At 37.9% G+C, this 122,759-nt stretch overlaps 2 protein-coding genes and 1 long non-coding RNA gene across 7 annotated transcripts; 2 read left to right on the top strand and 1 right to left on the bottom strand.

Moving 5' to 3' along the window:
* Window positions 1-5,841: 5,841 nt before the first annotated feature.
* On the top strand, window positions 5,842-11,951 carry LOC103479835 (vimentin). The gene is made up of 9 exons (XM_008434499.3): window positions 5,842-6,494; window positions 6,733-6,793; window positions 8,127-8,222; window positions 8,444-8,608; window positions 10,658-10,783; window positions 10,883-11,103; window positions 11,236-11,279; window positions 11,358-11,443; window positions 11,518-11,951. The coding sequence occupies exons 1-9, from the start codon at window positions 5,857-5,859 to the stop codon at window positions 11,557-11,559; spliced, it is 1,479 nt and encodes a 492-aa protein (XP_008432721.2). The 5' UTR covers window positions 5,842-5,856; the 3' UTR covers window positions 11,560-11,951.
* A 1,088-nt stretch (window positions 11,952-13,039) lies between these two features.
* On the top strand, window positions 13,040-122,319 carry pde1cb (phosphodiesterase 1C, calmodulin-dependent b). 5 transcript variants are annotated; one of them, XM_008434501.3, is made up of 18 exons: window positions 13,040-13,386; window positions 34,712-34,762; window positions 36,157-36,322; window positions 95,904-96,017; window positions 97,027-97,209; window positions 99,163-99,229; window positions 100,468-100,584; window positions 101,067-101,207; window positions 105,354-105,454; window positions 106,240-106,368; window positions 106,693-106,794; window positions 113,375-113,495; window positions 115,119-115,200; window positions 115,454-115,574; window positions 117,064-117,239; window positions 118,052-118,285; window positions 118,455-118,517; window positions 118,758-122,319. In XM_008434501.3, the coding sequence occupies exons 1-18, from the start codon at window positions 13,125-13,127 to the stop codon at window positions 118,772-118,774; spliced, it is 2,247 nt and encodes a 748-aa protein (XP_008432723.1). In that variant the 5' UTR covers window positions 13,040-13,124; the 3' UTR covers window positions 118,775-122,319. The 5 variants fall into 5 exon arrangements, with proteins under 5 accessions (XP_008432723.1, XP_081453931.1, XP_081453933.1 ...); XM_081597805.1 differs by lacking the exon at window positions 13,040-13,386 and adding an exon at window positions 24,743-25,185; XM_008434505.3 differs by lacking the exons at window positions 13,040-13,386; window positions 34,712-34,762; window positions 36,157-36,322 and adding exons at window positions 57,964-58,664; window positions 67,686-67,712.
* On the bottom strand, window positions 108,854-114,423 carry LOC145547881 (uncharacterized). Its single transcript, XR_014084135.1, has 3 exons — window positions 114,334-114,423; window positions 112,698-112,793; window positions 108,854-112,104 (listed from the first exon to the last, which is right to left on the bottom strand). It is a non-coding gene; the product is annotated as an uncharacterized LOC145547881 (long non-coding RNA).
* Window positions 122,320-122,759: the final 440 nt, after the last annotated feature.

Raw genomic sequence — 122,759 nt, 5'->3', positions numbered from 1 at the left:
AGTTTGCATGTTCTCCCTGTGCATGCGTGGGTTTTCTCCGGGTACTCCGGCTTCCTCCCACAGTCCAAAAAACATGACTGTCACAATAATTGGCCTCTCCAAATTGTCCCTAGGTGTGTGGGTGTGTGTGCATGGTTGTGTGTCCTGTGTGTCTCTGTGTTGCCCTGCGACAGACTGGCGACCTGTCCAGGGTGACCCCGCCTCTCGCCTGAAATGTAAGCTGGAGATAGGCACCAGCACCCCTCCCGCCCCACTAAGGGACAAGGGTGCAAGAAAATGGATGGATGGAAATCTGATTTCAATCTAAAATACCCACTTTCTTATACATCTTAGTAAGGAAAGGTGAATACCTCTTAAAGTTTTTAAAGTGAACTTAATTAATTATAGAAAAACTCTTGGCGAGCTGTATATGCTTCAGGATGCAACAGCTCAAAGCCTGAACAATATTTAGGCTTTTAATATTTTATTTTCATTTTCTTGACAATGACTTGGTAAACATGAGTTCTTCGTTATGTAAATGTGTTCAGTTAATCAACAGTCCCTCACAGGTTGGTTCATATAAGGGAAAAATAATCAAGAGAGTTATATTTTCACATTCTTCAAAGCTTTCCTTTTTATTTTAATTCCTCAGTACATGTAAATGAGGAGAGGCTGATGGTCTTCTGCAGCTGTCAGTGGCACTGATGCCATAACAGGATTCAGACCGGACAGTTTGATGTGATTTGGTCTGGCAGGTTGATTTAAAATATGTGCAACCAGAGGGTACTGTCCTTGAAATAAGCATAACTGGATGAGGACACGGAAAATGGTCAGTGGAAATTCAATGTTGTGCGTTCAACAAGTTGCACCAAGCAACTTTAATAGTATTTAAAGACAAAATCCCATAAAATACTTTTCTGGTGCAGGAAGTGTTTCCTCACCCAGTCTTTGACCCAATCACTCACTGGAAGCAACCTCCGCACACAGTGAGACAAAGGAAGAGGGATACAAATGGAAAGGTATCCTGAAAGTGGCCTTTCAGAATATTTTCTAAATGTTTGGCCAGTTACCATGGAGATCAGGAAAAAGAGTCCTTGCTGTTTAAGTCCTCTTTAGTTGCTACAGCCCAAAGGTGCCTCGTTAAGCTTCATCTCCAAAAATGACTGCATGTCCCCACTCACTGACAGGAATGGGCAGTTAGGCAGAAAACCAACTAAGAGTTCAATCATGATAGAAATTATTTGTGTAAATGTTGTTTAAAGACACATTTTAGACAGTTAGCTGGTTAATGTGGTGGCAAAAATGCAAAATATAGCAAGGATATTAGCTAAATAATCCAAAAGTCAATATTACACCTATAAAACGATCATAACATAGCAGTGTGTTTATGCTATGATTATGAGCACAGCTGATTTTATGAAAGAAGTCACATGCAATAATTAATAAAATGATGCATTTTAAAGAAATACTAATTTACAATAAGAAATCTTATTTTATTTACAATTACAACTTTTTCTGTTTAGTCCTTGCTGCAGAATTTAGGCTACTGGTGGAAATAAACCTGAACACCCCAAAACTCTAGCGTTCATTGTCCAGGTTTTCAAATATCACTTCGCACACAGACTTCTGAGAGGCTCTGGTGGAGAATTACAGGTTTTCTTTGTCCTCCTTTAATTACTTCAGTCTGCCCTTTGTGCAATGATGGTGACCCATCACGGTGCAACACTCCCACCTCTAAATCTGCATTGTCATGACAACAGAAAGGCTTGCCCATTCATCACAGCAAAAGAAAGACAAAATGTCAAATTAACTGAACAACAGACGAGCACAAATAAATAAGATCTGCACATTAATCCTTGAACATGTTATGCATTTTCTGTGTGTGTATGTCAGCAGTGCTCTATCTAGCTTAACCTGTGGCAAAGTTGAAAACAATTGCTATGGCTACTGGAAGTTCTCGGTGGTGACTCACCATCATGAGAGACGAAACAAAGCTGGGCTTTTTGCTGTCTGGTGCTCGAGGTTTTAAGATGATGACACCCAGAAACAATCTGTTACCCTCCACACCCCACCGACTGACTCTAAAGTCTCTGGGCTCATTCAGTTGTTGTTTAAGCATCACTTTTTCTTTTTTTTTTGTCAACTCTTGGAATTTACCAGCGTCTGCAGTTCTTCACAATATAAACTATAAGAACCAAATAATAAATTCCCAGCATTGCCAAGAATGAAAGCTATTTAGCCAGAGTTGTGACACCAGCAAATAACGGGCCGTAGACAATGAACATGACCTGCATGGCCGCATTCGGCCGCAGTAGTTAGGTGACAGATCAGCAGTACACAATCCCCGCTCTGTCTGCGACAATCCCGGCTGCTGCTGTTTCTGTGGCCGGGTGGGAAATAGGAGGCTCATAATGAGACTGAGAGCTGGAATTTTTATTGCCCCCACCCGTGACCGTGTGACTGTTTTTAATGTGAACTTCCCCAGCAAGTGCTGAAAATGAGCTCCACTGTTTATCGCCGAGGTCATTTTGTGTGAGCCAACAAGCATACAGCCAGCCTCCAGGGGTTTGTCCTTTTTGTTACTTCTGTTGTCTTTGTCTTCAAATGATTCACAATTTACAATAAATTGTGAATAACAATACAAAAGGTTTGAGACCATGGACTGTAAAAGGGCATAAAATATGAGGGATGTCTTGACTGCCAAGGTAATATTACTATACAGTAAGATAAAATTCTTTGCATTCATCTTCCATTCTTTAAAAAAGTCTCAAAAGTATCAATAAGCACTATTTTCACCTATTTTGCAAAGTATTACACTGGAAATAGAAAAAGTAGAAATATGCTTTATTGTCCCCCCAGTGGGAAAATTCTGGTGCAACAGCTTCAAAGTGACAGGCAATTGAAGCATGAAGATTCACACAAAGACAAAAAAAATATAATCTATTAAAAAAAAAATCAAAAATCAAAATAAGAACAAAAGGTGGTAATAAAAACTATGTAAACAACAGAGAAAAGCAAGTGACAGTAAAATTGTTTTTTTTTATGAAAAAAGGTGAAGAGTGATGGGTGTAGTAATAGCTGCTGAGAGGAAGGATCTACAACAATTCTCCCTTTTGCACCTAGGATGCAGTAGCCTGTTACTGAAAGGAATGCACCAGGTGAGCGACAACTTCAAATTTCCCAACAGCGATGTTATTTATCCAGATTTCTTATAATTTGTCTTCCACCACTTGCACTGGGTAAAGGAAGCATGCTAGCTCAACGTTAGCTTCCCTGAATAGCAACATGAGCGAAAAAGTGACATTTTTCTTTACAATTTTGACCACTTTGTGAGATCCTTTCCTTGCCCACAGCTCTTTGCAGCAAAAGGTGTGGATATTTTTTATGTATGTTGTTGTGTACATGATGTTACTTTTTTATTATAGTGACAGGGATCTTGTGACAATTTACATCAATAGATTTGAATGCTCCTCAAGCAGTGGTTTCACAGAAATAGACATGGATTTATATCTTCAAATCATTTTAAGGAAATGACTTGTTCCTACATTTCTTGCATGTGGAAATTAGTGGTTTTGCATCTGACTTTTTGAATTTTTGATGTGGCTGACAAGCTACTTAGCCAGATCATTAGTTAGTTGACAACGGTTGCCATGTTGATGCTTTCTCAATATAACAAACTTTCCAACTATAAAACAAACTAAAACATCAATCTATATAACTGCAGACAGACAATACTCTTGATCGAGAACATGACATAAAATGGGTGAATGGATGTTTTCCTTAAAACTACAAACTTGCATTTGAATTGTGACACATTGGAGCTCCCATTCAGTATTTTCAGATGATCTAAGAATGTTATCTAAGACAAGAGCCAACAGTAATTCCCAGTCCCACAGTCTGCTCTTTTTAATATCATACTCTTTCCTCTGGTCTCACAGGTCAAAGCAGATCTCTGTTTATCTCTCTGCTGCCAGTCAGACCTCAAAGTCAGCACTAAAATCCCTGCAGCCACCCACACCCCCAGGGTGAAGTCTCTTCAGATAAATATTTATGCGTTCAGAGTGCTTCAGAAAACAAATATCACTAAACTAAACTGAACAGGAGCTTCTGTCTGAGATTTTCTCCTCCTGGTTTCCATGGAGAACCTTAAACCGAGTCGCATCAGGGATTTAAAAGTGTAGAGTGTCCCTGGCTCAGCTCTTCTGCTCTGTGTCTCTCGGAATCACTGAATCTCAGCGAGTCAGCGGGACTGCACTGGCAGCTCTGTTTGCTGAGACGGGAGTCAGACAGGAACACAGGGATGAATAGCTTCTGGGAATAACTGACTTAAATGATAAATATTTATTATCTATTGCTGAATAAAGAGACAGCAAAGAACCGAAACTGCAAATGGCCTTGCTGGCAGATTCTGATGAGAAACCAGTCCACCCTCTCCTCGGTTTTGAGAATATATGAAAAAATTATAGTCTTTAAATAAGTACAGAAGCTGACAGTTTTCCTCTCTTTACAATATCTTGCTTCTCCATCTAGAAGTCCCCCACATCACAACTAAACGAATTCATAACGCCACAAAGAGAGACTTTATGCACTTACTTGCTTATAGCAACTTTTACATGGTTGCTTGATGTTTTAAGTCTTATGACAACATAAAAGTCCCCAACAACTTTTAAGAGAGTTTGCAAAAAAGCATAAAACTCAACTAATGTGCCAACGTCTTGAGTTAAGCAAATATTTATATACCACTATTGTACTGTATCACATTATTTTTCATTTCATTTGAAATATTTTGTTTTGAAGGAATAGTTTACAACAGAAATCATCTCAAGGCACTTTGGCCAGATCTGTTATTTACTTCTTAGTTCTCATCATTATCACTTTTCTCTAGTTGTGAATAATCACTGTGGTTCACTGGAATCATAAAGCATTAAGAAAGCTTTGTCTTCTTTAGATCTTTTGCTCAATCTTATGTTGTCATACGAGCAATTTCTTGATTCTGAATATCTGCCAGTAATCAGGAACAAGTATGCCAAAAATAAGTTGATCACAAGTTGTGGCTAATCACAGTTTATTCTTAACCTCTGTCCCTATCAGACTAGCAATTAGATTTAGCATCCAAAATAAAAACTAGTCTGGATTTTGGATTTGCTTGATTTGTTTTTTGTTTGTTTGTTTCTAAGTCAGTCTGGATCTTGGAGTGATTTCACATCCTAGTTGAGCGTTTTTCCAGTTATTAGTTGTAGAATTACTGGGATTTTCCAATTTTGTAGCTACCCATTAGCCATACAAGCTATTAAGTCCTAGTACATATTTATACCTGCAACTTCCAAGGCAGAATCTCCTTGTTGTTTATGAATCTTGCACTACTTCACTATTTTTCTCCTACACAATTTTCCATTAATATACAATTTCTTTGTGAATTACCTTTGTGGCTTACTCTTCTTGTTTTGACATTTGTCAAAACAAGTCAGCAGTCTTATTCATGTAGGCCATGATATGATCATAATATTTCATGTCTGTGTTGAAAATAATTTTCATTGGTCCTTTTTATGGGCCAAATTTTTGTTTATATTTGTTTTTTATCAGCCGTAAAAAATAAAAAATAAAGCAAAAAAAAAAAAAACAGATTTCAATTAAGTTTAACTTTCCTACCTTTCCGAAACAAGCTGATTTAACGTTTCTATAATATTCACATTTATTTTTGATGCACCTGTGCAGCAATTTGGCTTATTTCTGTAAGGGGGAAAAAAATCTAATACTATATTTTTATGAGCTCTGAAGGGACACGCTGGTGTGCTTTCTGAACTTTGATTGGATCATCAACGTGTCGCTCAAGTCCCCGTTAAGCAATTTGCATAAGGAGGAGACTATAAAGAAGTAATGTGTCAGGGAACGCCTTTCCAGGCGCAGTCCGCTGATGCACCAGGGGTTGCAGCAAACTGCGACCACTCTGCTCTGCTTGCTGGTAGTTTGAAAAAAGACAGCAGTGGGATGTCCTACAGAGTAGCTCCGCATTCTTCCTACAAGAAGATGTTTGGCGGGGAGCGTAACGCGACCAGGAGCAGCTACTCCAGCCGCCAGTTCTCCAGCCCGCTGCGCTCCTCTCGGGTGTCCTTCGGGCTCTCCTCCGCTCCGACCGTTTACTCTGCCAAGACCCAGAGGCTCCGGAGCAGCGCGGCCATGCCCCGACTGGCCTCCGAGAACCTGGACTTCTCCCTGTCCGACGCCATCAACAGCGAGTTCATCACAAACCGCACCAACGAGAAGGCGCAGATGCAGTCTCTCAACGACCGCTTCGCCAGCTACATCGAGAAGGTGCGCTTCTTGGAGCAGCAGAACAAGATCCTGCTGGCCGAGCTGGAGCAGCTGCGGGGCAAAGGAACGTCCCGGGTCGGGGATCTGTACGAGGACGAGATGCGGGAGCTGCGGCGCCAGGTGGACCAGCTCAGCAACGAGAAGGCTCGGGTGGAGGTGCACCGGGATAACCTGGCCGACGACATTGGCAGGCTGAGAGACAAGTAGGAGGCGTGGCACTTCTTCTTATTATTATTATCATTTTCATCTTGGCCTCTATAAAATGAAGATTTTGCAGCATAGAGAATTTTAACTGTGTGTTACAAATGTATCTAAGGCTGTACTTTTCATCAGTTTGCTCTTTCATTCCATTTTAATGTGTATTGACATGCAAGAAGTGCAAATGCAGCTATACTAGGCCACGAAATATCAAATATTGTTTCGCTGTCTGTTGTTTTGCAGGTTGCAGGATGAAATTTCCCAGCGGGAGGAAGCAGAAGCCAACATGCAGAGCTTTAGACAGGTGATCCACTGTTGAAATCATATATTAGTATTTCAAGTTTTTGGAATGAAGAGATGGGACACTTCTCAGTCCTCAGAAGTAAAAGACGATGATTCCTGGGTCTTCCACTGCTCCATCTCTCCAACTTTCCCTATTAAATGAAGCTTAAAACCCTAAAAACAGATCAGAACCAGATCTTTCTCCTTTTTAGCAATTTCTGAGCTCTCGTGTTTTTCATGTATCTGCAGAGACAGTAATGCTCTCCACTGTTGGCGCAACAGCGGATTCTAGCCATGGTTCACAGACCGAGACGAAAGGCCAAGTTTTGGCTGTTGTGTTAAGTCAGGCCTGCGACGAGAAGAGAGATTTTTTTTTTTTTAAGTCTTGACGGGTCGCGGCAAATGAGCTGGACACCGCAGCACAAAAACAATGTGGATAAAATGTGGTTATCAGAGCGAGAGGACAAGCCACCATGTGACCTGGCTGTCTCGTTCCTGGGAGAGCCTCAGCTCAAAAGAATGTCTCTTGTTTCTGGTGTTGTCAGAGATCGTTCCCTGTCACCGGTTTCTGAGTCATGTGAATAAATTCATAGGACAGCCACTGCGCATAAAAGGTAACATTTTAAGAAGAAAGCACCATACACTTCAGTCAATATTTCAAGTTGCAATATTTTAACCTTGTGTGTATGAATGGCAGGAAGGAAGTGCCAGCAGGCTGCCTCGGTGGCACACAGACAACAATGCGCTGCCCACGGTCGGCTCCTGCTCAGTCAGGCAGACAGTCACTCCACCAGCCTTGGGCTTGTTTGGGAAACCCTGCTGAATAGTTCACTTTGTTTGCGGAATTAGCACCGGGGCAAATCTGCTTCATTCGCGGATACCCCAATTACAAGCCTGCCAACGCCCCAACAAAGCAATGCTGCAGGACAGAATGAAAATGTTCTGGGCCAGGAGGGTTTTAAACATTTACTTTACGCAAAATAGATTGCAATATGCAGTTGTCTTAAATGGAAAGCATGCAGTTCATTTATTTAATGCAGCCGATTACTGAATATTGCTTTGCTGGAACAAAAATGTCACCAAAGCAAGAAGAAAGTAAAAAAAAAAAAAAAAAATCTGTATCTAACTTGTTGATGAGATGAAAGACCTTTATACTAATGAGTTCATCAGAGCAATTCGCCCATTCAGTTAAAATCAACTGAAGGCACAGTTGATTTCTGCATGCTGTGTTTGCAACATTTGTGAGTTCTCTTTGCAACTTAAGTGGATTTTTTTTTATATGTCAGCAAATCCATTATGCATAATTCATGTCACCTTTCCAAGTCACCGTATTAAGACTCAGTGTCGTGGCGCAGGATGTGGACAACGCTGCCCTTGCCAGACTGGACCTGGAGCGGAAGGTTGAGTCGCTCCAAGAGGAAATTAACTTCCTCAAGAAGCTGCATGATGAGGTAAGCATTCCTGTTTCAGCTTTTTTTTTTTTTTGCAGGCAAAGCGGAAACACGCTGCTGTACAGACGTTGCACGTGAAACTGCCTGCCGTATCAAAGGCAGCGCTTAGGAAAGCCAAATCATTGGAAATATGTGTTAATCTGCTCAGACTGGTAGAATTTAGATCCAAATAGCTGTTCCCAAGCAAACAGGCGAAATTAAAAGAAACTGTTGTTTGGCAGGAAATGCTGGAGCTACAAAACCAAATCCAGCAGCAGCAGCATGTGCAGGTGGACATGGAGGTGGCCAAGCCAGACCTGACAGCAGCTCTGAGGGACGTCCGTCTGCAGTACGAGAACCTGGCCTCTAAAAACATCCAGGAGTCAGAGGATTGGTACAAATCCAAGGTGAGCACCGATGGAATGGAAGTATTGGCCAATTCAGTTCAACTTAATTTGTTGTTGTTTTTCTTTATTCAGGCCAATTTCAACAAATGTCACCTTAACCCTTTCATGCATCGTGGTAACTACAGTGGACAGCCAACTAAAAGCCATTTTCTTGTGCTTCTCGTGGATTTTTATGTTACAAAAGCACACAGACCACTGAAGTGGAGACTAATGCATCATAAAATACACTATCAACTACTGGCCATCAGCTGCAAATGCAAGAAATTATTTTTGTTCAATTCAATTTGGCAGACGGACAAAAAAGCATGCCGACCAACCCGGTCCCTCCTTCTTACTGTAGACGACTCTTGTGGGTAAAAAAAACATTGTGACATCAGATAACCCCTAAAGAACAATACTACTCATGTATTTTTTCAAATAACAACTTTGTATTTGGAGAAAATTACAATTGGTCACCTAAATAAAAATAAAAATTTCCTACATTTTTTTATGCCTTAAGAAAATCAAAAAAATTTGGAAAGAAATCCTGACACAAAGGATCATGATTCACGCATGAAAGGATTAAGGCAGTTTACAAGACAAACTGTAAAATTCAATTATATATAATTTATTTTGTTCCAGATTCAATTCCAAAACATTCAGTTCTTTCCAAAAACAGTCTACTAACTTTTAATAAAATGCATCCAAATTCACCTAAGCATTTAGTGGCAGCTAGTGAAAAGTTTCCATGCTGTGAAAGCTCAAGCTATCTCCACAATATTCCAGCTCAGTTTCATCGCCCAGCTGCCGTCACAAGTTGTTGGTTGAGAAGAAAAAAAGAGACAGGAAAAAAAAACAACAAAAAAAAAACACAGAAGCATCTGGCCAAACTAATTTTTATGGAAAAGAAAAACAAAGAGTACACATAGACAATCGCACCAATGGCTCATTCAGTGCCAAAAAAAGACACAGAACAATTACAAATGCAAAAATAACATTTTTATTTTTATTTGATAAGCTAGACACACTCTAATTTTTCTTGATTATTGTAGAAGAGGAAACGATAAACCGGAGCTCTAAAATGTATGCTACATGGTTGCGCTATTAAAAAACAGACATCCAAGAGTTCGGATGTTGTCAATCCCCTATGATGGTACAAACCAAGTTTGTACCATCATACAAACTTGGTTTGTATGATGAATGGTACAAACCAAGTTTGTACCATTCTCGAACTGAAATTTAAATTGAATCTGCAGAAAATCCTTGCAAAGGCTGTCCAGGAGTCGCTTTGAACACCCTTGCAGCATAACTACAGAAAGATCTGGTTAGATATAGACACTCTAACAATAAAACAGATCAAAAAGGAAACTTTGATACCTAGTTCCAAAAGTAGACAGGGTGTCTGGCTCACTGACAGCTGAAATCCGCTGGTTTCACAGGAGAGGAGTTTCCTGTGGAGACAAGAAAAAAAAACCTCAAAGAGTTGTAGTGAAATAGAGAATAGATCAAATTTTGTATGTTTCAGATCAACTTTAATATGAACAACGCAGCACAAAGCTTTAGTGCTACTGGTAGTGACAACTTTAAAAAGACGAAGTTGACCAAATGTGACTCTGGGAATCTTACTTTGCAACAAGAAAAGTTACAAAAAGAGTTGATAATATATCACATATAAATATGGTAACAGTTTATATTTTGCCGCCATTATTTATAGTCAGTATTAGTTTGATGGTTCTTTATCTGCAAGGTACAGCAGATATAGGCAGTGAGTGGGTGGGTGGATGGATTTTTTTACTGTAAATTCCCATTCTACATAACATAAACCTGACTTAATGAGGGACTCAAACAGAGATAAAACAATTTTATTTCAAATTCTTTACAGTTGCTAAATTGCTCCAGCCTCTTACATCTCCACATTTCATAATTTACACTCTACCTACTATATTTCCTCTCCTTCAGTTTCTGACTTTATTGAGTAGTTGATTTTTTTCTCGGTTGTGTCCTTCAGGATGTCTGACTCTCCTTTTTTTTTTTTTTCTTTTTTTTTTTTTGTGCCCCTGCGATTTTAAGTTTGCTGACCTCACCGAAGCTGCAGCTCGGAATAATGAAGCCCTGAGATTAGCCAAGCAGGAGGCCAACGACTACAGGCGTCAAGTTCAGGCACTAACCTGTGAGGTGGATGCCCTCAAAGGAACTGTGAGTCTGCCCTTTTAGGCTGTCTTTGTAATTTTAAAGAAAAAAACTATTTATTCAACACATATTTTTCACTTTATGTCACTTCTTTTTTTTTCCCAGAATGAGTCCTTGGAGCGCCAGATGAGGGAAATGGAAGAGAACTTTGGCCTGGAGAACAGTGGCTACCAGGACACCGTCAGCCGCCTGGAGGTGGACATTCACAACATGAAGGACGAGATGGCCCGTCACCTCCGAGAGTACCAGGACCTTCTCAATGTCAAGATGGCCTTGGACATTGAGATCGCTACCTATAGAAAACTCCTGGAGGGAGAGGAGAGCCGGTAACAACATGTCTTAGAAATGTTTAGCGCTCGCTGGGTGTATGAAAAAAGTATGAGCCTTCATTTTATTGATAAAAGATGTTACTTTGTTTAAAAAAAAAAACGGTGGGGTTTTTTCCTCTTTCTTGGCAGGATCTCCACCCCGTTGCCAAACTTCTCTTCTCTAAATCTCAGAGGTGAGGTTGATGTTTACATTAATTTCTCCAATATTAGCTTTTTATATTATTAATAGATGTTACTATTTATTTCCTTAGACGGATTGGCTGATTCAAAATCTCATTTTGAAACATCAACAACAAAGAAAGTTCTCATCAAGACCATTGAGACCAGGGATGGTCAGGTATGGCATGCTCTAAGTGATATAAAGTCAGTTTCTTGACAGATTTTTGATTTTTGTTTTTTGGTTTTTTTTAGGTGATCAATGAGTCAACCCAGAATCACGAGGACATGGACTAATAGCTTCTTTGTCCATGTCAAACAAGCAACACAAGCAATAAGAGGAAAACAACATTTCACTGGAGCAACAAGCAAGAAAATAAATCTACGACACAAACAGAAAACAGCTTTGAAAAGTGCCTTTATCTGTGAAGATCCAGTGAGCCTGTTCTAGCTGACAGACTGTTATGCTTTTTTGTTTGGTTGAGTGTGCTTAAGTCACATTTGTCTTGACACAATTATGAAAATCAGCACACATTTAGCATAGCAATTTTTTTCCGAGGTCGACAAAAAACTTTTCTTTGTAACCAAAGTAGCGTTTGATCAATAAAGCATGAACCACACCAAATCTGTATGCTGAAGAAGTCACAATTACCTGTTTGCAGCAATAAACTATGAAGACTATAACTCAAGCAGTGTGGACAAGTGTTTGTTTGAAGGTATTTTATTTTCTCAGAGGGTTCCCTTCAAATATGTTCACGGCTGTGTTCTCATTTTAATAAAAAGTTGTGATATATCGCAGCAGACGTTCATAAAGCAATGACATCACCAACTGAGCTTTCCAAGGTTATTAAAATCACAACCAATCAAATCAAATTTTATTTGTATACCACGTTTCAGAAGCAAGGCATTTCAAAGTGCTTTACATAATTAAAATAAAAACGGCATGTGACATTGAATAAACAGAACGAGATTTTGACAAAAAAAAAAAGATTAAAACGGAAACGGTAAGAAAGAGGAATAAAAATAAATTAATAAATAGATAAAAAGTAAAGATAAAAACATTAAAAACATCGAAGACATCAAAACCCACACTCTAACCCTAATTTAGCCATAATCAACTCTAAACAGGTGGGTTTTCAAACTCAGTATCTTGAGTTTGAAATATAAAAAATAAACTATGTAGAAGTCTACAAGTTAGCTTTGCTGCCATCTGTCGGCCAAAGACAGGTCATTACAGTTACTTTGCATTTCTATTCAGCAGGTTGAACCAACCAAAAGGTTCTGTCATTTTTTACTTTGTCTGTTTCTTTGATACATTTTGTTGTTTTATTGCGTCCAAATCTCGTGAACATTGAGTGAGGTAGGTAAAAAGTAGAGCCATGTCCAACAAAGTTTAAACATTTTTCCATGATCATGATCTCACCTCAATTGTTTTTCCCTCTTTAATTCGGAATTGCTGGGTCCTCCTCCTATTTTAATAATCCTGGAAACTTGTCGGCGGCTAATTAATGTCGCTTGTTTTCACCTGTTTGTCCCGGGAGATCGGTGTGTTTGTCGACAGAGCAACTTTCTCCATGTGACGTGTCTGCCGGAGGAAAGGAAAACAGGCAGAGCAACAAGCGGTTTCCGCTAAAACTCCGACGTCTTGTTGTTCGTTCTGTTGCGTGGCTTTTTGACACCCACGTTTCTCAACTATGAGACATGGGTCAAATATCTGAACCGTGACGAAGGTGGACTTTTTTTGGGGGGGGTGCGGGGGAGGGGAGTTTCTTTACGATTTTGAGTAAATGTTGAGGAAAATGAAAGGTCGAACTCAAGGGAACTGGTTAAAAGAAAGCCTTTACTAAAAAGCTTGTTTTGTGATGGGTTCGGTGACTTCTGCTCTGACCAGGACCAGGAACGCGTTGGTGAAAGTAGGTTCCCAGCCGGAGAGCCACGACCCGGAGAGGAGCCGGTCCGCTCCGGAGTCGGACCGGCCCAGGAAGAGGAGTAAAGGCTTCAACGTTCCGGGCCAGACCGGTCGGCAGAGCTCCCGCCAGTCGCTGTCCGAGGTGCTGAGCAGACAAGACTCTGATGGAGCCAAACAAAGTTCAAGGAAAAAGCCTGCTGAGGTTCAACAGAGCGGTGAGTTCATGAGCTGGAAAACAAACGTATAGCGTCCTGTTTATGGGTTTAGTGGTATTTATTTTTGCAATCTTTTCAAACGGAGATCTTTTCAAATACATGAACAAAAAAAAGGCATTTATGTGTTTGAAGCTCAAGCTTGTTTATGCATGAATATTAATGGCGTTCATAATGAATAAAATATTTGGGGTCCTGTGCATCTCTATAAGTTCTTATTTATTCAAAAGTGTGTTAAGTTCTAACACACTTTTCTTCATTCACAAGCTAAAAGCTAATTAACCCAAAACATAGAGTTCTGCAGATCCAACCCTTGGAGCGCATTAGTTTTATGAATTCCCCTATAATCTGTGCGTGGTCTTCAATGGTAATAGAATCATAACTTATATCTCAACAGACTTTCACTGTTCTTTTTGGGGTTTTTTTAGCAAAAAGAAGAACTATTTGTAGCACAAGACCACATAGTGCGTTCTTCTTGACGTCATTTGTCCATTCTACATGTTAAAAAGAACCAAACAACATCCACTGGTTGTTGATTTAAAGAAACCGGACTGGTAACAAACTTTTAAAATCTATTTAACAGAGTAGCTTGTGGGACTCTTCTCTAAAACCATGAAAATATGGCAATAATTTAGAAAAACTCAGTGTTTTCAAGTTTAACAATAGCTCTATGCCTCGCTGCTCAGGGCAGCATTGTCTATGAAATAAATAACTGACGGCTAATTATCAATGCTCTCAATAATCACTATTCTTCCTCATGCAAAATAATTATGAACTTTCAGTATAACAAATACAGAATACATTGTACTTCAATTCATCCATGTATTTATTTATATTTTATTTTCAACAAATACTTATTTGTCCCATGTTTATGTGCAAAACCAATGAGTTTATGCTTTGGTATGAGTTGAACTACTGTAGGCTGCACAATGTTTTTTTTTTTAAGTGTTTGTAACACTTTAACATCCATTAGAAACAGGAAGAGACTATATTTTTTGTGCTGCATATATGCTCCATTAACATATAGTAGTTTCAGTGTAGTCTTTCATGCATATTTTTTTTATAAATAATTCAAATTAAGAGTAGAACTTGGAAATTTGCAGAACTATATTCCAATATAAAACTTTATTTAAAACATGAATGCCTAGTAGATCAGTTGCTGCCTAATCAATGTTAGTTATCTGACAGATTCAATCTGGGCATTTTATTCAAACTGCATTACACATTTTGCTATCTTAACATCGAACTAGTTAAAAAAATAAATAAATCTTGTGATAAGGAATGTTAGATTTGGTTTATGATGGGGAACATTCTGTCCCATGCTCTATTTTTATTCTGCAGCTCTCTGTTGTTCCGTTCTCATATTTCTTTAGAGATGAGAGCAACTGGACACTTTAGAAGATCAAAAGAATATGCTGCTGAAAAAGTATTCATTGAATGAATGCCGAGCTCTTTGAAGGCCGATCACAATACAGCATATCTCTACTACCAAAGCATCTCTTTGATGTTTGAGATGTCCGTGAGATTGAAATAAGCAAAACTGACAGCTCCATCTATCTGAGCAAACTCACAACAGCAGAATTTTTAAATATGTGTTGAGAGCACGCAGGGACACTCACATTTAGAAACTATAAAATATGCAGTGCCTTGCAAAAGTAATCCTGGAACAGGAGTTATCATTTGTGCATTACAACCAGAAACATACATGTTTTTATTGGATACCGATATGATATCGAAACAAAATAGGGCATAATAGCAAAAGAAGGCTGTAGGAAAATGACACATGGTTTTTCACATTATTTTAATATTAATGTGAAAAGTGTGACTTGTTATTCTATTCAGCTGCCCTTACCTGTGGTACTTCTACATGAATTAGTGTAATAATTTACTTCCAAAAAGTAAAAGGTACCTAACCAGAATAACAGCCAGTCTGTAAAGGCCTTACGGGAGCCTGACAGTGACAAAAGCCTAATAGTCGTCTATTAAGTAAAAATAGTTTATTTTGCGTAATTGGATTGATGTCATCATAGATGTAGAGAAAATGTGTCAAAATAATCTCGCATGGAGGATAAGTGTCTTACATAAAAATCAAATCCTGTTGGCTGTTGTATATAGAAATCCAGATGACATCATGAAAGTCTTTAGTGGTCTTCTAGTTTCTGCTGTTTATCTTCATTTCGCCTTGCTCCATTACTGTCACCTCTGCTTTCAACTCCCTGTTTGTCCATCTCAGAGGGAAAAAAGCCTCTCCCTGGTCGGTTCTCCAAATATCCTCTGTACTGTGGCGTTTCCATGACCATATGACAGTGTCGACTCCTGTTGAATTTCCTCCACGCTCCCCAGTGAGGCTGATGTGTAATAAGGAGTCTCATCATGACTCCCAGCCTGACTGTACACTCATCTGTTCCCTCCTCCTGATGAACAAACACACAGACACCTGCCTCCCTGTCAGCTTATTAGCTCATTTGGTCGGGTCCCCTCAGTGACAGGCAGACCCAGCAGCGTAACAACCTCAACTGTGATTTAGTTATTAGGAGAGCTATTTCTCATCTATCCTGACAGCTGCAGAACATACTATCTGAGCCATCACGAGTCTGTACAACACAGGATTCTTATGCATGTATCAATTTAAACAGGCTCATTTAAGGTTCAACTTCCAAGAGCATGTGACGAGTCCTCGACGGTGTTGTACAGTCAGTCAGTCAACAAGATGTAAAGAAAAAAAATAATCTGCTGTGATTATCAAAAAACTGCTGTTATCCTGATATCATTTCCTACAGTGGCTCAAGAAATAGGTCATCTTCCTGAGTGTGTTTCACATGAGGAACTAGACTTAATGTTGTAGGTTCACTAAGAGAAGTTCCTTTTCAAAACTTTTTGTTTTGAAAACCTAAAAAAGTTTGGATTCAGAGTTTTGAGTCGGAAAGAAACTGTAGGATCATTTTACTAGAACTTCCCACTGTTTCCTTATGTTATTTGTAATAAGTACATGCTGTGACGGTTTCAAACATCTCAGAGGACTATAAAAAGAAATTAAAAACATTTATCCAAGTTGTGACATGTAATAAGATGTTAATAAGAGTTTAACATATAGTTTCAACTGGATTTTACTAATAGTTCATGGTCAATTAGTTTTTTATTTAACTTTAGGTCGATTTATTAACAAACTATTTGGTTAAAAGTATAGCAACTCCTCAAAGAGAGGTGTGACATATGACCTCCCACTTTGCTGATTTCTTGTAAGATCTTTTTAAATATTCTGCTCTTCTTTGTTCCTTTGACTGAATATGAGTAATTTTTTAATATTCTTCAAAACGAAAGTCCAACACTCCGGTCCTGAAGGGTTGATGTCCAGCAAATCTCAATAAGCTGCCCCAACACACCTCTTTCGAATGATTGTTCGACCTCCTCAGCATGTCAACGAGTTCTGAAGAGGCTCCTTAATTATCTATTCATTTCATTCAAATATGTTGAAGCAGGAGAACAGGGAAGCCTGGAGAGCACCAGACTCTGAAGACTGGAGATAGGGACAAACAAACAAACAGAAAAAAACAAAAACACAAAAAATGTATGGTAAAACATTGTGGATGTTCTGAAGCCTCTCACGTGTGCAAAAAAGATGCAAAGTCAATGTATGGTTTGCTTCTGGCGCTGTTATGCATAAACTCATTTGACTTTGGAGCTCTTCATGCAGATCTTTTTTCACAAGCTATTCGTTTAGTAAATCAGTTAGCAACACTATAATAGGGTTTTATTGCCATAGGGTTTGTATTTGATGCAAAACCAGTTTTTAAGCATCTGCTATTGGAGTAAGGAGTTTGTCCTGAACCCCCTCTCTTACCATCTTAGTCACCTTTTTGTTGTGTCGTTGTTGGGAAAAACACTGCTGGTGATGGTCATAAGCCCGGGAGGCAACGATTGAACGGCAACCTAACATTGTGCAGATCGGAGTATCATGTTGCTTCCACCATCAGTGTCCGAATGTATGCATGAATGGATGAATGACTGAATGTTTTGTAAAGCAATTTGGAGTCCCACAACTTGAAGTGTTACACAAGTACACACCATTTGTCATTGTTGTTAAAGTTTGATTTATGCATACTACCTCCAGCAGCGCTGCTTTAAGCAGCACGTGCAGTTCTGATTATGTAGAGGAAAGAATGCACAAGTATGCACGGATTGTTTAAAATATGTAAAGTGGCAAGAAGTTCATAAACAAATAGTCATGTAAAACTTAGGATAGTACTGTTTGGATATGTGGATATGTGATATGAATTTAACATTATTGTGATATTATGTAAATAAACAATAAAGCCTGAAGAAAACATAATTTAAAGTTTGACAGAAGCAGTGCTTTGCCTTCAAAAGTATTCATACTGCTCATACAAATCAGAAGAGAGTGCCTTAGATTTGTAGTCCACCCCCTTTAATCTGAAACCTCTAAATAAAATCAAGTGCAACATAATTTATTCAGGGGCTGCATTTCATTTAATTTCGCAGAAAACATTAGTGAACATGTCATGTGGTGGTATTTGACATTTTTCAACACATGGTCCAGACAACACAGGTTCGCTGTTTCACTGAGTTGTTTTTAGGGAGATCCCTGCTGTTTGAGAGATGTTCAAAAGCTTCGCATTTGTTTTGATCACTGACCAAAGACTTTTTCAGCTGACTTTGCCTGCTTTACTCTGAAACCATGCTGGTCTCTAAATCATTAGCTAAACTCGGGCAAGCTTTTGGCTCAAAACATCTTTTCTTCACATTTTTCGTTGTCTTTTTGCAGCAGGATCCAGATGACGATTCACCAAACTCTGTTTTGTCAGCTCATTTCCCTGCGGTTTGCAACACAGGCTAACATTATCCTTAAAGGTTCCTCTAATGAGTATTTAGCAGGGGAAAAGGCAAGCTCCCTGGCACCTTATGTGTCTTAATTACATGTGTGTGTCACTGTGGTGACAGTGGTGTGGGGCCTGACAAAGTGTGTGCCATTTCACAGTGAAGGGGAGACCTTTAATGAGCTTGTTTTTCAGTTTTGTTGCGTAGTTATTTTCATTAAATGTGATGAGCTGGCATAACAATCAGAAAGCCTCAGTGTGTATAAAACTAGAAATAAAATCACATAATTAGAAACGTTCTGAAAATATGTAAAATCATTATCTATTCAAAATGACATTTATTGAGATAATTTTATATGCTTGTTATTGTTACAAGCATTGACTCGCTAAAAATTTTGATTTTGTAATGTTTACATCACTTTTCTGCAAGAGGAAATCTCCAATCCAACCAGTTTATGCTCACCTCCCTTTATCCTCACAGATAATTAATGTCTATTGATGATGCCCTGTCTTAGTGTTTGATGACCAGATCAAAGGTTGAGCAACAGTTCTTCCTCTGTGAACACCAGTAAAAAAAAAAAGCAGGTGTGTTTTTGTGCTTGCAACCTACTGTATTGCAGTTTTAAAAATGTCTATTTCTAAAAATAATTTTCGCAACAAAAAATAGAGGAAAAGTGATGGCAAATCACACAGGTGTGCAAAACTGCTGTCACAATCTGACTGATCTGTTGCATTTTTCACAGGCACACATGCAGATAATTAAAAACGGTGTAATGGCTTATGTATAAAAATGAGGCTATAAAACTGGTCCAATGAGTGCTATTTGCTAAATTAAACTCTTATCATCTACTGTGCAGTGTAACCAGCTTGTCAGACTGGTTCTCCTGTTGCCTAGTGATAATCATGTTGCGATGATCCTTGAAGCAAAAAGACCTCAACAAGGATTCAGTGGATATTCACTAATGCAATTACACTCAACTTTATTTCTTCACATTTTGCTTTAAATGTAAGTTTTATGATAGATTTGTCACATTCTCTACCATTTCTACTCAGTTCTTGTGGCTGACAGGCTTTGTTGTTGATGGCTTTTTCTTTGTTTACCTCCTGAACAAAAATCAATGAATCATTTAAGCACTAAAAAGGCTACCAAAGAGATTAACCAATTTTGTCAAAACAGCTGGTGGAAAGCCTAAACAAATTGGAGTTTTTGGTGACACTTACATATATCACACCTCTGCCACCACAGTGACACGCACATGTAATATATGTGTAACTAAATTACGATACTGAAGTTTTGCTTGAAATGGTCTTAATGAGGTGGAGGCCAGTTGTCATTGGGCGAGAGGTGGCTTGCATGTTGGACAGGTCATCAGTCCATCACAGGGCAACACAGAGAGACTCAGGACAAATAACCAGGCACACACACACCCACACACACGCGCACACACACACACACACGCACGCACACCCCCACACACGCATATACACACACTCCTCACACAATTTTACAGAGACCATTTTACCTAACAGTGATGTTTTTGGACTGTGGGAGAAAGTCAGAGGTCACTATTGGCATGTTTCTTGTAAATCCAGGAGAGAGAGGAGACACACCTGATTGGATTTCCATCTTGATAATAGTATTAAAAGAGGAAAAAAAATGAAAAATATCGCTGTATTACTTCCTGATCTCCACAGAGCAGGGCAGGAAATTATTCTAGCCCTGCGAAGCAAATTAGTTTCTCTTTAATATTTTTCATCCTCAAGAACTAAATCACCACCCCCATAGTTTCTATATCTCTATTTGCCTTTTTGTAAATCTTCTTACTCATTAAATTATTTCCTTCGCAGTATAGGATACCCATGTTACTGCCTCTTCGCATGTCCTGATTAAAATGTGAAATCTGGTTTACTCCCCGGGGAAAGCAGGTATGTACCAGGAACTGTCTGCTGCAGCTGTTACCTCTCTCATGGGTTACAGATGGCAGGCTTGTTGCAAAAGAGGAAATTTCACTCGGCTTCTTCTTTGGAGGTGCTGTTGGATCATTATATAGACATTATTAGAACACCTATGAAGCTGTTGCTTACTTTTATAATTTGGCATATAGACAGGGGAATGAATACAAGTAGATCCAACTAAATTCATTACATTGAAAATTTCAAGATGCAAGTTAACTATTATGTCAGAAGCATCTTTTTTTTTTTTTTTTTACCAGTACCCCAAACTGACTTTGTTATCCTAACATGAGGTCCTTTTTGATCATATCTATTACAATTGTGATTCTGATCACTGGACTCGTAAATATGCAGCGAGTCCAGTTTTTTTTTGCTATTTTTCTGTAGTGTTTTGCTTTCTACAGCCTAAAGACTTGGGATGATCATCATTTTCTGGTCTGTCATTTCCAAAGTCTTATAAACAGAATATTGTTTTCTGTTCCCTTTATATTAATAGACTGAAGAATTTTTACATTAATCCCCAGTTCTACAAAAAGAAAATTGAGTTTGTGAAAACTCTAGTGAGATTTTTTTACCACTCGTACAGTGGTAAAAAAATATTGAGATATAGGTCAATGATGTTAATAATCATATTTTTTTACTGCTAAATTTGTCACTTTGTTGACAGTGCAACTTCACACTTATCAATAAATATATGATCAGTGTTGCCTACTTCCTAACTACTTAGTCTGCATGAAAACTCAACATGGGTCTGTATTAGATGTGTTGGACAATGAAATAACTTTGAGTAAAAATATAACCGTTTTATGCTATAGTGTCGTTAAGACAAAAATGTAAACAACAATGGATAAGACAATCAAATTTTTTTTATACAGAAGAGACACAATTTTTTCCTGCATAATTATTTAGATTTATGAATGGCTACATAAAAAACATTATTCCTTAAAGCTTTGCTTAAAAAAAAATGATGTCAGACAGATTCAAACACACAATTTCCTCAATCAAATTGTAAAAAGTAAAAAAAAAGAAAAAACAAATTTAGTTACCCCTGTTATGTCTGGAGGAATGGGCCAAAGTTCCAGCAAACTAAAGTGAGAGGTTTATGGAAAGGTACCCTAAATTTTTAACCCACATCACACAAATTTAAACGTAGCTCCAACAAAATCTATTGTCTAATTAATATTATAATTTGGAATTCAGAAGATATAAATAATTCTTGTAATCCTGAGTGATCTAAACCAATGGAAAATAAACATAAATGCCTGGTGTATAGAACTATCTTTCTTTAACTATTTGCTGCAACTCAGGAACAACATGAGCATGAATGACCAGAAGGAGGAGATCTCTGTTTGTTAATCCAACAAACACACTCCTTGTAGCACACTCACTCAGACGTTAACAGTCATTTATTTTAAAAAATGCTAACTTCAGGGGGGATTTAATGTTAACCTGGACATTTATTGTAATTATTTGCTTTTAGCACTACAGCAACAAAGTACTGAATCCCTCCACATACCTCAGCTTTTGTACCCGCACAAGCTTTTATCAGTGTTGTTTGAAAAGCTACTATTTAAACTTTTACTAGACAAAATATAAAGTTATAGAAGACTGCACTGTCACCTAAAACACTATAAAAATAACACCAGAAGTGCTCCAGTTCTTCAGTTAAGTGAGTTATATAATCTCCACTCTAGCCCTACGATGCATTATTAAGCGGGCAGGTTTAAGCATACTGCAACACATGTAAATACCTGCTTTTGGATGGAACAGTTTTATATAAAATACATCCCTTTAATACATATTGACTCTAAATGACACATTGCTCCTGGCTATTTTAACATTATTAATGACACTGTTTATTATTTTTGGAACACCATTAATAAGGCTGACACGACTGAGGTTTTACAGACTAAATATAATAATTTAGTCAAAGTCTGCAAACAATAGAAGACAATAATGCAGTCACATTCCAGACATGGCCCTATCAACATGAAGGATAACGTTGAACGGGAGCCTGCTGATGAAAGCTTTAGACTCGAGTGAGAGAGTTCAAAATTAGGTACTCATAAATTGCTAACTCCAAAATTAACTGAAAGCTGGGGAGAGTGACACAAAAAGAGAACGCCAAGGGCTTTATAGCTCACAGACGAAATGAGATGCATTGTTAACAGTGTTTATCATGTTGACTGAAATTTCATAGAGTCTCATTTCGACTCATTTTTGCTTTGATATCCTAATAGTTATCAATTTCCTAGGACTTATTTTGGACAATGTCTCTGACGCAATTCTTACAAGTTATACATTTATCGTTTTTATTGCTGTCATTCCATATGCATATCACATGTCAAGGTTTAAGGGTTGTTTCGCCCTGTGTTTCTTAGATAAGATCATTTATCATTGTTTGAATGCTGGTTGCTCATCCTTAATGTGGTCATTTATGCTGTTGTTTCTTGCTAACTATTTTCTACAACCTCGTCGTTATTATTAATGTACTGGGAATGCTTTAGTAAGGAACATTTCCTTTCACATAATGTCGCTGTCACGTTTGAAAGCCTTGGCGTTTTCAAAAATGCACAACAGTGCATAAACAACAGCTTGAAATATAAAAGTAATGCAAAGTGGGTTTCTTTACTAGTCTTTGCAGGCAAAGAAAGCGCTGAATCTTTAATCAGCAGACAGTTTCACAATCATGTAGTCAGGATCCTACAAGTCTCTGTCCATGTTCTCAACTTGAAGAGTAAAGTGCTTCATCCAGGTTAGATCACAATCTGCCTCAAGGGGGAGAAAACAAGTATTTCGATGTCTTGTTTATCAGTGATGGTGGGACAGAGTGGACCAAAAACTAGTTCACTTTTATTATAATGTAGCTCTAAACAATAAACATACAGAGCCTATGAACTTTTTTTTTACCTTTTGTCTTGTTATAACCACAAATCTCAATTTAATCTTTTTGGGATGTTTTGTGTTTGGCTAACAAAAGATTATGACATGGAAGTAGTAATATATATAATTACTATAATACTACTAATACTATAATATATATAATTTAAAAAATGTTTTAAAATCTTTGCTCCTTCTTAGAAAATTTACTCAAGCTCAGGTCACATTTGGAAGGAGAGAGTTTTTCTTTTTTTCTTCTTCTTTTTTTACATTTCCACAACGTATTGGACTGTACTGTTCTTCCTACAAAGGAAGAACATACCCACAGTGTAATACTACGAATGGCGTGTTTGATGGACATTTTTATTTAAACCCTAACAAAACATAATGTCATAGAAAATATTTAGCTCAATTCCTACAACACGGTTATTATTCTATAAGCCTGACAATGTGGGAGTCTGAACTGATGTAGAGATACCTACATGTGCTGTCTAACCTTATCACCTTGTCATGGGTAATAAAGGGTTCATAAATTTGGCACACCTAAAAGTGCAAACAGACACATAAACTGAAGATAATTAACTAATTATGCTCTCTCTTTGGGATGAAAAAAAATCCATTAGGATGTGTAAATCCATTGTTTCCAGTCAACAGGATTGTTTACAAGCTCTTTATTAAATACAGGGATGTGATTATGCTGCTAAATCCCCAAGCTTTGTTGTCACATTGTGTTTGTCATGTTGCACTGATTGTGGCTGTTTTTAGCTAAGCTGCTCAGTTGGAATAAACTCAGAAGGAGGGCAAAATGCACAAAATGAAGGCGCTTCCGTCAAAGGTATACGGTGAGAAGCGGTCTCTTTGAAATGATTCGGATTGCTTTACAGTCGGCTTGACAGACCTCATCAGCGAGAGTGAGCTGCTTAAATCAGACGTGTCGAGAAGCTGTGGACGGTGCCTAAACAAAGAATCAGATTCTGGAAACAACTTGTCATTTTAATTTGCACATCTTATTAAAAGGGCTTGTTTTATTGAATTTGGGAGAAGGTCATGGCAGAAGCCCTCATAAAGAGCACTCGGGTACCAATCAGTGGGGAGAATGAAACATGGGAAAATGACATAACTAAATGTCAGATGGTGCAAACATGCTGAGCTTTTTCGCTTTTTGCTGTACACATCAGAACAGATGGGGGGGAATTTATTGGTAGGAATATGATAAAGCTGAAAAAATGTATTCTTTTTGGATATGTCCTTGCACTAGAGTTAAATGTTTATCATTCAGATGAATACCATGTAGGCTTTTACCGACCTTCAATGTTCTGTGCCAAAAATTAAAAAGTAGCGGCACTGATTTAATGATTAGCTCTGACTAAACACAGATTATTACCCTTCCACAGCTTTGCTTACTGTATGACACTACATCAGGTTAGGTTACCTTTTCTGCACGTCTCCAACTGTTTGAGAAAAACTATAACAGACTCCTGTAACCTTTTGCCTTTTTATCTCTCTGAGCTTTTGTTCTCTTCCTATAAATTCTTGACAGTAGGTGGAGTCACGTTCACTCAAACACCTCTAGAGATGTCCTCTTTGCCTCACCACCACCACCACCCCCACCACCTCCACCGCCACCCACCACACACACCTACTGTACCTCTTGGGAAAGAGTGATGAGGAGAGAGAGAGCGGGGAGGGAGGGAAGGAGAAAAACTGAGAGGAGGAAAAACAAATCAGAGTCGTAAGCTCCTTGAAATGAGCTTGTTGAGGTGTGAGGAAAACGGAGCGAAAGATTAGTACAACAAAGACTCTGGGAAGGGAAGGGCTGGAGAAATTCTCCCGCTCTGCTTTTTGTAGCGAGAAGTGGAGAGAGTCTGACAGTTTCTCCTCCAGCGCTCAGCAGCAACCAGAGTCAGAGGGCTGCATTTTTCCTCTCTCATCTCCACGAGTGGAGTTACATTAACGAAGTGAAACAGCACAACGCAACTGACAAGAGGCGCTGAAACAAGGTGGTAGAGAGTTGGGGGTGGGGGGTGGGGGCGACCCGAGGGTGCTGAAGTGATGGAGGCTAACTCTAAAAAGCATCGCTTTAGGAAGGGTCGTAGTGCCACCTTCAGCATTGATGGCTTCAACATCACTATCGGTAAGAAGAAGCATGCAAGGCATAAGGAAACTGTTTACAGGCTTTCTCAGTGTGCATGCGTGTGTGTGTGCGGGTGTGCATGTGCGTGCGTGTGTGTGTGTGTGCATAAGGATCAAAATACATGTGCGTCTGACATCCTGTGCTTTTGTGCGATGAGGCATCTGGGACCAACTGAACTTGGTCAAAGAAAGCTCCCATTTGTGCGTCTCTGAGAAATTGAAACATTAGTTCATCTGGCTGAAGTTAGAACTCGCTTCTATAATGCAACTACACCATGGAAACAAGGGGACTTAGGACTAACGCTGACGTCACCGGGAATTCATTGTATTGTCTTGACAACCACAGTTGATGAACTTGTGTGCTACTTTATCTTTTTTTTTTTTACTCTCTCACAAGAGTAAGTGATGAAACCCGTTTGTAAATACAACTTGAAAATTTCCCAAGCTGTCGACAGCAGATGATTTGCGTCTTTAGCAGATTGAATTTAGTTTTGCATCTTTTTCTGTGTTTGAGGAACCATTGTTTTCATAACACATGTACAAAATGTGACGCTAGACAAAACATGCTGGCTAGTCATGAGGCAGTTTTGTTTGGTAATCATAAGAAAAAAGGTGCGTCCACATTCACTTTTGTTGACAAAAGAAACAGCATTTTAAAGCCACCAGTCATATTCTTTATTGCTCACTGTTGCAAGCTATATGGACATTAACTTCCAAGTGTAAGTAAATCAGATAATGCTAAAAACTGTGCCTGCACTTTTGCCACACCCACGCCATTGTTGCTATGGGGGACTTTGACTCCAGTAGATGTAAATACTGGGTGAAAGGTAACATGGGATGGTTTAATTATAACAGCTAGAAATGTAAATGATGTTATTACGATAGTAGATTGATAAATAAATTCTACATTTGTATCATCTGCCAAATTTGAGTTTGTTGAATTAACTTAGATTTACGTAAAAACTAAATCAAACAAACCAAAAGAATTTGTGTAGCGAGTGTGGCTGAATTTGTTGCGTGGGACGTGGACGTTTATGAAAGCATCGGTGTGCGAATGTTGTATGGTTTAAATCAAAAGCAAACCTAAAAAGTCATAACTGCTGGATCAGCTTATTATTTGAGGGCCAATCAGGTTTAAGCATGCTGGGAACGTTGAGCCCTGGTGATTACAATCAGTCCCACTTCACCTCTTAGACATCATGTCAAATTTCAAGGCAGGCAAACAGAGGAATATTATTATGTCTTTAAATAAAGTTGCCCGTCTCTTAAGTTAGCAGGATTTTTTTTTTATTCTTCTTCATGTGTAATGGATATGGTAAGCACACAAACTGAGTTAACGTTTGTAAAAGATCACTTCATTAAGGTGAATGTCTGCTTTTTTGTAGTTGCACTCTTGTATCTCTTGTATGGCAATTATTTCAGTTTATGTACTGAACTGATGAGAACACAAACACTTTCTGGAAAGCTGTATTTTGCCCTCAGCGTTTGTTTAGATTGCCTACACCGTTTTCCTTTTACACAATAGTCTCCTGTCATCTTTTGGCAATACATAAGATGAGTTACACAACGGCGAGTGTAAAATTGTAAATGCCATGGATATGTTGAAAATCTGTCACGTCTAACACCTTTACTTAGATGACAATATATTTCTCCACTTCTTCATCTTGTTCTGCTCAGTATTTCTCGGATGCAACACATGGGATTCGAGTTAACGAGAAAATCGCCTTTGTGACAAAACCTTGTAAGGACTGTGGGCCGCAAGGTTGCTGAGATCAGTTTTCCTGGAAACGGTAGATGGCAATCTCTAATCTCAGACAAACAGCACAAATCTTCTTGATAAGCTTTTTCAGACAGGAATAAAAAAAAAAAAGTTACATGCTCTGCACAAATCGGAGAGTATAGCCATTGAAAGCTGCTCTGAATGATTTTTATCATTGCACAGAAAATACATTATATTTTCCGCCTACATGATCGCATTCTCTTAAATGTAAAAAGCATCTCAGTAACACGTGTTCAGTATCATGACAGTCCTCTCCGACGAGCATGGCCGTTGTCATGGTAAACCACAAGTGTCACAATCAATTGCTGACTGGTCTTAGGTTTCAGTCTGCACAGCATCACCTCCTCTGATGCGTGACTTCCAACCGCTGCTGCCTCATTGCCTGTCTTGACTCGTGTTTTCTCCTCTATTAAACTCTGAACCTGAACTGTAGCTGGCAGCCTCTGTGTAGATTCCACACGAGGTGTTTTGCCATGTTTTAGGCTTATTAGTGTAGCTGATGTTACAAGACTCATGTGGAGAAGTGCAATTTTAGCCTTTTAGCTGCTGTCTTGGAGTGCCCAGCAGGAAAGGCCCTTTTTTGCTGTTTAAAAAAAAGAAATCACCTCTCTTTTTGGTTTCTATTTGTTCTGTTTAGTTTGTATCCCAAAGTACGATTTGTGAAAAGTATTTTTTTGTGTGCCAAATTCGAGCACTGCATTGTTCTGCTTAAACCCTAAGTTGTAATTACCAACAAGCCACTTAGTCTTTCTTTCTCAAAAGCCGATGTAAGAACAGCAGACAATTGACATGTGATTCATTGTCACTTTCTTGATAAATGTTGGCCCAGCATGAGTTCTTCCAGCAGAAAGATTTGTTCTTGCACACCAAAGTAATAATTGTTCTTTCCATCTGATTTTTAATACCCTTGTATGGAAGTCTGAGTTAAGCAAAAAATGACCGAGGAGATGCGTTTCGAGTATGTTAAAGTGATGGTGATACACGAAATAGTAAATGCTAAGTAAAGACTAAGTGACTCCTTTGTAGGTAAAATGTAAACTGTCTTTATGTGAACATTTGAAACCGGCGTGATTAGCAGCGATAAAACCTTAATCCTGGTTCTGATTGGTTGTTTTTGACTGGGAGCAGCGCATTAGTGGAGCTCACATTTTCACCATCTCCGACAGTACTCTCATGACATAATGACAGTTTTGACAAACATGTAAAAAAAAAAGTTTTTGTAAAAGTTACATGCTGCAGGTTCTTACCAATCTTTAAGTCATTATAATCACTTTACAGTTTCACCTTAACCTAAGAAGTAAACCGTTATTGAAAGAAAGCCACAATAAATCCCATTCAACATTTATCACAACCGTAGAAAAAAAGTTCCCTGGTCAGATGGGACCAAATCAAAATTGTAAGCTTACATTAAAAATAAAAGGGTTTTTTTTTCAAGAACTAATGAGGCACCTTTAGCTTATGCTTAGATATTGCACATTCTGTTCCATCGCATGTGTACAGACATGCATTTGCAGCCTAGAATTTGGAATTGAATAGAAATATTTAACAAACAAGAGGACGTTAACATACTGTATGATTAATTTAAGCATAATTTAAGCACAAAATGTCTCTACACATCCGTTTAAATTACGAGATTGCTGCTCCTGCTTCCATTTTGCTTTTGCAGACATCTGTCCCTGATGCTTTCACAGTGTTGGATCTCTGTAGCTTGAATTTGCGTTGAGATTTTTTTATGTGTCTTTATGACCATCAATAAGAAGAACCAGCTTTGAAACTCCATCAAGAAAGACGTTTGAAAGTATGGTGCCGCCTGTTTTCCACAGAGACAGAATAACTGGTCATTAAAAATCACGCAAGCAGTTCAGATCTTCTGTACAATCACAATTATATTCAAGGAATGTTCTCGTTTACCCACCCGGTTAGATAATCTTTTTAGTGGAAACTTATTGCTTTATTGTCTGTGTTTGGTGAGGAAAGACGAACAAAACCGAAAGCTGAAAGCAGAAGGACACAGAGTCAAAGATCAGTGAGCACAGTGTTGAAGTTAGACACCATACACACACTTACTTCTGTTTCCATGGTGAGAACATAATCCTGTTTTTATCTACTTTTTTTTCTCATGACATTGAAAACATTTTTCCTCGCTTGATGCTACTAGTCTACTTGTCTCTGTTTTCTGATCAGTAGCTTCCCAGCTTTCTTTTTGTTTTCTCTAAGAACCCACAGCAGCAGCAGTGTAATTACATATATGACAAGGTGACATTTTAAAATGTTGTGAAATGTAGATAGTTGGTGCTGTACAATTTGTGGCAGATATGGATTGTGTATTTTCAGAAAATATTTGCACAAACAGCCTACAAAAATAAAGTATTTCTTTTGTTTTACATCATCCTATTACATATTTCAGATCATCAAAAAAGGGATCGCAATAAGATAATCTACTTCAATTCAAAAGACATTTCCAAAAGATTACTTTATATTTAAAAGGAACAATGCTGTTCAATCCGCTCCAATGTTGGAAAAGTAATAAGCTAATAACTGGTTCTACCACCCTTAGAGGGAAGAACTGCTTCCACCAAGCATTATAACTGGTAATGAGTCTTTCATAAAACTGAAGATCAATTTTGGCCCTCTCTTTGTCCGGACGTAATTTCAACCTTCTGCTTCATGTCTTTCTGTTTTCCATTCTGATTCAAAAACAGCATCCATAGCTGCTTGTCTGGCTGTTTAAGCAATCTGTTCTACCAACGGCATGAATTTTGTTGCTCTCTCACAGGTGTGGGTTGTTGCATTCCTAAAATTCAGGATTCATTTTTCTACATAATCCTGAGGCAAAAAAGTGCTTCTAAAGGCGAAACATTTTTGGATGGGTGAGGCGACATCTGCTCTCTTGTGTCTGCCTACACTCACCTCACTCACATACATTTCTTGCTGAAAATATATTTATAGCACATGTGCTTGCTACGTATATTTTTATGTCCCCAATAAGCAACCACATGTTCCTCGAACGCCAGTAACAAGTAGTAGTTTTGTTCTTTCATGGCAGGGAAAAAACTAAATAAAAGTTGTTTTTTGTTTTTGTTGGTTCTAAGGTCATTCATTGAAAACCAATGTAAAGGCCAGTTGTAATATTTTTGGTTCAAACTTCTATTTTAGTTTTTCTGAATATAGTAAGTTATAGGTTCCTAAAAGATTGAAGCAAATTGGAAGAGATTGTGGAAAAACTCAAGATGCCAAAAATTAAAATCCCTAAAACCAAAGTATTTAAAGGGGCGTGCTTTCTTTTTACCCTTTCTGTATGTCAAATGATGTTGTTGAAAGATTATTATGAAAGATAATGTGGGTCGACTCTAGATCACTCTGTGCACATTTCTACACAAAATCATCTCACTGAGTGCCTACCGACCATTACTCTAGTAATTACATCTATCTGAGTACATGCATTAACCCGCTCACATCAACCATGTGGCCTTTCAACAGGGGTCTCCACAAATCTAATTCATGTTATGTAACTCCAGTAGGTACGTTCATCTATAACACTGTAAGAAACAAAGTGTGAGATTGATGATTTGGCCCTTTAGACTTTCAAGTGCAACTCATCCTGTGCAAAAACGCAGAACTTCTCCCACATTCACTTCTGAGCCCCACTCTTCACAAAATGAATCAAATTCAGCATCTTAGACACTTTTCTGTGGTGGAGGTACAGTGACCTAAGTTGTTGTGAGATATGCATTTCTAGTTCAAGGACAATGAGTTCCAGCTGATGTGTTTAAAAACACTTTATAGTGTCTCTGTCCAGAATATCTTTCAACGTGATGCTGGCATCTATGTGGCGTTTGCATTTGGATGTTATTGCTTTTCAATTATCCATACCTTGTACAGCAGTAAGAAAGACAGCTAACTTAACAAGGCATGACCCTAAAACTCTGAGGTTATGTAACCAGACACGCTTCTCCCACAAGAATTTGAACAATTAACCACAACAGGCTATTTTGATTAGAGGCTCTCACTTTGGAAGCTTAGGCACAGTGCTAGTTGAATTCAATTAAGTCATGTGAAATGAAAAAGTATGCAATTACCATTTCAATGAAGCAAAAATATAAGTAAAATACTGTCACTGTATGAGTGACCCATACTGTAGTTCACTTAAATTAAATAAATAGTAGATGTTTTCTTTCTTTTGTTGCATTCCTATAGTATGTTTTGTTATCTGTAATCTGAATACCTTATTGACTGGCAGCTTTAAAAAGATTAAGTTGGAAAAAAATCTTGAAACTGGAGACAGATTCAGGTTGATTTTCACAAAGGTAAGCTATAGATAGCAATCTACAACATAAAAAAAACAACTCCACCATCAGAGCTTTGTACTAATTGCCATCATTGTGAAACACAGTTGAATAGATAAATGAAGCTTAACTGAAAAGGTAAATGTTTTGATAAATTGTGTTTTTATGACAGAAATACACTGTGCTGCCAGAAGTATTAAATCTAAATCAGCTTCAATTTTTAGCTTTTTACAATGTTATGTTATAGGGATTTGTTTGTGGGAATTTGTAAAATCTTATTGCATTTTCTATGGATTTTTACAATATATGTTTCTTCAATTTGATCGTTAGTTTAGTTTTTTTTTTTCATTTGTTTCTCTGATAAGCGTTATTCTCACCTTTCCCATAGTCACAATTGCAATATCAAAAATTATGGAGACCATTAACCAAAATGCAACTCACTGCAATATTTGTTTAAATGAATACGTACTGCTAAATATCAAACTACATTTCATGCATGTGAATACTTCTTGTTAATAGAAAACTAGATTTAGGAGACAACTGGGCTCCATTCAGTCTCGAAAGTGTAATTGGAGAATTAAAAGTGATTTTGTGTTGATCTTCACAGAAAAACATCCTTAATAAAAAACAGGCTTGGGAACTATTTGATGAGCTTAGAAGGTGTCTAGACAATTCCTCACCATAGCACTAATGAAGCTCCTACATTCTACATCAGAGGTCTCATTCTCGCGGCCTGAAATTTTTTGATGTAATGCGACCTGTATCTGATTTTTTTCATGACAGTCTGAACAGCACAGGTGGGATTCTTTTTGAATGTGACCCATATCCGATACATCCGATTCAAATGTGACCTAACGTCATCCGAACTGAACGTTACTGATACTCAACATATTCTGCGTCCTGATACGCGCAAGTGGGAAGAAAAACAACTATAACGGACTATGATGAGGATTAAGTTGCTAATATGCTGCTCCGGTTGGACAACGACTTCAAATATGTAGCTAAGCTCCACTGTTAGCCTCCATGTTTACTTCCGCAAACACTGAGCACTTTGCTGACGCTATTGCGCTCTCTACTGCGCATGCGGGACACTTTCAGGTCGTTTGCCCATTCAGACTGCAGAACACATGCAGGTCGCACATGTGTGGCAGTGTGAACGGCCCGGCAAAAAAAAAAAAATCTGATTTGACAAAAAATCGGAATGGGATCACTTCAGGCTGCAGTATGAACGCACCCTAAATTTTGTCACACACTCATCATGTTTTGGTCAAAGCCAAAGCCTGCAGTTCATGTATTGGAGAAATAATTAAATGATGACGTTTGAGGATATTTTTTAAATGTTTTTTGTGGAATCCTTTATGCGGCCCAGCTTCACCCAGACTCTGCCTCCAGCGGCCCCCGGGTAAATTGAGTTTGAGACCCCTGTTCTACATCTATGATGAATGATGACATTCCTTGTTGCCTTTGGGGGAAATTTTGTACCAGGATTGTTTGGTATTTCTTACTATCAGTATCTAATCAGTATCTGTTCATCTGTGATATTGCGTCTCAGTATTTGGACTGGATTATTTTTATTTAACCTTAGCATTGACTCATTGGTAGTACAATATTATCTTTCAGCAAAATGTAGTATAATTAGAAACTGAGCAGACTTAATGTGCAGCGACACTCTTATTTCAGTTAATATTTACTTCAGTACTTGTGTAGCTGCGGCAAATGCAATTAGATCTCATCTCTACATTTAACATCACTATTTTGAGGGTGTGTCCCGTTTGTGCCAGGTTTTTTTTTGTACAGTAGTGCACAATTTTTAATACCTTAGAGTATCATTAATAAAAAAGCATTTATTTCAGTAATGCAATGCAAAACGTGAATTACATAACACACACACAACAGTCCAGTCATTTCCCTCCTTTTGTCCAGGTAAGACTTATTCAAAAAGCTGTTGTTAGCCCTTTTCAGATCATCCTTTGGTGCCATGATCCACATGTGATCTTATGTCTCACAACCAGGTAACCTCGGTTGATGTTGACTCACCAATAATGTGCCACAATCCTCTTTAGGAGGTGTTCATAAAGTCATAGCCACCATGAAGTGAAAGACAATGGAGGACTGCAGAGCAAGAAGGACATAGCGATATGGTTAAACAGAAAAAAGACATAGCACAGAGAGCAGAGACACTGGGCGATCTAGCAGATGGTCCGTTCATCTAATCTTGGAAATATGTCAGCACAATCTGATGCAAATGGTAAAGACGATGGAGCACAAAAGCTTTACTTTAATTTAAAACTTTGAGATAGATCTCTGCCAGACAGAAAGGGATTTACCTACATATGTCTTACACATACAACTTAGGTAAATGCAGTGGTTTGTAAGCCACCTACATGATGTGAAAATGAACATGCCCATGATCTTGGAAAATCGACTTGAGTGACATGAACGGACAGAACACTGAGAGAGGATTAGTGTTTATGTGTTTATTAATTTAATTAAGGTCTTGGAAAGGTTAATTGCTGGACATCTGCCTTCCCCATGATTATGTAGAGCACAACCTGGTCATGGTCAGTTTGAATAAACCACCATCTTTTAATTGTTTTTTTTTTTTGTTTTGTTTTTTTATGTGGAAAAATACTTTTTGTTTGTTTCAATCCAGTATTTGAGATTTTTGAGAAATAAAATGTTGGTTTTTGAAGGTTTTTGATATTTTGATTCTGTTCTACCATGGTGCCAGTCTCAAGTGATTTAGTGCACAAACATCTAAATTATTAGTGGTTTGTGTCGCTGGTATTGAACAAAGCTTTCTTTGCATAGTTTCCTTTATGAAAAAAACACATTGGAAAATGTTGATGTTTATGAAACAACCAAAATAGAGCAAAATTGTAATATTATTGCACAGTTTGTTTACTTCGGTAATTCATTATATAGATAAAAATTGTTTTTAAGCCTTTTTTCATTAACTGTGATGAAAGAAAATATATTTTTATTTCAGAAATATGAAACTTATTTAAAAAATAATGCCTGCTTTTTTTTTCAAACATACTCTTAGACTGATAAACAAGTTTTATCAAACTATATATTCCAGTTATCTCAGTAAACAGTGAACACATATCTATTTTTAATAAGAAAAAAAAACGTTTATCCAATTACCAAGAATAAATGCGATTGGAATTAATGACCTATGTGAAATAACTTTGTTATTATGCATGATAAAGCTTTCAATTCATGATGCATTGGTTTCTTTTACTCAAATAATTATTTTCAATTTCCAAAACATATTTAAGTATAATTCCCAGCTCTCTGAAAATACTTAAATCTGACAGAGTAACAAAACTCTGACAATGAAATAGTTGTTTTTTTAACCTCAAAGCACTGAAAGTAATATATAGATTCTGTGCTTTTATGTTTTATGCATTTATTAAGTCTTGATTTTACAATTTTTTTCTTTTTCTTTTTTTTATCAGTGGCAAATGAAGATGGAGAGAGCTCCTGCAGACCCCCGGCCAGTTTTGCACGTAAGTTTAATGTGCATTGTATTAGTTTCACTTTGATTTTAGTCAGTTCCCTGAAATAATTCATTTTGAATCAATTCACCATTTTGATCAAGCCATTAAAGGGTCATTTTACCCAACACTAATGAGATATTAATGATGCAGATTTATGGCCACCTCATTAACAGTTAGATTAGAGGTCATTAAACAGAAACTCTGGCATGAGTTTTAAAATCTTTCTTTGCTGGCAAATTTCATATATCACCGGATACATTTACAGTCTCTGAATGACACATGCAGAGATCACAGTTTTCGGTTTGTGATCCGACAAAGGTTGGTGCAGCCTTTTTTTGTGCCAGCAGTGGTGGAATTAAAGTGAAATGACACAGGGAATTAGTACTGAAATTGTGAGAAAAACAAAAAGCAAAAAAAAAACAGCAAAGGTCTTAGAAATGTAAGAAAACAATTGAAATACGTATATAAGTATATGAAGGCAACGTCCTCCCCTATTGGTGCCAGCCTGAACCGTCATTATGAAGGTAACATCTAATGGTGGCTGAGAGCTAAGCACTCTCTAGCAATCTTAGAAACCTTATTTAAAAAAAAAAAGATTAATTTAATCACTTCCCACCCATATCTGTAAACTCTGACTATTCAAGTGACAACCTTCAAAACTATAATCTTGAGTAGGAGATATTTGAATTTCACCTTTAATCAGTTCTACTTGCAATATTTCGAACAGAGGAGTTAAAACAATTATCAAAAGAGTTGTCCAAGAAGTAAAGACTACCAACAGAGAGTGTGAGAAAGTTTTGGATTGAAGATGTTTGACCAAAATGTAATTGTTTAAATGCATATTTGTCTTAGCAGCTTGTTTCAAAAAGGAAAAACCATTGCACATTTCCTTTAAACACCACGCAAACAGTGGGGCTTGGGGGTGGGGACGCCATTGTGTGACTCTTTGTGTATGTCCTACGTTTACTGAAACTTATGCATATTCAGTACATTATCACAATAACACTTCTCCATGCTATGTACAATAAAAAGCTCCATTCTTAGGAGCTTTGTAGTTTGTATCAGCTCAGCAGTCGTGCAGCTCCACCAGGATTACTTGGATCGTTACCAATAGAAATATATTTTCTGAGAAAGAAATGTATGTGCTTAATATTTATTCAGCTGCTGTTAATTTCATACGTATACTGTCACTGACAATATCCATCCACATGAGGGCAGCATTGCAAAGGAATTGAATGATCCTGTTTCATTTGTATGCGACTCTGAAAGTTGCACCTTTCCAGTGAGTACATCACATTTAATAGTATTAATTTACCAGCTGGTATTGGGACACCAGCTGGTAAACAAACATGTGCATCATTTGTGTCGCTCTTTATGCAGCTCTCTCTCTCTCTCTTCTGCAGGCTCTAAATCCCAGAGTGCTTTGTGGAATGCCATCACGGCGGGAATGGGGATCAAAGGCAAAGAGCAGAAGGTCCCCCTGAATGACCCGCGGAGTCCCGAGGAGATTCTGGCCGACGACCTTCCAGCAGCAGACGAACCAGATGCCACAGAGAAAACTGCCATCAGGTTTGCTGCTGTCAACCTGTAGCATAATTGAGAGATTCTTATGTGTGAATTATCATAGATTGATTCAGATTCAATGAGACATCGATATACATGTCCAGTCTACTAAAGAGTACTGGACAAACAACTTTTTCAGTAGTACTTCACTGAATGGAGAGAAGCCAGTGTCTAAAATTCAGCATCATCCTGCAGTTTAAATGTTTATTTTTAGATTAGAGAAAGCTTAAACATTGTGTTTGACATTTAGCACTCTTGATCTCACATACGCTGGTAATTGTCATGTATGGCTGCTGACCTCAGGGGACTCAGCCATGATTGATTTCTCTTGGATAACAGGGACATGAAACCAGCATTAGCATAACCATGTTGTCTTTTAAGACGTTACTCCAATTAACCTTGATTGCTAAGGAGTATATTACAAAAGCAACAAGTGGCGAAAATAGAGCCTTTTTTCCAGAGGATTCTGAAGCACACCTTATATTTCACAAGAGGTTTTTAATTGTACGTGATAAAATGTGGGAATCCTGTTTTAGTCTCACCTGCTTTTGTTTTTCTTCTTCCACGTTTCCTTGTGAAATCTTATTGTTTTTTTTTTTTGGCCATTGTGTTCTCGTGCAGCTCAGATCCAGAGAAGAGTGATAAGATGTAGAAAGTGATTTTCCACCTGACTAGTTTCAACCTGTTCCTTTATTTAAAAGCTGTACCAGCATATCTTAGAAGAAGGATCTGTGCATAAAAGCAAACTCACCCTGTTCTGAGGAAATGACTCATTTATCCATGAAGACAATAAATTTGTCTTATCATTATAGATTACATTTAATCAGTGTAAGTAAGCAACTGCATTGCGGGAAAGCAAGCTATAAAACATTTGGGTGAAGAAGAATTCAAAGTATGTGGAAGACGAAAACATCGGAACTAAAACATTGTTAAGGCAGGAGGCTCATGAAAGTGGAATCACTTACGGTGACAAGGTCCACTTCAATACATCTATGGAAAAAGACTCAAGAAAAAGGGAATTTAAGAGAATGACGCAACCAAGAAGCAGTAAATTCCAACTAGAGGTAGGTGAATAAGAAGGTAGGTATATGAGGCTTATGCAGAAATCACACTTGGAGGCTTTCTTTTAGCCCATCACACAACAGTGGTTGGAAAAAGTTTAACGTCGTCCCATTTTGACATGCAGGTGGTTTTATGCCTTTCTCAGTGTAAGGTGGTCAAATGCTACTCCTTCCCCCCCCTTATATTTAATGCTCTTTTATTATTTCTACAAATAATTAGTGCAAAAGTAATCCAGTCCAGCTGTGATCAGAGTATGTTAGAATTTGATCTAGAGATGATCAAATGGATTTCAGATCCCTTGGGAGAAAAAAATAAAAAAAATAAATTAAATAAAAATAATGAAACATTCCTTTCATTTAGCGCACAGCCATTGCTGAGACTGAGCTCATTCTGCAGCATCGTTACCCACCTGTGGTGTGTGGCTATATTTTCCTACAGCTTTCAAAATGCACAACCGATGAGATGTCCAATCCCCCGTCAACTGAACATATGAACAATTAACAGAAAACGTGTTCAGGGCAGAACAGACAGATAACGAAAAGGCCTCCACATTTTCGAGCAATACAAGTCAGATAGTCAGATCAAAAACCGCCATTTTGTTAAGAATATTAGACACTTTGAAGTGTTACAGATAATTTTGTTCACAAACTGTTGCTGCGCATTAAATTAAAAACTATCATTGAAAAACAACAATTACATTTACCTTAAAATATGACTTCAAGATATCTTTACTTAAAAAAGGTTTATGCTGAAAAGAAACCTCTAGCTTATAAAAAAAAAGGTGATTTCCCAGTACACAATCTTCACCACTGATTTAATTCCTTTGCTGCTTTGTCACAGAAATCCCACTAAAGCCAGCTGATGACTTTGGCCCTGCTAACTGTGGTTAATGGAGGATAAATCCATTGAGAGTGAGAGGGATCTGCACCTGAATGACAAATAGCAAGATTACGGTAGAAGGTGATTAAATGACTGAGGAAACAATAGTAATCCATAAAATGATGGAACACAACGTTACCTCTTTGACCGGAGCTGAATGTTATCCTCCAGTCTGTGATAATTAGATTTCAACGGTAAGCAAAGGATGATCAGATAATCTGTTATAGGCAGGAAGGACATCAGTAACTGACTTATAAATAAAATAAAAATAAAGGTTTCCAGGGGAACGCTTTTAGATAAATAGCTGTTCTTTATTTATTTATTTAAGCTCAGGAGCGACTGCTTGGCTGTCCTCTATGTCTTGTTCTTACCAATGCCTTTTTAAGTTGGACGTGTTTTTCAGTTAGCATTGTTCTACGTGCCAATGAAACATTCCCACTCTTTTTTGGTTTTCTTTACTGCAGGGGCTGGAGGGCACAACTGTGCCCAAGCAGGGGCGGAGCTATAGGGGGGGCTGGAGGGGCGGCTGCCCCCCCCGAACCGGGCCGGATGGGGGCCCGGGTCTGGAGGTGCCAGGGAGGGAGGAATGGTTTCAAGTCGCTTAAATGTCTGATTATAGACGGAAAAAGTGCACCCTCACCTGTTGAGAAAGGTGTTCAACAGTTTCCAGCAGCTGATGCACGTAAGGGACCCAGTGATTCGTTAGGGGCCTGGTAATTGGCCCGCCCCCCGGCCCGACGCTGACTTGTTCCGCTAGTGTGCCCAAGTTAACTTACTGGGGCTAAAACTGTGATAGAAAAGGTAACTGGTCAGCAGCTGTATAGAATCCTAGCCATTTAAATGGTAAATAATCAATAACTTTCTACTAGACACAGAATGCTGTGAGTATCATGACTTGGCTGTCAGCTGGACTGCTGTCTGGTGTCAATATTATATGGATTGCATTGATTCAAGAGTGTCTAGCTGCATGACCTACAAGTGCTTAACCCATTGTTATTTACCTCATACAACTCAAGAAGATACAATCTCATAGGTTAGTTTACTGGCCTTTTCTTTGGCTAAAACTAGATATGAATGGAATTTATCTACAGTTTTGTATTAAACTTTTTATTCTCAATATTCTTGTCATTCTGTATGAGTTTAGTTTGTTTAGTTTTTAACTTTTCTTTGTCTTGTGACTGTCTTGTTGGTAGAATAAGGTGATGACAAACTTTCATCAACAAAGCTAATGTTTGCTACCAATTTAACCCAAAGTTTTAATCTGTTGCTTTCTGTTGCATTGATTTTGCTTTTGTCACTTATGTCAGAATGGTAAAGCCGTTCAGACAAGAAGTTAATGATATAGATTATCTAATTAAACTTACAGCTGATTGACTCTGAAAAATATTCTTAGTTAAACACAACAGGACTCCCCCAAAAGATCCTGTATGCACATCACAATCGATTGGAGCTATTTTAGCAATAGAAGATGAGCAACACCAGGCTGTTAATGCTGTGACTGATTGCTGTGGTTGCACTTTGAAAAGGCACATTTGTCTTTCATATTTGTCTAATTTACTCCTGCATAGTAAGCAAGTTCCATTGAAATAGTATCTTAACTTTCTCCTGTATGGACAGCTGCATTATTAAACTTCTTGTTGTTTTGTTTTAATGGCTTCTTTTTGTTGTCTTGCCAACAAAAAGAAATGGAAAATCATTGGAGACATTATTTAAGTTTGTTAACGGGAGTATCTGTGCTAAAAACATAAATTAACACACAACAATAAACACGAGTAAAGAACAGAACCATATAAAATAAAATATATTCTTGAACTTATAGATCACACCCAATTTTCTCTAATTGCAAGGTTAAGATCTTGGATCAAACCAAAGTAATGGTGGATATAAATTATTGGAAGCATATAACTTCTATTTCTGTATATTATACTCAATAAAATGGAGAGTAAGTGCATATTTACTATCAAACTTTCTTTCATTTTTGGGTGTTTAAAGTAAAACGGCACATCTTAGAAATAATTGCCAAGACATTCTAAGATGTGAAGTGTGCTTTTTCATCCTAATGCCTTCTGCAGGGCTGCTTTGGTGCTCATATTGGTGCATAAATAGTGAATAAATGTCAAAGGACAACTGGAATAAGTCAGAATTACATGGTTCAGACTTGCTGTGGTTATGAAGACAATTCATTTTGAAAAAGAAAATGTTATTACAACAATACTGTTGAATAAAGAATAATGGCAGTCCAACAAGCAGAAGATTCAGAATAATATAAGAAAGCAGCAAAGAGCAAAGGGGGGAAAATCAGCTTTCTCATAAAATATTGCAAACATTGCACAGAAAACAAGCAGCAACCAGCATAACCTCACATATTGCCAATTCACCATGTTCATTTGCAGCTAAAACGCCTTTGTGGTCAGCTGGGAGATTTATCTGATGGTTAATTGGATGCTGTGTGCTGCAGTGCACTTTGCAGCTGATTAAGGCAGCTGTCTCCAACGTGGCAGCCCACTGTCTCTGTAGCTGACCCCTCATTTGGCAACAGCAGAGGGTTCACAGACCCCCACAGACAGCCCCTGTGAAGCAACAAGCTCCATCACGAGCCTCAGTAGCCCACTAATGAGCCTCCGCTGGTCAGAGAGACGGGAAGCCCAAATAGCAGAGCCATTGATCTAAATGATTAAGAGACAGCCTCAACATTATGATGTTACTGCTGTACCCCAGTGAATGCCATAATATTACATGTTACAGACATAAAATCTGAACATAATCACCAGTACCCTGTGTTTTGTTGAAGTGGCAGTCAAATTTTCACAAACTGGGAACAGAATAAAGCTTTTGTTTGTGCCAAGCAAAAAGAGAAACAGTCCACGCCTGTCCAAATAATAAGACTGTTTTCTTTTTTCTTCTGACCTATGACTAGGAAAGGATATGATTTTGTCTTCGGATTCAATCAAATTGAATTTAAGAATAAGTTTAATCAATGCATACAAAGATAAAATTAAGACCAAATGCTATAAAATACTATGATCAATTTATGTTATATGGAATAAATTGTCCTATCACATCCCTAACCTCATTCTATTATTGCATATTTGCTTTGTCAACAGAACTTCTTTTAAACACACCACAGATGTCACGCAAGATATGAGGGAACCATCTCTGTTTTTAAAAGGTGCTATAGTTAGACTAATACAGTAACAGGATTAGGAGTGTAACTCTGAAGCATGGAGATAAAATGGGCAGCAGGAACTTGTCTGAAAGGCATAATTGTGCTGTTGTTTTGATCAGTGGACTTCTGCTGGACTTCACTGTTGATATCTCAGGGTGACACTGATTTGGAGGAAAAAAATGGGTGACTTTGAAAACTGGAAGATGAGAAAAAGCTGTTGTAGACAAATTAATCCGAGTTTAAGGCATAGAACCTTAAACTCAGTTCTATGGATCAATGAAATGTTGCACAAACAGTGCAAAATGGCAACAGAAAGTAAGATAGCTCTATGTGCTTCAAGGGAGGTAAAATAGGAGATTTGTACCAAGTGCTGCGATGGCTGATGGCGGAGTCAGATCGCCATCAGCCATGGAGTTTGTCCTGTAATCGGTAGGTTGCCTGTCCAAGCCCCGGCTCTGTCTGCCTGATGGTCTCGGTGTAAAATCTTGCTTCTACCAAGGCAGCTGTAGTTTGCTGCCTTCAGTGCGTGAATGTGAGTGTGATTGAGAATAGCTGATTCTCAATCACACTCATTGTAAAGCGCCTTTGAGTGCTCAGGAAAGCGCCATATAAGTCTGATGTCATTTTATTTCCATTTAAGGTCATTTCCTTAAATGGAAAGAACCTTCATAGGCAAAAGCCTACTTTAAGATTTTGCACCATGACATACAAAAAGTGTTGTTTTTCTTTTAAAGAAAAGCAAGATTTGAAGAACAGATTCATTTTCATGTTTTAAAAGTAGAACTTTTTCAAGTGAGCACAAACCTTTGAGTGGTTGGATTCATAAAGGTTACCTCATAGAAAATATGAGTTTTTTATTACATACAACTTTGGAGAAAATTTTGACATGCAATTTGATTAAATTTCCAACCTTTAAAGTAAGTTGAATTGCGTAAGTCTGTATGCATAAGACAAGCTATAGCAAATTATGAAAGCACTCGTAAATGGGTAATTTACCAACCTTTACTTTATAAGAGTAGTTTTTTAGAATCTAGCTGAGTTTAAAATAGAATCTATTACGGCTGTGTCCCATCCAGTGCTGAGCTTGGTACCTATTTGTGGAAGTATTTACACTTGTAGTTTACATCATCTCTTTATTTGGATTACAGTCTTTATTTAGCCTCTGTGGTTACTTTTTAAATAGCTCTCAATCTCGTCCCCATTTGCTCCTTCCAGGAGCTGTGGGTGTCTAACTAATGAGCTTACAGAAGCTACTGCTTTACCTGTTTGGACTGAATAGACTGCAAGGAACATTTAGCTAAGGAAATCAGGTTAAAAGGTGCATAAATGTATTCATCGGGTACCTGAAAATTAGGCTTAGGCTGCCATAAGCAGCTAGTAAGTAAACACACATAAAAAGCACATGGGAAGCAGATCATGAGGGGTTTTTATATATATAAGGTGAACTGAACTAGATTAAATTTGAGAGAACACTTTATATCTTCTAAATCTAGAACAATTATCTTGTGGCATTTTTGAAAACTGTCCTATTAGTCAATTGGATTGTTTTTGCTTCATCCTTCATCAAAAAGTATTTATTTGTACAGAAAAACTCATAAAAAGTTTAAGAACAAGCCTTACCACGTGGATCTTTTTTGTTGGTGAAAACAAGGATCAAATCCTGTGTAAAAATGTATTTCTTTCTTTATTTATTTTTTGCCCAGATTGCTTCCCCTCTCCCCTGAGGCCCCACCTTTGACCTGTTTCTATCTGTCTTGGGAGGAAGCTGATGTATTTTCCACTCCTATAACCCTGCAAATAAATAAAGCTTTATGGTTGAGTGCCCTCAGTTGCTCCCATCCAACTTTATATCTCTACTAATTCCAAGAGAAATACAGTTTATACAGAGGAATCATATTTTTTGATAGATGATCTTCAACAAAATGTGGTCATTACTGTGAAGGCGCTTGCTATTTTGATGCATAGCTATCCTTATCGAGCGGCCTGGAAATTTAAATGAGATTTAAATTTTTCATGTACCTCCAAATGGCTGGGGCTGCTTATGTCTTGATTTCACTATGTGAGCTATGTACAAGCCTCAGTAGAGTTAGTACAGTGTAATTTCTATCACGTCCTTTCATCTTAGTCATAGAAACGTTGTAGATGACTTGATTCTCTAGGGCCCTTCTTGAGCACCTGTAGTAGTAATTAATCACGTAATTTATCATTAGAAGAAGGTATGGAGGAGATTTAAGATGTTGCATTAATCCATTAATCTGGAATTGAAATTAAATGTTTGCTAAGTGGATAAACTAAATTGTCCTGCAGACAATCAGAGCTGCAGGTTGTTATTGTTTAGGCCTACCCAACCATCCATCATGGTCGCTGACAAAGCTTTTAGCTGTTAACACTTTCCACTTTATTTCCCACGTGCTTGAGTTGACTCATGCTTTATCTTGACTCTGTAACAAATGCAGCAAATTGTTATGAATTATCTTTGAATATCTTCTCTAGTCTCAACTTTTTAGCCAATTTACTGGCATAAAATACGCAGATAACAAAAAAAAGAGTGCTCAGACATTTAACTGCGTAGTTTTTTTCTCTTGTTTTTGTTTCATAAAAGTGTTTCACTCATCATTTGCAGATTTATTCAGAGTACTGGCTGATATTTTGTTTTAGAGTCTATATGTCTCTCAGTAAAGCTGCATTTTATCCTGCTGTTTAATTCACCGTGGAAGTTTTAGTTTTGCAAGTCAGGACTTCTATCAGTACTATCTGATTTAAATACCATTTAGATTATTCTAAACATATATTATGTATCTAATTTGTTAGGCAACCAATAGCAACTAACTTCTAACTTAAACAAATGTATTTTCTTGAATAAACTGTAGAAGATATACAAATAAAATAACTACCTGCTATGAAATCCTGTTTCCTCAAACTGCACACGTGTTGTACCATACAAACACCTAGATGTGAAGGTTTTCACACACATCTAGGTGAATGTATTCAGGCAGGGTCAACCCGAGTACACATATTTCAGATAGAGCAACCAGTTTATCAGTGTATACAAAAACAATTATTTCAGATACAGGACAGAAAGAGTGGCAATAGACCCAAGAGAATTTCACTTACACTGACCTAGGCTGGAAAAAGTGAATGTGTTTAGTAAGGGTTTCCTTTGACCTTTTTTTTAAGGCTCTGGTAAATGTGTTGCAATATGCAAACATAAGATAAAAAAGAAAATGTTTTGCAATGTGCTGCTAAACTTCATAACTGCCAGATATGAAAAGTTATCTTGAATCTTCAGGGTGAAGGCTTTGTTATATAAAATCACATCAGTTTGAATTGTGAACTGCAATGTGTTGGGTACCAGGCTGGTGGGTCTGCTGGTTTCTTTCCAGATCATCCTCCAGAGGGCGCTGGAAGACGGCAGGATCCTGGAGGGCGTGCCAACAGGTCCTAACCAGACGCACCTGTGGGGTATTGTCATCTTCTGGTGGAGTATATGAGCAACTGGCTACCTGCACACCTTCGCCAGAGTGTTTTGCCCGAACCGATACACTGAGCCACCTAGAGACCTCATTGAGCCCTCTTGTTGATCTCGAGCAGATTGTAATCCTGATACTCACCTGTGTGATTCTTCCTTCCAGGACGCTTGACTAAACCTCCGGAAGATCCTGAGTCTTCTCCCCCTTCCTTCGGAGGAATCCTCTCGAGGCTCCCTGGTAGTCAGCACTCCTGCTCCTCCAGTCCACTAGGAACTCCTGTCCGCCCGCCGAAAAAAAAAAGCCGCCTCTCAGCCCAGCTTCATCCACGAACTACTCACCGCCTGGTTTTTTCCTCCCCCTGCTCGGGTCTAATCCCAACCTCCACAAGTAAGAGTTTCCGTTCCCGTTCTTTGAGTTAATCCCCTGCATCTCGCCTCGAACTCACCTCTCTCTCTCCTTCAGTGAGCGGTAGCTCCTGGACCTCCCTCCCGTGAAGAAGACTCACTCAGATTGTCAGTGGAACCGCGTTTGTTTGCTTTACAATAAACCCTTTGATCTTTACACCAGTCTCTCCCAGTGAGTGTTTCTGCATGTGGGCTAAGAATATTAAAACGAACATGACAGAACACTCTGGCCCAACGGATGTCCCAGCAGAAACGATCCGGAGAGCTCTACATGACCAACAAACGCTAATTCAGAACCACGAGGCTGCACTTCAGGAGCTGGGTAATCGGCAGACAGAGACCAATAACCGCTTGGCTGAGCTAACCAGTTTTCTCCGCAGTCACTTTCCCCAGACCTCCACTCCAGAATCCGCACCGGGACCCTCGCAGTCTCCAGACCCAGCCTCCGGGGCCCAAGTCCAGTCCACGTCTTCCGACTGGCAGCTGCCAAATCCATCCAGGTTTGACGGAGACCCACGAAAGTGCAGAGGATTTCTGATGCAATGTAATATTCAATTCAATCACTCACCTCATAGATTCGCCTTAGATTCTGCCAAGATATCTTTTGTTATTGCACATCTAACTGACCGCGCTCTAGACTGGGCTGAAGCCAAGTTTGCTTCTTCCCCTGAGTACGGCTGCTCGTTTGCGGAGTTCTTAACCGAGTTCAAACAGGCTTTCAATCAAGTGACCGATAAATCTCAGAGTTCTCGAGCGCTATTAAAGATGAAACAAGGGCAGAGATCTGCAGTTGATTTTTCTATTGATTTCCGCATCCAAGCCGCTGCCTCGGGTTGGAACACCCCAGCGCTAAAGAGTGCTTATTTGGATGCTCTAAATGATCCCCTGAAGGATGAACTGGCTACTTTAGACGAGCCCGGTTCCCTCGAGGATTTAATTAAACTGTCCATAAGAATTGACAACCGTATTCGTGCTCGGGCTAAAGAAAGAAGCAGTCGAAGCGCAGTACCCAGATCGCTTCCCGTTCCCCGCTACTCGGTGCCAGCAGAGAGAGAGCAAGGTCCTTCTGATCCAGAACCCATGCAGATTGGCCAAGCTAGATTGACTCCTGAGGAGAGACAGCGGAGAATGCGGGCCAAGCTCTGTCTATATTGCGGAGAAGCAGGGCACTTTGTGGCCGACTGCCCCGTACTGTTAAAAGCCAGGGTCCGCCAGTAACTACGAGGGAACTGGCGGACCATCAAAGTAAATCGGACTCGCCTCGTTTATTGTTGCCCGCAACCATTCAGTTTCAAGACCGCAATATCACACTGTCGGCGCTGTTAGATTCCGGCTGTGAACGGAATTTACTGGATATTAATCTTGTTCAGCAAATGGCAATAGAAACTGTTCCCCTACGCACCCCTCTTCGTGTTTCCGCCCTCGACGGGAAGGTTCTGCCTCAGATAACCCACCAGACAAGACCCCTCCAGTTAACAGTTTCTGGCAATCATTCAGAATCCATTTCTTTTTACGTTTTTCCCGCGGCCAGCTCACCTTTAGTTTTAGGGTTCGAATGGTTACAACAACATAATCCTAATATAAACTGGTCCGACAGACACATCGATTCCTGGTCAGTTCTGTGCCATTCAACTTGTCTCCGCTCAGCCGTTCCTCCAGGTCCTTCCCCTGCTAACGGCGATGAGGCGGATCCTCCTGATATTTCCGGAGTTCCAGCCGATTATCACGATCTGGCGCAGGTCTTCAGCAAATCCAAAGCCGCGTCCCTACCTCCTCACAGACCTTACGACTGCGCTATTGATCTCCTTCCTGGGGCTCCGCTGCCCAATAGTCGACTTTATAGTATCTCTAGACCTGAGCGGGAAACTATGGAGAAGTACATAAAGGAATCCATAGCAGCGGGCATAATCCGACCTTCATCTTCGCCTCTGGGTGCTGGGTTCTTCTTTGTCAGTAAAAAAGATGGCTCCCTGAGACCCTGTATAGACTACAGGGGATTAAACCAGATAACCATTAAAAATAAGTATCCCTTACCTTTACTCTCCTCTGTTTTTGAACCCCTCCATGGGGCCACCGTCTTCACCAAGTTGGACCTAAGGAATGCCTATCATTTGCTCCGAATTAGAAAGGGTGATGAATGGAAGACAGCATTCAAAACCCCCTTAGGCCATTTTGAGTATTTGGTTATGCCTTTTGGCTTGAGTAACGCCCCAGCCTTTTTTCAGGCTCTTGTGAATGACGTCCTGAGAGATTACCTAAATGTCTTTGTGTTTGTCTACTTAGATGACATTCTGATCTACTCCAAGAACCTGCCGGAGCACAAGAATCATGTCCGCCAGGTCCTCCAACGCCTTTTGGAGAACAAACTGTTTGTTAAAGCGGAGAAGTGTGAGTTCCACCAACAATCAGTCACCTTTCTGGGCTATGTCCTCGAGGGTGGACAGGTGAGGCCATCTAACGAGAAGATCAGAGCAGTCCTGGAATGGCCCACCCCTGAGAACCGTAAGGAATTACAGAGGTTTCTCGGCTTTGCCAATTTCTACCGGCGGTTTATTCGTAACTACAGCCAAACCGCTCACCCGTTAACTGCCCTGACCTCCACTAAGACTCTGTTTAGCTGGTCCCCAGAAGCAGAGGCAGCCTTCACGCAGTTAAAGACCTTGTTCGCTACCGCCCCCATCCTCATACAACCAGATCCCACCAAGCAGTTTATCCTGGAGGTTGATGCCTCTGAGTTGGGGGTGGGAGCGGTTTTATCACAGTTCACAGTGACCGATCACAAGACCCATCCTTGTGCTTTTTTCTCCCGTAGACTTTCACCTGCTGAGAAAAATTATGATGTTGGGGATAGGGAGTTACTAGCCATTAAACTGGCATTGGAAGAATGGAGACACTGGTTGGAGGGCGCTGAACATCCCATCTTGGTCTGGACTGATCATAAGAATTTATCCTACCTCAAGTCTGCTAAGAGACTTAATCCCCGTCAGTCCCGATGGTCGCTGTTCTTCTCTCGCTTTAATCTGTGTATTTCCTATCGTCCAGGTTCCAGAAATATCAAGCCCGACGCACTCTCCAGGTTATACTCTCCAGCCGATTCAGAGAAACGGCCAGCCCCCATCCTGCCGTCTACCTGCTCGGTGGCCATGGTTACCTGGGAGATCGAGGATTTAGTGAAGCAAGCTCAGCAAACGGAGCCTGACCCAGGCACTGGCCCAGACAACAGGATGTACGTTCCCTCCTCTATGCGAGCACGCGTGATCACCTGGATACACACCTCTAAGTTTTCTGGCCATCCAGGTATCAGCAGGACTATAGCCCTGATCAACCGACGTTTCTGGTGGCCGTCCATTCAGAAAGATGTCAGAGAATACGTACTAGCCTGCCCAACCTGCGCGAGAAATAAAGCCTCCCATCAGCCCCCATCAGGTCTCCTGCAACCATTACCCACACCCACACGCCCCTGGTCCCATATTGCCATCGACTTTGTGACAGGCTTACCGGCTTCTAAAGGTATGACTGCTATACTGACCATAATCGACCGTTTTTCTAAAGCCTGCCACTTGATTCCTCTGAGAAGACTTCCTTCAGCCTTTCAGACAGCACAGTTACTCGTGAAACACGTTTTCAGACTACATGGGATTCCTCAGGAGATCCTCTCGGATCGAGGACCACAGTTTTCCTCAAAGGTCTGGAGGCATTTTTGCTCGGCCCTTGGGGCCAAGAGTTCCCTGACCTCAGGGTATCATCCTCAGTCTAACGGCCAGGTTGAGCGTATGAATCAGGAGTTGGAGGCCACTCTTAGGTGTCTCACGTCATCCAGCCCGACTAATTGGGGCCCCTGCTTACCTTGGGTTGAATACGCGCACAACTCTCACCTCTCTTCTGCTACAGGTCTATCCCCATTTGAAGCGTCGTTGGGCTACCAGCCTCCACTGTTCCCAGCTGATGAGAGGGAGATTGCCGTTTCCTCCGTGCGACACCATATCCGCCGTTGTAAGGCCATCTGGGACAGAACGGTCTCCGCCCTCGACCGGACGGCTGAACAGAATCGTCGCTGGGCCGACCGCAAGAGGCGACCTGCCCCCTCTTTTGTTCCAGGCCAAAGGGTGTGGCTATCGACTAAAGACATCTCACTAAAGTCGGTTCCTAGAAAGCTGTCTCCCCGTTACATTGGTCCTTACGAGATTGAGAAGCTGGTCGGTCCTTCTGCCGTCCGTCTGCGTCTCCCGCCCCTTTTCCGTGTCCACCCCACCTTTCATGTTTCCCAAGTCAAACCGGTCCACTCCAGTTCCTTGTGCCCCCCCGCTGATCCTCCCCCTCCTCGTGTTATTGGGGGCCACCCCGCCTACACGGTCCGCCGGATTGTGGATTCCCGCCGGCGTGGGCGGGGTTGGCAGTACCTGGTGGACTGGGAGGGGTATGGCCCTGAGGACCGCATGTGGGTGCCTGGTTCTTTTATTTTGGATCCTTCCCTCATTGAGGACTTCCGCTCCTCCCTGCCTTCTACGTCTTCTGGACCGCCGGGTGGCGGTCGTTGAGGGGGGGGTACTGTTGGGTACCAGGCTGGTGGGTCTGCTGGTTTCTTTCCAGATCATCCTCCAGAGGGCGCTGGAAGACGGCAGGATCCTGGAGGGCGTGCCAACAGGTCCTAACCAGACGCACCTGTGGGGTATTGTCATCTTCTGGTGGAGTATATGAGCAACTGGCTACCTGCACACCTTCGCCAGAGTGTTTTGCCCGAACCGATACACTGAGCCACCTAGAGACCTCATTGAGCCCTCTTGTTGATCTCGAGCAGATTGTAATCCTGATACTCACCTGTGTGATTCTTCCTTCCAGGACGCTTGACTAAACCTCCGGAAGATCCTGAGTCTTCTCCCCCTTCCTTCGGAGGAATCCTCTCGAGGCTCCCTGGTAGTCAGCACTCCTGCTCCTCCAGTCCACTAGGAACTCCTGTCCGCCCGCCGAAAAAAAAAAGCCGCCTCTCAGCCCAGCTTCATCCACGAACTACTCACCGCCTGGTTTTTTCCTCCCCCTGCTCGGGTCTAATCCCAACCTCCACAAGTAAGAGTTTCCGTTCCCGTTCTTTGAGTTAATCCCCTGCATCTCGCCTCGAACTCACCTCTCTCTCTCCTTCAGTGAGCGGTAGCTCCTGGACCTCCCTCCCGTGAAGAAGACCCACTCAGATTGTCAGTGGAACCGCGTTTGTTTGCTTTACAATAAACCCTTTGATCTTTACACCAGTCTCTCCCAGTGAGTGTTTCTGCATGTGGGCTAAGAATATTAAAACGAACATGACACAATGATTCTTTGTGTTTATTACTTGGAAAAACATCATAGAGGTGCATCTCAGTAAGTAATTAATTTTAGTGGTATGTTTCAAGTGTTTATTCTTGTAAAACTTGATGACTGTGCTTCTGTCTTCTCTGAATTCAGAATATTGCTGAAGACAAAACACAAAAGAGGTTTGATCACAACATTATGTGGAAGGTAAATAAATAATGTTAACAGAGAGGAAAATATGTGGTGGGAAAAGTTGCACATGCAATAGGGATAACAGTAATGATGAGGGGATTGTGAAGGCCCTTCATAAGTTTGGGACGGTAGAGAAAAATTGTGGACTGCAGCTGTAGTCGGTAACTGCAACCTTGAGAGGGATGTTGGGCAAAATCCAGATAAGAATTTGGGGGAGCTTCATGCAGAGTGAACTGAAGCTGGACTGAGTACATCAAGATGCTCCTCCCCATAAGGGAGGGTAAATGCAGGCCAGCAGCCAAATAAAAATCCTACACATGGACCACAAATGTCACCTTCTCGTTTCAAGCCTCTCGAACCAGAGACTGTACTGTTGCTCAGTTTTAAAAAAAATCCTCTTTTCAAATAAAGAGGCTGAAGGAGCAGTGGAGAAACACATAACCCTTTGAAAGTCAGAGTGAAGTTTCCACAGTCAGTAATGATTTAGGGTGCAATGTCATCTCCTGGTGTTGGTTTGCTGTGTTTTATGAAGTCCAAAGTCAGAGTAAGCTTGTGCCTTTAGAGAGCTTGAGGCCTGCCTCTGCTGACAAGCTTTATAAAGATGGTGACCAGACCAAACAATGCTATTAAACCAACCAGAACTTCTTTAGCACAACTTCAGAGCTTGTGGCTGAACACTTTTGTACCACAACAAGGCAGTAATTTATGCAAAAGGAGATCAAACCTATTATAAAGTGCTTATACTTTACAGTACAATGAGCTAATTTCAGCAATTCAACATTGCTGTTTTAAATGTAGTTTTTTAAAATCATTTCTTTATTTTCTTTTTTTTAATTCAATTGCTGACATCTATTAACTTGTCATCGAAATTCAAATTTATTGTGATACAACAGTGAAAGTCGTTGACAAATGAATGTATAATGTTCTTGTAAATGCAACAGAAAGCCAATGCTAAGTATAGCTTTACCAGTGCGTAACGTTCATGCGAGGTTGCCACCTTGCTTTGTCTTTATGCCTTTTGCTCAATACTTAAAAACTTTTTAAAGCTCCCACATGAGAAAATTATTAATACTTAAAGGGGACATACCATTCCGAATCCACTTTTTTTTTCTTTTTTTTTTTTTTAGTGTTTAGATATGTTTTGTGTACTTTTACTCTGTAGGAGTGCAAAAAAAACCCCAAAAAACATTTATTCTCTCTGGGTGTTCTGTAGATATCTTTATATTCTTTTTTTGTTATATTCTTTAGTCTATGTTAATTTTTCTCTATTTGCTACAACGTTATGGCTATGACGTCATCGCATTTGCAACGAACCTTCTAAACAATGTCATCACTTCCGGTTTTGTGAACCCGCCATTTTTTTCCCACCTCGCCGCGATTTTGTACTGCAAGATCAGTTATTCCGAAGTTGCAAGTAAACAAGTTGTAGCGTGTGTTAACACACAAGATTTCTTACATTGCACCCTGGCGTCAGGTTCAATTTTCAATTTTAATTTTCTTGGGAATGTACCCACGTCACCTGGGAAAGTCCGTTTTTGGAGCACTTAAGAACCACTGCTTCAGCAACCTCTCAGAGGGATTTTCTGAAAGACTTCGTCTGATTGATTGAGGCGTCTGTTTCTTCTCTCTCTACTAAAACAAGGCACACGGCAAAGCGGTAAGTTCCAAATAACACCGAAATGACAACAGAGCTTATTTTAGACATGGATATTTTTGTCTTAATAATGACGTCTTGGCCGTTGGTTTAATAGTAGCATTGAGCTGTGTGCTTCTGTTAGCCCTGTGTGCTAGCTTTTAGCTGCCTCCTTGAGGATATGACTGTACTGCATGTTTTGGAATTATTTGGCTTTGTTTTTGTCTTGGGTAACACATGCAAATGCATGCAGCGACATTCTTGACAAAATCAACTCCTTAATTATATCAAGGTTGTGTACTTCATTCAAATTGTGGTAGCATTAATATTTTAATAAGTACCTGGAATTTACGGACACTACAGCTAAACGACACTCCATGTTTCTCCGTCCATATTTGGTATGGATGGAGAAAGTGTAAACACAGTATGAATAGATGCTAATAACCATTGGATGTTTTATTAAAGTTGCAGGGGGGCGGATTGGCTGTTTAATTGATTCCTGAAAGCTCTCCTAAATACTTTCAGAGGAGAAACTGTAAATCACCATACCACCATAAATTTCATTAGGCCAAGCAGGAGGTCTGATTACGCTGCAGCATTATCCCTCATGTACTGACGATGAATTCATTTGAATGCGTGATTCTGCTGGTTCGTTGTCCATTGTTGACATCTCTAATGAATAAAAGGTTTCTCTGCAGGTAGATAATTGTATAGCTTCCATCAAACTACAAATATGTCCGAACGGGGTGGAGTGGAACACTCTGTGACCTAGAGGGGGGCGGGGCTTGAAATGTCTCGTTCATATATAAAAATACCCCAAAACAAAACAAACAAACAAACAAAAAAGAAAAACCGCATCGAAACATGTTGATCTAAAACGAGCCTCGGAAAAGGGCTAAATGACATGTCTGTAGAGCTACAACAACCAGCAATTCAGACCAAAGCATTGCAGTTCTACTTTATATAGACCAGGGTGGATGATTTACATGTAAAAAGGAAGGATTAAAAAGCATGACATATCCACTTTAAAATTGTAAATACACTATTCTTCTCTGAATATACTGTACACTATCTTCGTTAACATAAAGTTTGCAAAAATGATTTTTCAGGGATTTTAAGAAATTGTTAAAATCTGTTATTGCTTCTAATAACTTTCGTCACTGTGCAGTGAGCTGAAAAAAAGTAGTCCTAATAGGCATGTGGGTGGCTTAGGAAGCATTAAGTGTAGTCTCTGTCCATCCATTTATTGCAACAAGTAAATCCGGGGTCATAGGATTCCTAAGCCACAGTATCTTCAGGAGTAAAATTTTTCAAACAGCAATCTCTGTTTTGAGATTGCTGCCAATCTCAAAACAGCCTATAGGCAAGAGGTGGGGTCCCTCCCTGACCGACCACTACTCCATCATAGGGCAACAGAAAGACAGACGTCCATCCACACACACTCTGACCTCAGAGTCACTTAAAGAGATAAGTTAACCCAGAAAGCATTCTTTTAGGCTTTTACAGAACCAAGCAAACTAAAACTTGGTTGAAAAGATTCCAAATGATACCTGCTAACGACTGTAATTTCAAACCGTCCTCCTGCCTCTAAAAGCACATTTTTCTAACATTTAAGTGAAAGGCAGGGAGCAGTTTACTATTTTCTTCTATTCCACTCGTAAAATCTGCTTTTCACATACAGTTTTGAGTTCATTATTTAAGATTATGTTGCTAAGGTTAAAACAGCAGACCACTGGCGTCAGACAAACCCCATTTTCCTGGGATGGAAGGAAAATTGATCTTAGGATTCAGATTTCCCTTTACCAATCACATTTTGAGGGAAACAGTTTTGTTATGTTTTTTCCAAATGGCCACTTATGGGCATGAATTAATTGTTCATATGCACTTTTGTTGGATAATTTCTCAAACACATACATTTTCTCGTCATTTGAAACATAAAATGCCACATTTGGAGCAAAAAGCTACTTCTGCCAAACAGTCTGTGGAAAAGAAGGCCTGTTTCCAAAATTATACTACTTTTCAAGAGATCAGTCTAATATTACAATTTTAATGTTAGGGTGTCATGTGGGCTACATTTTTATACTTAATTTATTAAAGTCAATTGGAAAATTGACTTTTATCAAACAGAAGAGATTTCTTTCACTCTGCTTTTCTCTCTTTACCTGCTAATTTATGCCATTTTTAGTTTTTGTGCCAAAAGTCTAACCGTGCTTGGTGTCATAAATTTACATACAGATGGTATATTACATTAGGTGTGTGAGGTAGAAATGTGTGCAGCTTGAAGTCAGATGTTAAGCTGCTGCTATGGTTTTCTTCCCTAAGCGGATATGTCATTTCTGCTCACAACTTGAAATCCCCTCGGGCTGGAATACCTTCACAAAAAGACAATAAACACTCTGCTATAAAGGGGATACGAAAGGAGAAAGAAACTGAGGGTAGAGAGAAAGTGACGTGGATCAGTGCACCTTTGTGAACATCACTAGACTCATGGCACTCAGGCAAGCCGCTCCCCTCTGTCCTCTTACAGGACCCATCTCAGCAGATAAAAGCGATCGCTCTTTGAGGTGTCCCTTGGCATTATTCCCGCATCCTACATCAAGTAATTGAAAGACCTGAGAGTAGTGTGGGGGCTTGGAGAGATATGGAAAAGATCAAAGGTGACTAATTAAGTTGTGCTCACATTTACAAGTTTTATACAAGACAAGAGTAAAAAAAAAACATGCTTGTTTATGTGGAAGGTTAGCCTGGTAAAAAGCCGCCCGCTTGTACTACGCTATTTGGGCTCTGGGCTCTTGGCTATTGAGAAACGACTGCTTTTCTGAGGCGTGAACTGTGTTGAAGTTTAAAATTTTTACCCAATTGCTAGCATTTGTCTGTGACGTATGTAGTTGCACCAATTCGATGCTATGAAGTTTACCCGAAATTGCCTGCGCTGTAAATCACCTCCACAGCAAAGAAAAAAACAATCTGAACAAAGTAGCTGCTGTTAGTGTTAATTCAAGGTGTGAAAGTATGACCAACACAGACTGAACGCTTTGCTCATTTCCTCCACTGCATAGCTAAAGCTACAGGCAGACTATGATTAAAGCAGCATAGAAAAACAACTTTCTCGTTCAAAACTTTTCCTTCTGGTCCTGCAGAAAATCAACTGGAGAATCTAAGTGAAGAGGGGGAAGCCCAGACTGTGCTGTATGTGAGAATTTATTTGGATGAAATTGCACAGGAAGGCAATGTCCAGGCTAGTGGAAAGTGGTGCCGCTCAGAATATTACATACATTCATAGTATCGATCGGCCACGGATCATAATTGGCCGATTTCCGTGAAAAAGTGTATGATCGGTGATCACCGATCACGGTCTCTTGTTGCCGATACCGATCACCTGCTTCTCATTTCGTAGCCTGCCTGTGCAGCTGGTCTCCTCTTTCCTTCACACTGCGCAAACGCGCAGCAACAAATACTAAACGATGTGGAACTATAATGCACTGAGTGACTGGGGAAGTTTGCGTGTTGCAGCGGAAAATTGAAGCACGTGGGGTGAAGCACGTCAAAATGCATCAACACAACGGATCTAATATGGCATAAAAACAATGGCATACTTGAGGAGTTTGGCTACATCGAGGCTCACTGCAGTAAAAAAGACATATGGAGGATCAGACAGCAGGTAAAGCAACGCACAGCTACAAACACTCACCCGGATTAGCATGACGGTCAGAAAGCTAAACAAATAACCCGCAAAATTATTTAAGTCTTCGAGCTGCGATGTAAGACGCTGGTTCTGCTCTCATTGTTGAACCGCTGCTACGCGCTACAGGTAGTAATATTTCACAGATGGAGCACCGCTTCTGCTCCACCTGGTAGTGACTCTCACACCGAACCTCTGCTTAAAGCTGCAGCATCTAACTTAAAAAAATACATTTTACATACGTATTAAAACTTTCGCTGTCCTAACATGAGACAGATAATCTCAGAAAAAATAATCGATCTCCTCTGCCTCCTCCCTTTTCTGCATAATTACTCCGCTCAGTCAGAAACAGCCACTCAGAACTAGCAGTAATCAGCTAGCCGCCATGCTATCAGGAAGTTTTCATTCAATAACTCGGGATTGTTTATTGTAATGGATCCTGTATTTGCCTTTGAATGTTAAGTTTTATACTTGAATTTTTTTGGCAATGTTGAGAGGTTTTATTTTGACTTTTTGCATTATTTAGCCTCTTCAGAGCCTTCATATTTTTCAGTCTGTTAAAGATAGTATTACAGATAGCAGTACAATTTGCAGAATGCCTGTTTTTTTCTTGGAAAAAGTTATTAAAAACAAATTTTTGTCTAAATTAAGGTGAATTCAAGGTTCCTTTTTCCACATAATGTAACCGGTAGTGCTTTTGATTAAAAAAAATAATAATTATGTGATCGGTATCGGTGATTGATATTGGTGATCGACCCTCATGGATAATCGGAATTGGTATCGGCAGGAAAAAACCTGATCGGCACATCTCTAATTCATAGCCATGAATCTTAAAGCAATTTGGGATTTTTACCCAGGTTTTAGGACCAGTTTCAGACAGTGGACTTATTGCAAAACAAACAACTCCACTGAATTTTAAACACAAGATCTATCTGCACATGCTTAATTTTTTGTGATTACCTCTAAACTATAGTGTCAGAATTGTACATACATGATTAAATCAAACAACAGGATGGTAGAAACTTCAACAATATTGGCGTCTTAACATAGGTTAAGGTTTTTACACCTGCTGTTTTGCTTATATTTCATAAGAGGCGGTGAGAGAACCAACCAACTGGCTTTAAAAAGCCCATCTAGGGACAGGTCCTTCAAAATAACTCGCGCTATAAGCACTATGATACAAGAACGGGACTGCTGTTCTATTCAGTTTGTATATGTTAATGAGAGTCTGTCCCTATCAAATGAGCCTAATAAATAAATAAATGTTTAATTTGATCGTAATATGGAATAAAATATATAAATTGTCTTGTACTTTACTCTCCCTTTTAGTGAATCAGCTTCCATTGCTAACATGTCATCATGAATACTTATATTCAAAAAACAACCTAAATTTAAACTTGCTTTTTTAGAAAACACCATGGTGTCTGTATGTGTATTAACAAGAGGAGGAAGAGGGAATTGTATTTGACAATGTCTTATGTTTGTATTTGGTGGGATTGAATATAAGATGGTCCCACATGCACTCAATGGATCAAAGTAATCTCTGTAAAATCAGTGTCACTGCACTGTCTGCATGCTATCTAATCCCCTTTGCCATGGCTTTTAATATGTTGTAGAGCAAATGTATTATCTACGTTTTAGATGAATAGGAAAAAGATACAGAGCTAAAGATTAGAAGCAATGGCTTGTATCCCTTCAACATTGATCAACTTCTCCAGAGAGGTTTCTCTCTCTCTGCTTCAAAATCTGGAAAAAAACATGCATTGTCAAAAAATAAGGTAAAATTCTACTTGTGTTTTTAAGTCTTTTTCCAGAAAACATGTTTTATTGAGTCAAAGGTCTTGCCCTCTCATTCCTTTGTATCTCAATTCATTTTCCTCTCTCACCCCCTGTGGTTTTCTTCTGGGTGAAACCGAACATGGGTTCTCATTATTAGTCTGGCTCCTCCCTCTCTTTGACTTGAGCTGTTTTTCCTCCCTCCCACTTATGAGGAGAGCTCGGCAGTGTGCGTTAATCCCGGATTGCACTGCCCTGCCGTCTGCATCCCGTTGTTGCTGGGAAAGCATGGCACGGCTCCAGGACCTCTGTGCTCACACCAGAGAGAAGTGAACGTAAAACAGAGAGACACAGAGAGAGAGAGTTAAAAAAAGAGAAAAAGAGCTGCAGTTGGGCTGTTTTACGACTGTCACAGCTGGTTGAGCGCTGTGCTGCACTCAGAGTTATTGAGTTTTGGCCACATACTCTCTCATCCTACAGGAGAGGAAAAGGAGAAGAATGGCAGGCAGTTTGTTGCAGTGCTGGGTGAAAATTTAAAACAAGGGAAGACTTGGTGACCTTCTGGCTTTCACAACACTTACTGCCTTCTACGCACTGCATCTACCTTTGCTCCTCATTTTTTGAAGGGATTTAACTTTTGGTTTTTGTAAATTTTTTTTTTACTTCATCTCTTGCTGTCTCATCTGGAACTCTGTCTGGCATGGAGTCCCCCACCAAAGAGATCGAGGAGTTTGAAAGTACTGCTCTGAAGTACCTACAGCCGGAACAAATAGAGAAGATTTGGCTCAGGCTCCGTGGACTGTGAGTATATTCAGTTTTTAGTCTCATTTTTATCAATATGAAGTCTGAGAGCAAAAGAGCATTTGAGATAAATTTTGATTATTATTTTTATCATAGCTTGCACTAGTTTTGTATATATTAATAAAGCATGCAGAATTTGTCTAACAAAACAGATACGTTTTAGGGTGTTTTATCAGTTACAAATTTGTCCACAATGCTTTTGTTATTAGACAAGAAGGAAAAGAAAGCCCTTGAAAAAGAATAAAAGGTTGATTAAAGTAAATGTGAGCCCTTTTTTAAAAGAAATCGTAGTTTTTGGTAAGCACTGTGTCAAGATTACGTCATTGGATATCATTGTTTTTTGTGGCATGAAGATATTTTCAAATCAAATGTATCTCTGTACACTTGTATGTCAGATATTCAATGGACGTCCATATAAATACTCCCTAAATGATCCAAAACATGCCTCAGCAGCACCTACCTTGTTTGTGCCTTCATCTTTAGAGCTCCCTTTAGCTTTATCTTTAATTCTAAATTATTTACAATTATATAAACAAAAATCTGTTTTGGGTCTCTGCTGCCCCTTTTTTAAATCGGATGCAAATTTGATAATTCACATGAACTTTGTAGTGTGTTGAATATGCATCTGCAGGAATTATTCTTCTACTTTGTGGTGATTTGAGATAAAACCGATACCAAAAATAGATAACTTTACCCTTTATTTCAATAACTTCCAAACTGAAGAGTGTTATTGCTAGCCCAACCTGGTACTTTGCTCACCGATTAGGGAACAATGTTATTTTGAGTTTCCACCTGTATTCCAGGATGATTAGAACATAATTAATGAGAAGATCAATGACGTAAATATGACAGGAATGAACTTATTTAGACTAAACTAAAAATGGCTTGAGGTCACTTCATCAGAGGAATAGCTAACTATTCATCAACAAAGTAATGAAAGTGCGAAGATTGGCACTGCTCATAAGCATCACTGAGCCTAACCAAAGCAAACATTTGTTCTAAGAAATCTTAATCTTCATTGGATATGGCAACAATTTAAAATGCCTCCTTTAAATATATACTGCTGCAACTTAACTTGTTGCTTGTGACTTTCTACAGTTATTTTATGTTGAGAGAGATGAAAGAAGCCCTTGTTTCTGTTCCCACTCGCATGTACACCATGCGTCAGTTGCAAATTTTGCTATAAAATGCAAGTATAACATATTTTTCATTGACTCTAATGATTTTGGTCAAATAGAATAGTTTTGGGTCTTCTAAAAGATTCACAACCTTACAGGCACTGTTTTAACATTTAGTCCAATCAACCGTCCAATCAACTCCTCTATGGCCTTTCTCCCTGAGAAGGGAGCCAAGAAGCACTTTTCATGTAACTTAAGTGTGAATTTCCTTATTATCCATTTCTCGTTTCATCATTTTGACTCAGCAGGGGAGAGAGGGCATTGTTATGTGGAAGGTCGGCTTGTGAAAGGAAATGGCTAATATTATTATGGGAAATCTGAGAGAAATACATTTTTTCTCTTCACCACGGGTGGTGATTATGTTAATATTTAAAAACAAACAGCTGAAGCACTGAGCTCCTTTAAATCAAGACTTAAACCCCACCTGTTTAGAGTTGCCTTTAATTAAAAACAGCTGGAACATTGGTTAATATGTTTGATGTATATTTGATAATGATTATTCTTGATGATTTTGATGTTGGCATTTGACAATGTGTAATATCTGAAATAATCTGTTGCTTATTTCATAATTGGTTTTTGTCTTGTTTTATCATATAAAGCACTTTGAACTGTCTTATAACATGTACTGTACAAACAAATTTGACTTTAGAGAGAGTTGTTTGGGATTTTCACGGCTAACTCCTGTCATTTGACTTGACTGTTGCTCTCATAAGGTTTAGTTTTACGGTATTTTATTCACTCTGTGACTGGTAATAGTTTATTTCCTCATGTGAAAAGCCCAGGATGTAAGTCCCGCTGTCATCATCATCTGCCACATTAAGTTTTCCTGGATGATTTCATTGTCTCTTCAATTCGGTCCCCATCATAACCATCTGTCTTTTTGGATAATTGATGGCTAGTGAGTCAGATGAAAGCTGTGGGAGCCAGCACTTTTTTTTTTTCATTATTATTAATTTTTTCTCCCCATCCAATATTAACTGTAGGATTCTTGTTGCTCAAAGGCCTCCTGTTGCATGTCAGAGACAATATTAGCCTTTAATCTCATGAAGAGAGCCAAACCCCACAAATGTTGACACTTCATGCCGCACATGTTGTGCACAGCAGGGAGAGATGAGCATTATGCAGTGTGTTTGAGTGTGGAGATCGGGGAAAGTTTCACTGCCCATATGATGATGTGAATGATAGAGAGTGGAGAGTGGTTTCAGAGTGTATTTGATGGCGTGCTTATGCGCTGCCAGCTTATCCATGGAGATTTGTTTGGCAGCTGTGTGATTTATGTGTGAGTGTTGCTATCACACCACAATCTCTGGCACAGTCTCTGGCACACCAATCATCTACAGAGAGACAGGTAGAGAATTCACTTCAGAGACTTTGATCTCAGCTCCACATTCAGTGAAGTCGTCTAAATCCTGACAATGTCTTCTCTGCATGGGATAATACACACAAATTGCACAGTTTTCTTCATTTTATTTACACTTAAAAGTCGAATAACTGTTATTTTCAGTTAATGAAAGAAAAAAGAAATGCAGAGATTACTCTAAATGGAAATCGACCCACTCTGCCTGAATTAATTGAGTTACGTATAACAATGAATTCTTTGTTTTTACTGCCTAACATGTGACTTAAACACATCAGATGTACAGTTGCATAGCATAAAATGGCCATAAGTGGTAAGCACAAGGTGTGTTGTGGTCTCAGCTGAATTGAAGTGTACACAGTTCATAGATTAGAATACCCTCAACATTTATTTTTACATATTTAATAGGCATGGGCCAGTCTGAAATTATGATTGTATAATAACTGCAGGTAAAGAGACCTTTCTCCTTCAGCTATCATAAAGCTTGCAGAGTTGGTAACTATACAGGGACGTGTGTGTGTGACACTGCAGCTGCACATGACCGATAGGATTTGACCTCTACTTTGTCGCTGAACAGACATAAAAAAACACTTGTATTGCAGTAATGTTATGATGGAGACTTTCACTGTATCTAGCATCTAGTTCAAACCTTGAAATGTAAACATGTTGAATAATTACTGCATGGGCAGTTATTTTTCCGATGGCCACAAGTGCCCATATGATGAAATGAGCAGTTTCTAATTTCTCAGCCATGTTGAAAGACACATTTTGTGGTCGTGGGAGGGATGTTAGTCTGTTTAAGAAAGGCCAATTCATTGGAATGCATCAAGCACACAAAACATCTAAGGATAAAACAGAAACTAACAAAATTGGGTTATAAAACATCCAACAGATTGTAATAAAACTAGAGAAAAAGTAGGAAACCATCATCTTTAAGGAAGAAAATCCTGGATGATTGTTATTGGCAATTACTCTGGTGAAATCAAATTGTTTTCTTATACCTGGTTAGTCATAGCTGCATTGTTGGGTCTGGTGTCATCACCATTGGCATCTGATCTCTTCATCTATATAATCATCATCATCATCAGATAGTGAAAGACTGAAGTTTTCTGGTACACCACTGTGTTGTCTTCAGACTTGGAAAAAACACAGTGGACCAACACCAGCAGAAGACTTGGCTTCACAAATCATCACTTACATTTACAGATTGTGAAACTTTGATTTTTTTTTTTATCTTCCTGATAGATTCAATTAAATTTTTTCTTAATGGAAGCATAAAACGTATAATTAACCTCCATCCACAATTATGTGCAGCTCTGGTAAAGATGTGAAAAAGTCTTAAATATTGAGAATCTTATTAGTTTAGCATTTTAAATAAAATCCTGCTGTATTATTGCCACACTTAAAATTATATTAATAAATTAACCTGGGGAATTTTCCAAACATTTATTTATTAACTTAAATAAATGTTTCACATAGTTGTGCTTCAAAATGGAAAAGACAAGAGAAATTGCCATTCAAATATGGGAGATGTTTGTTGATCTTTATAAATAAGTTAATGGTACTTTGATAAAGGCTACTCACCTAAACCTGATCATATCTACAAAAATGGCAATAATATTAAACGTTTGCAACAAGCTCAGATGTAACAAGCAGGATTGGACAAGAACTCAATGTACAGCAAAAAGAGGCAAAAAAACCCCCCACACCTCTTTACCAAGAGGTTCAATAATTTCTCAATGTAGGCATTTAATTTAACTTAACGATATGTTCACTGTGTTTTATTATTCATTTTTGTAAAAACAATATCTGAACAAAAAAATATCAAACACCATGAACAGCGGTCTTTCAGAGTCCATCCTATGATGGGATTTAGTCATAAACTTCAATCAATTACAGTGTTTTATGGAATTACCTTACCAATCTTACCCAATGTCCTTACTATGCTAAGACATTGGAATACAAGCTGATGAAAGCCCTTCTTAATGACCCATAGAGGAAGCTTAGTAAAAGGTGTGACAGGTTAAATATTAATGTTGCAGTTTCCCTTCTAGATTAATATCCTTCTCATTCATATCCTAGCATAAAACTCCTTCTCTTCTCGCTTCTAATTTTCTTTGAACAGTCAATGAGACATGCATCTGACTGTGACAATTAATCCGGTGTTAATTTTAATTGCTTGATGGCCCACAGAAGATTGATTTATCTTTCTTTTTCACCACAGGGGAGCTTTTACAATTTCTCTGGGGTAGGATAACCTCCTTAGCTTGCAGTTTCACTCCAAGCGCTAAAAGGTTAAGACAGAAAATGACTGGGAAACAAATCAAGTTAAGTGCTGTGAATAGTGCCTGACTGGAATTTAAATCCATGTCTGCAGTCCTAAGAACAGAGGTTGGTTCAACCAATATATCCCCTCATACTAATCGCCTCCCAGTTTCCTCAAACCTAGCGGTTCTCAACGTGGGCGGTACCGCCCCCCGGGGGGTGTTCAGAGGACGGCAGGGGCACTGTCGGAAATTTTTACAAAAGGGGGGCGCTAGGATTCCTTTGGGGGGCATTTGGTTGAAGGTAAACTTTACACCTTAAATGCACAACAATACCAGTTTAGACTTTGAGCAACTTGTTAAAACTGTATTGTGTAACATTAAATCATTCTTGGCTGCAACTGTATCGATGGCAGCTCTCCTTATATTCAGTGTTTGTAGCTCTTGGCACATCTCCGCTCCTGCTAGTAGCTTTACCACATCAGGTCAGCGTTACACCGGCTGATGACGTTGCTGTGATTCACTTGTCTGGTGTCTGATTTTCAAATATTTAATGTTTTATTGAGGATTTTTGTACATATGTTTTGGCAGTTCTGTGATCATGTTAAGCAGCAACTTATATTAAAAAGTGTTTTATTTCTGTTTGAAGGTTGCACGCTTCCATGGAAGGGCAACAGAAAATCACTCTTATAAACATGTAATTACTAAAATCACGATACCCTCACTTTGTATCCCTCTGAAAAATGAATCCATTTAAATAAAGAAATCCCTCCAAGAGTGATACCACAATGGACAGCGGTTGTTTTATAGCGTTAACGCCGGTGCTGTAAGTGGTCTGGTATGAAACGGGTGTGATGGAACAACACAGCACTTTTAAATTTCAAAAATCAAAATACCGAAATTGTTTCCGTTGTTTTAAAAGGTTTATGTCGGCCTACCTTTTCCCCATTGATACGCTTCCCGACCGCCCTGCACCTTAGGGGGTAAAAAAAAAACATGACGCGCACATTGCGCAAAACTCTGAAACAGGAAATGCAGGACATAAAACGGAGAGACGAACTAGATGTGAATTATGGCATAAAAACAGAGAATCCGACGCTGAACAGTAAAAAATCAACACATGATGTGAAACACATGACGATTAGGCGTCGCAGCAGGTGATGAGTGAAGATTACTGGTGGTGAGCGTCAATAAAAGATAAAATAAATCTAGCAACAGGAAAGAAACTAAAGTGGACATAGCAATAAACCAAGAGAGGATAATACTAATAAAGGAAAACTAAATGGAAATGAATGAACAAAATGCAAGAATAAACTAAGAAACTTAAGGAAATACAGAGGAATAAACTGTATGGCAAGGCCTTTCGAGCAATAATTAATACAGAGGACTGTATGCCAAGAATAAATAGACACTATTTCCAGATAAAAGGTAAAATAATATTATTGAAGTGCCATGGGTTTGTTGAGACCATATTTAATACTGATAATTAATATATCTCACAGACCATAACAGTAAAGAACTGATCACTTATTTATGTTTTTAATTAGATTTGATATATTTCTTTAATATTATTTCTCATGTCAGTGTTAATGTCATGAGGCTCCATGACACTTTCAATCTGACTCATTAGGATTTAATTAAGAACCATATCTGTTCTTTGCTATTTCTGTCCAGTAAAACTATTAATCTATAAATCAATAGACAGATCTATACAAAGATATAATCCATGTTTCTGTCTCATATTTGTATGGCATTAAAAGGATCTGGAACTTTTGTTTTTCCAATAACATCACTTGTTTGAACAATGAATGCCATGTGGGTGAAATTTTATGGATGATACTCTGATGTCCCATTCTCCTGAAGGTAGTAACACAGAGCTCCACCAACAGAAACTCAGAGAAAGAAGAGAAGAAGAGTTATGATTACAGTTACAGTTACAGTTCTATCCATCTTTTAATGTTGAAGAGCACAGTTGTTTTGCAAATAGTTCAAAGTTTAAACTGGCATGTTGTACATCTTTTATCTGGTCATTTTGTGGAATATTTAACAACTAGAAAATGGCAAAGAATAAGAATATTTTTTCCACTCAGATTGGCTGCTGTTAGGCCTACAGATTTTAACTTGAATGTCCATTCATTGTATTTTTCGTAGACGCCTGTGAAAATAATTTCTATTCCCATGGCTTTTTTGTTCTCTGGGAAATTACTTTTGATGATAAATACAGAAACAAGCATAAAAAATCAAAACATCTACAATAGTGATGGTAATATTAATGATAAAATAATAGTCAGTGCAAAGTAGCCTACAAATTCTTTGGTGGGGGGCGGTGAAGAACCTGGATAAAGGCTAGGGGGGCGCTGGCCCAAAAATGGTTGAGAAACACTGCTCTAACCCATCTATCTTTACTTTACTGTCATGAGCAAATATGTAAGTGTATGCTTGTGAATCATCCAGAGCCATGCTGTTAACATTTTGTGGAGGTGTGGGTGTTTTTAGGCCAATGTTAGGAAAAGTGATGTGAGTTTTGGTGTGTTAATATGAGTGTGTGCGTCATGGTAAAGTCAGCTGGGTGTCCTGGGCGGCAGGTGTGTGTGATAAACATGTGCTCAGATTTTATTTGCATAGCATTACGCCTCTCTTAATCCACACCTGCTTTACTGATTGCAGGCATTTGCAGCCTTTTGGGTGGAAGCTATGAATGCACTGCATGCTAAATTTGACAGTGGCCCATTTATAGATGTGGACAAGTTTGCTGGTATGCCTTCACAAAAGATGTAAAAAAAAAAACAATCTCTGAAAGAACCTTAACCTTGCAAAAATATATCATCATCTCTCAACTGGAAAATCAGTCTTTGCTTCAATAATAAATTCTGTAGAAAATTTCATGCAATTAAACAAATGAAGATAGCATGGCCAAAGAGATGGTCAGACTTGTTTGATCCCGGCACAGATTCAAAGGTACTAGTGCCAGATGCAACAGACCAACTCCAAACCAAAGTGTGTTGTTATCACTTAGCTTTGTAATGGTCAAAAAGAAAAACTGACCACATGCATCACTCCCTGTTGGTGCAGTGGTAAAAGTTTCTACACTTCCCTTTTTTTCCCCCCTGTTATTCGAGCACCATTTATTGACATTAGGGAAAGCTTTACCAAGATAAATTTTAATATGAAAAAAACACTGGTAAGCTTAAAATTTGATAAAAAGTTAATTCCACTCAAGAATTTTTAGTTTATTTAAAAGCTTCATTTTTCCTCCGAAAAATAATAGAACGAATAACATTCGTTCTATTATTAGAACAAATGTTATTAGAACATTCGTTCTAATAATAGAACGAATGTGGCAATATGTTTGTATCATGGATATAAATATTATCCCAGCATCTTTGCTGCTTGTCAACATGCGATTTGGTGAATTCACTTTTATGATTGACCCCATGGTTCCAATTGGTGTTTCATCCACATCCTGGAAGGTTGGCTGCAGTCTTACGAGCATTGATTTTTTTTTTAGCAATATTGTCAACTATGGTCTCAGGACCATAATCTGACTGTAAATGGTTTTGTAAAAACTACATTTAACAAGAAAATAGTTCTACATTCTTATTCCCTTGCTCCTCAAAAAGCCCTTGCCCTCACTGTCTCTGGTTCATACCCACTCTGGTCCACAGAACAATGCCAACCTATTCATCAGCATGTTTGTTTCCTTTAATTAGGTCCTAGAGCACCTGAGATGAAGCATAAATCTAACGAATGAACACCTTAATTGTAAAGTTTACACCTTAGTTGCAAAGTTGTAAGTTGTTTTGTGCATTTTTAAAATGTGTTCAATATAGATATGCCATTTTACTACCATAATAGTACCCAGTAAATGATCTGCAAGCCTGATCCCCATTTGCCTTTGTGTTGATGTTTTGATTATAGAAAAGATAAGTTTATTGCATTTACTCTGATGTTTATACTGAAGATTATTTCACGTTAAGAATTTTTTGCTGCTTTTTTCACATGTGAGAAAGCCAAACTTTTTATGATACACTCGCATGAGATTGCAAGATAGTACAAGAATAATACACAAGGCAGCACTACTACCTTTGACTGTATATGTCCCTTTCTCTTAAATCTTTTGCATGCTTTAAAAATAAATCAGTTGGTGTTGAGCGGTTTGCATGTTTCCGATCTTTGTTTTGTCTGATGCTTCACTTTTTCCCCTATTTGTTTTCTTTGGCAGGCGCAAATACAAGAAGACGTCCCAGAGGTAAGGTTTGCAACTGGGATTCTGCGTTCTCCCCCTTCGCCTCCTTCCCGCTCAGATTTCTTCTTCCTGCTCATCGTCTTGGCCCAATTTTTCCCTTTTTTACTTGATCTTTCACAATATATCTTCCCTCTTCCCACTTGCATCACCAGGTCTCATGAACCTACTACCATCATATTGCCTTCTTTATTCATTAATTATAGTTTCATTTCCTGTTTGAGCACTTTTTAGCCATCTTACATAAGTTTAGCTTAATAAGTGTTTATTGTTATTGCTTTAGTTATTATTCTTGCCTCCATTCGTCCGCGTACATTCCCAGAGATGCTCAGCTGCTGACAGCTAGCAGCTGAAAGAGTAAAGCCTTGTCATGTGAATAAACTGACAACTACTCTTTCATTCACTCTCTGAGTGTTTCATTTTGATGGGTCAATGTGTTGTTATTGCCAGATAACTAGCTCCTTAATGGATAGAAATTATGGTGACATGCTTTACTGTATAAACAACACGCAGCACTTGAAAGGTTGATGAATGACAAGTGAAGATGTTATCTTCCTCATTATGAAACTTTCATTTGTTGTGTTCAGTTGGAGATACTCTGGGGAAATCAAGCTTCCATTAAAGTTGAATATGATTTAATTTATTTACTAGGATGAAGGTAGAAAATAATTAATGACAAAGGATAAAGGAACAATCTAGATTTAAGCATTGCTTGAGGTTCTTTCATTTATTGAAAAGTCTTTGCAGATTTTTTGTAACCTGTCATTTTAATGGATAAAATACATACCAACACTATAAAACTTTCACATTGACACAAACATTGTTCAAGTCCATGAATAAGCAATGACTGATAAACCAAACACTGATATGTTGTGTTTTGCAAGAGTATACTTACTTACACTTAAACTTAATTTGTAGCTCTTAAACCTTTTTCAGGCTTTTCCTGCCATTCTCAAAACTTTCCCTGTCTGCTACTGGGATTTTATGTTATAGATCAAGACAAACTAGTGCAAAGTTGTAGCATACATATCTGGATTTGTATTCAAACCCTTTTACTCTCATTTTCCTAAATGCTATCCAGTGCAACTAACAGCTTTTAGAAACACAGCTGTACTATAGACAATACATTGACTTGTTCGAGATCTTACGCGAATTAAAAGCACTACAAAGACCAACCAACAAAGACAGACAGACATAAAATCATTTGAGTTTAAAGCTGGCTTAGATTATGCAACAGCATGCTAACCCTCAAAAATCTCATACAGCACTTCAGTGTCAAGTTATAATTGATGACGAATTATAACCTGAACATTAACGCAATCATCTTGAACATATCCATTTTACTGTGAAACTTGATAATTGCTGAATCATGTGGTGGGAATGCTCTTTTTTATAGCGATGACTAGCAAGTTGGTAATGGTCCATGGGAAGATGGATGGAGTTTGGCAATCTTGGGATGAAAACTCATTAGAGACTACAAAAGACTGGAATGGATTTTTAGCTTTCAGTATGAAAGTGAACCTACACATACAGCTTAAGATGAAATGAAGTAATCAAATCTTGATCAAGTTCAGACTCTTGAAGTCAACTGTATGCACTTAATTTTATTTGGGGATATTTCATAAGAGTCCTGTCCTTTTTTAGGACTGCAATAACACCCAAAGGAAAACCGAAACTAGTCCATAAAACAGAGCTCAGCTCAAAACCTTTGTCAAGGAAGGATGTCTCTAATATGGTTTCATGATATTTTTCATGCAAACCGTGGGATTGCCACACAGTCGGAGTAATTGAACTGAACCCTCCTCTTCCTACTTACTGAAACAGTGTGAGTTTTTCCAGAGCACTACAGAAGCAGCTGTTGGGAACCCGTTTGCTCTTCCTGTCTCCGTCTCTCTGTGTCTCTCGCTCTCTTTTGTGGGCGGGGGAGTTCCTTCTGCGGAGGAGCTGGGTGATTGGCAGCTCCATATGTGTCTGTGTAATTACGGCTAGGCTAATTGGCAGAGAGGAACACTGGGACATTGTCATTACTGACACACCAGGGCAGCCCCTCGCACTTGCAGATGGAGATGGAGATGGCCCTTTTCACAGAGGGAGGCATGCAGCAATGGGAGAAGACTGTTTCTGTGGGGGTGTCCTTGTGTATGTGTACAGAAGGGGTTACACATACAAGGGATGGAAAAACCAAAAGCATCTGCTTTAGGTTGTTTGACCTACTCTGTTGTCAAAAAGCCAAAATATGAATTACATGTAGAGTTCCATGTTTTCTGCTGTACTGCTGTCTTTAATATAAAGCTGGTTTTAAGCAGGTTTTTAATTCTGAATTACATACTTTTGTTGTTTCTTCTGCTTCACCCCCCTGCCCCCCCCAGAAATAGACAGGTTTTTAAGTCCCGCCTCACTTAGTTACTGTTGCTAGAGCAAGACTTAACGTATATGCAGCTGGCAGTGATAGCAAAGACGGATGGTGATTTAGACATCATTAGAAATGTTTAAAGAAGTAATCAGCTGAAGGAGGAAAGCAGGTTGAATGTTTTCATGTAAAGTTATTTGCTTATGTATTCATACCACATAAACTTTTTCAGTCTGTCACATTGCAACCATCACAACTTTATGTGATGCCTGATCTTTTGCTATGTTTTTTCTTTTAATAAAAAGCACTTAAATCTAACTTATTTTCCTCTTCTTCTGCTCTTTACATCATATTCCTTGGAAACATCTGCTAATTTATTTGATATAGGAAATGTACTTCTTTATCCCAGCTATTAGATATCTTTTTACGGCAACTCAAGAATACACATAAGTAGCACTGTCAGCGAAAAATAAAAAAACAAATTACAGCTTGGAAGAGAAGAAGAATAGGATAAATGAGGGTTGGAAACTGCAACAAAAATCAATTATGGGAATCTTTTAATGTTGACTCATTTTTGTCTAAAAACTCTCTATCCTGGATAAATCTGTCATTTCATGAATTCTGCTATGATTGTGTGGTGACATTATCAAGCATCAATAAGTTTAGTGTGAACTCATCACATTGAATTGTAAAAGCTGAATAAGACGAGCTTGTAGCCTTTTTGTGAAACTGGAATGGCTTTTTTTGTGGACTAAAAATGTGAGATTGGGAATAATCCTGCAACCTACTGATGCAATTTTGCTTTTGAATACAACACATGCAATAGGTAGTTCACAAAACTGATAGTACCAAAGCAATCCCATTGTTAAAACGAAAATACTGGAGAATTGGAAGGAAATAATGCGCTGGAGCAAATAAAGATCAAGAGCTGTGTAGCGAAAGACAGACACTGTCAAACCTAGAGTCACAAGAGACAATTCAGCTCTTTAGTTAATGCCAGTAATTGGGTAGAAAATCCAGTCATTGGCTTCTATTCAAGAACATCCAATTAAATGCCATTAACCCGAGCCTTTCTGTGCTTTTTCCTGTGGTTCAGAGTCATCGGTCAGGAACCAGCTATTGAGCACTCTGCTGAAGATGATTCATTCGGGGAATGCTTTCATTGGCTTTATGTTTGGATTAGTGGCTGCAACAAATACAATTATTTCTCAAAAAGTAAACCAGTAATTCCAAAGAGGCAATAACAATGATGGTGGTGTTCAGATAATGAATCATAAATAAAGGTTGACCGATGACACGTGAAACAGATCTCATTGACTCATGTTTCAAAGATACGTCATGTTAACCAGAATTAAGGTAGGGGCAGTAGTTGAGAGATTTGCTTTTCATAAAATCAAACTATTGTCTGGCATTGTTAGTTTATTCACTAAACTCAACTGAAAGCTATTGGTCTCATGTTCAGACATTACCAGCAATGAATTTACTCAAGAATGTTTCATCAAAAATGTTTTCATCTCTCAGGATGATCATTCTTTTTCTCCTCACTCCTGTCACCCACTCTTCTGTTCTTCCCAACTACCTGATGATTAGAGTGGTAATTACCTGACTCTAGCAATCTCCAAGCTTGGGCTAATTACATTCTTCTCTACCATTCTTGTTTCTTCTTCCTCTCTTTATCCCCCACTGTGCTTCTCCACATCAGGTGCTCATTTTTTCTCTCAGGTAACCACCAGAGTTAGTTCAGTTTGCACCCCATCACAGTTTTCTAATCATTGCAGATCTTCAAAGGCACCTTTCTTTTAAAAAAAATGTTGATGCATACACGATGTTGGCCTTTTGATGTACAAATGTTACCTCGAAAAAAAGACCAAGCTCCCTCTCTTGTACCATAATCCTTTCTAAGCTGAACACTGTTGCATTATTTCTATTTTAGAAGCAACTGATGTCAGGAAAAGTAAAGTAAATGCTTCATACTGACAGTAAATACATTTTTGTAAACTTTTTGTTTATTTTGATTCATAAAAGATTATTCAGCAGGATACTATTACAGAATAAATAGACAACGTTAATAAAAAAAATACCACTATGGAGAAGTAAAAGTTATTTTTTATACACTAGTGTTGTGCATACAAACATCTCAATTTTATTTGGTTTCACCAAGTCTCTTCAAAGTGTCTTCATCATTATTTCAGATCTGATCAAATTGAACCTCTTTGCACCATGGATGATGCCTAGAAACCTGGATTATACAAACGTTTATATGTTTTTATTTTTATGTGTTAATGTATGTGCAATATGATCTATCTTATTTAGTGAATTTAAAAGTTTGGAAAGCAGTAGACATAATCTATACATGAAGCTACGACACTCATTCACAGTCAGATACTGTAGATGCTGTAGAACTTAAAAGTTTGCATTTTTTTTGTTGTTTGTTTTTAGCAGGGAGTATTGATTTTTCACATTCATGCCACATTTTAATTTTTACATTTTTAATCCAGTAATATAGTTTGAGGTTGCCTAGAAATGTCACTGTTCTATGAGATATAGTCATATTACTCTGCACAGTGTAAGCAAACATTGCTAATTTAAATGTATTTTAAAAAGTACTTAATTGAAGAAAATTGACATTCTGAGCTTAAATGTCTTTTACAACTGAGTTAAATTCAGCTCAGAAACTCTAAAGCAACTTAATTTTTCACTACGTGTAATGCATATATACATTTCTAAATGTAGATATTTGAATATTTCATAAAAATGTGCAATGTCCTCAACTTTGATTATCAGAAATTTTGTTGGGATTCTGTTGGAACTTTTATTCTGACTCAATATTCCACAGTTGTTAAACAAAGGTAATAAAGACGTCACGTGTTAATGTAAGTGCTCTCTTGTCATTTTACACTAAAGGGCTTCTACACAGATTATTTTTCCCTGGTTACCTTTCTCTCTAAGACATTGCGGAGCTATGTGTATTGCTATTCTGAAGGTGGAGTACAAATATTAAATTATATCCTTTTATTCTGAGTTGAGTCTATAGCAAAGATGAGCTTATATAAACATCACCCGTTTTCATGGTGCCAGGTCGCCAGGCTTCCCTCTTCATGTTGCCTGCAGCAAATACTATTGTAGATTTATGTCGCAGATTGTCCCGTTTAATCTGGTTGTTTATATCCACACTTCCACTAAGCATCCCACCTCTACCCTTGTCCCTGCTGGCTGTTTGTTCAAGTGCGAGACGAGCAGAGATGTGCAGCTATTTGCTAGTGTCTGCATATTTTTAGGAAGGGTGAAAAAGGGTTACTATGTGATAATATGAATAGGGACCATGTACTTTCACCAGCATTTTGTTTGCCGAATGTGTGTACTCATGTGTGATGCCTTGCAGTTATCTGCTGTCACCCCCCTCCCATTCAACAACAACAACCTTATTTATATCCAACTAGCCCAATAATTTTGAACCTTGTAGAAGTTATAAATCTGATATATAGTATGTTTGAATAGCTAATGCAGTGTTCAAAGTTATATCTTGAAAATTGCGTCTTCATGGAAAAGCAAAAAGATAAAAAAATTATTCACAACATTGAGTTCTGCCTGCTTTGAGGGAACTTTTCATTTCCAAATATTTATGGTTACATTACATTTAATTATTCAGGACACTTGCAGACAAATAAGAAAGTTCAGCAAATAATTGAGCTAGATGTCTGCTCTATGTAAACAATATATGGTAAAAGATCAGACATTGTAAAATAACATATAAAGTCACATCTTTATGCTACTGTTACATCATAAATATACATCATACCTGGTAAAATTTTTATGAAACATGAATTAGTTTTCCATTAGTGAGTTTGCGCGTGAATAAACATACCAGTGTCTTTTGTGATGCTATCCGTAGAGCAGGAAATCCTTCCAGTAAAGCACTTAGAAATCTGCTTTGTGTCAATTTTTTTCAATGCACCCCTGGACATGCTTGACTAAACATCCTCTCCAGAAAATAAACTGAGTCCAGTAGGTCACTGTTATACAATCACATTCTTGAAGACTGAGACCTAATAGCTTGAACACATAGTTTACTTCAGATAAATCTTACATATGTTGACTTTCTGAGATAGTTTCAATTTAGTCAAAGACTGGAGATGTAATCAAATAATGCATTGCTGGGTTAAAGAGAAAACATGACATATTGATACTCACAAACAAACTCAGTCGTGATATAATGTTTCTTTTAGGTTTTATTATAAGTACACTGATGAGGCATAACATTATGGCCACCTGTGTTATGGTGTTGGTTTTTCTATAGGTGTTAACAGAGCCCAACTATTCAAGAGATAAACTCCTCTAAACATCTTTAGAAAATAAATGCAGTGGTATCTGGAATCAAGATATTAGTAGTAAGGTTTCCTGGTAAAGGATTGTCTGCACAACATCACAAAGCCTCTGTAGGCTTGCTGGCTTTTCAGCCTGATATTATCTGTTCCATGACACACAAGTGCCAGGTCATCCAGGGTATTTAAATAAACATGATTCTTCAAACAACAGCACCTTTGCTGTTTTGTCCAGTTCTGATCGTCTGATTTACCAATTATTTGGATTTTTTGGTGTTGGACAGGGATCACCATGAGTACTCAGATGGATCTAGAATAACTTTGTAAACTATAATTCCTGTTGGATTAGCTCATACAGGCAGTCATAAGCCTTGGCTGCCCTTGACTAAGTTGGCAGGTTAAAACTTTTTCTTCTTTGGGTCACTTTTCATCACTCAAGATCAGAAACTCATGAGTTGCAGTTTTGGAAGTTCTTTGCCCATTTTCCTGCCTGTACAAGTTTTTATGCCATCAACTTTTTCTTACAAAACATCTACTATATCCAAGGTGCCATAATGAACCAACCACTTCACATAATGTTATGATTAGTCGGTGTAAACTGATGTTCTTTAAAGTGAACTAAAAGATATGTGTGGGTAAGTTTGCATTTTTGGGTAGGCGGTAAATAACTAAGATAACCATGCCATACATGTGTATGACATGAGTAAATCACTAGAGTAGCTGTTATTAGATGCAGTTTTTGAATGAAATCTAGATGCAGTGGTTATTGTATGCATCTGTAAAATCTGGTAAATCCTGAAGAGGAAAAATTACATTTGCTATTTAAATCTTGTCCGGCTCTTCTTATGATGGCAATTCTGGTGGAGTTTGATATTATTTTTCCTCATTGGCAGCATTTTGTTTGAGATGAAAATAGGAGTGAGTGCAGCTAAATTAACTTTGGTCTCTTTTACATGACACCTAAGGCCAAGATTTATGTGCCTTTCACCTTGCCAATGTGTCTCGCTGTCTGACATTAAAGGTTAGAATAAATCTACTGTTTTTCACAGATCTAAGCCTTCAAGCAAGGTAATCACAGCCCCCTACTGGCTGAGTGATGTCGGAGTTGACTTCCTGGCTTGAGAATGTGTTGTAGTGATTACAAATAGTTTGTGGGATCAGAGGCTGGAGGATTCTAGGAAAAAATGAACCGTGACTGTGCTGAACAATATTTCACAGATTTATTATTATGCGTTTCAATGTTGCCAGATCCAACTATTTTAATAGGACGATGTTGCTGAGATGTAAGTTATGAATTTTGTTTTTTCCCAGTAGCTGGATAGACTAGACTAGACTACTCATCTTGTATTTTTCTATGTTTGGAATGACTCCACAGCAGAATGACATTAACACATATTGAGGAAGTATTTGCACTTTAGTGAGTTTTGTTTATTCATTCTCAGTGCACTTCAGTCCTAGACTTGTAACCATTTCACAACTTGGAGGTTTTCCTAAAATCACTCAGCAAAAATGTCTTTCTATTTTACATACCTTGGAAGGGTTGCACTGATGTGCACAGAGACAGAGCACATCAATGGACTCAGGATGCCTGACACAGTTAATTTGTTCTACCTTGTAGCATGTCCAGCCTTAGTTTTCTGCATAAGTGCTGCCAAGCTCCTCTCTATGCCTTTTTTTGGTCACAAGAGGAGTTCTGAAAACTAACATGTGTGGAGGATATCACCAGCTTGATCTGTGATCTATAAACAGCAAGAGAGAGCTCAGCAAGAGTATTGTTTTTGTGGGTGGACTGCTTTGTAAAAGTTGTTACTGTAAAGAGCTTTTAAGATCTCAGTGATTCAGCACAGTTGAATTCAGTCAGATCATGTTGATCAAGTTTTTCTGAAGAAGCACCTTATTATATGTTATGGCATGTTATACAGTGAATTGCTGACAAGTTTGTAATTTAATGAAGTGGTTTTACCAATATATTTTGGTTATTTTAGTCTTTGCATGAATAATTGTTGCTATTTAGTTGTAAAGCAGGATTCCTATTGAAATTGGACTGTCTGACCATAATTTATTGAATCACATTAAATCATATTATGTTGAAGAATAACATTTATTTGCATTGAATTGCAGTTGGTGTAAATCAAATTGGATTCAATCACTTTGTATTTAAAAAATATTTTTGCTATACTTTACCCTGCCTATTAGAGCATTTATTTTTATTAGTGGTCCATATAAAGGGTTAAAAAGTAACGCCACAGAATGACGTAAGCAGATGCTAGAAAAACTGTTTATTGATAAGTTTATCACAGCATGTGCTTCATATGCAAAGGCTCTCATTATAATGGCTGCGTCTTGCTGAGACCTCCTTTCCCAGTTCAGCAATCTCAGATAAATGAGTGACGCTCAGGGAAACGAAAATAAGAAAAGGAATGAGGAAGAAGAAGAGTCTCCTAGGAGCTTAACAATCCTCTCCTCTTCTTGTTCCTGCTGAACATAATGAAGCGTAATTGAGTCAAATGGAATACTAATTTTGGTTACCATGGTGTTTGATGGAGACATGCTGTTTCAAGAAGACTTAAAGGGATAGGTTGACTTTTGCTGAGTTTTGTTTGACGTTATTTTCAAATGTCAAACTCATAATGAAAAATATTGGTTGTTATGTATTCACCATATCAGCTATTAAATATTTGAAGTCATTTTCAAATTGCTTAATCAGAATACTTCAGCTATTCACTTAAATTGCCTTTTATTGATGGTTCTTTTTTTATTTGGTTGTTTATATGTACCAAATAAATTGATGGCAGGGACACAATTGAAAAGCATCATATTTTAATTACAGCAACACTTAAATAGGACCATGTTTTAAAAGGCAAAGTTTGAAGGACAAGAAAAAAAAAATAATGGAACATTTCCATCTGGGAATATACATATAAGAATTCAACTGTCAGTTAAAGAGCATGGGGTAGTGGTAGCTAGTTTCCACTGGAATATATATATATATATATAAGTTTTGACAAAAGTATTAAAAGTATATAATTCTGCTGCTTTACCTTTTGCCTGCCAAGCTTGAGCACAACTCAATAACCATTCAACAACCATTTGCTTCATTTCCACCAAAGCCCATCCCACTGACTGAACATTTGCTTCTGTATAGACTGCTGTTAATTGCCTTCTGGTAAAAATAAGATAAGACACTGGGTATGTAATCAAGTAGTCAAGAGACCACACATTTTAGGCCATTTTATAGATAATATTAGAATGATTTGACAGGAATTTGGATATGAATTGAACTTGTCTTCTAAAGTACCTTAAGATGGCATTTTCTGTTGGCTCTGGAAGTAATTTTGGTGGATTGGTTGCTCCTTGTGAGGTTCACCACTGTTTCATGTGTCCTCCATTTTTAAGTAATGGCTCTTACTGTGGTTCGTTGGAGCTCCAAATGCTTTCTAAACCTTAACTAACTGATAAGTGTGTTTGTTTTTGGTCTCCTGTTTTTATTTCTGTAGATGTGTTGTTTTTTTTTGTTTATTTGTTTTGCCCTACTTCATTTTGTCACACATTATGTTTGAGTGACATTGTAATTTTGCAAGTATAGCAGTAATGTAGACAAGGTGTGACTAGGAAAATTGAACTCAGGTGTTCAGAGAATGGGGCTAGTCACAGTTAACTCATGATGTGATTAGGGTGATATTAATCAATGGGTACTAATAGTTGATAATGAATGGAAGAAATTAATAGTGTGTTTGCCAGACTTACCCGGTCAATTATGTTGTTTCGGTTAGATTAATTTGCATTCAGTCAAACAGTAACACATGAGTATTTGGGTTTTGTTCAGCTAGGATGATGCAGAGTAAATATAGGCAAAAGTATGTATTGATACTTAATAAAATTAGTATGACTAATACAAAATCTTACCTGCACCAAGATACATACAAGTTCAGTATTACATGAATTTGTTGATCAAAATAAAGCACAATATGTTGAAATAACTGAGTATGAGTTATTAAACATAAGCTACAGAAATAAAAAAAAATGTCAGCTGTTTTTTAATATCTGCTCAACAATATTTTTTAGGCTTCTGATGTTCATAGAAAACATGTCAGTCACTCACACAGGAGATGGCACTCAAACTGAATCTTAAAAGATAGTGCATGTACACCATCTGTTAGTATGGAGCTTTCTATCTTGTTTACTTGTTGTTAGTGCAACTCCATCCCCTTTGTACAGAGACAACAGGTGCTTGGGTTCCTAAAGTAGATTATTTCTGGTAGCAAGGCAGTGTAATGTGAAGCCTCTCATATATACTGCAACCTGCAATAATAGTGAGTTACTAAGACTCCAAGATATCAAAAAGATACTAAAAGGTTTGGAAAATAAGTGTTGGCAGAAGTAAGTGGAGGACTGTAAAAGTTTCCCTTTATTTAAAAAAAAAGAAAAAAAAGTTTATAAACCTTTTCTTATTTCTCATATTTTGTTTTTGTCCAAAAACATGTGTAGACATTCATCATGTCACTATTATATCTAATTTGCTGAAGAGTACTTTCATGGCAGTTGGGTGTGTGGCTCTTTTTGTTGAAGTTAAGTTCTGCTTTGATCCTATCTGCGGCATCAGCAAAAACACAGATTCATTAGGCCTCACTGCTTCTTCCCAGTTTGTAATAAATTGCTTGCTGAGTCAGAGAGACTGAGCTGGTAGAAGTCCAAAAACATTTTTTATGTGCTTGTTACTGAAAAAAACGACAACAAACATAAAGGTAATCAGGAAATACCGATTTGTGTTCCTAGAACTTGCTTATTGTCTCTCAGAGTTGAAGGGTGAGAGAATAAAAATTTCACTATAAGTTGATGTATTGTTTGTCTTTATATATTTTTATGCATGACTTTGGTGTACTGCTATGTTGTATTTTAAATGCCCTAGAAATGAAGTAGTATGGTATAAACCACATATAAAATTTAAATCAATCAATCAATCAAATTTAAGTAAGAATGATGGAAAGTAATATTTATATTGGTAAGAGAAAAAAAAAACTTCTTACGTAATCTTCAATGTTAATCCAATAATGTGTTTGACCAACTTTTAAATTTTAAAATGTTCAATATGTACCTCAGTACTAAATTGTCAGAAAATCCTACAGTTTATCCTTGTTGCATTATCCCACTTTGGTAATCATATGTCTGTATGACAATGATTGGTGTAAAATGCTACAATGTCCATTTTTAAAATGCTGTTCAGCTCAAATAAAATATACAGTAACAAGGCCTTTCCATCCCAGTCCATTGTGTGAAGAGGCGCATCGCCAAGCAAAGTGCATTCTGATGTTCTTTTTTGTTCCCTAGTTGAAGGACAGACCAGCGATGGCCTCATTCACCAGAGAGCACCACTTTTCAGGCTTTATTGATCTATTTGTGTAGCTATGTGTTTGCTTGAATGTGACGAGTAGAATAGGAAGGATAGTGGTGTTGTCATTACCTTTTTCTATTTATTTTCTCCCTTTTCCCACTCTTTGTTTTCAAATAAATCTAAGTTATCTTTATATGGTTGACAGTGATATAAATATCCGTCCAACAATAACACAACTGAGTTCTAGAGTGCAATGCTACACACACTTTTAAGCCAATTTCTAAAGTATAGGTTATATATTTCAATTACTCTCAGTCTTTAAGTACTTAAATATGCAATAAGCTGAATTAAAGATGTTATACTTTGACTGGATGTGTGCACAAGTTAGAGTTCCACAAGCCATGTCCACCATTCCTATTAAAAACTGTTATGCTAGCAAAAACCTTCCCAACCCCTTTTCTCAAGACTTCTAGGTCTCCTATGTGATGCTGACAAGCATTCCAGTCATCCGTTAAAGGACACTGAAAGTCAGTCGCACAATTTGTGCAACATTGTCCAGGCTGGAACCCTCTGGGGGTAAACATGTACCAAGAAACAGACAAAACCACTCCAAACTCTGGATGCAGTTACTAACTTTAAATACCTGGGAGTAACATTTTTGGATTACCTGACTTGGAGCAATAACATCTCCTCAGCTGTTGGGAAAGCACAGAAACATATGTGGTACCTGAGGATGTTGAAGAGCAATTGAATTCCAAAGAAGCTGATGGAAAATTTTTATAAGTGTGCCATCTGCAACTCCAGTATATATGGTTTTCCAGCTGTCCTAAGCCAGGTCAGCAGCCCATCCAGCAGGTGGTAAAAACAGAAGAGAATGTCATTATAAATCTAATAGTAAATGACCCGTACTTTTACGGTACTTTATCTGAGGTCCACAGAAAAAGCTCTGGTTTCAGTTGAAGTTTGGTATTTGTTCTCCTTATTATATGGTAAATTGTGCCATCATAACACTGATTATTTTTCTTTTAAAGGTTTGTTTTTAAAGGTTTTTAATAGAAGCCTCTCTCACACCATAGTTACACTTCTATAACCATAGAAGAAGTAAATGTACATTAATACTTACACAGCTTAAAAATCAACTATGTTTAGATTTAGAGGCATATGTAAAAGAGACATATGTAGAGGCATTAGCTGATTAGCCACCAGTGCAAACCCTATAGGTCAGGGTTTGCAGTGGTGGCTAATCAGTGCTGAGCTTAAAATAACATTTGAAACCTTTGTGAAACAAAACTGTTACAGTGTCTTAATCTGATCCTATTATACTCTTAGGCTTTTAGGATGCTTAAAGTGTTGCAGATCATGTAGATTGTAGTCAAATGTGAGTATGTCCTAATTTTGACCTGTCAGGTGCCATGGTATTTTAATCACTCAGTAGCTTTTAGGCAAATCAATAAGGATTATTTTTGATTTTCAATGTCTCACAATGTCTCTGGTAGTTGCTCATCTGTTTTTTTTTATACAATTTTCTGTTCAATATAATCGAAGTAGCTAAACTTGGTATAATTAGTTAAGTAGTTATACTAAAATGAAATTAAAAAGCAGATGCAAAGAAAAAAAACATAATTCACACTGTATTACCATCCAAAAAAAGTCATATTAAGTCATAAGACATATCTATGAAATGAATTGTTGATTGTCGTGAGTTTTCCATTACATGTCTGTACGCTTAATGCAGGAGTGTGATTGCATATATTTGGGGCAGACAGAGAAACAAAGACTTTTTAATCTCCTGACAGCATGACTCATCTCACATGGTATTTCAATGTGCTTTGAAAATCTTGTTTTATTTTATTAGATTATTGTAATTGAATTACTGGCATTTAATGAACTTGTTTTGAACAAGGAAACACCGAATAAACAGATAAAATACACTGGCCAACACCCCAACCTAATTACAAGACTTAGAAGTTTTTCCAAAATTTTCAGAGCATTCAAATAAAAAATTAAAAAAGTCCCTTTCCACTTGCACAGCATTTTAAATTGTTTAATTGTTCAATCCAATAACACATATTGAGGTGTTTAAGGGAGCTTTTTTCTTCTTGCCTATTGTACTGTTCATGAGAAATTGATTTTAAAGACCTTAGCTGCCAATCCAATGACCAGGCTACTGAGAAAAAAAATGTCAAAAAGATGACGCTTGTAGGTTGTTCCAGGGTGACACATGAAACCACTGGTACATATCTCATTGACAGCCACTCCCACTCAACATGAAGCACTGAAAGGATCTTCTTGTAATGTGATAAAATCTTCCTGGAAAATCGTGCAGTGTTGCTGCTACTGCAACAGATGTCTTATTGTTGTCCATTTTTGTCCAACCATGAACTCTTCAACAGTCTGACTAGTGAAAGAGTCTGTACTTGTAACTTGTTTCCCTTACACTATTGGACTGAGTTCTCTGTTGGATTTTTCAGACATAATTCTGCTGCAGCAGGAAATCATGCGGTCTGGCATATCCCACATGATTCAGCAGGAGTTACTGTTAAGGTTTTACTATGTCTACTATACACATAGTGTGTGCTGGTTATTGATATTAATATTTCAGTTCGCATACGTCTCAAGATATTAGCCAATATTTTAATAACTGACAATAAACAAAACATTCAATAAAAGGACAAATTTTGGAAGATAGTATCCGTTTCTTGAAACGATGTGACATGCCAACGATGGTTGCAGAAGCGTGAATTCAATGTAAAGTCATCGGGGTCGGTGTATTGCTACACTCTTCTCATTATATCAACATGCATGAAAACGTGAGCACTTGCTACTGTTCCTTTCAGCTAAAAATCACGTTTTGAAAATCTGTGTAAGATTGTCAGGCATTTGTCTTTCTATATGTAGTTAAAAAAGGACTTGTTTTTATACTCCCACCCATGATGTTCAAGGTGATAAGCCACTGATGTAAAGTCATAACTGAGCCCATTAAATTCCAAATTATGTAAACCCGCTGTGATGTTTACGTTGCTGCAAGCTCACACATTTAGCCCAAGTTTGTTTGCTTTTGTTTAACCTCGTCTCCCAGGCTACCTTTTGCTAAAAGTAATTTGCTAATTAATGGTGCAAATCATGGGCAGAGATTTAAATTACCCATGTCGCTTTTTTTCAAATTCCACGTTGGAGTTGTCATTTATAGAAGTTGCATTCATGGAAACTAATTGTGCCCATTAGTTTCTACGGAAATCAATGTGAAGATCAGTAGTAATAATTATGACTAATTATTTAATTTTATTCCACAGCAAGTGGCCATTTGACAAATTTATATAACAAACTCTACTAGTAAAATTTTGTCAGTGCACATCCTCACAATTACTATAGATCTTACTGATCAAAACAAACATGACGTTAAACTGATGCACATGTAAATAGAGGTTTGCAAATTTTGTTTCTGACACGGTATTTACTGTCAATCATGTAAAGCTGCGTGCAAGCAGAATGAAAGCACTTTGTTAAGCTGTTTGTTTTTATTTCCCTCAAGAACAAGTTATTTCGCAGAATTTTCAAATTGCACACAGGGATTAAATGAAATGTAGTTTGGATTTAGAACAGCTCTTCTTTCGTGCCTCTTGAAAACAAACACAAGCTTGCATGCGCCGAACATTTGACAGTTAAATGCTTCCACATGAACAGGTACTGTAGCACAAAATTTTTATGCACTTTGCAAATTCAATATTAACAGCTTTAGTGTTAGCAACTTTGATACGATTTTACTCATGAATGAAGTATAAAATGCTGGGCAGAATTATTGAACCTTTCCATTTTGTTTGATCCACAGCTTGTCTTTTGTATTTTTGATATTAAAAGCAATTGTCAAAATTATATTCTGGTGCTGGCTCTAGATATTTCACCATGTCAGCATTGCTGAAAAGGTGTCTAATTTGTTTCCCAAAGTCCAGGATATTGCTGACAATCCAAAATTTATTCTGCTTGAATTGAACTGCATTTAAAGTATAATTGTATCTTTTCCCCTGATGTGCTTAGCATGTGCTTTCTCCTTTTTCCTCTCATTCTCATCATCCTTGTTTAAGGCAACAATAGTACTTCTATACAACAATGTGACATGTATATTTTTGGATTGGAGGTATAGTCAGACACAATTACAATTTTCTTTAATCACTCACCCTAAATACAATTTGGAGGTGTGAGTGCTTCTCCACAGTTGTTTTTCTAATTTTCAGAAGCCCATCATATTCCAATCTCTATGTGCAGTGGGCCTGATCATGGGATTATATTCATTGTCTTGGAGAACCATATGGTTTTCATTTCAGCTGCTTGGTGAGATTCATTTGGTGGCAGACATAGCAGTGGTGGGACACAATGTTCATAGAAACAATGCTGTCATGAGTGTTTTTCAAAGTACTTGGAGCCCTCATGGTCCATTTTGGATGTGGCTGCTCATTTAAATTCACACGATTGAGACTGGTGTGAATGTCATGGATCACAATTATACCACGCTAATACCTGCAACCCAGATATGTTGCCACCAGTAAAACGACTGACCACAATTTTAACATTGGAGATTTGTGCATGCTTAAAGCAGTTTGGGAACTCTTACTCTCCTTCAGAGTTCAGTAGAGTTTTTCCATTTTTTATTATTATTTTATTTAATTTTTTTCTGTTTCAAACAAGATATTCGCCAGCCCGGACTCTACTCTGTTATTACGAGAGCAAACTAAATCATATCTGCATGTCTCAGCTCGTGCATGAATTAAGATTCATAGGCTGCACTGGGAATGCATAAAGAGATAAGAATGACAATAAAACTTTATGTGGCATATGAAAATTCAGCCTTTTATTATGATGACTAGGCTGCTGGTAAATCAAGGACCCTCTGTGTGTTTCTGCTTAATGCTTCATCACTTTGCCTTATGCTAATTCATTGTGTGTCTGCCTGAATTTACTGAAACCCGTTTTCTTAAAGCTCTATCTCCACAGGAGTATAGATATTTAGCACAATTGCATTTACTTTGTCACAGAGATCCCAGAATGTTCAACATTCTGCGTTGAATTAATAATTTAGTATTTTTGCTCTGCCAAATCTCTTGGTTCTGCTTGTATCTTCAAACATTCCTTTTAAAATCTCCTGTTCTGTCATCTGGTTTCATTTTATTTTTGTTTTGCCTTGTTTGCCATATTTTCCTTCCTATGAACTGCAGATCAGAAATGGCAAAAATATTTTACCAACAAAAAAAGACAAAATGGTCCTGGAGGAATTTGAAGTTATCTTTCTTTCTCGTTGTTGTGTCTTTGTTATGTCTAAAATTTATGATTTTAAAAGAAAAAGTAACTGCATCAATAACTAGTGAACATATTAAGGTATTTATAAAACATGTATAATCTCACTTTGCACCTACAGCACTGTTTCATAGACATGGGATAACCATAGTATTTTTGTGTTCCATTTCAAAAATACTAGAGATGTGCCGATCAGGTTTTTTCCTGCCGATACCGATCACCCATGAGGGCCATTCACCGATACCGATCAGATAATTTATTTATTTTTTTTATCATAAACACTACCTAATGTAACACTACCGGTTACATTATGTGGGACATTAATTTAGACAAAAACTAGTTTTTAATAACTTTTTCCAAGAAGAAAACTAAACAAAACAGGCATTGTGCAAATTGTACTGCTATCGGTAATACTGTCTTTAACAGACTGATAACATATGAAGGCTCTGAAGAGGCTAAATAATGCAGAGCCAAAATAAAACCTCTCAACATTGCCAAAAAATTCAATTATAAAACTTAACATTCAAAGGCAAATGCAGGTTCCATTACAATAAACAATCCTGAGTTACTGAATGAAAACGTCCTGATAGCATGGCGGCTAGCTGATTACTGCTAGTTCCGAGTGGCTGTTTCTGACTGAGCAGAGTAATTATGCAGAAAAGGGAGGAGGCAGAGGAGATCGATTATGTTTTTAGAGATTTTCTGTCTCATGTTAGGACAGCGAAAGTTTTAATACGTATGTAAAATGTATTTTTTTAGGTTAGATGCTGCAGCTTTAAACAGGGGTTCGGTGTGAGAGTCACTACCAGGTGGAGCAGAAGCGGCGCTCCATCTGTGAAATATTACTACCTGTAGCGCGTAGTAGCGGTTCAACAGCGAGAGCAGAACCAGCGTCTTACATCGCAGCTCGAAGACTTAAATAATTTTGCGGGTTATTTGTTTAGCTTTCTGACCGTCATGCTAATCCGGGTGAGTGTTTGTAGCTGTGTGCTGCTTTACCTGCTGTCTGATCGTCCATATGTCTTTTTTACTGCAGTGAGCCTCGATGTAGCCAAACTCCTCAAGTATGGCATTGTTTTTATGCCATATTAAATTCGTTGTGTTGATGCATTTTGACGTGCTTCAATTTTCCGCCGCAACACGCAAACGTCCCCATTCGCTCAGTGCGTCATAGTTCCACATCGCTTAGGATTTGTTGCTGCGCGTTTGCGCAGTGTGAAGGAAAGAGGAGACCAGCTGCACAGGCAGGCTACGAAATGAGATGCAGGTGATCGGTATCGGCATCAAGAGCCAATGATCACCGATCATGCACGAAAATCGGCCGATTATGATCGGTGACCGATCGATCAGCACACCTCTAAAAAATACCCATCCTGTGATACTCAGTTTGAAATATATATTTTACCCAAGGAACTGCCTCATTCTTTCACACACACAAATGCACTCACTTTATTTTCATTGCTTATGGTATAACAGAGAATATTTTACTTCATCTTGCAGATTTGATTGGCAGACTTTGACATGAGTGGGCTGCATTCAGCCAGCTACTGATCTTTTTTAAGGTTTCTTCTGTCCCACGCCATTCTTGTCACATCTGTCATTTGCAAACTCCCACAGGAAAGGCTTTGTTTAGAATGATATTAGAAAAATTTTTGAAGGAGTTACCGAAATTGCTTGGGGAGTACTGTCGTGCACTGTAACAACACTTGTAAGTTTATTGAAAGGTTTTAGTAGAATTAAAGCATGCTGAACATACCTGCTGTGACCGTTCTCACTCTTGACAAAATAACCGCCGACAATCACTGTGGATAAAGCAAATAGTGTTTACCCGTTTAGCCAATGTTTTCTATCAGCACACAAAAGGAGAAGGAATTTTAAAAGATTAAAACCGCTCGCTGGTTACTCTGTCAATCACTAAAGTATTTATAACCAGATGTGGGTAGTTCCTATTTACATTTACTCCTTTGCAATTAACCTACTTGAGTAAGCTTTATGAAGCTGGGCTTTTTTACCTTTACTTGAGTAATAATATTTCAAAGTAAAGCTAGTTTTAGCAGAACACAATTTCTGGCTACTGTACCCACCTTTACATTACTTCCCTAAATACACCTGAAACCAACATGCTTGCAGCTTATGTTGAATTCAGACTTCTTATTTGTACAAAAACCTCACTGTTAGGCCTGTCACGATAACAAATTTTGCTGGATGATTAATTGTCTAAAAAATTATTGCGATAAATGATGATATTGTTTCAAGACCTTTTGACACTTTAATGGAAATGACTAATAATGCATGCGATTTCCTGCCATAGTAGATACACTTTATTTTCAAACGAACACATAAGACTGAAACTAATAAACTAAATAAACAAAACAACCAAAAACAAAAAGGATTCTCAGTCTCCATTAACAAAAAACGTACTTGAATAAAAACTAAACAAGATAAAGCCAAAGTGGAAATAAATACTGCATTCAACCAAAAGAGTGCAGATTATGAAGTCTGTAAACTATATTGTCCTTCAATCATCTCTAGATTTAGATAGAGAAGATGGACACATCCTACTGCCTAACGCAGTAGTTCATACTACACGATTTTTTTACCCCTATTTTCCTCTTATCTTAGATCATTTGCTGATCTAAGATTGTCGCTGGTGATTTCGTAACGGATCATCCTGTAGTGTATGGTGGGTTATGGTAGATCGTCGTGGCCGCTCTGATCTAGACTAGGAGCTTAAAGCTGAACACGACAGGTAGCCAATCAGAAAGCGCAGATTCTCCTCCGCGCTTTCTGAGGGGAAATGGAGGGGAATCCCAAACAGCTGACACGGCGCAACCCGAAGTCCAGCGGACATTGGAGACGATATGTGGAAACAACATTGTTTATTCAACATTTCATCCAAAGAATATAGAAATGACAAGGGGAGGAGTTGGAGCCAAATTGCTACCTCAGTTAATAAACCCGGTAAGTTTTCAGCTGTTCTTTGTTAACGTGACATAAATAGGTTATAATGATTTTCATTCAGTCAGGACTTTAAGCAGACTCTAGCCACATGCATCACAGGTAGATTCCAGTAAAGCATTGATTAATGCCTGATATTAAAATTAGTTAACTGGACTTGTAGCCATTATTTTGTGCCCATGTGGCTGGACACCACACGGCACGATCGAACCGTTTTACCTGGGATTTCTGTCTGCTAATGTGTGGTCTCTCAGGTTTTGAAATTATGGGCTGACAATCGGCTGACAACTCGTGTTGTGTGCGCTGGACATTACATCAAGGAAATGAGGAAGTGAGGGTCAATGGAGAGCAACAGAGCTGAGGCTTTTTTTCAATCAGTGTCATCAACAGAAAGAAAAAAAGGCAGGAAGAGACGATAAAACCGATAATTAAAATGAGGTTCATAGGTTTAATTTATCGTGCGATTAATTGATTAATTGATTTATCGTTTATCGCGACAGGCCTACTCACTGTTCTCATGTTTTTTCTTTCTGCTCAACGTGCTGTGTGATATGGATTTCAATATATAATGTCTTGTCATTGGATGTACTGTATACTGTGCCCAAATAGTTGTACAGTTGAGTTTTAAAAAATACATCAAAACGCAGAATACAAGAAATCAGCATCAATAATAGCAAAACATAAAAATGACCTGTAAAAGCACAAGAAGAACACAGTCACCACAATCAGTAGTTTAAAAAAATGCCACTAAGGAGATTTTTTAAAAGTTCTATGTTGTAAAAACAATATGTATTTATTTTCATTCGTTTTTTTATTTATTTTAAGCTTTATAATACCAATTTGAACATACTTTATTTTCTATTTTATTACATATGCACACAAATTTAATCAGCTGTTGTTGCCTGTTACTTAGTACATGAGAAGGATTATGGCCAATTAGTTTTTTACTCTTACTTCAGTATTTCTTTTTATGGCTTCTTGTAGCTTTCCTTGAGTAAAAATATATTGAAGAATTGCTATTCTTACTTGACTAGAATTTTTAGCTGCTCTACCCACCAGTTTTTAAACCATAAAATAAATATTTGTCACTGAATAATAAGTAATCATTTTTCTGACATTCTTTTTTACCTTTTTTATAGATACAGACAAGCAAAGTGAACTTATCTGAAAATCTTATGATTACAAGAAAAGAGATTTTGTTTCTACATTTTAAAAAGGACTGTTCTTTCCAATACAATGTTTTTAATTTTATTAACTGTATGCACTGTCACAATATAATCTCATAAAAATAATAAAAAGAACATATCAAGGGATTTGACTTTTTTTTACTGACGAAACTCCATTAACATTTTAGAATGAATTATTTTTAGATATTGAATGTCTTATAAACTAAATGGGTATTTCTATTTATTTTTGGGATGTTTTTTAATAGCTTCTCTCCCTACTTTTGTGAATGTAACCAAGCTTGTTACTCAATGTTGACTTATATAATTAATAGCTGCAGCAGCTGTCAGAACCTTATTTGAAGTGGCCAGGTTTCATTTCTGAAGATTTCCATTAGTTGCTTTATATGTGGCCTACTCAAAGACTTTTGCTCAGAATCTACAATTTAAATATCATTGTAAAGCTCCTGAAATGTATTCAGCAGGGACTCGCAGTTCTACTGGTCTCTGCATGAAAACCAAGAATTGCTGCCATGCAAAATGAGTTATGAGCATCCTAGCCGTTAGTCCCATCATGCCAGTGCTTGCCCATGTCACTGCCATCATTCTAGTCAACACCAGTGGAAAGAAGTAATAAAACAAAAACACTCAATAGCCAAAAAGAGAACCTTACCTCTTTGTTCTATTCTGTTATTACCTGGCTCTGTTTTTACTTTATTCTAGTCAGAGTTCTCAATTTCTGCTTTTAAATAAGTCAAGGAACAGAAGTGGAAACAAACCCTGTCATCCCCTTTCTGAATTTTTTTGCAGGGCTTCACCTAACCATGTGTTTAGACTTAATATTTCTCCCTTAATGAAACAAACAAATGAATTAAGATTTATCTGACAAATTATCACACAACAATAAAAGTTAGTAGATAATTCCTAGCCTTACTCTCGCACTAAAATAACTCAAAATAACGCAAAGCAGCTTTGGGGAAAGTGCAATCCTAAAAGTTTAGGTTTTACATTGTGGAAGTAATGGACAATTTAAAATACAATTTTGCCATCTAATTTACTTAAAATCAGAATATACAAATAATATAATTAATGATAGTAATCTCTTTATCAATAACAGATAATTACTTCATTACCAGGCTTGCATGTTGTCAAAGAACATCAATGACCTAATAAACAGAACAAATGGAAAACTGTCTTCTATTGAATTCTGAGAAAATGCTGCAGTCTAAGTACTACACTAGTTTTTGTTATTTGCTTTACACCAGTTCTGTTATTCACAATGTCTGTAATTTCTCCTTTACCTCTGTTTGCCTCGTAAAGCTGTATATGCAGCCTGATTTTATTTTATTTTTTTTTACACCGATAACCAGTTTCTCTCCTGAGGTCACAAATGACAATAGATGCTCCTGAGTACGTGGAGGCTGTCTTAGCTTTACTTGAGTCATCATGTTTTAACAGGCCTTATTCTGCTTATCAGCCCAAAACCTGTGTGTGTGTTTCCTGAAAGCACCCAAATCTCCCTGGGTGATTACATTGACCCAAGGCCATTGATTACTCACCATGGAGGCTAGAATGTCATTGGAACACAGGCGGCTACCAATTTTTGCATCCTGGCTCTGCTCTCATTCCCCCATTGCTCAATCCAGTCTCATTTATTCTCCTGCCCTTTGTTCTGAATAGAAAGCAGGCTGTGCCTGTTGCTACAGTTTCTCAAAGCAGAAATTAGCTCATTTTTTATGCAAGTCAGAATGGCACAGCAACCACTTTCTAAAAAATAAGGTACAAAGTAATTCTTAAATGAGGGGGAGGGGGGACTGGTGCTGCCTACCACCCTTTATTTTGCCTTCATTTCATTTCATGCTCTCATCCGGATGTCATGGCGGTTGACAAAAGTTTGAGCGTTGTCGAAGTCCTCCAGACCCAAGCAGCAGCAAACTGCAGTCATTTTTCTCTTTTCTATACTTTTGTGTGACAAGGTTAGCTTAGGGCAAATGACTGGAAGCAGTGTGTAGTGAGCAAAAAATACTCTTGATTTGAATTCCAACTTTAATCTCTTCTCTCTTTATCTTTTCAAAGGAACACAAATCCTATCTTTAGGCTGACAGCTGGAGGCTAATGTTCTTTATTTGCTCTGCACAACTTGAGCAAAAACTCAAAGTGAGCATATTTGACAAGAAAATTTGAGACATGACTTTGCATATTTCTTTTTTTATAAAAATACCTACTGCTTTAAACCAGCTGACCAAAGCTAGCTTAAGCTCTGCTTGGGTTGCCAGGTGAAGGGATGGGTTTGGCTGGGCTTGCTAGGTAACAAGGCAGCGCTAGCAAATTGTGATTGTGTCAATCACCCAGCCAGAAAACAAATGGGTGAGGTTTTAAGGCACTTGGATGGTTATTAAAAGCAGTTGAGACCCACATGGAATTATACAAATGTGCAAAAAGTTAATTTTGCATTACAGGTAAGCATCTAAAAAGGTGATATGGGCTGTTTAATTAGTATTAGAGTGAGTCTGCAGAGATGAAAACTACAGTTTGAAAATATTTAGCATGAGTTGAAAGTTGTTGAAGTTTTTGCCATTTTGTTTTTCTGTGAATTCTTTTCTGTCTGTTTACTTGGTGTTCAATCATAGTTAGTTTTTGGCTATTTACTCATCTGTGTTTTTCTGTGATGGTGCTGTTTAGTTATTTCCTCTATGTTCCCATGTGATACTTGCATAGGCTCTGCCAGTTTGCTGTCTGGCCTCAATGTCCTTAAGTTATGTCCACTCATATCTGTCCCAAATTCAGCAGGAATACTCACCTGTTTCACTTGAAGCACTCACTCCTCCCAAAGTTCTCTGGTTCTTTTCAGTCATCAGAAATCCTTCCTGCTATTAATGGTATTTGCTTTTTGTTTATTCATTTCACTCTGAATTATTCTCACTCGTTGGATTTTATTTGCTGTTCGTCTCCGACTTCTTGTAAGTTAATCTGTTTATTAATTAAAAGGTCAAATATTCATCCTTACTACTGACTGTTTTCCTATTTGAGCCATCAATTACACACCAAAACCATTGCAGAGGGAGTGAAGGGACACACGTGTCCCTTTTGACATGTGTGTTGAAAGTCCCATACATGAAAAACTAAATCCAATATCCACATTTTATTATTCACTTCTGTCAACCATTTCTCATCTATATGTATGAGCAATATTCTCAGGACAGTATTAATTTCCATCAAAAGGCTCATACATAAATTGTATGTTCATTTTGTCTTCGCTACGATTTGCTCTGATAATTCTGTCTCCACTGTTTGACGATTAAATATCACTCCTGCATAGTAAGGGCGGTTTGACATGAAGTGACAACAATTGTCCTTAGCTCATATTTGACATGCACAAATACTCAAACACAACTAAATTGTCAAATAGAATATCATCAACAAGTTGGAAGTGGTTGGAATTACTTCTCTTATTTTTAATTTTTGTGGTGTATAGCCGATGAAAAGTCAAAATTCAGTTTCTCAGAAATTGGAAACATAACAAAAAGCCTTTTTAATACAAAATGAGCACAGTAACAATTAAGCATTAATTTTGACTCTTTGTCACAGGATTTGGAAACTATTGAAGAATATTCATAATTTTACATACAAACATTAATATAGAATAGGGGACCAATGGAAATCTCATCAAATTCATCTTGTAGTGTAACAACACAATTCAACATTGATTCTCAGTTTCTTTAAAAAAAAAAAAGCTACTTGTTTTATCTTTGAATAGTATTTTCTAAAAGGAAAATCAAATTTCCAAATTAGCCACAAATCCACAAGATACCCAGTTTCCCTTCTTTGAATTTAATTTCTGAAATGAATTGCGTTTTTAATGATATACTAATTCACTGAGCTTTCCTGGGCAGACTTACTAATATCCAGAATGAATAAAATTTCTCTTTATGTAAGGTTACATCTAACCCTGAAGATTGATCTTCATATTTAAAGTTTTATGTAAAAGCTTAAAATAAAGTGAAAACGTGTGGGGATCGGACACTGAGCTGTTTGGTGGATTTAATTGAAAAAACTCTAATTCAGTTCAAGCGTTTAGCCAAAGAAAAGCTGAATTCCTGCTAGGCAATCACATTTTTTTTTCAGGCACTGAATATTTCAAATGGCTTTGTGCCCAGGAGTTACTTTGGCCCTGACCCGTAGTATTAGCACAGTACATTGCCTCCATTGGCAACGGCAGCAGGTAAAATGGGCTGATTTTGTTTTGTTGGCATTGTCATTTATTGACAATCCTGGAGGTAAGCTCCTCACTGCTGCCTCTGTTATTTTAATCATATTTTAACAGAGTACTTACTTCACCAAGTTATTTTTTTTTAATTGGTCTGTCAAACATCACTTTTTGGCCTTCAATCTACAGTACAAAACATTTCTTTTTTTTGTTTTGTTCTCTCACAAAAAGCAATCACTCACAAGAAAGCTTTCCTGGATGCCTAAAGTCTACTGAATAATAAATTCATTGAACAAATAATTGGTTGGACATCCTGTCCAGGCTGTTGTGAGAGAGACAATTTATTTTTTTTCAATATTACCTTTCAAACAGCCGCTCCTTCAAGATAGAAAGTCAAAACAAATTGACAAGCCACACAGCAAATTATTCATTTTGCGCCATTATGCGATTTGTTCAAGAACATGTAATGTTGCATTTTCTCTGTTTTTCTACACAAGGAGTGAACATTACTAGAACATAGCTGTTCTTAAGAGCCATCATTAGTGGCATCCAACTAATAAGCACAACAATTGTAGTGTTACAGTTTTATATTCACTTGCTTATGATAAGTTAAAGCAATCCATGCATAGAGCTGCTGTTTATGAGCAAATTAACACATTTAGATACATTATCCTTCAAATTGCAGAAAGAGCAAAATATAACATGCCCATCAACGTCATCAGTCTTTTGTTTCAACATTTAAATGGTAAACAGTTCTTGTGATGTTCAATATATGTTATGTTTTCTTTATCCAGAATATCCTAGATGAGCAGAGATGCTATTTACACTCGGATAAGGTTTTAAGACCTCCTACTACTCAAGTTGTTGTTATTTCTTGGTTGGTAGCGAGAGTGGGCAGGTGCTTTGAGGGAATGTAAGTGATCAATGAATGCATCGGAAATCACCCGCAGCTCCTTTTAAAAATTCATCATCAACTGTAACCTCTCAGGGCATTCATTCACTACCTACAGAGCAACAGGTGGCGTAGAGCAAGAGGTGACAGTGTGCTAATTGAAGCAACCACTTTTAATTAGATTTTTGGCGTTGAATATAAGAAGAAAGTTTATTATGCCAGACATATTATAAGCTTATATTTGATATTTTCAGTGATTTCTATATGATTTAGCTTTTTTACATATTTTATGTATATATCATTTTTCACTAATAAAAATCAAACACTGCTTTTAACGTAATGCTTATGTTTAGCATAAATATTAAATTGTGACTAGAACTAAAACGAACCCAATTAATTAAATGACACAGATAACAGATGGGCACAGCTGAAAGATAAATACCGAAGCAACACTTTTTTACACCACACTTTTTTACTGTTACAAATGATGTAATATATATATGCATATGCATGCACACATACAATGTATGTGGTAACATAACACTCCAATACAGAAAAAAACACATTTAAGGTTTTGAATGTAACTATGGTGTAGAAATATGGTTACACGCTTCAATCTCTCTTGTACTGAATACATTTTTACAAGGAAATGATAAGAAAATGTCCTGCAGTTTAACAAAAATTTAACTGAACATTAACACTGAATGTTTTTTAGCTAAAATATCAAAGCTATATTTCAGAAAATGGATTTATAAATAACTAGTTCAGTCCTTAAAATATGCTAATTTGGATGCAAAGCAGATGCGGGTAAAAATCAGTGACACTGACCTAGTTTTGCAGGTATTTTTACAAATGGAGCTTGTCAGTGTCAGAAGCTAATGCGCAGGAGCTCGTGGTGCTTCAATGTTTGGACATGTATAGGAATGAGTCACTCTCTGCTGGATATTTTGATGATATTGTGTTTAAAAAGTCATAATGCTTCTTTGAGGAAAATTTTTGTTTGACATAATGGACAGAGTAAAACCACCTGAACATGTTAAAGTAGCAGCCATCATAGAAGAAACAAAATGGGTTATTCTAGACAGCTCGCAGAGCCATTCCTTTTAAAAGAGAATGAGATATAGTTTAATTAATCAACCTTATATATACACAATAAGGTAGATTTGGTCACGTTGATGAGTTTGCTTTCTTGTCAAACACAATGTTAGTAGTTGATCACTATTGACATGATTAATAGTGACCAGGTGCACAATACTTTAAAATATTAAAATTCATAAATTCACAGACTTGAATACAGTATGCTCAGAAGGGCAAGATAATAAAAATTAAAACGAATAAGAAAAACTATGCTAGATTGAATTTTTGTGGCAAATTATTGTCAACTTCACTTTCGCTGTATCACTCAAACCCATGCTTGAGTGTGAATATAGTCATCTTTAGTGGCATTCATGTAGATTATAGTTAACCAAGCACAAAGTGACCAATATAGGTGGCCATATTGTGACATCTTTTGTTGATTTTATTGGGTTTTACTTTTTTCAACAAAGAAAGCTGTATTTTGACAAGACAAAGAATTTCTTGGTGCAAACAAGATTAATCCAATATCAGTTACAATTAATTTGTCATGTCAGTAAAACAGAAGCATAATCCCATTTATTCAGTGACTGCTGGATCTCTGTTTTAGATTACGATGTCTGGTGAAGCAACTGGAGAGAGGAGAAGCTTCCCTTGCTGACCTCAAGAAAAACCTGGAGTATGCAGCATCGGTGCTTGAATCGGTTTACATTGAGGAGACAAGGTAAGAAGAACATTAATATTGTAGAAGAGACTGAGTTTTGGTATGCTTAATTCTTTGATAACAACAGAAATACACATCTTTTTACCAAAACCTGCAAAACTAAACCGTGCAATTAAAAATTGACTTGAAATATTTAGTTTTTCACTGTGGTTACAGTTTCTTCATTTCTTTTTCTCATAATTTTATTTATAATTTATTTATTTTATTTTTTCTTCTCATTCGTGTTCTACGTTTATTATTATTACAATAAAATAAGTCAAACTAAGTGGAAACCAAGACTTGGTTGTTTACCAGACATAGCATTTAGTAGTATTTAGTTATTTTGGAGCTGTGTGTGTCTATCACATGTTGTTAAAGTTTTTTTGTTACCTTTTTTTTTTTCAATTCTTCCACCACCGAATGTCTGCATGGCTAACGTGGGCAGCTGGTATGTACTTTTAACAAGACCTTGCATTTAAATGACTGACAGCAAAGCAAATTTGGCTGCATATTTATAAATCTGTTTTAGATATAATTGAAGTTAGAAAATAAACTTGGCCTATAAATGTCAATAGTTGAGTGACAGTTCAAAATATGAGCTTTGACCAGGCTTTGGGAATTATGTAAACCTCTCATCATCTAGATTCAAACAGATTAGGGTCAGCGATGGGCTGACTCCAGTCCAGGAGAAAGGATGATGGACTATCAAGTGCAGGGTTCATGTAGTACCATCGTTATCGGAGGGATGTGAATGCTTTTTCGGAACGTAAACAGGCTTTGTTTTTGATCCTGGACACGTTAGTAAAGCTATTAAGAATTATGTCACCCAATAGGATTTGTATGAAGCCTTATGGGGTTTCTGTGATGTTTTGGATTTATCAAATATATGACATAACAGGCCATATATTTGATTGACAGGTGTAGGACTTATGTCTTATCCACAGTGAATCTCTCACCTTTCATCTTCATATAGCTGATCTTCTTTCTTTTAAAAATCCTTTCCATCTTATACTTCCATCTCCTCATCCAGGCGATTGGTGGACACAGAAGATGAGCTCAGTGACATCCAGTCAGAGTCTGTGCCTTCGGAGGTGCGAGACTGGCTGGCCTCCACCTTCACCAGGCAGATGGGCCTAATGCTCCGGCGGAATGAAGAAAAGCCCCGTTTCCGGAGCATCGTCCACGCCGTGCAGGCTGGAATTTTTGTCGAGAGGTAAAGTTTGCATGATGTAATAAAGCATTTTCACAACCTCAAATAACCGTGCAATTGCAGATCATAAATAATTTACATGGGCAGTCACTTGGAGCTGCAAATCTATCACTTGCGAGCCCAGACAAAAGCTGCCTGGAGGGAGGTAAAGAAATTCTATCAACATCTTTAATTTGGTTCTGCATAAAACATGAGTAAGGACATAATTCATGAACTTTCTAACTGTAGGTGAAATTTACTATTTGATTTTGAGTAGTAAAGCTTTATTGGCTTTATGCTAATCAGTCAGTCTGCTCTGTATGTTAATTTTATTATGAATTTACATGCTTCCATTTAAAATATGTCATACGTTCTGAGATATGAGCAATGTTGTTTAGAAAAAGTACATTTATTACACCTGCATGTTGTAAAGATTTGCTAAAGTTTTTTTTTTTTTTAACTTATGTCACCTTGTATATAACAATGGAGCAGAATCCAAATGTCAGGCAGGAAGAATAGCTGAAAATAAAAGTAAAAAGGTGATTAGTCAAACTAATTAAAAAAAAGGCCAGCATAAATAACCAGAAAAACACAAGAATATTGAAAAGGATTGAAGTATGTTACAATGGATATATTTTTTAAACTGATACGGTTTCAGCGGAGTTTGATTTATTTACATCCTCGCTAGAATTTAATTTGAAAATTCAGCAAAAATATTGGTACTTATAAACTAAAATAACATCCCGAGCATGGTTAAAAACAGAGCTAAAAAGATGCTTTTTGACTTATTTTCGAGTCATACAATTTCTTAAGCAAGGTAAGACAGACAAATACACACGCACACTGAAAACTCAATCTTCATGTATACAGGAGGCGCCAATAAAGAAGAAAATCCCATAGTAAGTGTGAGAAGATGCTGAATGAAACCAATTTACCACATGTACAGAAGAGGATGTTTACTATTGGTAGCAGCATTTGAAGGGACTGGATCCAATACAACACAGGGAGACTAAAGGACCATGAACATTATGCAAGAACAGAGAAATGTTTCCTTTCTCCCAGGGCTTCAAAAACCAATTGGTGTCATTCTGTTCTTGGTCCCTTTGGGAGTTTTTGGGATTCTGTTCTTGACACATAATCTGGCCAGAATGTTTTTAGTGTTTGGTGTGTGACAATTAAAGTGTCGTGGGAGTAAGCTATGAGATATGTCCCAGGACATTTGTACTTCTTGTACAGTATGATTACTATGAAGTATGAAACCTTTTATCTTTGAAAAGTGTTGTATTTGAGATGTCTGCAGCACAGTGCAGCATCACCTTAGACAATGATGCATTATTAAAGCCTTGACAAACCTGGCAAATCCCTAGTAGACAGCCAGCTCTCTTTCCAAGGTGGAGCTTCATCACACAGTAACATGCAAAACCATGCAAGCTATAATCATTCTTCATTTATGTTCTCAGAAGGCACTCCGCTGTTTCTATAAGGTAACAGTGGGAAAATAAGTGTAACAAAGGGGAAACTGTGTTGCAGTCTAAGTTGTCTGTATTTATTTAGATTTTTAATGGGATTTAACTTTTTGAGATAAAAAAAATTGTCAGTTCTATTGGTTTACATCATATCTTATAATAATGAACAAAAGATTGACTTACTGGACTACACAGCTTTTTACTGAATGTCATTACTAATTTAATGGAAAACAACACTTTTTATTTTGTCATTTTTGATCACTGTAAACAATACTCCAACCTCCTAGTACTACAAACCTGTTTTTTTTTCATGTGGAAAAACCTGCAGCAGTATTCATTCATTTGCAAATTACTATTTCTTTTATCACTCTTTCGGTCTGAGTTGCGATTAGTTGAAGGTTTAGTCGTGGTGGGGGAACGTCCCAAGCTGTGGTTTAGGGGCACTGTGTTTTCTTAAGATATTTACTCTCAGCAAGGCTCTGTATTTGATGTCTTTATCTCATCCAAACAGGATGTACCGGCGCACCTCCAATATGGTGGGGCTCAGCTACCCTGCATCTGTCATATCTGTTCTTAAGGTATTACCATATGCATACAAAAGCAAAAAGGGAAAAAAACTCATGCAGTGTAAACTATTTGAATAATTAATTTTATGTTTGTTACTTATAAATAGGTACATTTACAATGGCTTTCAAAAGCATTCATACCACTGCGCCTTTCCACATTTTGCAACAAGAAACCTAAATGTATTTTCTTTTTTTAAGAATTTTATGTAACAGAACATCTCAGTTAGTAGCCGAGTATGAAATGGATTAAAAGGGTACAAGGTTTTCACATTATATATCATGCACAGTTTGGTATGCATTCAGCTCTCATGAAGTCAAGTTTTAAAGAACCACACTTTGCTAGGACGGTACCTGTTTGTGTTCTGGGCAATGTCGACCAGCTTAGAGAAACAATTGTTTTTACACTGCATACTCCAAACTCAGTGTGATTGGAAGGAAAGCACCAGTGAACAACAGTTTTTTTTACACTCGTAGTGAATATGCTGGCATTTCTCACACATACATAAGCTCTTATCCATATTCCATGGTAGCTCTGCCTTTATTTTTAGGTTCAATAACTGTGTTTCCATTGACAATATAATTGCACAATTTTAAAATAAGTTTGCTTAGTGGAAGCACACCAATTTCAAGAATACTGTTGGTTGTTTTTGGATAAAATGTTTTGGTGTCAAGATGAGGTGCTTTTTCAGCCACATTGAAATTTGTTCATTTCACAAAACTGCAATGGAAACACTTTTTTTGCATCACGAGTCACATGATCAACAACCAGATGTCGCCACTGGCGCAAACCACGAAGAAGACCAGAAGTAGTTGGAGAGTCATAGTGTGCCATGTTTTTAATGACTTAAAAAACATATGCCTTTGTATGTATTTCTTTTGACAGTAGCAGAATATTGACAAAGTTTTGCGCACCACCTGCTATAAATGACTCCACAACTTCATGTGTGACTTGTCTAAGCTTATTTTTCATGATACTTGCCCAGTAAATATTTCTATTGAAATTGTATTTGAACTTAGAGGAAAATATACAAACAATTAGATGGTTTCTGAAGATAGTTGGTTTCTCTAAATGTTATTTAGTGAATGGGAGCTAAATGTAAAAATGAGATATCCTTTTCCCTTCACTTTACAGTTATGCTTTGTTTTGGCCTGTCCCATAAAGTAATAACACTTTTATAAATTGCTGCATACTGCTTGAGAGTTACCATTTAATTTTTTGATTTATTCTTTTTTTTTTCTCTCCCTCACAGAATGTTGACAAATGGTCGTTTGATGTGTTTGCCCTAAATGAGGCCAGCGGGGATCACGCTCTTAAATTTATATTCTATGAGTTGCTCACAAGATATGATCTCATAAGCCGCTTCAAGGTAACCTCTCAAAGATGTAACTTTTCCGCATCACGGGTCATTGATGTTTTCATGCCATTAAAACAAGGTTAAAGAAGCCCTCTTCAATCCTGACAAGAACCTTCTACTTTTCCAAATTGATGAAAGCAGACACACAATTTGAGTCCCTTAAGACCAAGTTTATGTTGTTTTATTCCAGCAATGATAATTTTATGGTGGGGTTTAGACACACTTCATCTGCTTTTAATAGTTGTGCAGCTCATTTTCCGCAGCATCTAATAGCTTATGACAATCCACTGGTACTGATAGCATCTGGCAGTAAATGACACAGGCTGTAAAGCAGATATGAATATGCAATCATAAGATTCTGTAACCCAAGTGATTCTGATGGATGATTTTATGACATCGGTTTCCGATGCTGCACCCATTAAGTCGCAACTTAGCTTTAGGATTTGCTCTAAGTGTTAGTAACTGACAGACTCTTTCGATTTTGCACTTTTCAGATTCCGATCTCTGCGGTGGTGTCATTCGTGGAAGCCCTGGAAGTGGGATATAGCAAACATAAAAATCCCTACCACAACCTGATCCATGCTGCTGATGTAACCCAGACTGTACACTACCTGCTTCTCAAGACTGGCATGGTGGTGAGTAGGAAACATGCGGCTTAGATTGCATAATTTGTCTAAGCTCTGAGCATCTACAGAAACAAGTTGAGTGTTGAGGTTGAGTTCCAACGGGGAAAGCGCATTGGACTGAAGCTAAGTCTGTAAAATGAAAGGGATTTTATCCCATTGATATTCAGAACATCTCTGTCAGCTGACGTATGCCAGCCTAATTGCAGCTTTTCCTGACATTCAGTTTCTAAGCAGATAAAAATTACATAGCTAGATGAGAGCATGTTTTACCCTGACAAATAATTCAGTTTTTTGGGGGGGGTTTTTTGCCATAAAATTGTAGTTTACTATTTATCCTGAAAATGTATGGTCACTTCAAGAAAAGAAAATGAAAACTCCTTTCTTTTAAGATGACTACATTTTCACATGTTTTTTATTTTAAAAAAATTTTGGTAACATGTTCTGACCTACATTATTTAGCTTCTCACATAAGTAACTTGAGGGCACATGTGACATAACATTCATTTCAAAATGAAAAACACAACCCTGACTTCAAAGTCTATGATTTTCCAAAGAGAATGCCACCCCCACTCCCACTGTTTTTACTTAATCACCTTAATAAGGTGGCTGCGACAGCTGCCAACACGATGTGTTTCTCTGGGCTCTGCCTTGTGGAGTAAAGTCACGTTCATTCCCCGACCACAGGCTCCTGGAAGAGCAGGAGAGCAGCATTTATCATTTTTAAAAAACCCTCCAGACTCATCTAAATCAACAATCAACAGGTCATTCATAAAACTGGTTTATGAAGAGTTACAGAGCAGTGGATTGACCATTCTGTCCCCACCCTGTTCTTAATGACCCCATCACCCACTGTTGATTAGTCACCAGTATCGACCTGGCTCCCTGAGCTAAATCCCCTCCCTGGGTGTGTGAGTGCAGTCATGAATGCTCGCCTCGGAGGAATTGCCCACTCACCATTGTGTCTTTCATATTTCATACACTCACTGGATCCAGCTAATCCTACAAAATGAAAGTAAACACTTGCACACACTAAACGAGGGTGTGTCAGATGGTTGCTGGTCTATTCACCTCTTTACCATTTTTTTTTATTTTACAGTTTTGTTTATTTCTCAAATGTTAAGACTTAAAGTTTGATTTGAAATGAAAATATTTGTGATAGGGTGTAATATACCATACATGCCTCAATGTTCACTCATCTAGAAAAAAAATTGTTTTATGACTCTGAGAAGAGAAGGTTATTTAGATTTATTTTGGCTTGATTAGGAGTCGTAATCTGTCACATTTCATGTTAAACAACTAGTCTAGATAGACATTATAACTAGAATAAATAGAAACGGTAAAATACTGCAGGCAGTTAAATTTGAAGAAAGACGGAAGAGACAACGTGACGGTACAAAACTACAAATTGGGGATTTAAATTGACAAAGGTTTAAAATGAAGGGAATAGCTGCCTGGTATTTTATCCTACAAATCATATTGCAGTATATGTTGCCACGGATTTGTTTAGACATGTCAACAAATTATATAGCATGATTGTCACACCTCTTAAAATTTCACCTGCATTGCATGCATGTCCCGCTGCTACACAATTTATGCACACGCTCCTCAAATGTTGAAAGAATGGTCAAATTTTGAACTTGACCTCGTCTCATGCTACACTCTGCAGATGCTCTGTCTGGACTCAAAGATTCTTCTCCTCTACATGCCGAATGTTTGAAGTTCCAAGTGACAGCTGCTCCACCTAATTTCAAATTAGTGCAGCTAGAAATGATTTGATCACTTTGAACCACTCATAAAAATGTTAAATATTTCATCTTGAAATAGTCAGTTAATTATTAAATATAAAAAAATTCAAGACGGTGACGCCGGTACTGTGATGTACTCATTATCTCAGGACACACACTACACAAAACAGCAGTGCAGCCAATCTGAGAGACGGACTTCAAAGACATGCCTGGACTTAATGTTCAACAGGAGAGCCTTCATTTCCAACAAATGCCATCGTAAATGGCAACAGTGTGATAGAAGCTTACACACAGACTCCCGTTTCCAAGTCTTTATTTTTGCTAATTATGATGATTTTTATGCTCACATCTAATGAAAACATACCATTCAGTTTAGAATATTATATCAGATTGATACAAAATGTAGTTTTCGTTACAAAGATGCATACATTTAATAATATACAACAAAATACATTTTTATTTTTAAAGGAGACTTTCCGTCTGACTCATGAGCCTCATATTGACTATGACTACATACTAGAGATGTGCAGATCAGGTTTTTTCCTGCCAATTCCGAGTCCGATCACCCATGCGGGCCGATCACCAATACCGATCACCGATACCGATTACATAATTATAATTTTTTTAATCATAAGCACTACCGGTTACATTATGTGGAAAAAGGAACCATGAATTCACCTTAATTTAGACAAAAACTTGTTTTTAATAACTTTTTCCAAGAAAAAAACAAAACAGGCATTGTGTAAATTGTACTGCTATCAGTAATACTATCTTCAACAGACTGAAAACATATGAAGGCTCTGAAGAGGTTAAATAATGCAAAGAGTCAAAATAAAACTTCTCAACATTGCCAAAGAAATTCAAGTATAAAACTTAACATTCAAAGGCAAATACAGGATCCATTATAATAAACAATCCTGAGTTACTGAATGAAAACTTCCTGGTAGCATGGTGGCTAGCTGATTTTCAGAGATTATCTGTCTCATGTTAGGACAGCGAAAGTTTTAATACGTATGTGAAATTTTATTTTTTTTTAAGTTAGATGCTGCAGCTTTAAGCAGAGGTTTGGTGTGAGAGTCACTACCAGGTGGAGCGGAAGAGGCGGTCCGTCTGTGAAATATTACCATCTGTAGCGTGTAGCAGCGGTTCAACAGCGAGAGCAGAACCAGCGTCTTACCAGCTCAAAGACTTAAATAATTTTGCGGGTTATTTGTTTAGCTTTCTGACCGTCATGCTAATCCGGGTGAGTGTTTGTAGCTGTGCGCTGCTTTACCTGCTATCTGAACCTCCATATGTCTTTTTAACTGCAGTGAGCCTCGATGTAGCCAAACTCCTCAAGTATGCCATTGTTTTTATGCCATATTAGATTCGTCATGTTGATGCATTTTGACGTGCTTCACCCCACGTGCTTCAATTTTCCGCTGCAACACGCAAACTTCCCCATTCACTCAGTGCGTTATAGTTCCACATCGCTTAGGATTTGTTGCTGCGCGTTTGCGCAGTGTGAAGGAAGGAGGAGACCAGCTGCACAGGCAGGCTGCGAAATGAGATGCAGGTGATCGGTTTGTGTGATCGGCAACAAGAGACCGTGATCGGCGATCACCAATCACACACTTTTTCATGGAAATCGGCCGATTATGATCGGTGGCCGATCGATCGGCACACCTCTGCTACATACTATGAGAAATCTACAGCTTCATGCAGCATATGTTGTTTGGGATTTTACTTGACAAACCTGGAATTTATGTATTGGAGTTAAAAATTGATTGCTTGCTTATTGCTTATGCGTAATACATGTGATCCTTTCTTTTGATGTTTGCTGTACTCAGAAACTGCACTTAAAAAGGTCTGAACTTGACCTATGAAATTGAAAGCCTGGTGTGTTCTGTGACCTTTTGATAGCATTAACTCGTAAAAGAATAACAGAGAGCATGACCTTTTTATTTATATTTATACGTTGTGAAAACCAGAGCGACGGTGAGAGAAAGAACAGTGGGAGGGAGGCTTATAGGACGCTGTTTCCCAATAGACCTTATCTTATCTGGAGTTCTCTCTTTTTGCTTTCCTAACCTTTTTGGTACCTCCTTTTTCCCATTTGTTTGCTTTCATTCCTGATGCTAATGTATTCCTCATGCCAAATTCTTCTCTGAATCTTTTATATCATATTCCTCCATAATATCTTTATGGCCTAATGTGCCGTTCCCTGCATTCCACATCACTAGATTCTCATTTCTCTTGCCTAATCTCTGTCCATTCTTTTCTCTTGTATTCATTACTTCCTCATCTTTCTTGCCTGTCAAATGCCTCAACTTTTCCATCTTTCTGACTTTCTTTCTGTACTCCTCTGCTGTATGATTTTCTTGACATTTTGTTCTTTGCCTCCGTCACATCTCCTTTTCTCCTCTTCCAGCATTGGTTGACTGAACTAGAGATCTTCGCCATGATCTTTGCGGCTGCGGTGCACGACTACGAGCACACAGGGACCACAAACAACTTCCATATCCAGACAAGGTAATGGATGATAAAATCAAAAATGCATGGCGCTGACTCACTCGATCAATGATTTCATTTACAGCAAGGGGGCTTTACATTCATACTGTGATCGCCCGCAGTGCAATAATAACAGGATGGATTTGTAGACAAACTCAAAAGTTGAAGCTTTTTGTAAATGTTCAGCTTTTACTTTATAATTCCAGAAAGTTTAAAACTGGAAGAAACACTGGCTTGCATAGTGCTTTTTAAAAGTACCCACATCTGTGAACTTGTTCACATTTTGTCAGATTACCACCACGACACAACAGATTTTTGTTTGTACCAACTTTAACTTCACAATTATACACTATATTTGTTCACTACAGTTGTGTCACACACATTCCCAAGAAAACACTCTTGGGTTGTAAGATGACAAAACTTGGAAAAGGTCAAAATACACAAAAAAGATCTTTAACTTCTCCTAGAAATTTTGTAAATTCTACAACATTCTGATGTATCATGTAAGTTTAATACTAATTTTAAAGAATATTACTTTGTATATTGGGCAAACGTTGATCTAAATTTACAAGGAGGATGAGAAAAGAATGAAAGTAATTTTACAATAACTTTATTTTAGAGGCAGTATTTTCATCATCCAAAGTGAATATTTTCCAAAAGTTTATATAAAGGTTGGTCATGTTTAATCTGACGTTGAATGATACTCTTGACAGAGTGAATTAATATGTATTAATTTCTCAGGTGTTTTTGATACCTACACAACTTCCAGTCAAACACAGACGTTTTACGTTTTCTTCATCTGTAAGGTCAGACACAGCCATCCTCTACAACGATCGCTCAGTGTTGGAGAGTCATCACGTCAGCGCAGCCTACCGCCTACTGCAGGACGACGACGAAATGAACATCCTCTACAACCTCTCCAAGGATGACTGGAGGTCCGTTTCCCGTAGCGCTAATGTGCTTAAATGATTGTAAAAGGAATGAAAAACCCCACTGAGAAAGATTGAAAGAAAGCCATCATCCACCAATCTAAAGCCCCACGTCAACTATGTTTGACATAAATGCAGCTAGTTATCCTCAAAGTTCAATGATTGAATTCACCTGATCCCATTTGTACTCAAGTCAGGACTCGTTACTATAAATAGCCATTATTTATTTTAATAACTTTTTTTGGAATACTTAACCCTTTAGAACCTGCTAGTTTAACATTGATTAAATAGCTTGTAACTCGTTATTTTTTTCTCCCATGTCTTTCGCAGAGAGCTGCGGGCTTTGGTGATCGAGATGGTGTTGGCAACAGATATGTCTTGTCACTTCCAGCAGGTTAAAGCCATGAAGAACTATCTACAGCAACCTGAAGGGTCAGTTGGTTTAAAGTCAATTCTGTCACTGCTGTAACAATGCTGCTTTGGCTGCGTTTACACGGCAGGAATGTGATCCAAATGTACATTTTTTTCCCCATATGCAAGCCATATCCAACTTTTTCATGGCTGTCTGAATGGCCCAAATCTGACCTTTTTACAGAAAAAAAAAATCTGTACACCCTAGACAGGTCGCCAGTCTGTGACTGCTATTATGATTACATAAATATAAACAGCAAAATTAACATGTATTTGCTTTTGTTTAGAAAACATACAAAATTAAAATATTTGCACCAAAAACAACCATAAAAAGCAATGAGTTTTATCAAATTAAACGTACAGTCAGATATTCCAGTTATATGTTATATTGTGGGTACATCACTAATTTTGGTTTATTTTTGGAGTTTTTAATCTTCATTAATTGACTTAAAAATTTGCACATATGTCTTGAAGCTACACAACAAACAATACAAAAAAGCTGTGTAGGTTGAGGTCCTGAAAAGAAAAGGGAAAGTTGTGGAAGTATTCAGTGTAGCAAAATAGACTTTTAAATGACAATTTAATTGTCCTGTTAGTTTGTGCTAGTTTTAGTGAACATGTTTATGTAATTTAGGTTAATGCAGTTCTTGCCGGACACAGAAACTCTGACTAACCTTACAAGTTACTATAAAGTAGATGATAGTATAAACTGGCTCCAGAACTTAAATAGACTAATAATGTATTCAAACCTAAAAGGAATATAAAAATCTCTGAAAAAATTACAGTCTACCAAAAGCAGAGAAATCTCAGAAACAGATTAAGGATTAATCTAAGATTATCTTTAAAGAATTGCTCTTTCTCTGATCCTTTTTGTTTATTTTAGTTTAGCTTTCTTGTGCATATGAGATGAAAATACTGCCTTGATAAGACATTCAGGAAACAAAGAACAAAAAATAGTGTAAAGTTCACTTAAAAATTCACTTCAACTTATGATTTCTATAAACATTTTCAGGCAGACCTGAGGTCTACTGTGCTGTGTGCAACTTCCAGTACTTCCTAACAGAACTTCCTTTTTGCACACTTCGAGCACAGGGCCCTGGAGATAGCTGGCGGTTGTTGTACTACCAGATAAAGGGCTGCAGCTGGAGAACAGAAATAAAAGAGCTATCACACAAACTATCACATAACATGATGAGTCATCACTGCCACAGCTTCTACGAAAAGCAGGCGGCAAAGGACTTGTTAACCTTCAGACTATTCTCTTCTGATTATGGTAACATCCAGAACATCTCCCAATCTATCTAGTACATACATATATAATATATATCACCTTATATGGATACATCTTTAAGACAAAACGTGCTGACTGCAGGGTAATCAGTCCAGTATAGTCCTTACACACATCAATACACGATTGCAGTCTGCAGGCGGCGGTGAAGCTGAAAAGACTTTAATGTGAAGTAATTCAAACCAGTGTGCTGCAGGCCTGCTTAGAGCGCACTTCAAGACTCAATCTGCCACAAATGGAACACAGCAAAATGGAAGCCAGTCTCTCTCACCCCTGTTTAACCTTGTGCTGTGTGTACACGTGCAGAGTGTTTTTGTGTACTTTGTGTGTCTCTTCCATTTAGTCTGCCTCTTTTTCATATTTGTCTGTGCCTGTTCGTTCATGCATCAGTCCATTAAACAAGATATTTGGATATGGTTATCAGGTGGTATTTTACACGCCATTTCTGATGAGGTGGGATGATGCATCTTCACGCTGCGATCCAGGGCAGAGGACCGATTAGCCTAATGGTGGCAGTATGATTAAAGAGGGCCATTTAATGGTTTACATTAGAAGTATTATTTAGCATCCACATAATGTTAAAATGTTAAAACCTTATATTTACATACATGCTATAAAAAGACACCACCTTTCTTTACTGTCTTAATGCATATTAAGCTTTTCTTGTTGATCAGTAGCTCAGTACCATAGCTGTTTCATGTCTTATTCACAAGCAACAGTGTAGAGAAAGTTTTTATTGTCACAGTAAGTTATTATAGCTGCAGTATGCAACTTTTATAAAAATTGCTATACTGTCACAATGTAATGATGACAATATAGCGAGACAGATGATCTGTGAAAAAATGTTGCTCCTCTGCCTTCTTGCAGTGCTCCCAGTGCTAACAACAAATCAGAGCCAGGAGGAGGGTCTTAGTGCTGTCAGTCATGATTGTATACCTGCTGCTCACAAATACCCTCAAGCCTTCGCCCTTGCTCTCTGCTACACTACAGCTTTCCCCATCAGTAGAGCGAAGCATGAATGCTCAGGCTAGTTAACATGGTCACTGATGACAGATAAACAATTTTCCTGAAACAGTAAGTTGTTTCTTTGCAACTAGCCCATTTAGCAGCGCATACACGAGGTTGACGGACTGTTTTTGACTGGTAGCCATGCTTTTCTTCAGACAGTGCAGGGGATCTTTTCACAGATTATCAGTCTCTTATTATACTGTCATGACATGGGGACAGTGGGGAGTCTGTCCATGAATGGATGGATGAGTTGTATTTAAAATTAAACTGTAGTTTGTTTTTCATTCGCGAGTTAAGGTTCTGCAGCAATGGTTTATTTATCCCTCATCTCTGGCTGTGAGCCTCAAGAAATTTAAACTAAAAAAAAAATGGTCAGTTAAGAAAGAACAAAAACACAAGAAATAAGAAATAGTCATGTTTTATATTTTGACCTAAAGGCGTTTTCTCTGTGTTATTGGTATTTTGTGACTGGTAACCACCTATTAGCCTTTATTGCAGCAGAAATAAAGCTGTCTCTGACTGAAGTTATTCTATTGCTTTATCTGGATATTGGGTGAAAGTGGGAGCACTTCTGGCCATAAAATTTAGGTACTTGTGTGTCATTGTTCTAATTATGTCACCTCTAAGTGCTCCGGAGGAGTTCCAAGCATGCATTGATTTTTTTAAAAAGCTCTATGATGAAGCAAATACTTTGTTGCTAATGTTATGGCTTGATTTTTGTGTTGACGGTCCTTATTGTTTGAAGATTATTGTGCGGAGTTATCAAGTCGCTGAAACGACCTGTATTATTTCATAAAATTCATTTTGCAAACAAAAAACAAACCCGCATTTCTGCCTTTTCACAAAACTTTTTATTAACTTCATTCACAAGCATACATAGCAATGCTGACGCTTTAAATGAGTGCAGTTAAATTCACTGGAACAAACGGGAGCAGATGTTCTTGAAATAATGAGCCCCTTTTGTCTGCAATGACTAAATCCAAAGAACAGCATAACGCCATTTTTTCCTTAGCATCTAATCAGCCTTGCATGCAAGGAAATAAGTGCAAACAATATTACAAAGCAGCACTTCTTCAGATCATCTAGAACCTCAAGAAGAAAGATTCAGCTTATGCAAAATGACTGTCAAGGTCTAGGACGTTGTTCTGCCTCCAGTTTATAGGCTGCTCAACTTCAGTATTGTTTGTCTGTGCATCTGAAAGCATCATGATGCACAGACGTTTTGATAGTGGTCTTTTTACAACAAGGGCAGCATAGAAACCTCTTTTGTTCAATAAAAATACTAGGTTTAGACTAAAAACATGCATAGCAGAGACAGTAGAACAGTAGAAAACTGGGGCACGGTTACCTCTTACCACAAGTCATATTTTGGATTGTTAGTAACATCTTTAAATGACTTTCAGTCTCTACATGATACTGTTTCTGAACCAATGAGGGGGGCATGATTCTGCCTAACACCATTGCCACATTAGATGAGGCTGTTTTCCACTTCTTGCAACAAAGCGTACGCAAAGTGGGCCTGAAACCTGTCAGAAAGTAGGCAAATAAAGATGACAAAGAAAAGTCAATATTTGAAATATTCACCGTTTACATAAATTTGCTGTATTTGCTGGTAAACTCTAATAGAACATATGGAATATCTAACTGACATTAGAGCTATATTGGTACGGGCCTATACCCGTAATTTCTAACATGTTGATATTGGTGGGATATATAAAACTGGGCTGATGTGATCAAACGATATTTATTCCCATCGTATTGCCATTTGTTTCTGGACGATGAGTGCAGGAGGTTGGTTGTGTGGTATTTGTTTTGCCATGTAACAGTGATGCAGCACAGGACTGTGGGGAGTTTAACTGAAGGACAGAAGCAATGGTGAAGAAAGTAGTGCGGTCAAAAAATATATACATAACATATAGTATATGGATAAATATTGGTAATTGGCCATAGCAGAAATACATCACTGGAAAAAAATAAGAGACCACTTAAAATGATCAGTTTCTCTGATTTTACTTTTTATAGGTATATGTTGTTGAACATATACCTATGTTCAACAACAGTAGTTTATTCCATGAACTACTGACAGCATGTCAGTAGTTCATGGAATAAAAGAACAAATTTTGTCTTTATTTGCAGAAAATGAGAAATGGTCAAAATCACGAAAAAGATGCAGTGCTTTCAGACCTCAAATAAAGCAAAGAAAACAATTTCATACTCATTTAGAAACCACAATACTAAAGTTTTATCTCAGGAAGAGTTCAAAAGTCAATATTTGGTGGAATAACCATGAGGTTTTCAATGGGTTTTCAGTGCAGTGGTTCCTTCATTTTTTGCAGAGCTGCAATAATATCACATCTCAATATCGGCCCAAATTTTCATGTCAGTGCATCCCTATTTTTAATCATTGGTTCTAGTATTTGATTTAACTCGGTCAGAAGGCACTCCCCAAGAAAATCCCCCTTTAAGTCTGGCAACTCTTCAGCATCCTTAAATCTCCTTGACATGCTGACTTGGAGATAACAGTTTCTTTGGTGGTCTTGCTGACTCCTTCCTCTCCCACATACATTCTTTCTTCTTGTTTCAAAAACTGAGGATTCTAAGTGCTTTTAAATGTGAGAAGCTTCTCCCATGGCGACACAGACAGATTCATCCTTGAAATACTGGAGATATCGAAGTATATAATCATCGGAGTTGAGCTTGCCTATTTGTCTGAATGAGAGTGGTGTTAGTGGTTTCATCTACAGCTCCGACTCTGTCATAGCAATAAAACTACAGCGAGTCTGGGTTTATATACAGAAGGAACGACAAAAAAAAAAAAAACTGTCTTTGCTTTTATGATGTGGGGTATTGGAGTGGCTGGTCTTTAGCTGTTGCGGGCAGATGAATGAGGTTTTTCTTCAGGCGCTGTCAGAAAACAGGATGTCTAGAACCCAGACTCCGGTACTCCGAAGTCAGACATAGCGATCCTGGAGCTAACATTATATTTATTTACAGCCTTTTTTGTGCTCAGTCATTCCAGCTGCCTCTTCTTCTTTCTGCATGAGAGAGGAAAGTAGAAACGCAAGTTTAAGTTGCTATGTATACTGATATAAATGTTGAATGTTGCCAAGGCTGTGTTAAGGGCAATGATTCAGGTCTAAGGATGACACTAAACGGTGTATTGAAAATCTTTGGTTTCGAGGAGGCTGTGAAGTCTGTGTGTCTAGAGGCATGAGAGAGCAATGCTGCACATTCTTATGAGTTTACCTTCTTTAAAGGACATTGTTCAGAAATAATTGGCTCTGTCCAGGGTTACCTCAATCTGATCACCCTTCACCTTGAAGCAAGAGATCTTTTTCATCTCTGACCAGACATCCCACACGCTGTTCTGCCAATGATTGCTCTCTAGCTTTTCACTGTCAACAGCGTTGCACTACCGTTAAGCTTTCTGAGCTCACTCTTCAGTAACTCTCTGTATCTCACCCCCAGACGGCTCTTTTCCTTATGTTCAGCAGCCTTTTCAGATAATGACAATCTAGGGCTTGTTATTGTGGAAAGCGCCTCATTGTACTGCTGGGGATTGTGCTCTCCACAGATAATGCAGTTTGTCACATAGTCATGGCATTGATGTCACCACAGTGTCACTCACCGAGTGCGTCCCAGTCAGTGGCCTCATCATAGCATTTCGAAGTTTCCTCAGCTTCCATGGCCACCTCCTCAAGATTCGTTTGATCAGCGGTTGGTGCTGGAACAATAGGTGTGTAGGTGGAGGTGAGAATTAGATGATTATGGCTGTGGCTGTTCATATTGTTGCATAAAATGAGAGATACAGGAGGATTTTGACCAACAGCTCGAGCTGTTGTACTAATTATAGTGATTTCATCCAATTTAAACGGAAATCTCTTGAGAATATGTTCTGTATTGCTGTCGATTTATTTATTTATTTTTTGTCTTTTTATATATTTTTGCTGTTGAGCAAACTTGTTATAAAATAAATCTCAATGCATGTCATAATTTTTTTTTCTTATTTGCCAATTTTGCCATCGCAATAATAGCTTTACAATCCCTGAGCTTAGAGTTCTAACACATTTTATTTCACTTGGGCTTTTCTATGTTTTGTCTGCATAGGCTATCATTTAACCAACGGAGCTGTGCTATAGATTGCTTCCATACTTTTGTCTAACCTTATACTGGTATGGTGTTGTTTTCCACCATAGATAAAACATTCAACAATTCTGTATCTTAGAGAGAGAAATCGATAATATAAGTGACCTTCCTTTTTTTATTTATTTATTTGTGTCTGTTTTTCTCTTTCCTCTTTTACAGCATCGACAAGCCCAAGGCTCTCTCCCTACTTCTCCACACAGCTGACATCAGCCATCCAGCCAAAAGTTGGGACCTGCACCACCGATGGACCACCTCTTTGCTTGAGGAGTTCTTCAGACAGGTGAGTAAGTTCTCCTGGCATTGTCACTGGAAGCATTGGTGGCTTTTGAAATATATAAAAAAAAATTATCTGTTGATGTCAGTGCGATGGTGTTTCTTTTAAACTGGCAATGTATTGGTTATTTGTTACTAAAACTGATTCAGGGAAATACCTTATTCAAAATTTGACAATTGAGTGTTAAATACCCCAGTTTTATAAAAAAATAAATAAACTAAATTTAAAAAAAAAGGTTTGGGTTTATGGCAAATGTATGCACCCCAAAGAGAGCACAGGGTTTGTTGAACTTCTGACAAGTTATTGGAATACTTGGAAAAAAAAACTCCAGTCATTTAATCAGCATCACCTAAATGAAGCAGAGAAGTTTTTAAAATGCATGTCAAGAAAGGAGAGAGGCTACGGAAGTGAATCTAGATTTTTTTAAAGGCAGATGAAGTAGAGGATTCTAATAATATCAGTGCAATACAGCTGATTTATTTTGTGTCTTCTGTTCAAGTTCGAGAATAAAATGATATTGTTAATGAGTAACTGTTTTAATAAAGAACCTCGGCAGAAGATTCCCTCAGAAAAAAAAAATCTTTATATGCGGGTCATGCATTCGTAAGTACCGTATTTTCCACACTATAAGGCGCACCAGATTATAAGGCGCACCTTCAATGAATGGCCTATTTTAAAACTTTTTTTATATATAAGGCGCACCGCATTTTAAGGCACATAGAATAGACGATTCAGTTTGGGCTGCCAATTTGTTCCGTACTCTATTATTACACATCCACATGTGTAAAGAAGTGGTCCCCACGTACTTTATATAGTAGGCTGCCCCAGTCGTTGTTTCACTCACGGTGTTGGTGTTGCGATATTGTGCCCAACTGCTTTCTGGGTAACACAGACCAACCGACACGCTGCCGCCGCAGTCTCTGTCTCTCTTCACCCGCCCCTTCGCCCCCCTGGCTTTAAATGTATTATCAAACTTTATTAACAAACCAGCGTTCTGACAACTATCCCAGCATGCACCGCGCACTTCTTCTTCTATGGGGGAAAATGAAGTCGGCGGCTGCTTACCGTAGTTGCTAGACCTGTTGTGGCTCAATATTGGTCCATATATAAGGCGCACCGGATTATAAGGCGTACTGTCGGCTTTCGAGGAAATTGAAGGTTTTTAGGTGCGCCTTATAGTGCGGAAAATACGGTAATTCAATAAAGAGACAGATTGAAACATACAATATGTCCTATTCAATAAAACAGTAGTCTATGAATTATAAAATATGTATTTGTAAACATTATCGAAAGCGACATAGGTGTAAATGATGCACCAATCCATTCATCAGTTTCTTTGTTTATATTTATTGTTTTCATTTTCATTGCCATTGTCATCATGCCTGCTTCTACAAGGCCTTTGTCTCTTGGGATGTGAATCGACAACAAATAGCTTCTCCATTGCCCATCTAAGTGGTTTGTGACAAACTGGAGGAGAAAATGAAACAGATTTGTGGCCTGAAAGGACATTGGGTGGGGCTCAGACAAATCAGATGTCTGATGACCTGTCTGTATGCCTACAGGATGTGGTGTATTTTTTGTAGGATCCAATCTAAAGTCCTTTTACTGTTGAAATTGATGTTTTTCCAGGGGGACAAAGAAGCCGAACTAGGCCTGCCGTTCTCTCCACTGTGTGACAGAAAGTCGACTTTGGTTGCACAGTCTCAGATTGGTGAGTGGCTTCTAGCATTTTGCTTCTGTTAGGACAAAACCACCAATCTTTTTTTTTTCCTTTCTTCACAGTAATCTTGAAATAAAGCATATAGTTAGGACTGAAACAATTAATAAAATTAATTGTGTTGAATCATTATTGAAATAATTGTCAACTAATTTAGTAATCGAGTAATCATTAACTGGAGTATGCAGATTAAAAAAAGAGCGCAAACAGGCGTGATGATAATTCTTCCTGAAATGTTTGTCACCAGGGTTCATAGACTTCATCGTGGTTCCCACCTTCACTGTGCTGACCGACATGATGGAGCGCATTGTCACTCCGCTCATCGACGAGGCCTCCCACTCTGGCCTTTCCACCTTTAGACGGTCCAGGTAAGTTATGAGAGAAATTTCTGGTGAAAATGTTTGTTAAATGCTTTCTTGGTAGTACAGCAAAGCAAAGGGCGTTGCGTATAAATGTGAATAGATTTTAATCTTCCAGGCTATTTAATCAACGATAAGAAGAAGAAAAAAAAAAAAGAAGTTCTTGTTTTCGAGCCTTCACCTCTCAAGATCTTTCTGAGCAACAGCTCGCTAAATTTCACGACTGAACCGCTACAGCTCCTCTGCAACAACAGCATGTCTAATGGAAGTATTGAGAACAGCAGATGAGTCTCCCATGAGTAATCCATTTCTGTGCATGGAAATGTCTCCACCTTTCATCTTGCGGAGCCACACACCTTGAAATTGGCATTTTAGAGACGCTAGTCAAGCTCTGCTCATCATCCATGATCACGAATGAGCCTTCAAGCTGGCCTGGCTTACACATTTGCCTGAGGAGATACAAAAGGAAGTGATTTTCTCTCCACTGGTTTAATTTGTTGGCTTGGTACTTTTTCCTCCAGTCTCCTTCTATATCAGCTACGTGCAAGGCTGTGAGGTGACACATGAGTAAGGCTCAGTTCCCTTAATATTGTGTTTTTAACAAGTAAGCTGCACCAAAAAGGATTGTTTAAAGGAACTTTCCATCTTGGAAAGCACTTTTATTGGATAATAAACCAGTCCTTTAACTGTCTGGCTCTGCAGCCATGCTTGCAACTGAACATAAATTTGAGCCCAGCCTTTCTCTTCTGCAGCCATCATTACCATTACTCAGTGAGGCTCCAGTTGAAGCAAACAGTGTAAAACTTGCATAGTGCAGCTGTGCTTATAGACACCTGGGTGTTTACAGCTTTCCTCATGCAGTTTATTGACAGCATTTAAATCTGCCTCAGTAGTCTGTAGCTGTATCTGCTCTTTCAGTCTTCCTTTGTTTGTCTACGTTGGGTTCGTCCGGAAAGCATTCACAGAGTTTCACTTTTCCCACGTTTGGAATAATACAGCCTTATTAGAATTGTATTAAAGTTACCTATTTCCTCAAACTTCTGCACACAAATACCTCATTATGACAAGGTGTAAACTTTTTTTTTTAGAGAGTTTTGCAAATGTATTAAAAATACAAAACCAAGAAGTCACATTTATGTCACTATTTAAAGCTAGTTAGACCAGCACAGACAGGACACATGAAAAACAAAAGGGCTCATATATCTTTTACCACTTCTGCTTTATTTATTGTAATTTATCCTTTTTCACATTTATTGCCTTCAAGTTATTTGTGAAAATATGAACATCAGTAAGTGTTTTATTGTAGATTTAGTACCAAAAAAAAATAGGAAATATCATATATCATTAGCAACGTAACTAAAAGGATACAAGTGGTATGCTGTTAGTTTACAGATCAGACCAACATCCTGTCATAGATGCCTCTCTGCAGAAACTATGGCTGTCAACTTGTTGTCGTCCTGGAGTTTTACTGTTCATCTTTACTGTATTTTCTTTTCAGTCTGAACAGTATTAGCTCAGATGAAACCAAGAGGCACAGTGTGAAGAGCATAGGATCTGACAGCAGCTCGTCTGGCCAGAGCTCCCTTCTGACGGTGGACATTAAAAACTTCAAGGCTTTGTGGAATGAGGAAGTTTATCAGAACAGGGAAAGATGGAAAGCTCAGGCTACCAAAGGTACGGTTTAACCTTCACAGTTCGTCATTTGCAGCAAAACATATAAAGCTATAAAAACTGCAGCATTTCTGATAGTGAGGAAAAAATGGTATATAAAGATGAACTGCTTTTAGCTTGAAGCGAAGTTTAATTTAGTTTTACTCAGATGTTTACCTCCCTCCCGGGTAGGCCATTATTTCTCACTTTTGTTTTTTTGTTGTGGTTTTTTTGTGCAGCAGGTAGTGTAAACAAACTAAGTTGGCAGACGTTCTAGCGAGCGTTGTAAGGAGTTTGGCACTTTTCGGTTTGTTGGCACTAAGAACAAAGTGAAAAGGCTGTGATAATTGACTGAAAGGAGTAAATCAGCAAAACATTCTGAAGTCTGTCTTAAGCTAATTAATGGGCTAAGATGCAAAGGTTTGCTAAGCTGATCAGGCCAAATCAAATTAAATCGTTGTACATAGAGTCTTTGTTCTGAGCCATTTAAGTCTTAGTGCTCTTAAGTGTTTAATGTGGAAGAACTGGACAACTTGGTTGTTGAAAATGTTGCACCTCTCATTCGCAAAGCTTTTTCTGCTGGTGAAATGTAAATATGAGCCAAAAGAGGCCCAGCTCTCCTTTCTGAGTGCTGAACAGTAACGTTCTCTTGAAAGCAAGTTTTGGCTGCCCTCAAGTGGTCAAAAGTGTAAATGGTTGTTTTAACTTCAGAAGATTTTAAGATCTTGCTTTGTATGGAGTCTGAACCAGAAAAAAACACTTAAATTAAGTCAATATTAGCTGATTGATGGAGGCTCCACTTTGCCAAACAACCTTAATCTCTCATGTGACTCCAGAAGCGGAAGAGAGAGCTAAAAAGGAGGCAGAAGAGAGAGCTCAGCAGGAGGAGGCTATGGAACCGCAGGAGGTCCAGGCAGAGTCTGGATACCCTGAACAGAAGGAGAACGAGTCAGACAGCAAGGTGCCGGAGTCAGCAGAGGTCAGCAGGTCACCAGATGGAAACACAGGGGAACCGAAGCAGGCGAACCCCCCTGGGAACACGTCACACCTGAGTCCCCTGCTGCAGAACGGTACGTCAGCTGGACTTTCTAATTCCACTGGAGAGAAAACTTCAACATCATGATCTGACATACAAACTGGTCTTGTGTTAAAAGATGCACAGGTCTTTTGATCGTTCTGGGAGTATATATATATATATATGTCAGTTTCATAAGTAAAACTGGTATTTTGGCTTTTCAGGTGAGTTGTCAGAGGGGGCTGAATCTCCTGATGGTGAAGAAAACAAGAACAAAGGAATAAGTGGTGGGTGTAAGATGACAATTATGAATTATTGACAGAATGCCAAAGTGGCTGTCATAAAGATCTAATGAAACATTCAAAGAAAAACAGATGTTTATGTGCCTGAAGGTATGAACGAGATACAAAATAAAATATCTAGACAGCAAACTAGGGAGTCGTCGCAATGATTGATGTACAAATGACGACTTTGGTAAAACTTGTTTTCAAAATGTCTAAAGTACGTATCCTGTTGCATCCAAACAGAGGCAGCGATGGAATAACAGAGCAGAGGAGCGCCATGGCGACACCGATTCAGCCCTGTCGCTGTTTAACGGTTGAAGTTGGACTTTGCTGCCCTCTACAGACTGAAAAACTGACACATTTGCTTCCTTTTTTTTTCTTCATGTCTTTGCATTTTAACAGCTTCTATCACATGTATAGTGTTTTCACCATTTATAAACAGTCAGGTGCATTATTCCTCCTTTCCTGCTTTTTTTAATAATTAAAAATAAATAAATAATAATAATGAAGAGGTTTGTTTCCATCCAGTGGCTATTATAACGGTGTCACCACTGGCAAACTAGTTTGTTTTTGTGATAGTTTGGGCAGCGTTCTTTTATTTTCCTTTTTATCGCATTTTTTAAAAACCCAACTCTTGTAGCTGTTTTAAAAGTCCCACTTCCACATTCTGGATACATCTATATTAGATTTATTTGTTGGGAGATGGGAGTTAAGAGATTTGTTGCGACTTACTACCACATATGCAGAATAGATGCATATCTAGAGGGACTTCTACAACGCCTATACTGCATGTATATTATATGTCTTCAGCACTACTGAAGACCTGTGCTCCTTAAATAAATCTAGACTAACTTAGAAAACAATTTTCCTTTTGAGTGCTCCTTATGGTTGCTAAAGCCACAAAAATAAAATATTTTGTATGTTTACTTTAACTTTTTTTGCAACTTAAATGCGTTTGTATTCCTTACAGCCAGGTGCAAATGGTTTCATTTTTTTTCTGTTTTTCTTTTCTGTACATATATTAAACGTTTATTAATGGTTGAATATGGAACATAAATCCATCAGCCATCCAGTGAGGGAAATATTTTTGAGATAAAATGTAAAATATTAGTGAAAAAAAGAAGGAAAAAAAAAAGTCCAAAAATTAGAAAGCAGCTTTTTGCAATTTTAACATATCACACGCGCAGATGCATTTGAGTTTTTTTTTTTGTAAATACAATGTTTTTGTTTATCTTTTTGAAAATACATTTGTTTTGCATTAATTTCCTGTACAATTTATGCACTACATGTGTCTAATATTGTCACATTGTGTGTTTACTTGATGCCTTCTGATGTGTTTTGAAGCTGTAGCAAGAGCTCAACATTGTTGCTAAATCTTTTTTTTTTTTTTTTTCAGTGTTCATTTTTGCTTTTGTTCTGCAGAGTAGTTTTGTGTCAAAACAGCTCCCCCTTCTTGGTCGCTGGTGTGACATTCAATCAGCGTGTTTACAGTGCGCCCGTACGCCACTTAGGCTGCCGAAACTTTCACGCTCTTGCGACGCATCTGAGGCTGCGAATCCAAAGCGTATCTGCTTCTCTTTGCCAGGATTTCAAGGCCTGTGATGCTGTATATAAAAGATGTACTTATTGCGCACTTTTGCATATGTACCATATTGGACATGTGGGTCAGTTTTCACTTTATGCAGTGCCTAGCAAAGGTATTTATGATTTGTGTAAGGTTTCCACTTTACGTCGTGTTGGAACCACAAACTTTTATTTGTTTTGTTTGGATTTGTTGTGACAGAGTAATGCATAGCTGTGAGAGAACTATTTTTCAACATTTTCTGAAAACTGGGCACATAAATCCTGCCCCGAATCGCTATTTTGTACAGCCACCATTGGCTGCTATGACAGCAACTCACTGAGATTAAATCAAGAGCATTAGGCTCAACTCATGTTCTCATCACCTCTGAGTAGCTTCCCTTTTGCTGCTGAACAGAAGTCACCCCAAAGCATGATGCTCTTCTCTCCACTTCAAAAATAATTCTCTATATCATATAAAATTCCTTTGTAGTACATTGAAGTTTGTAGTTGTAACGCAACAAAATGTGACAAAGTTTAAGTCGGTACCTTTGTAATGCACTGTGCTCAGCACATTAATTTGCAGAAAAAGAAAAGACACATCTGGGCAGTATTTGCTAAGTGATGGACATTATTTTCCTTAAACCTCAATGTTTTTTTTTCTATGACATTAACCACGTTTACTGTGTGAAGTTTAAGCTTTAGAAGGTACCTTTGTATATTATATTGCACCACATGGTTGTATCCAAACATTTTAGAGGATTGAACACTTAAAGAAATTATGTATAAAAAGTGAGGGAAGGATTGTTTTTGTATCCATGTAGTTGTTTTTTTTCTTTTTATAACCAGCTTCTAATGGGTTACAGCAGTTTCTCATGCACTGAAACCATATGCTACTTTCCATCGAAAAGATGCAGTCAGTGGTTAGCAAGCCAGCTGGCTGAATGTGTGCCTCTACCTGTACTTTCCATGTCACAAGTAACACCTGTAAACACGTTCAGTGATGTCATTATAACCCGCGCTGATCCCGGCGCGGCCGAACCGCCAGTCGAGTTCTCCTTACAATTTTTCACACTTAGGGATTCGGCTGAGACGATCCTGTTTTTAAAGATAAATGTTGCAGAATATAGTATTTTTAAAGCTAGATATTGCGCTATATTTTGCTCACTTCATTCAGAGAAGTCTATTTTATAGCTAGGCGGCGTGGCGTAGTGTCTGTTTTTTAGTTTTATTCGACTGTTTGCGCCTTTTTATCAGTCCTTTTTGTTTATTCTCTTGTCTCCCCTGTGCGTTTGTCAATCTTGTTTTTCTTCACCAGCGCTGAAGTCAGAATAAAAATAATAATAATTTGAAACTGTTAACGTAACTTGCAACAATCTTTAAATATTAGAAATAAAAACATAATTGTAATAGGCTGCCTGACACTTGGTAAAGCAGAATATCCTTTCTGGACCAAGAGACCAACACATGTACAGACTTGTAGTTTTTGCTCTACGTTCTTCTAGCTACTGTGATAGCCTATAATATATAAACATTTAACAGGACTTTATACCGACCACCATAGGAACATAGCTGTATTGCTGATCTGTAAAGACTTCTTAATATGGTGTTTTGTTCTGGTTACAATCAAACGGTCTGTTTAATGCTTTGTTTCCCTGTTTTGTCTCTGTAACGACTGATCTCAGCAACCAGTGATCTAATGACTGAGAATAGATGGATGTAGCGCGTGTGTGTGTGCTGCAAAAATACTTAACGTGCATTTCTGATCTCACTGTGACCTGCTCTGTCGATGAGTGTGATTAGATGAGTGGCTGTGAGAGAGAGGATTAAACAAAGAGGTGCAGTGGACTGCGTAAATCTGGCCAAACAACTCATTTAAGATACAACAGCGACGTGTTTTAGATAACCCAATTAACTGACGACGTTGATCTGTTTTGGTTCATAAAACTGTAGCAACACAATAATCATAACTGAAGATCCCAGCTGCAACATGTCAGCGTACAGAAGTTGAATTGTTTTAAAGCTGGCAATAATCGTCCTCTGCCTCTCTTGAGTGGACAGAATGACCAGGAGCGTGTGTGTGTGTGTGTGTGTGTGTGTGAGTGTGAGTGTGAGTGCGAGTGCGAGTGCGTGTGAGCGCACGTGCATGTGTGTGTCACTGTCCCATGCTGGCCAGGCGGCCGTGTGTGCCACCATGCTCTGTGACTGCACAGCCGTATCAATAAATCTGAACTCAAAGGGCTCAGATCATGTGTGCCTGTCTTCATTTCTGCACCTCTACACTACAACCTAGAAAATGTGAGATTTTAAATTGTATAGATTTCAACTTCTAGTCCATTAATACAACAGATGCACATAACACTAAACAAAAATGCCTAAGCTGTAATAATGCCTAGGCTTTTCCTGGCATCACTACCTGTTCACAACAATGAGAGAATTTCACTGAAAAGTTTTTGTTTTCAGTATATTAATTCAAAACCCAAATAGATTTATTGCAGAAACTGGTGAGTTTTCAGTTTATTGCACTACGTCACGCTTGAAATGATCAGTTCATGTGATTTTGCTCTTTACAGGTGTATGTTTGAGTGAAATGAACATTGTTCTTTTATTCTATGAATTACTGACCGTCTTCAAAATGCCAAGCAAACATTTAGTTTTTATTTGCAGAAAATGAGAAATGGTCAA

The sequence above is a fragment of the Poecilia reticulata genome, chromosome 17, assembly GCF_904066995.2.
Source record: "Poecilia reticulata chromosome 17, P_reticulata-male-v2, whole genome shotgun sequence".
Lineage (NCBI taxonomy): Eukaryota > Metazoa > Chordata > Actinopteri > Cyprinodontiformes > Poeciliidae > Poecilia > Poecilia reticulata.
Note: the sequence above shows the minus strand (reverse complement) of the source record. Positions and strands in the feature narration are given on the sequence as shown.

Bases quoted from the DNA above. Each gene is read 5' to 3' on its own strand.
- pde1cb (XM_008434501.3), top strand. From the start codon at position 13,125: ATGGGTTCGGTGACTTCTGCTCTGACCAGGACCAGGAACGCGTTGGTG. The intron at 97,210-99,162 runs GTAAAGTTTGCA...TCATCCAAACAG, and splicing joins GCTGGAATTTTTGTCGAGAG to GATGTACCGGCGCACCTCCA. The intron at 115,201-115,453 runs GTGAGTGGCTTC...GTTTGTCACCAG, and splicing joins GGTTGCACAGTCTCAGATTG to GGTTCATAGACTTCATCGTG.
- LOC103479835 (XM_008434499.3), top strand. From the start codon at position 5,857: ATGTGTCAGGGAACGCCTTTCCAGGCGCAGTCCGCTGATGCACCAGGG. The intron at 8,609-10,657 runs GTGAGCACCGAT...TGCGATTTTAAG, and splicing joins AGGATTGGTACAAATCCAAG to TTTGCTGACCTCACCGAAGC. The intron at 11,444-11,517 runs GTATGGCATGCT...GGTTTTTTTTAG, and splicing joins TTGAGACCAGGGATGGTCAG to GTGATCAATGAGTCAACCCA.